Genomic DNA, 144,179 nt, shown 5'->3' with positions numbered 1-144,179 from the left:
CCCATCAATTACCACTCCAGAAGATGCCCCCACAGGCTGATCTGATGGGGGCGTTTTCTCAACTGAGGTTCCCTCTTCTAAGTTGACTGTAGCTGGTGGCAAGCTGACACAAATCTAGCCATCATAGAACTGATAGAACTGTTAAGTCTTTTTTTTTTTTTTAAAGAATTGAGGCCTTGGGACTGGGGAGATGGTTCAGCCAGTGAAGTGTTTGACATTCAAGCGTGATGCGTGATGTCCTGAGTTTGATCCCCAACACCCATGGAAAACCAGATGTGCTGCACCTGGAATCCCAATGCTGGTCAGGCAGAGACAAGCAAGTTCCCTGGGGCTCAATGGCCAGTCAGTCTAGGCAAATCAGTGAGTTCTAAGCTCAATGAGAGACCCTGTCTCAAAAAATAAGATGGAAGCCAGGCGGCGGCGGCGCACGCCTTTAATCCCAGCACTCAGGAGGCAGAGGCAGGCAGATTTATGTGAGTTTGGGGCCACCTGGTCTATATAGTGAGTTCCAAGACAGTCAGGGCTACCCAGAGAAATCCTGTCTACAAAAAAGAAAAAGAAGGAAGGAAGAAAGGAAGGAAGGAAGGAAGGAAGGAAGGAAGGAAGGAAAGAAAGAAAGAAAGAAAGAAAGAAAGAAAGAAAGAAAGAAAGAAAGAAAGAAGGTAGAAAGGAAGGAAAGAAAAACACAAGATTTGAATTAGATATTTGCCACACATATAACCAGCTAACAATTGGTATTAAGTATTTTATCCCTCTACATGAGCTCATTAAAGTCAATTTTAATGCAACCAAGTAAATATATATATATATATATATATATATATATATATATATATATATATATATATATATATTGCATGAATAAAGATAGTGGGAATCTTACAGGCAGCATGTTTGAATGGATTCACATGAATTTGAGTTCCCATGCCCATGAAGGCAGAGCCAGGGCACCTTGTTTACCTACTAGAGAGATGTAAAAGTTTAAAAATTGCATTTGTATTTTTCATTACCTGTATGTATGTGCATCTGTGTGTTTGTGCAATGAGTGTGGTACCTGCAGAGTTCAGAAGAGGGCATCTGATCCCCTGGAGTTCCAGGTAGTGATGAGCTGCCCCACATAGGTGCTGAGAACAGAACTCTGGTCCTCTGGAAGAGCAAGGAACACTCTGAACTGACAAGCCATATTTCTTGCCCTGGGCTGGCAAAAAAAATTTTTTAATCTGAAAATTCTAAGTGTTAGACAAAGTGTAAATCTGGATCTTGTACATATTTCTGGTTAAAGGTGTAAATTAGAACAATTATTTTTTAATTTTTAAAATTATTATTACTATTATTATTATTAATGTCTGTTTGCACTTCAACATAACATTGTAACTGCAAAATCAAAGGTAAAAAGAGTCACTTAGAAGTCTCCATGGGCTGGAAAGTCAGCTCAGCATTTAAGAGCACTTTTTGTTCTTCCAGAAGATTTGAGTTCAAATTCCAACACCCATGCCAGGCACCTCACAACTGCCTGTAATTCCAGTGTCAGATGATCTAAAGCCCTCTTCTGGTCCCTGCTGACACCACCAGATACACACATATACACAGGAAAGAAAGAAAGAAGAAGGAAAGAAGGAAGGAAGGAAGGAAGGAAGGAAGGAAGGAAGGAAGGAAGGAAGGAAGGAAGGAAGGAAGGAAGGAAAGGAGGGAGGGAGGGAGGGAGGGAGGGAGGGAGGGAGGGAGGGAGGGAGGAAGGAAGGAAGGAAGGAAGGAAGGAAGGAAGGAAGGAAGGAAGGAAAGAAAGAAAGAAAGAAAGAAAGAAAGAAAGAAAGAAAGAAAGAAAGAAAGAAAGAAAGAAAGAAAGAAAGAAAAGGTTTTTTTAAAAACATAACCAGTGGCAAAAGCCTTTAATCCCAGCACTTGGGAGGCAGAGCCCAGGCAGATCTCTGTGAGTTTGAGGCCAGGCTGATTTACAGAGTGAGACCCTGTCTCAAAAAAAAAAAGTATACAGAGTGACTATGGAGTATAGCTAAATAGCTTAACTCTCCTGTGCCACAAAAACCAAGCTAGAGAATAAATGGGTCTTTCAAGAATGGAAGTCAGGCATGGTGTTACAAACCTTTAATCACAGCACTCGGAGGCAGAGGCAGACAGCTCTCTATGAGTTTGAGGCCAGCCTGCTCTACAGAACGAGTTCCAGCGTCACGCAGAGAAACTCTGTCACGGAAAAAAAAAAAATTAAAATTAACAAGAGGTGGAAGAGGAAGAAGAACTTTGAAAACTGGCTTAATATAGCAGCAATGGAATCCAGAAGGGAGTAGAAGTGTGTATGTGTGCGTGTGTGTGCATGCGTGTGTGTGTGTGTGTGTGTGTGTGTGTGTGTGTGTGTGTGCGCGCGCGTGTGTGTGTGTGTGTGTGTGTGTGTGTGATTGTGTATGTGTGATTGTATGTGTGATCGTGTATGTATATGTGTGTGATTGTGTATGTATATGTGTGTGATTGTGTGTGTATATGTGTATGTGATTGTGTGTATATGTGTGTGTGATTGTGTGTGTATATGTGTGTGATTGTGTGTGTATGTGTGATTGTGTATGTATATGTGTGTGATTGTGTATGTATATGTGTGTGATTGTGTATGTACATGTGTGTGATTGTGTGTGTACATGTGTGTGATTATGTGTGTATATGTGTGTGTGATTGTGTGTGTATGTGTGTGTGATTGTGTGTGTATATGTGTGTGTGTGATTGTGTATGTATATGTGTGTGATTGTGGGTTATAATTGTAATATGGAAAAAGCCACCAAACATATTATTTTGCACAATAACGTATTTATATTTATCCACAGATCCTCCATTTTCATTGCTTCTGTACCGTTTGTCTTGCTTTGCTTTTGTTTTTGTTTCAGTCGGGGTTCTAATTATGTAACCTCACACTGGAAAAGATCCTCCTGCCTCAGCCTCCCTAATTGTAGAATTACAGGCCCGTCCTAACACATTTGTCCTGCTTCTCTTACTTTCTGACCATGGACCTTCAGTCTTCTTTTGTTGGTGGTGGTAGTTATTATTGTTTGAGACAGGGCCTCTTGCAGCCCAGGCTGTCCTTAGACTTGATCTATAGCTAATAATGGCCTCGAACTCCCGACCCTCCCGCCTCCACTTCTCAAGCGCTAGGGTTACAGGAGTGCACTGCTATGCCCAGCCACAGACCTTCACTCTGAGAAACAGTTTATAAAATTTCTAAAGTGAACCAGAAACCTCAGATGTTACTGATTAGTGAAGACAACTGTCATCCGCTTGAACTTGACTAAATCTCAGAAACTTAAGACACTGAATTTTTGCAAGCAAGAAAAATGGGGAGAGTATAGCGCATCGTTAACCAAGCCAGTGATATGCAGGCTGAGGACTCAGTAGCTCAGGGAAGGGAAACGGCTCAGCCTGGCAGCTGCCTCCTATTGTTGCCATATGCCATTGTTAGTGGACTTGAAACGCTGCTGCTTTGGTTTGATGCCTGAGATTAAAGTTATCTCTTATGAAATGGAGAGGACACTTTTGCTGGGCTAGGCTCAGTTGGAGAGGTCCCAGAGTGAAATTGCTTGAGCCGTTAGTTACATTGTTCTTTTGCTCATTGCCATGGACTTCTGGGCAGGGACTCCATAACCTCAGGCCCTAATGATTCCAGAGATTCATCCTCCTGCTGAAAGTCCATTCCTGCTGGTGTTATCATCGCTGCTACCACCAGGAACCAGCGAAGCAAGAACTCAGCTGTGCTGCATGCTGGTAGGGCTGCAATTCAGCCATAGCCTGAAGGCCACAGAACTTGGAGACTTCGCTGCAGAAAGTCCTTGGAAATAAGAGAGTGACTCTTGATGGATGCTTAGTGGAAGAAAGGAATCATAGAGAGGCTGGCAGAGGCCCCATGATGTTTTCAGACCCGTCATTCAACTCATCCACTGCAAACTCGTAACCCAAGTCTCTCAGGATATACACCTGCCAGAAGAAGTGAGGATGGAGTTAGCTTCAGGCTCATCCCTGCGTTTTGTACCCAGAATCCATTCTCCTCTCTCTTGTCTGGGAACTGGTAGAGTTGGTCCATGAGTCCCAATCCTTTCAGGCATAGCTGAGTTCTCCTAAATGGCTGCTGGAATCCTTCCCTGGCGTTACCCTAATCCATCTGCCCTGTCTATCTATGGCTAAAGAAGAGCTCAGAACTTCTCTTCAAGCCCTGGATAAATCCTAAATATAAATGAATCCAAAGGAAGGAGGAGTCACCTAACTTCTCTCAAAAAAAACCCTGAGCCTGAATTTGTGCCTAACCATGTCTTTCTGTTATATTTATTTCACCTAAAAGCAGCTTTAGAAATAAATACATATAAAGCTACATTTTTGTTCCTAAAGATAACTTTAAATTTTCAATTAAATTAAAACAATTTACTGAATTGCAGTTTCACTGTCTGTGCATATACGTACAGACATGTCTACATTGTGGCACATGCCTACAATTCCAGGACCAAGGAAATGGAGGCTAGATCATGAGTGCAAGGCCAGCCTTGGCTACATAGTGAACTTGGATGAGACATTATCTTAGATGCCTGTGTCCAAACCTGCCAACCTGGATCTGAGTTCTGGGACCCACAGGGTGGAGAGAACCAACCTCTGAGATTTGAACTGTGGCATGCACACAGCTGACATGGCATCCGTGCAAGAGCACACATACACACAAATAAAGAAGTAAATATGAAAACAAGAAGAAACAAAAACTACTCTAAGATTCCAATTCACCCCAGTCAGAATTGGCAACCACCATGAAAACGAACAGTGGTAAATACTGACAATGGTGCAGGAGGAAGGGAGTTCACATTGTTGGTAGAGCTGTGTGCTGGCTGGTTTTGTGTCAGCTTGACACAAGCTAGTGTCATCAGAAAATGCTCTAAGGCACTTTCTCAATTAGTAATAAATGGGACGGGCCCAGCCCATTGTGGGTGGTGCCATCCCTAAGCTGGTGGTCCTGGGGTCTATACGAAAGCAGGCTGAGCAAGCCAATAAGCAGCACCCTTCCATGGGCTCTACATCAGCTCCTGCCCCCAGGATGCTGCCCTGTTTGAGTTCCTGTCCTGACTTCCTTTGATAATGGATAGCAATGTGGAAGTGTAAACCAAATAAACCCTTTCCTCCCTAACTTGCTTTTTGGTCATGATATTTTGTCATAGCAATAAAAACCCTAACTTGCCGGGCGGTGGTGGCGCACGCCTTTAATCCCAGCACTTGGGAGGCAGAGCCAGGCGGATCTCTGTGAGTTCGAGGCCAGCCTGGGCTACCAAGTGAGCTCCAGGAAAGGCGCAAAGCTACGTAGAGAAACCCTGTCTTGAAAAACCAAAAAAAAAAAAAAAAAAAAAAAAACCTAACTAAGACAAATTGTAAATTACTCTAGACACTATGTGAATCAATATGGGGATTCTTTAGGATATAAACTAAACTCAGCATATGATCCAGCTGTACAACTCCTGGGTATGTACCCGAAGGAATGAAAGTCCACATATACTAGAAATACCTCTACAACATGTATACCACTGCACTGTTCTCAATAGCTGCCATGAATCAGCATAGATGCCCATTGACAGAGGAATAAACAAAGAAAATATATGGAGTGGAGTACTACTCAACTATATGAAAAATGAAATTTAGTTATTTGGGCGGGAAGACACTGTGGTCAAAGGTACTGACTAAGCTTCTCAAGAGGACCTGGATTTGGCTCCCAGCACCCAAACTGGGTAACAGTTCTGTCTGTAACTCCACTTCTAGGGTACTGGATGTCCTCTTTTAGCCTCCAGGGGTAACCTCACACACATGGCAGATACATACACACACAAACACACACACAATAAATAGATAGATAGATAGATAGATAGATAGATAGATAGATAGATAAACAAATCTTAATTTTTTAAAAAAAAATAGTATTTAAAAAAAATTTTAATTTTTAAAAAAAATTTAGTAGATGCACTTCAGATCCCCATAATAAATGAAATCAGACAGACCTGGAAAGGCACATATCACGTGTTATCTCTCACACATGGAAGCTAGAATGTTTTTTAGAAAGACATACAAATGCTGTCAGTTTTTTAATTTTATTCTTTTATGAGCTAATAAAGGATGTAATATTCTGTAGATGTCTATTTTGTCCCTCTGGTCTATAGACTAGTTGTTTAGTTTGTATTTTTATTGGTAATGGGGTTTTTTTGTTTTGTTTTGGCTTTTCGAGACAGGGTTTCTCTGTGTAACAGCTCTGGGTGATCTGGAACTCACTGTGTAGACCAGGCTAGCCTCAAATTCACAGAGATTTCCCTGCCTCTGCCTCCTGAGTGCTGGGATTAAAGGTGCGTAGCACCACTGTCCAGCCAGTGTAGCTGACTCTGATATTCTTTCATTTTTCTTTTCTGGATAATGTCTGTTGGTAAGAGAGGGATATTGTAGTTACCATCTAGCATTGTTTGAGTTGGGTTTGTCTCTTCCTTTATGTCCTTGTGGTGTTTAGTTTTTGAAATTGGGTGTGGCAATATTGTATGTGTATTTATAATTGTTTTATATTCTTGATGGATTGTTCCCTATGTCAATACATAGTGACCTTCTTTGTTTCTCCTGGCTAATTTTGGCTTGAGCCTTTTTTGTTAGATACAAACACAGTTACTCTTGCTTCCATTCAGATGCTGCTTGTGTGGAATGTCATTTTCCATCCTTTTCTGGTGAGGTGAGTTTCTTGCAGGCAGTGAACAGTTGCACATTGTGTTTAAATCTACTTATTGAGTTAGCAAGTTTTAATTTCAGAATTATGACCCAATTCCAGACAAGGTTATTGTTGAAAGGTATATACTAATTATCGATTAAAGCAAAAGTAGTTTTTTTTTAATGTGATCAGACCAATGTTGTGTCTTCCTTTAATTTTTTTTTTAATTTATTTTTAGGGGCTGGAGAGATGGCTCAGTGGTTACAAGCACTGGCTGCTCTTTCAGAGGGTTCAATTCCCAGCACCCACATCATGACTCACAAATGTCTATAACTCCAATTCCAGGGGATCCAATGCCCTCTTCTGGCCTCTGTGGGCACCAGGCATGTATGTGGTACATGCAGGCAAAACACTCATAGACATAAAATAAGAAAAAAAAGGTATTTTTAAAAAATTTATTTACTTTTATGTGTATGAGTATTTTGCCTGCATGTACATAGTCTGTGCATTATATATGTACCTAGTGCCCATAGAAGTCAGAAGTGGGCATCAGATTCCCTGGAACTGGACTTACACATGGTTGTGAGCCACCATGTGGGTGCTGGGAATCTAGCCCAGGTCCTCTGTAAGAGCTGCCAGTGCTCTTAACCTCTGAGCCATCTCTGCAGCATCCTCCTCTTTAATTAAAATGAAATATTTATTTTTAGTGTATATGTGTGTGAGAGAGAGAAAGAGAGGCAGAGATTTTGCACATGCTACAGTGTTCATGAGGACGACAAAGAACAGCTTGCTCCAATCAGTTCTCTTCTTCCACCATATGGGTTCCAAGTATCAAACTCAGGTTATCAGGCCTGGTGGCAAGCAAATTCCTCTACCCACTGAGCCATCTGACCAGCCCCTAACATTGTCTCTTTAATTAGACTGTTGAGTTCATTTTTCCCTGCTCTAAATGCTGGTATACTTTAGCTTAAATCTACCATCTTGCTATTTGTTTTCTTAAAAAAAAAAGATTTATTTATTTTTATTTTATGTGTATGAGTGTTTTGCCTAAATCTATGTAAATGTGCTTTATGGAAGAAGGCACTAGAAGAGGGTGCCAGCACCCCAGGAACTGGAGTTAGAAGGTTGTGAGCCACCATGAGGGTGCTGGGAACTAAACTTGGTCCTCTTCAAGAGGAGCAAATGCGCTTAACCATTGGACCATCTCTCCATCTCTCCAGCTCCCCTTGCTTTTGCTTTCCATTCTTTTGTTTTAGGAGCCCCCACCCATTTTTTTTTGAGACAAGGTCTCACTACAAGGCCTTGGCTGACCTAGAACTCACTCTGTAGATCAAGCTGGCCTCAAACTCACAGAGATCCACCTGCTCTGCCTCCAGTGTGCTGGGATTAAAGGCGTGCGCCACCACCTCCCCATTTTTATGTCTATTACTTGGTAATATTTGAATTAACCAGGTAGTTTTTTTTTTAATATCCCAACCACAATTTTCCCTCCATCCCCTCCTCCCAGTCTTTCCCCCAACCCCATTCTCCTGTCTGCCTCACCAAAACCCACTCCTCCTCTTTGTCTGTTCTAGAAAGGGTAGGCCTCCAATGGATATTAACAAAACATGGCATATCAAGTCTCAGTAAGACTAAGCACCTTCCCATGTACTAAGGCTAGGAAAGGCAACCCAGCTTGAGGAAAGGGTCCCAAAAGCCTGTAAAAGAGTCAGAGATGGCCCTGTTCCCACTGTTAGGAGTCCCACAAGAAGACCAAGCTGCACAACTGTCACATATATGCAGAGGGCCTAGGTCAGTCCCATGCAGGCTCCCTGGTTGTAGATTCAGTCTCTGTGAGTCCCTGAGCTCAGGTTAGTTGATTCTGTGAGCTTTCTTATGATGTCCTTGACCCCTCTGCTCTTACAATCCTTTCTCCCCATCTTCTGCAGGATTTCTGAACTCCACCTAATGTTCGTCTGTGGGTCTGCATCTGTTTCCATCAATTACTAGATGATGCCTCTCTGATGAGAGTTGGACTGGGCAGAATTAACCACACAGTTTTGTACTTCTAACTTTTTTGTTATATGTTCTTTCATAATTATTTCTATGTTTATCTGAGAAATTATAGTATGCATTTTTTATTTTATTTTGATTTTTTTGAAATAGAATTTGTGAGGCTGGAGAGAAGGCTCAGTGGTTAAGAGAACTGGCTGCTCTTCCAGAGAACCAGGGTTTAATTCCCAGCACCCATAGAGCTGCTCATAACTGTCTGTAACCCCAGTTCCAGGGGATCTGATACCCCCACACAGACATACAGGCAGGGAAAATGCCAGTGCACATAAAATAAATAAATCATTTTTTTTAAAAAAAGAAAGAAAGAAATAGAATTTGCAGCATAACCCAGGCTGGCTTCAAACTTTGGATCCTCCTGCCTCAGCCTCTCAATTGCTGAGATGACAGCGTTGTACAGCAGTGCTCTGCTGCTGCTGCTGCTACTTGCTTCTTTCTCTTCTCCTCGTCTACTCTTCTCTCTCTCTCTCTCTCTCTCTCTCTCTCTCTCTCTCTCTCTCTCTCTGAACTTAGAGGAAGTTTTGTTACACCTTTGTCCATCCCACACAGCTTGGTCCTGGAAACCTGACTAGCTATGGGCAAATGATGAAAAGACAGACAGACAGACACATGTGCAGAAAAGCTGGACTCAGGCTGTGTACGCTCTGATGGAGCCCCACCCACTCCCGCAACAACCCAGTCAGCACCTCAGCATCTTTATTATGTACAACAGAGCAGGAGGAGTTGGCTAGTGTGCATAGGAGGGCTCTGGAAGGAGCAGTCTCGGGCTGTAAACATTCGGGGGTGAGGGGCAGCCATGGTTGCTAGTTCTCGAAGACATTTCCCATATTCCCACTTGGACAAGAGGAAGGATATGCCACCAGGAGCCTTGATCCTTGACATGGCCATGACCATGTCAGACAATGCACGTTCACTCAGGACTTCATTTGCTTTCTATACCTTCACTGGAGGTCTGTTTCCCCTTTCTGTCCCTACAGGTGGCTTCTGGGTCTGTCTGTCTGTCTGTGGGATAGATGATGAGAGCCAATCTCTCTCTCTCTCTCTCTCTCTCTCTCTCTCTCTCTCTCTCTCTCTCTCTCTCTCTCTCTCTCTCGGGGGTTCAAGACAGAGTTTCTCTGTGTAGTTTTGGGCCTGGAACTCACTCTGTAGACCAGGCTGGCCTCGAACTCAGAGATCCACTTGCCTCTGCCTCCTGAGTGCTGGGATTAAAGGCATGCGCCACCACTGCCTGGTCAAACCTGGCTTTTTAACATGGGTTCTGGTGATCTAACAACTCAGGGCCCTGTACTTGTCAGGTATGATGTAGCAGGAATCTTAAAAGTTCTTATTAATAAAATCAAACCCGAGGCCAGTTATTGGGGTCAATGCTGGTAGATCAGAGAGACAGAACAAGCCACAGCTGTCTCACCTTGCCAATTCCTCAGCTGGTCCTGTTTCCTCAAACTGGAAGCTTCTGTGTCCTCATCCCAATGGCTCTCAGCTGAACTGCTGCTTAAAAGCCTGAATGCTTAACCAGCCAAATGCTTCTAGTTTCTGGTCCTCACACCTTTATATACCTTTCTGCTTTCTACCATCACTCCCTAGGATTAAAGGCTTGCTTTCTGGGATTAAAGGCGTGAGTCACCATGCCTGGCTGTTTCCAATGTGGCCTTGAACTCAGAGATCCCAGATGGATTTCTGCCTCTGGAATGCTAGGATTAAAGGCATGTGCTATCACTGCCTAACTAGTGGCTTTTCTGTTCTCTGACCCCAGATAAGTTTATTAAGGTACACAATATTTTGGGGAACACAATACCACCACATTTCCTCTCTTTTTGTCTAAAATTAAAGAAAGCTTATAACTAATACAAGAAAAACTATCCAATAAGTATATACAATATATACAGCCACAAATTACATTAATGATGTCTAGTCCATTAACATTTGACAGATTCAGATAAAAACTCCATTATATATATTAACAATGTCCAGTCCAGTAACATCTGATAAACTCAGACCAAAAATTTTTCATTACTTATCTTATTTAAAACAAGTAGTTCCTTTTTAAAAGTAGGTCATCTTTCCAGCATCACCCCACTTTTTTTTCATGTTGGGAATCAAATTCAGGGTCTCACACACACTCAGAGAGTACTCTACCACTGAACAACATATCCAGCCCTGGACCCTCCTTTTAAAAATATTCTGTTCTTCCCATGGAAATCCAGACACTCCTGTTAGGGAAGAATATCATCTGGTAGTCCTGTTTGTTTGGACCTGTCTCATTGTATGTTGACAACAGGCTTTTCAGAACAGCCATTCCCCTGAAGCGGCTTGAGGAAGATTTTTTTTTTTAGCACAGCCTTTTGTTTTAGTTAAAATTCATAATGCACAAGATAAATCACAGTGCAGAATCTCAAATGTCTCCACTTCTGACATTTGTGCTGATAATTAGTTTCTCCTTTTTGTTACATTCCATTGTCTCTGTTTCGCTTGAGGGAAAATATATATATATAAATGTAAATACATCTTCCCTACCCAGATTCCCATGTCAGTATCCTGATATATAATCTCATGCCTGTCTTGAGCCTGTAACCAGGGCTTAGCCGTCATATTCTATACCTTGTCATCACGCATTTTATTCTTACATCACTGTAGTAACAAATCTTCCAGAAGATTAAAAATTAAAAAGCAGATCTTCAGGATAATGAGCCTTTGACCTTCAAACATCAGTCCACCACAGCTGTCAGGTTTCCCCAGTAAATGCCCTGATACACCCAAGCACCATTTGAGAGGCCTGATGGGTGCTATCTCTCCTGCAGCTAAGAAAACTGGACTTGTGATGAGGCAAGCTTTGTAAAGGGCTCCATGGGGACACAATGGAGCTGTGAGTTTCACCCCAGGTCTCTTACTTCTCAATGCTGTACTTTTTCCCATATGTGTTCCAGGCTTTTACCATGATTTAATTTTCCAGAAGAACTTGGCACTCTAAACAAAAAAAAAAACTAAATAGAATATTAGACTTCATATTTTTTCTAATCGTATTGCTATATATATTTTTTTCCTTCGGTGAAGTTTTACAGTTAGTTTTCTGCTATGGCTTGCTCCTGACCTATGAAACAGCAACTGTTCTTTGAACTGAATTTTAAGGGAGCCTATTCTAGCTCTGATTTTTCTCTAACACTCCAGGACAGAACACTGGCAGTCTACCGTACCGCTGAGGAAGGCATTGAACCACTCAGACTGCTGGTCACTGAGCTAGTACAATATCTGAGACTTAAAAAAAATTTTTGTTTCTATCAGTGTTGAATGCTAATGATTCCTTCTTCCCAGATACCTTAGATAAAAATTTATAATAAAACCAAGCATGGTAGCGCACACATTTAATCCCAGCACTTGGGAGGCAGAAGCAGGAGGATCTCTGTGAGTTTGAGGCCAGCCTGGTCTACAGAGCGAGCTCCAGGGCAGCCAGGACAACATAGAGAGACCCTATCTCAAAAAAATTTTTTTTAAATTTTTATAATGAGGGCTGGAGAGATGGCTCAGGGGTTAAGAGCACTGACTGCTCTTCCAGAGAACCTGGGTTCAATTCCCAGCACCCACATGGCAGCTCACAACTGTCTGTAACTCCAGAATCCAACACCCTCACACAGACACACATGCAGGCAAAACACTAATGCACACAAAATTTAAAAAAAAATTAAAATAAAAATAAATTTTTGTAATGAAACACAAAGTATCCATGTTTGCTGATTAATAGATTTGCCTCTAGCAAGAGGTTAGTTAATTTGTTATAAATTATTATTATTATTATTATTATTATTATTATTATTTTGGTTTTTAAACTTTATTTTTACATTATTTGTGTGTGTGTCTGAGAGAGAATGTGTGTGTGTGTGTGTGTGTGTGTGTGTGTGTGTGTGTGTGTGTGCTCACGCCCATACATGTGCAAGGGCAGAGGACACCTTAGCGGAATTGGTTCTTTCCTTTTACTATGTGGATCACAGAGATCAAACTCAAGTTATCAGGCTTGATAGCATGTGCTTTTACCCGCTGAGCCATCTTGTCAACCCTCTTTAGTCTTTTGAGACAGGCTCTCTTGTAGCCCAGGCTGAACCAGCAGGTTGTTCTGCAGTGGCAGGTACCTGAGGAGGAGGACCAGGGGTTGAGAAGTAAAGACGGGAAAGTTTAGGACCAGGAGGGCTTGCACAAGCTGATGGGTCGTGCAAGCAAGTTTATCAAGAAGTACAGCATCTTATATACAGTTTTCAGGGGAAATGGGACAGGATCAGGAGAAAGCTGCCATGCAAAGGGACAAGGTCAGCAGGAAGCTAGTCAAGCAGTGTTGAACAAGGGAACAGAGATATCTCAAATGTGTCACAGACTGAGAACCACAGACAGCCCTTTGGGGAGAAGAGTTGGGTTCACAGATGTGAAGTCACAGCTTCCCCAAGGTCCTGGCCCCAGGCCATTACTGGCCCTGCCAAGTACGCTCCTGGCTTTGGACAAGGAGCTTTGTTCCTTCTCCGTACATCAGGGGAAGCCTTGGATCACCTGGCTCCCCCCAATCTTCAAACCCTTTAAGTAACCAATGATGACATTAAACTTCCGATGCTCCTGCTTCCACCTCCTAAGTGCCAGGGTATAGACATGCGTCTCTATCCCAGAAAAGTTAATTGATTCATTTGCTCATTCTTTCTTTTTCTTTCCCTCCCTTCCTCCTTCCTCCACTCATCACAGTGGGGACTGACTGCAGGCTTTGTACAGGCTAGGCAAGTACGCTGTCATTGAGCTGTATCCTCACACTTGCTAATCTCAATACATAGGGTTTGGACTAGGAGAAATTATGCAAGAGTTAATTCTATTTATTGCCTATTACCCTGCTGTAAAAGAATCCTGCCAAACTTACATTCTCTGTAGTTCTCAGGTAATTTGAATCCCTTTCATGAATTTTAATTCTCTGTTAAAAGTATTTATTTTCATTCATTTGTCCATATTTTTTATCATTTTAATTAATTATAGTTATTTAGAGCCTGTGTCTTATTACTCCAATAACAGCATCATTGCTGGGTCTGTTTATGTTGTCAATTATACCTTTGATCAGCAGCACCATTTTCCTACTTGTTTGTACACCTAGAGACTCTGATCTCTGTTCTATAGCATAAACACTTGTAGAATAAATTTTAAAATCCATACACATCTCTATATAAAAGACATTCTGAAGAGATCACTTGATGCAGGGCTGGTTCTGCAAGCAAGAAGCCCTGAGTTCAGATCCCCAGCACCTATAAAGAAAGCCTTGTGTGGGGCTGGAGAGATGACTCAGAGGTTAAAAACACTGACTGCTCTTCCAGAGGTCCTGAGTTCAACTCCCAGCAACCACATGGTGGCTCACAACCATTTGTAATGAGATCTGGTGCCCTCTTCTAGCCTGCAGTCATACATGCTGTATACATAATAAATAAATAAATAAATAAATAAATAAATAAATAAATAAATAAATAATCTTTTTTTTTTTTTTTTAAAGAAAGCCATGTGTGTCCAGCAGTGGTGGTGCACGCCTTTAATCTCAGCACTTCGGAGGCAGAGGCAGATGGGTCTCTGTGAGTTTGAGACCAGCATGGACTACAGAGCGAGTTCCAGGACAGCCAGGGCTACACAGAGAAACCCTGTCTCCAAACAAACAAACATACTTGAGCTTTCTCCCATCTCTCTTTGACTGCAGCTTCAAACTGGCGATTGAGGTGATTCCTGTAGCTAAAGTTTTCCTGGTTCTGTTCAGCTCCTGCAGCCCTGCAGCCAGCCGCTTAGACCCAAGTAAACACACAGACGCTTATATTATCTAAACTGTTTGGCCTAATGGCTCAGGCATCTTGCTAGCTAGTTCTTATATCTTAAATTAACCCATTTCTATTAATCTATAAGTTGTCACATGGCTTGTGGCTTCCCGGTACCTCACATCTTGCTTCTCATGGTGGTGGCTGGCAGCGTTTCCTGACTCAACCTTCCACCTCCCAGAATTCTCCACTCTCCTTATTCTGCCTACACTATTCTTCCTGCCTGGCCACTGGCCAACCTGTGTTTTATTTATCAATCAATCAGAGCAACACATTCACAGCATCCCCAGCAGATTCCGTCTTTCCATCAGGCCTCACTTCATCCCACTCTGTGTCTAAGCATCTTACGGCTTCAGAAAATCTCCACCTGCTTTTTGTGGTTGTTTCTGTTTTGTATTACCTTTTGCTTTCTTTTTTCATTTGAAATGGGGTCTCATGTAGCCTAGGATGGCCTTGAACTATGCGCTCAAGGATAATCACAAACTTCAGATCTTTCTGGCTCTACCTCAAAAGTGCAAGGCTCACAACCACACAGCTGGAGGTCAAGCCCAGGCCTTTATCCTTGCTAGACAAGTATTCTACCAAGTCTTCTCCCAACATTTGGACGCCCAAAGCTTGAGAGCCAGTGAGCCCGGCATACAGACACAGCTACAAACAACCAACAGACCCTGTCTCAAATGAAGAGGAAGGTAAGAACCAACACTGGATGCTGCCCTCTGACCTGTACATGTGCTTCATGGCACATGTGTGTGCTTGAACTCCACCAAGACGTAATTCATGGATGAACATTTGAAAACGTACACACCAAAATTTTTAAAAGAAAAGAATACCCAACCAAATTGTTACTTCAATAAACTATAAGGCAATTAGAACAAAGGGAAAATATTTATATGATAATGAGTAAAACTCACAAGTAGGCCAGGCTTGGCAGCACAGGCCATTAATTCTTGCACTTGGGAAGCTGGGTGTGTGTGTGTGTGTGTGTGTGTGTGTGTGTGTGTGTGTGTGTGTGTGTGATGATATCTCCGTGAGTTCAAGGCCAGCCAGGATTGCATAGTGAGACCCAGTCTCAAAAGACAAAAGTGGAAACAGCAAACTCACAGCAGATGATCTCATGTTAATTTTTTCTTTTTTCATTTTAAAGGCAAGGTATCCTATCTATTGACCCCAAACTCACAATCCAGCCGATATTGACTTCAAATCCCTGGTCCTCCTGCTTCCAGCACTCCAGCATTGAGATCACAGGAAAATGCTGCCACACCAAGCTTATTTGGTGTGTACCCAGGATAGAAGCCGTGGCTTCACACACTCTACCAACTGAACATCCCCAACCCTCAAACTGGTTTCTATAGAGACTATAGATTGAGGTGTAATCTTGATTAAAGAGAGATCTGAACAATTTAGTAGTTAACTGTCATTTGCTGATATATATAAAAGAGTTCATTGTTAAAATTTAAAAGAATGATCTGGAGACATTCTTTGTATGAATATAAATGTGGCTTGAAAGAATGGCTTAAAAACTCACATTATGAATGATGGTGAATTACATAATGAAATTAAAATATGTTATACTTTCTGTGATAATAATTTATCATGTGACCCACATACAACGCTTAAACACAACATGTAAAATTGAATTCAGTCATCCTTGATAATTTGCTGTCTTTCAGCCTGAAAACCACAGCTTTACCCATATTGTTCTATTTTGTTATTACCAAGGTGTATTTGTCAAGGCAGGAATATGGCATACATTTTAACTAACAATGTGTCAGCTTAGTTCATAGCTTTTAAGTGCCTTGTGAGCCTCCATTTGTACTCTTGCCAAGGGCCCATGAGCACTAAGAACTAACCCGAGGGCAGCACCCAGCCACAAGTACATTCCAGAACCAGGCATCTGGTAAGAACTGTCCACAAGGAAGAAAGGTTCAACGACAGTAACCTGTTAGAACTAGGTGATGGACACAGATGCTACAGGACAGCCAGCTAGGGTGAGTGCTAGGAACGAGGGTTCTGGATAGGAGGTCATAACCCCCGGACCTGGGATGTAGTCCCAGGAGGTGGCCTCAAGGTTAGTACAGGACAGTTGTAGTTACAGGTTTGCAGGATTCAGAGGGGGAGATACTCCCACTCCTCAGGCCAGAAAAGAGGGAGACAGGTGTCAATGAATCAGCCTCAGCACACGCGAGTGCCCACCTTTAATGCTAGCATTCAGGATGCAGAGGCAAGCAGATCTCCGGGAGTTCAAGGCCACTACATGGTAAAGTTCCAGGACAGCCAGGGCTACATAATAGAGAGACCCTGTCTCAATAAAATAAAATAGAACAAGCTGCAAGGGGAGAGCCGTGGGGCCTAAATGACAAAGGGAGAAGACCAAACAGGTCTCTACAGAGGCCAAAGAAGTAGGTGGAACCTGAGCTGGAGAGGAGAGACTCTAGAAGGGGCGGGCAGGGTCACGGAGGACGCCTCACTGGCACACAGGCCCAGGGAATCATATGTAAGCAGGTGCTGGCAAAGGGCAAGAGTAGTGTTGGGGACTGGTAGGATGGCTCAGTGGATAAAGTGCTTGATTTACCTCCGCCTGTGTGCCCTGATGTGTGCACCTGCTCGCACACATCACACCCAGACATAATTCTTTTAATTTAAAGAAGGAATAGTGTTGGGCTGGGTTTCAGACACTTGGGCTGTGATTGAGCTGAAGGAGAGCAGGTCAGTAGACAGGAGGATCCTCATTCTCTCTGAATGAAATGAGGACATGGCCGCTCCTAGGGATGGTTGAGGAGAAGGTCTTTATTGTAGATATGAGAGAGACAACAGCCAGAGGCATCCAGAAGAGTCCAGACTGAACATGACCAGCAGAATAGACCAGGTCACGGGGATTGTGGGGCAGTGGGGAGAAGAAGAGGAAAGGGACAAGAGAGGGGACCCGGAGAGGGAGAAGAACCGAGAGGACAAAGAGAGGAACAAACGAGCAGACGGCCAAAATGGCTGGGTTGTATAGGAATCAGAAGCTGGGGGGAAAGAAGCAAAGCTCGGGGTCTGGAGAGGTTTATGGTAGGAAGCAGGGGGGTGTGGGGTGTGGTATGTGTGAGAAGTACTAAGAGGAGCCAGAACTCTGTGATGGGTACTTGCAATGCTGAGAGACCCGGACAGCCAATGTCTGCTTTGATGTGTTTGTTTTGGCTTTGTTTTTTTGTTGTTGTTGCTTACTTGTTTGTTTGTTTGTTTGTTTTTTGTTTTCCGAGACAGGGTTTCTCTGTGCAGCCCTGGCTGTCCTGGAACTCACTCTTGGTAAACCAGGCTGGGCTCGAACTCACAGAGATCCGCCTGCCTCTGCCTCCTGAGTGCTGGGATTAAAGACGTGCACACCACACCCAGCTCCACTTCGGTATGGTTAATAGGCACCTCAGTCAGCCACTTGTTCCAGGTTTCTTTGGTACCTAACACTCTCTATGCCAGGAGCAGCTTATCCACACCATGTCCACTCTTACAGTGGACAGCAGCCTGGGTAGGCAAAGGGAGGGACTGAACATTCCTGACTCTTCAAAGGAGCAGGAGATCTAACTGGCAGCTACTAAAGACATGGGCAGGTGAGTTTTCCCCTGAATTCTGGGAGAAGGAGTGTCCAGCCTCAAATCAAACAGCAACTTTGACTCCATTCTTCTCCTTTAACTGAAGGAGGGTCTTGGGTCAAATTTTTGAAAGTTTGGGAAAAGTCTGGGGACTAAGTCCCAAAGGACCGATAGTGCACCGTGGTACAGTCTGTCATCCTCTCGGGTGCTTGCCTCTGGGTATTCACCCCATTCCCTCTTTCCTGGGCTGACCTGGAGGGAGGAGGGGATCCACACACACGGTAATTCTAGCCAGAGGATTTCTTTCCATTTCGTCTGACCTCCCAGAGGCAACTGACTCTCAAGTTCTTTTTCCTCCCCAGGCCAGACACAGCAGCGTAAGTTGGACATTTCCCAATGGAAATTGACTACATTGCTGGGGGAAATGTTACATCAAAAGCACGAGAGTACAAGACCACAGGGATGGATGAGGCCAACGGGAATCATCTTTTATTCGGACAGAATTGAATTCAGCCTCAGGAGATTCAGCTGGCCCTGGCGTGGATGCCAGGTCATTTCTCAGAGACCCAGCCTTGCGTGGCCTGTGGGGCTGAGCAATTCATTGGGGCGTGAGCAAATGAATTCAGGATGTTGGGGGCCTCAGCTGTCTCTTGGCCTTGGGCTGAGATGCTGGCATGAGCCAGCTTGATTCCCAAGGAAGGGTTGAGAACTGACGATACTAATTTTGTCTAATGGTATACTTCTGGACTCTCATTTAATTCTCCCAACAAGCAGGATAGGCTAAGTGTTGGCTGATGTGAGGGGCACCGATGAGATCTTTCCTCTTCCCACTCACCAGGTTCCAAATACATATCAAAGAGTCTGAGACATCCTCAAGGAAAGAGAAATAAAAACAGTTAACTCACCGGGTGGTGTGGGCACACGCCTTTAATGCCAGCACTTGGGAGGCAGAGGCAGGCAGATCTCTGTGGTTCGATGTCAACCTGGTCTACAGAATGAGTTCCAGGACAGCCAAGGATACACAGAGAAATCCTGTCTTGAAAATCAAAAAAAAAAGAAAAAAAAAGAAAGAAAAAGAAACCAGTTAACTCTGTTCATAGCTGGGGGGCAGATGTACTCAGATCTGTGTAGAAGAATGAGGCAGTGCTACAGTTTGGACCTGAAATGTCCCTCCAAGACCCCAGCAATGGCTAATCTTGGTGGTTAACTTGACACACCTAGGAAGAAGGAGCCTCAGTTGAGGAATTACCAACATCAGATTGGCCTGTAGGCACAAGTCTATGAGCATTTTGTCCACTGCTAACTAGTGTGGGGAGCCTTGCCCACTGTAGACAGCACTATCCCTAGGCAGGGCCCGGGGCTACTGTATGAGACAGCCAGCAGAGGGCGGCCGAGTTAGCTCAGTAGCTAAATGTGCTCATTGCTCTCTCAACACCCACAACAGCCACTCCACAGGATCTGATCCCTTCATCTGATGTCTTCAAGCTCCTACACACATGGTGCACATACACACACACACACACACACACACACACACACACACACACACACACAAGTAATTCTCTTAAAGGGATGGAGAGTTGACTAAGCAGTTAAGAGCATGTATGACACAATCATCTCTAACTCTAGGTCCTGGCAATCCAAGGGCTTTGTGGGCACCAGGCATGCATGTGTTGTACATGCAGGCAAAATACTCATATGTATCAAATAAATCTTAAAAATATAAAAGAAAGCTAGCAGAAAGAGCCTAGGACATCAAGCCATTGAGCAGCCTTGCTCCATGTCCCTGCTTTGGAATCCATCCCTTGATGATGGATTCTAACCTGTAAGCTGAAATAAACTCTTTGTTCCTTAAGTTCCTTTTGGTCATGGCATTTGTCCCAGCAATGGAAAGTAAACTAGAACAGCCCTGTGTTGAAGGTTTGCTGCCCCGTGTGGCAACACTGGGAGAGACTGTGGTTTGTATCTAAGATATCTCCCAAGGGCTCATGTTTTAAAGATGAGGGCTCCAGCATAGTGCCCTCGGAGAATGATGGAAACCTTAAGAGGTGGGGCCGAGTCAGAGGTTTATGATGTCGGGGATCCCTTCAAAAAGGATCGTGGCGTTCCACCCCATCCTCCCTCATGAACTGTGCATGGGGGAAGGGTTTTTCCTAGCTCTGCTTTTCCTGCCATAGACCTGCCCATCATCACATGCTGTCTTGCCACAGACCCAAAAGCAAGAGGCCCACCAAGCCGTGGACCAAAATCTCCAAACTGTGAGCCAAAAGAAACCTTTCTGTTTGGAAGTGAAGTCACTCAAGGATTTTGATCCAGGAAAGGGAAGCTGACTCACACAGAAGATGGGGTCTGTGTGAGTTTTAAGAGATGGGGCCTGATGGAAGGTCTTGAGGTTGTTGGCAACATGCCCTTGAAGGGGTGCTTGAGACCCTGATGTCTGTCTTCCTGTTTCTGTTTGGCTTCCTGGCCATGAAGTGAGTGGTTTTACTCCATGACATACTACCTGACCCCAGCACCAAGTGCAAGGGAGCCTTATCAGTCACGGGACCAAGTTAAGTGTTTTCTCTTTGGAAGTCAATTATCTCGAATACTTGAGATTTTTGTTTATTTCTTTTTGTTTTGTTTGCTGTCCCAGGGGCGGAACCTAGACCCTTGTGCATCCTAGGCAAGTGTGCTCTACCACTCAGTTCTATCTCCAGCCCCGGGTATCTGATGTAGTAACAGAAAGCACAGCAGGACAAAAGCACAGATTGGAGAAGGCAGGTGACATCACCTGGTGCTCCTGAGGGCGTGGTAAGGCAGGGAGTGTTACATACTGTTGGTGGGGGTGTGATTGTGAGTGCATTTTTTTTGGAGACAGTATATTAGATATTAATAATATTTAGATGTTATTAAACAACTAAATTGCACACACATACTCTGTGACACAGCAATTTCACTGCCAGGAATTCGTTCTATAAATTTGCAAACACGCAGAGGTTTGTGAGCAAGGGCATTCATGCAGCATTGTTTGTAACATAAAATCGTGGAAACAAATGTCCACCTACCAGGGCCAACTGAGCGGTAAAATACAGATAACGTGATAAAAAGAACGAGTTCTGCACGTGCAGATATGGGGAGCTGTACAAGATAAACTGAAAGCAAATTACGGAAGAGTCTTGTGGTACGATCCTGTTTGTGGCTTTCTGATAAAAACTGCTCCTGTGCCTTTGATCGAAACATCTGGAATGATGCATGCACACACATAAACTACCAACCCTGGCTACCGCTGAGGGACCTTCACTCTGTAATTTTTACATTTTTCTCTGTTGCTCTGAATTTACTTTCATGAACATGTGTTACTTTTAAAACATAAAGAAACAAGTTAAAGAAGGAATAAGGGACCAACGCGGGGGCAATTTATCAAAAGGGAAGGAGGAATTACTGAATTTATCACTAGGAGGCAAACTCAGCGAGAGGGCCAGGGGCTGTAGGGAGTCGGGGAGGAGCTGATAGACTTTGGCAACATGGGCTTGCTGCTCTCGCCTGCTAAGCTGGAACTCCCTGGGGCTTAAACAGTTCTGCTGTAGGACTTCCAGCAACATGGCGAAGAGCAGAGGGTGGTTTCCTTCCCCACTAAGAGCAGATGGCTCAGCTGTCCAAGCACAGACGGAGGAAATGCATTATAGCCAGAGTCACTGGCAGGGATGTGCACCCTGAGAAAGTCTCCGATCAGCTGAAACAGAGTGCAGTTAGCTTTGCCAACCTCCGTCCAGCTAATGGCAGGACGGAGCTCTAGTTTGATTTCCACCAAGTCCTGGCACAAGAGTCCTAGAACAGTGGAGATGATGGCAGAGCTACAGGCATCCTGCTAGAGTGGGAGGAAGGAATCATAACTCTGAGTCAGGAATGCACCAGGAAAGGACAAGCTTGTAGAATCCCAGAATATTCGAGGAGTAGTTACTAGACAGCAGGACATCTGAGTCTTTAAGTTTTAAATTAATGATATCCTGATTTCATTCACTCACCTGAAAATGAGTTCTTCCTGTGTGCAAGACACAGGAAATAATAATACACCAAGCAAGATAAACACGGAATTTATTAGGTTGAATTAAATGAAGATACAATAGTTAATATCCAATATTTGGGAGCCCACAAAAATGGCAATTTCTTCTGGATTGGTGTAAATACATTCTGACAGAGAAAAAGAAAAAAAAAAATCGGTTGCCCAGGTAATAGCTTAATTACAGTTGTGAGAAAGAACAGCAACAGAGCGATCAAATTGGATCCAGTGTGTGTGTGTGTGTGTGTGTGTGTGTGTGTGTGTGTGTGTGTGTGTGTACACGTGCACCTGCATGTTGGCAGTCAAGAAAGACTTTCCTTTAAGAGTTAATTCTCAGGGAATAAGGATGGGGAGATTTAGCGAAGGAGACAGATTATTTCAGACCAATTCAGGTGCAAAAGTACTGGAAGGGTAGGAATCTGGAATGTTCCAGAGACTAAGACAAGAAAGGAAACGCAGCCAGCAGAGGAGGTAAAGAGGTCCCAGGGGAACAGGAGCCAGATCAAGCAGGGCCTTGTAGGCCACATTAAGGATTTGGGGTTTTATCCCGAGAGGTATCCAAGACAACTGGCACACAACTTACATCTCAAAGCTGGTAAAACTCCAGGGGCCATGTAGGACTCAAACAACGTTCCATCCCCGTGAGGGCCTGCTTTTTGGTCCTGTTGGGGTTTTGTTGCTTTACATATATTGTGTCTCTCTCTCTCTCTCTGTGTGTGTGTGTGTGTGTGTGTGTGTGTGTGTGTGTGTTCAGAGGACCACCTGAGGAAGTCCGTTCTTTCCTCCCCCAGGAAGGTTTGTGCTGAGGCGCCCGCCATGCTTGGCAGCAAGTACTCTCACTTACTAGCTATCTCCACGGCCCTGGCGTTGATGTTGTTAATGGAGCCAGGCTCTAACACTGTAGCCCAGGCTGGCCTTGAACTCGCAGCAATTCTCCTGTCTCTGCCTCCCGAGTACTTTCACCACCACAACCAGGCTCTCACCCCACTGTTTGTGCCCCACATTCATGGCCACACAACTACACCAATAGTCAGGGGCACTTAAGAATTGACATTTAAGCAGGGAATGGTGGTGCGCACCTTAACCCCAGCATTTGGGAGGCAGAGGCAGGTGGATCTCTGTGAGTTCGAAACCAGCCTGGCCTACATAGTGAGTTTCAGGACAACTGGGGATATGTAGAAAAACCCTGTCTTCCGAAAACGAAAATAAAACCACAACAAAATAAGACAAACAAACAAAAACCAAGAGTTGGAATCTATGTCCTTCCACCCTGAATCCTAGCAGGATAATGGCAGTAGGGCCGTCGCAGACAGTAGGCCAGGGCTTTCCTAGATAGGAGACTGAGGAGGTGGAGGTGGCCCAGGTCTCCAACCAGTAGCACCACGAAGCCGTAGACTGACCACATGAGGGCTGAGCATCTGCAGGACATCCACCGTGGAGCCGAAGCATATACTGAGCTATGGAGGAACACCGGCCAATGTCAGCCAGTTCATTCCAGGGGCAGCTGCCAACACCAACATCCCTTAAACCGAGGAAGAGGTCACAGGAGGCCTAGCCACCAAAAGTCCTCCCTCACATTCCTTCCCACGTCAGTCCCCTCTCCCTCTGTCCTTTCTAGGAAGGAACTCTGGAGGCAAGGCCGTCTGTAAGAGAAGGCACCTGCTGCTGAGGACATGAAGGACAGGGTGGGTTCCAGAGTTCTTGCTGACAAGCTGTGGGAAATGAGAAAGAGGCAGGAGTCCCAGAGAACGTAGCTCTTTCTGACCTTGGTGACTGGGAGGAGGGAGGACCCTCACAGGGAGACTACAGGTCAGACATGTAGAGGCACAGCTATGTGATGGAAGACCACTCTGACAAAAGCCTTTCAGCCCTTCCCAGAAGATCAGTGGCAAGGGGGCAAGGCAGAGGTGGGAGAATGGTCCTGTGCTGTAGGGACTCTGGACAGGCCTATGCGCGGTGACCTTGCGTCTGCTCTGGTGACATCTTCTCTGGGTGTACTCCAAAACTACCTGAAGCACCTTTGGGAGGACTGAAAAAGCTTCACAGCCTTCAGGCCTCCGAGGAAGTTCTGTGTCAGACTCAGAACTTCGGATAAGAAGCAAGAAGGACACAGGTCTGGGAATCACACACATTTATTTGCCGTGAGGTCCTGGGCTAATTTCTCAGCCTGGCCGTGATTGTCTTTGCTGCTGTAAAATGGAGGTTTAACTACCCCATGGGGATATTTGAGGAGAGAACAAGTAAAACTCTGAGTCTTGTGGCTGACACTGGGAAGAGACTTAATACCTTACCCTCTGTCCCTTCGAGGCAACACACGGATAAATGCACAACACCCACACAAGCACTCCACACTCAGCACAAAAATATCTAGGTGGCGCCTCACCCTCTTCATAAGGGGTGTGCACCTAAGCCAAGGTCCTCTTGCTGTTTCCGACACATACATATCCTCTCAGCTCCTGAACTCAATCTCTTTTAGTGTCAAAATCTGCATGTCTGCCCTTGAGCCTGCCTGCCTTGGCTCTGGTCCCTAGAAGTCCCCCGCCCCAAACCTCTCGCTGTCATGCCGCATTATTCCTTTTCCTCACTGCTCTCGTTGCTCCAGCTTGCTCTGGGATCCTGGCTTTAGGAACCTGAAGCTGAGCCAGATCCCCTCACTCACATACACCAGCCTCTCCTATGTCAGTCCCACAATGTGACGTGAAGAACGGGCTCAACAGCTAGCCAGGGAAGGACTCACATGTGGTAGCTGCATGCTGGGTTTGTAGGGGCACTGCGAGGACCCCGGGATCTGGGAGTGCCTTCCGGGGACAAGAGGAGGCCAACCGACTGGAAGTTGTCCTGAGCTCTTAGACTTCTGCTATGGCCTCCTGAAGCTTGGCTCCTTGGGCTCCTCAAGGCACTGCTGGGGCTCAAGATGCTTCAGCTGCTGTCAATCAAACTGCTTCTCGACACCAGGTGGCTTATCCATTCTTCCAGCACCCTGCCTCTCCCACAGGTGCTGGGCCAGCCCCACAACCATGCTTTGGAGTCCATAATTACTAATCTGCCTTGGAAAACAGGATCCCTCAATGCCAGCTGCAAGAGGGGAGGTAAAGCATGAGACTGGAGCTCCTGGCGTATGTATCCGCTTTCAAAGGCTCTAAAATGTTCACACACACTGCCGGTTCTGGAAAGTAAGGAAGAGTCGATCACACTGCGTAGGCCATCCCAGGTCTTGTGCCTGTAAATTTTCATCTTGGCAGCTGAAGCACTGAAAAAAAAAAAAAACCTGAGTTCTGCACTCAATCAGGCCTGAGTTCTCGTCTCCACATAGGCAGTCTTTCCAGACCCATATTCTCATTAGTAGAACAAATAGAGACTGAATAATAGCATTTGATGAGCACTTAGTATGCACCAGGCTGTGTTTTCTGCCATTTTCCATATTCTGTAAGTAAACCAAGAAAAAAACACACATCATTAACACCCCCTGCCCTTCTTGGTGATGAGTATGGGTAAATTTTTGTCAGTCTCAGTCCATTTTGGGAATTCCATTGTTCTTATCAGCAATTGATTTAAGGATGGATATATAACTTCATCGTGGCCAATTAGACACAAGGGATGATCTGGGGTTTTCCAAGAGAGCATCCCATTCTCTATTTACTCTTGGATAGCATGTGCAAATACACCGCCTGAAGCAACTGCAGCTATTTTTCAACTCTAAAGACAGTAGTCAGTACACTGAAAGCTGAAACTATGTTGTTTTCTTTAAGCAGCCCAATTAACCAACACGGAAACTAAGTCATCTCTGGACCCCTTGAGAGAGGGTGGGAGGGAGGGAGTATAAGAGAATGTGTATAGCACAGAGCATGTGGGGGTCAGAGGACAATCTCCCAAAGTTGGTTCTCTCCTTCCACTATGTACTTCCTGGGTGAAACTCAGGTCATTATCCAGAATCATCTCACCAGACCCCTGTTAATATTGTGACACCGTCACATAATTTATGAACTATCTATCCATCCATTGATCTATTTCTCTACCCTTGCTGTAGATGGAATGTATCACTGTGATTTCAGACACAAGATGATCCAACAAAGAATTATAAGCTGGCTGGCCTGGGATTCGTGCAAGTGAGGGCACAGCAGGAACTACCATTCAGTACTGAGCATGAAATAATACAACTTTCACCTGTGTGTTCCCTAAAGCTAATATTCCTATACCCAAAGCATCTTATAGGTGGGCAGCTAAAACATGTGCAGAAACACCAGCCTGCCCTACTACAGGCCTGCTGTGGGATGTCTTTCTGTATGCTGTGAATGTGTGTTGCTGATTGGTTGCTAAATAAAGCTGCATTGGCCTATGGCAAGGCAGCTTAGAGGCAGGTGGAAATCTAAGCAGATAGAGGAGAGGCAGAGAGATGCCAGCAGACCGGTAAGCCACAGAACATGTGGCAAATATAGATTAATAGAAATGGGTTAATTTAAGTTATAAGAGCTAGCTAGCAAGAAGCCTGCCATATGCCATGCAATTGATAATATAAGCCTCTGTATTTTTATTTGGGTCTGAGTGGCTGAAGGACCAGGCAGGACACAGGAAAACTTCCAACTACACAGGCCTATAATCTCAGCTACTAGAGAGGTTGAGACAGGAAGATTTAAGTGCAAATCTTATTTAAGCTACAAAGTTCAAGGCCAACCTAGGCAACTCAGTGAGATCTTGTTTTGGAACAGAAACAAATAGGGGTCAAGCTCAGGAGTACTGTGTTTGCCTATCATAAGTGAGATTGTGAGTTCACACTCCAGAACCGCAAAATATAAATTCTTTTCCCTATCTTCCCTCATGGGAGAAACATCACACCCCAAAAGGACTCCAGTGGACTCAGGCAAGGATGGTCTGGGGACATGACACTAGGTGTCCTAACATTTTTCCCATGAGTGATCACCCCCTCCTTCCCTCCCCCTCACCCCCATTCTCTCTCTCTCTCTCTCTCTCTCTCTCTCTCTCTCTCTCTCTCTCTCTCTCACACACACACACACACACACACACACACACACACACACACACACACACACACACTAGCTGTCCCCCCACATACACTCAGGCGTTCAGGGATGCTGGACTAAGAGCCACACCTCACCATTTCAGCAGGCGCATGTCAGCTCTGCAATTGTAAAATAGAGAAATGGCAAGAAATCTCTCGAGGGACTCAGGTGAGCACAGGCAGAAATCAGACACTTAGACTCTGCAGTTTCAACATGTAAATTTTAAAGCATGCTTTAGATGTGAATGCTTTTTGAGACAGCACCCTTATTTCTTGGGAAAGGAAATAAATATGCAGAAGCAATTTACTATGAGTTTTACTTAAAAAAAAAAAAAAGAACCCAGGTATTCTTCATGGGCAGGATTGGAAGTAGAATAAGTAGAAAACATCCTTAAAAAATATTTTTATTCTATATGTATAAGTGTTTTGCTTTCATATGTATATATATACACACATATATATACACATCTATATATATACACACATGTATATGCACATGGTACGCATATATACAGATATATGTGTATACATCTGTGTGTCTGTGTGTACCATGTGTATGTCTGGTGCTCCAGGATGCCAGAAGATGATGTCATGTGGGTGCTGGAAACTGAACCCTGGTCCCTTTGCAAAAGCAGCAAGTGCTCTTACCACCTTGGCCACCTTTTCATCCCCAGTTACAGGCACTCCTAGAATAGAGTACTTAAAGCCACTAACATCGATAAAAGTAAAAGGGAATGTTAAAGAACACTGGATCTTTTTTTCTTCTGTTCAGATAAGATTACTCTGTATAGCCTTGGCTGTCCTGGAACTCACTATGGAGACCAGGCGGGCCTCAAACTCACAGAGATCCACCTGCCTCTGGCCCCTGAGTACTGGGATTAGCATGTGCTACCACTGCCTGGCAGAACACTGGATCTTAACAGCAGACAATAAAACAGGCTATACTGTCTCATTTTCATTAAAAAAAATTAATCTGTATACAATCATAAAAAAGTCAACAGGTAGAGTTACACCAAATGAAATGATTATTTATGTATGGGGAATTAGAATTTGGGTTGGTTTTGGTTTCTTTTCTGCTTATTTCCTGTTTTCACATGACACGAAGAATGCTAATACCCCACTCAAAACAGGGCAACATGGTTATGAGGGGAGAATGGGACCTAGACAAGGTACCTCTTTTACACTGAATGACTGTGGGCCTAACAAAGTGGTAGACACTGTCGTGCGACTGTTCCTGCTGTGGTAAATGCATGAAGACTCAGTCCCCAGACTTCCAGACTGCACCAGGAATCTTCTTGCTACGGCGGCGTCTGACCACCCTCTTAGTTCGAGCTAAGAACTGGCAGGTATCCAGCAGCAGCAGCAGCCCCAAACAGACAACAGCTGGGATGTAGGTCCTCAGCGACTCTTTCAGAACCACCAAATTGAAGATGGCCCCTAGAACAGAAAGAACGAACATCCAGAAGATCCAACAACTCAGGAGTTCCAGTCCAGGCCGACCCATTCCAGCTCGGGCCCTCCCACTAAACACCCCTCACACCTCTTCCAGGAAGCAAAGAATTAGAAGACCCAAGAAATACATAGGCCCCAGAAGAGGGGAGAGTCAAGGTGGGAAGATAGGGATATGGAAACTAGCTTTCCCCCAACTCTTTCTTAATAATAATAATCCTACTGGTTCGGGGGGCTTGAGGTGGAAGTGTGGTAGTGATCTGAAAACGTGGATGACTTTAGAAATGGCAAGAATGTTTTAGTGGCAGCACAAGAGTGTCTAGCCTCTGACCCAGCAGCTGTCGTCCTGCCGGGACAGGTACTTCTACTGGCAGAACTTCTGCGAGAGTGCGTCCTAGAGAAACTCTCTGCCTCCTTGGTCAGGGGACTCCAGCTTTCCTGCCTGCGGCTCCCACATCTGTAAGGGCAGAGGTTCTCAACCTGTAGGTCATGACTCTATTTGGGGGTCAAATGACACTTTTACAGGGGTCACCTAAGACCATGGGAAAACACGGATGTTTACATTACGATTCATAACGGTAGCCAAATTAGAGTTATGAAGTAGCAATGAAAATAACTTTATGGTTGGGGGGGGTCACCACAGCATGAGGAACTGTATTAAAGGGTCACGGCGTCAGGAAGGTTGAGAACCCCTGCTCCAGACACATGTACATTAGGTGGTAGCTGCTGCTCCGCTCCCTCCAGGAAGTGAGCATGTAGGAGGAGGAGGAGCTCTTGAGGTTACACTACGGACTCACACTATGCGGCCACAGAAATGATGGGGAAAGCATGCTACTGTGTTACAACGGCCAGGATATGGTCCACGACATTTCAAAAACACCTGGTCTCAATATTATGGGAGCTACGCTCAGGCAGGAAGTGCTCCTGGTCCCAGAGGAAAAAAGAGAGAAGCAGTAAGGAAGGATGGCTAACTCTTCCTGTCATCCCCAGGAGACCCAGGTACCCCCTTACCCATCATGAGCAGGATCAAGAACTGGTTACTGATCACTTGGAGCGAAGGCGGACCCACGACCAGCAGCAACCCGGCCAGCACTTCCAGCCAGCCCACAGCTGTTTGGTAGTTTCTAGGATCTGGCTGGTAGCCGACCAACTTCAATGGAAACACCTCAGCAAACTGCTCGAACAAGGCTCTCTACGAGTGGCAGGGAATGCCTGTCAGCTGTGTTCCTCCGAGTGCAGTGCCTGGAGGCACCACAGAGACCACCTCTGCCTGTCATCAGCTCCCCTAACAAAGCCACAGGCCAGATCCAGGTTAAGGTGAGCCTGGTGAGGAGGGGGCCGCCCTACGACCTTTGGAATCAGGAGCAGACACTCCACAAGCGAAAAGGGTCACAGGGGTAGAGATGGCTTTCTCTCCTCACCAGACCTCTCCATAGATGACAGCCCAGCCTCAAATCCCTGGAAAGGGAACAGGGGTAGGGCCTGGGAAAGGCCACAGATCCTTTGTGCCAGGCCTGGTTCCTCTTCACGCGGAACATTTAGAGATGGGATGGAAAGGCTCCTTAAAGAATGGTTTCCACTTTCTCCTGTGCAGGTCCTGATCCCACTGTGGCACACACAAGCAACAGCCGAGGGGGTCTAAAGCAATCCATCGTACCCAGACCTTCCCCTGGGCCAGCCCCACCCTCGGGACTGCTTCCTACGGTCCACCAGCAGCTCTTTCTCCTACTCTGCACTCCAGTGGGTCTTCTGACACAATGTTCTCATCCACAAAGCTGCTCCAGAACCCAACTGGTTTTTAAACAAATCACGTTTTAAATTTAGTTTTATGTCGGGCTACATTTGACAGCCATCCTGGAGTACATGTGGCCCAAGGGCCACCGATGGGACTTGCAGAGAGTTTAAGCTGTCTGGCTCTTACCATATCTGCCCCCTAAAACCCACCACCTCAGGTTGGGGGCGGGGAGGAGTATGCAAGCTTGGGAGGAGGTAACAGGAGTCTTCTGCAGAGCCTGGCGGTACTGGTGGACTTTCTCATGAAAAGGAACCACAGCCAGGTGACTTCCAGGACTCCATCCCAGATTTCCCGGGACGCTGTGGAGTCTTGGTTCGGTTAGTCTACTCACCTTTCGGCAAATTACATTTTACCTTCACGGCTAGCTTCCAAGCTTACGAAAGGAGATTTCTAAAGTGGTGCAAGCCGTTAATCCTAGCACTTGGGAGGCAGAGGCATGCGGACCTCTGCAAGTTCGAGGCCAGCCTGGTCTATATTGTGGGTTTTCTGCCTCATTAGCCTCCCCTAAACCGGAACATTGAGTGATGAGTGTAGGATGGGGAGGGGTGCTCAGTCACCTTCCCACTTCATCCTCCTGGACCCCTGGGTCCCATCATTTCTCCAGCTCTAACTTGGCCTGGGGACAGCATGCTGGGCCAAAAGTCTAAGTCCCGCCTCCTCCCACCTGGAGAAGGTGCGGAGAACTCGAGGGAAGGCCTAGGCGCCCTCACGCCCGGAGGCAAGCAGCCCGCGGGAACCGAGCACTCCCGTCCTTCCCCGCGCGCCCCTGCCGCGCCGCTCACCATCTGTTGTGACACGGGGGCCGAGACCTGCAAGAGCTTAGCAGCCCCGGTGAGCGCGAAGAAGAGGCCGAGCAGGAGACGCAGGGTGCCGAGCACGAGCGCCATAGCAGCGTATGTCTCCGCCCCCGCCCTCCGGCCCGGAAGACCGCAGTCGCCCTGCCCCGCCCACCCTGTAGGCATCCAACTTCCAGACCCGCCCACTTCCCCGCCCCGCCCAATGCCCCCACCTCGACCAGCCGACTTGAGGCCTCCCCTCTGTAAGCCCGAGCTGGCGGGCCGGTCGTGGCCACGTGACCCGGCCTTTGGGCCGACCCGTGCGGGAGGACTCTGACACCACCCAACCTCTGGGTTTGCTTCTGTAAGGAAGTTGCACACTGACCTTCAGAAAGTGACTTGTACATCTGTGAACCATACAATTAATGCGCAATAACGCAGTGAACAGTAACTACAAGTTTTTCTTGTCCACCTATGCCTAAAATATCTGCCCTTCTCATCGCTAAACTGAAATAAAAATGTGAAAGATGTTTAAAGATTCACTTACTTACTTGCCTGGATCAGCAAACAAAGGGCCAAATTTGGCCAATTGTTGAGTATTTTAACAACACCAAAAAGGAAAATATTAATAACATTAGTAATAATAATCTAAAAATGATTCAACAATGTTCAAGGAATTTTCACAATAGCTGGAAATTATATAAAAATAACATATTGATCAACAGTACGTTTGTATACTGTCTGTGACTGAGCCACAGAATACTTACTGACCTTTTGTGAAAGTCGGCTACAGCCAAGAGTGATGGAACACACCTGTAATCCCAACGCTGGTGAGAATGAGGCCTGGAGCTCATGGCAAGAACTAGGAGTCTGGCGTTGGTGACGCCAGCCTTTAATCCCAGCACCCAGGAGGCAGCGGCAGGTGGATCTTGTGTGGGTTCAAGGCCAGCCTGGTCTACAGGCTCCAAAGCTACATAGTGAAACCTTGTCTCAAAAAATAAAACAAAACAAACAAAAAAGGAACCAGGCCAGTGACTACATTGCAAAGCCCAGTCTCCAATAATAATTAAAAAAAAAACCCAAGCCCTGGCCTAGAAGAAGCCCCCAAATTATGGCTTCAGACACCCCTGCTGCTTCTCCTTCCGGCTGGGAACCTGCTTGGCTCTGCTTTCCATCTATACATAGCTTTCTGAGGGCTGACGACCTGGCTAAAAACTTCTCACATTTGTTTAAACGCAAACTCAACAGTGAAGCCGTGCCATGATGCTGGGATGTGGCCTTCGGCACCTGCACACTTAGTCGTAAAGGAGAGCACTGGTTGCTGCCCTAACTTAACTCTGTTTTGTCCCTCTTTAGCTCTGTTTGGCCACTTTTTAACTGAGTCACTTTCTCCTGGAATTACCTTGAATTCTGGGAAAGGCAGAACTGACCCATAAAACATAATGTACAGTGAAGGACCAAAACTAGCCCCAAGCAACAGGGAGCCCGGCAGGGCAGGTCACACTTCAAATGAGGGCAACTGCCATTATGGGGAGGCTGTACCCTGGAGCAGTCATCTCACAGAGACCAGACTGCTCCCCCAAAGTGAGGGCAGTGGGAACTTCTCCAGTAAGATTACTAGCCTCACCAAGAAGACCCTGTCAGGCACACCCCAACCCTCCACTGTTTCCTTTTTCTATGATAGCTCAAAGTCCACATTAGCCCCTTCAAGACTAAGGTGGGAGCCTGGCATTGTGTTGAACACCTTTAATCTCAGCACTGGGGGGTGGGGGTGGGGTGGACAGAGGCAGTGGGATCTCTGAGTTCGAGGCTAGCCTGGTCTACATAATGAGTTCCAGGACAACCAGGGCTATGTAGAGAGACGCTGTCTCAAAGCACGTAACAAAACCAAGTGCTGAGGCAGGATCCCTGAATCATAACCTGTTCTTCTCAACCTGGTTCCGCCGACCCAATCTTTCTCTGCCCTTCACCATGGCTTACCTCTAACTTACGTACTGGGACAAGTGGGTTGGCCTGGTCTCTTGGGGAACTCCCTAAACAAGACGTTTCCTCTGAAACTCCAACAGCAATCTCCAATATAAAGGCTAAATTTTCTCCCTTGTGTTATTAAAATTACACATAATTATATTTAAGTTCCATAATTCTTAAATCCCTCTACAACAAAGGAAAAAATATTAAAACATTTAATCACTGAAAATACAAATACATTAGCAAATGTATTTTAGGATACTTATACAAAATTTAACACAAAATTAAAGACTCTGACAATAAGCAATATGGATACTACTCTTTCTCCTTTACTAACTTTTCTATCCTTGGAATTAATGATGTGACTGCAAGTCTCAGGGCAGGACCAAAACCCAGCAGGTTCCTTTGTTTCGATGCAGACAAGGCCGAAAAGGTGGCATCACACAAACAGACGGAGGAAAAGGGCAACAAGAGTTTCACTGCCTTTTCATGGAGTTCCGGGTGACTCGTCTTTGCGCTCACCCAAAACTGAGTTACAGACATTGATCTGTAAGCCGACTGTAAGCTCGTATCTGAAGACAATGCTGCTAGTTGTTCTTCTTCAGAGTCGGTGAGGTTGTTATTCTGGTGACTGGCAAAGGGATCAATGAGCCACAGATTTCCCGAACGCAAGTCCTCTTCTGGTGGGTAACAGTCATGGAAAATCTGACAAAGTCCTTCTAGGTGCTCAACAATAATGCTAGTGATGCTCCTCACACTTACATCTGATGAGTCTAAGAACTCAGAAAATAAAGGGAACATATCATAATCATTCTCTTGTGTGCGCTTCAACCATGTTTTTAGCTTCTTCTTAAATATGTCAACTTTATTATACAAATTGAAAAGAGTAGCCATGGTCCCTTGGAGACCAGAATTTAATTTATTTATAAGTGAAAACATATCTGCTAAATAGGCTAGCTTTGCAACCCATTCCTTGTCATGGAAATACCTGGCCAAATCTGAGTGCTTTTGATTTAAAAGTATTTCAATTTCATGTCTCAGTTCAAATAATCTTGTTAAAATTCTCCCTCTCGACAGCCAATGAACTTCAGCATTAAGTGGTAAATTCACATGCTCCGATCCCGTCTCTTCACACAAAACTGTCAACATTTGTGAATCTGAGGCACTGTTCTTTACAAAGCTTAAAATTTGTGCTGACTGCAAAAGAATTTCATGTAAGCATGGAGATAGTTTTTCAGCTGCTAAGTGCTCACGGTGAATAAAACAATGTGTGAATGCCACTGTACTCTTGGCAATTTCTTGAATTTTTGACTTTAAACGAGACCATCTACCAGTCATGCTTGTGGTCCCATCAGTACAGAGACCAACACAATGGTTCCAATTCAGAGATCTACTATCAATATATTTATTTACTAGTTCAAACACTTCAAGGTCTGTGCCCGGAGAGGACATCTCCGTACAAAACAGTAACTCTTCCTTCACATCACCACAGTCGTAGTCGATGAAGCGGACACAGCACAGGAGAAGGGTGACATCTGAGGCCTCTGGTGACTCGTCTATCTGAAGGGCAAACCACTTGGAGTCTCTGACCTTCTGAACCAGCTGGTCTTCGATATCTGCAGACAGTCTGTTGATCCTGCACCCAATTGTGTTAGCAGAGAGAGGGATGCTCTTCATTTTGTCCCCAGCACTTGAACCCAAAACTTCTGAACACATTTCTACTAAATACGGTCTAATTAATTCTTCAGCAACTGAGAACGGCTTCTTCCTGGCAGCAATTTGGAAAGCAATTAAATAAGAAGCTTTCACAAGTGACTCTTCAACTAGTAAACACTTTTTTAAAGAACTGTTTGGACATCCCATTTCAAGTGATTTTTCCTCAAAAAAGTCTATTGGCTTGTTCTCTAACTCAGAATGCTTTGCCTTCAAATGGTTAGAGAGACTTACTGGCATCACACTTTCTCTAGGTAAGATCTCTCCACAAATGACACACTGTGCTCTTGGTGAACTTTCCTTTGATCCAGAATGGATAATAAAACCAAATTTTATATATTCTGCATCATAAGTCTGGAAAAGGCCCATTCGTTTTTTCTTTGCAGGTGGAGAATCAGGTTCTTCATTGTTTCCATTTGGCAGAGGTAAATCTGAAGGAAATATTTGAATCATTGATGATATGAACGTGTACAATGATATGAACAACTGTATTATGAAAAACTGGACAAAGATCCATTAACATGATTGATTAACATTAACTTGACTCAATGCTGCCTATAAATTTTGAAAAGAACATTTAGGGGCTAGAGAACAGCTCAGTGGTGTGTATGGCACATACACATTACCTGGGATGTATGACACCCTGGATCCAATCCTTAGCACCAATACAAACCAATATGCCGCATATAAAATCTAAAGGCCAGCCAGGCGGTGGTGGCATACGCCTTTAATCCCAGCACTCGGGAGGCAGAGCCAGGCAGATCTCTGTGAGTTCGAGGCCAGCCTGGACTACCAAGTGAGTCCCAGGAAAGGCGCAAAGCTACACAGAGAAACCCTGTCTCTAAAAACAAAAAACAAACAAACAAACAAACAAACAAATCTAAAGGCTAATCTTACGAGTTTGATTGTGCTATGTACACTAGCATCTATGTCCTTTGTTGGGGGTGGGGGTTTTGAGACAGTTTCTCTGTGCAGGCTTGGCTGTCCTGGAATTTGCTCTGTAGACCAGGCAGGCCTTGAACTCACAGAGATTCGCCTGCCTCTGCCTCCTGAGTGCTAGGATTAAAGGCATGTGCTACCACCACCTGGCTCTTAATGTAGGGGTCAGTGAGAAGGCTCAGCAAGCAAAGATACTTGTCACCAAACTTGACAAGGTCGACAGATGTAACAGATTCCACCAAATTGTTCTCTGACACCACATAACCACTGTGACATGTTCCCATGTGTGTGTACACAAGCACACAAAAAATAAAATAAAAAAGAATCCCAGTGTATGGCTAGGAATGGTAGCACACTCCTATAATGCAGCACTTAGGAGCTGGAGGCAGGAGAATCAGGAGCTTAAGGTCATCCTCAGCTACATGTCCGGTCTGAGGTCTGTCTGTGATACCACATGAGACACCCATCTCAACAACAAACGAACAAACACAGTAAGGGAGGGGAGAGACGGACAAAGAAGAAAGAATCTCAGTGTATATTTACATTTTTATCAATGTAAAATATTTTCAATACAATGTCAAGTGATAAAGCTATTTACAACGGTATATAGAAAGTGGTCCAATACTTAATTTAGAAATTTAAAAAAATTTAAACACTCATATACCAGATGTCCACAGATCACAGCTCCTTTACTACTTTTTATATGTGAAGGTGTACAGAAGTTCATGTACACAAGTAAGAGTATCATTTTAAACAGAATATAAAATAATCAAATTCCCTAAAGAATTCCCTTTGACTCCTACCAAAGGAAAGGCACCCAGTGTAAAATATCCATGATTACTTTTACCAGAGTAAGCTTTATCTATTTACTTAGAGACAGGCTTTTGGTATGCAGCCCAAGCTGGTCTTGAATTCAAGATTTCCTGCCTCAGTCTCCCAAATGGCTGGGACTACAGCTCACCAGGACACCCAGCTTGACTAGGCATTTTACATAGAGGTTAGTGAAGGGACGCTGGCCAGCTTGAGTGTGGCGAGCATGGCTCTGGCAGGCTTTCTTCTTCTCCTCCATTCCCTCTGCCTTGCTAAAAACCTTTAGATTACATTTCTAAAGCTGGCTACCATGGTCCATTCCCTTATTTGGCCACTTCCTCCGGAGTCTGACTACCAAGGTCCAGCTATCCAAGTATTGAGTCTAGCAATCAAAAGCCCCCTTTGGCTCACCTAATTAACATGCCCAATCAAAATTAAACAGCTCATCCTAATACGGAGTTTCCTATCTTCCCTCTATAAACTGCCATTTACCTATGGGCCACGTCAAGTCTCCTCTCTATTCAGAGGCAGTACTTTGTCCTCTCTGGGGACAAATACTCCTTCCCCCTCTCCCTTGTTCCTTTTCCCTTCTCCCTCATTTCTATCTCCTTTACCACATCCTAGCCCATTCTAACACAGGCCTCCCCTTCTTCTCTTAAAAATTATGCATGTAAGGTCATTTGCTGCTGGTTTTCTGCCAGAGTCAGAAAGCAGACACTTAAACTTTTCTTCCCTGCTTAATAAAAGATCTCTCTGTGAAAACAGGTATCTAGGTGTGGTTTGTGCCTAATCCAGGGTCTGTGATGAAGCCCTGCTGTTCAGAAGTCCCCTTCAGTTAGTCTATAAAATAGCTATTATTAAAAATGAAAGAGCTGGGCAGTGGTGGGGCACGCCTTTAATCCTAGCACTTGGGAGGCAGAGGCAGGCGGATCTCTGTGAGTTCAAGGCCAACCTGGTCTACAGAGTGAGTTCCAGGAAAGGCGCAAAACTACACAGAGAAACCCTGTCTCAAAAAACAAAAAAAAAAATAGAAAGGAAGGAAGGAAGGAAGGAGAGAAAGAGGGAGGGAGAGAGAGAGAGAGAGAGAGAGAGAGAGAGAGAGAGAGAGAGAGAGAGAGAGAGACTGAGACTGGAATTATAGCTGTGATAAAAAGCAAATCTCTGAATTCGACACATCAGCAAAACACACACACACACACACACACACACACACCTTTGGGCGGAGCTGGCTACTAAAATCATTGAAAACATAAGGAGTATGGGAGTAAAGCACTACTATTGACTGGAGCAATGTTCTTACACCTTTCCATGTAGGAGTTCCCACAATTTTCTATCACTGACACCTCAGAACTATTATCTGTTCTCTCAATAACTGACAATTAAATAATTAAATGCAGAGTTTAAAAAAGAAAGAAAAAAGAACTAAGGCTTATTCACGAATTCTTTTAAGCAAATATGTATGTCAGTAATTATAATGGCTTATCTGTACATTTGAAAGAGCAATACACACATGTGAAATGTTTAACTCTACACACAATACTTTGTGTGCATATGGATGTGAAGTATGTACCATTTCACACTCAAGAAGTACTTACTGTCTTTACCTTTTTATTAAAAAGAAAAAAAAAAATCAGAAAACAAACCTTATACAAGGTGCCAGGACACTTACCCGTCTGGCATGCAACATGGTGGGTATGAGGTCTGCAAAAGGTAGCCTTGGTCTGGGTTGCTGGCCTGCACAATATGCCTTTGTTCTTCTGAAGCGTGGGAGGCTGCAAAGACTGGAGTCTCTCAGCAGCTGCCAGTGTACTTCCCTAGTTAGAAACAAATCCACAGGCCAGAGTGTTTTTAGCAACTTTCCAACAACCATACTGCTACCAGATAGAAAGCAGGGTTATCCTATGGAAGAGCAGTTACAAACAGCAGTCTGAGGGAGAAAATAACAAAACCACTGTGATGGTTTGAAAGAAAATGGCCCCCATAGGGAGTGGCCTTGTTGGAGGAAGTGTGTCACTGTGGAGGCAGGCTTTGAGGTCTCATATATGCTCAAGCCAGGCCCAGTGAGACAGACCACTTCCTGTTGCCTGCAAGTAAAGATGCAGGAATCTCAGATTCATCTCCAGCACCATATCTGCCTGCACATCACCATGTCTGCCTGCATACCACCATGTCTGCCTGCACACCACCATGTCGATGCATGAAGATAATGGACTAAACCTCTGAAACCATCAAGATGTGGATTCTCAGCTGTTCCTAATGTCACACTTTTGCTCCATCATCATGAATTCTTGCCCTCTGAAACTATAACCCCAAATTAGATACTTTCTTTTATAAGTTGTCTTGGCCATGGTGTGTTGTAGAATATTGTTTTAAGATGTGTTACTTTTGTTTATGTTGCATTTGTTTAACTCTGTGAAGCTGTGTTACTGTGCCTGTCTAAAACACCTGATGGTCTAATAAAGAACTGAACAGCCAATAGCAAGTCAGGAGAAAGGATAGGCAGGGCTGGCAGGCAGAGAAAATATATAGAAGGAGAAATCTAAGAGGAGAGATTGAGGAGTGAGAGAACGAGGAGGACATCAGGGGCCAGCCACCCAACTACATAGCCAGCCACAGAGTAAGATTTACAGAAGTTAGAGAATGGGAAAAGCCCAGAGGCAAAAGATAGACGGGATAATTTAAGATAAGGAAAGATGGCAAGAAACAAGCCAAGCTAAGGCCGGGCATTTATAAGTAAGAATAAGCCTCTGTGTGTGATCTATTTGGGAGCTGGGTAGTGGGCCCTAAAAGAGCCAAGAAACAACAACAACAACAACAACAACAACGGTGTTTTGTCACAGCAATTGAAAAGTAACTAAGATAACCACTAACTCCTAATTCTCCTAATCAGCATTGATTCCATTTATTAGTTTTTTTAAAATAATATTCTGGAAGATGGATATGTCTAGCATGGGTAAGGCCCTTGGTTCCATTGCTAGTCACACATATGCGTGAGCGCGCGCGCGCACACACACACACACACACACAAATTATTCTGCCTAAAATATGAGCAAAATAGCCAAATAAAGAACAAACAGTTGCTGGAGAGATGGCTCAGAGGTTAAGAGCACTGGCTGCTCTTGCAGAGGTCCTGAGTTCAATTCCCAGCGCCCACATGGTGGTTCACAAACGTCTGTAATGAGATCTGGTGCCCTCTTCTGGCATGTAGGCAGAACACTGTATACATAATAAATAAATAAATCTTAAAAAAAAAAAAAAGAACAAACAGTTGCTGATATGGTTAATTATTAAAAAAAAAATGGATCCAATTGTAGACTCCACAAAATAATATATAATCTCTATTGATTAAAGATCTCAACTGGGCCAGGTGGTGGCACAAGCCTTTAATCCCAGCACTCAGAAGGCAGAGGTAGGCAGATCTCTTGAGTCTGAGGCCAGCCTGATCTACAGAGTGAGATCCAAGACAGCCAAATCTACACAGAGAAACCCTGTCTCAAAAAAAAAAAAAAAAAAAAAAAAAGAGCCTGGAGAATTTCAAATGACCAGAGCAGAAAGGAAATTTTCATAAACATTTACTAAATGTTTACCATAAGCCAAGCACTGTCTTAAGTCCTGGGGATACAACAGAAAAAAACAAACAAAAATCCTGATCAGAGAAGGAGACATAAAAACCAAAACAAGGGGCTGGAGAAATGGCTTAGAGGTTAAGAGCACCGACTGCTCTTCCAGAGGTCCTGAGTTCAATTCCCAGCAACCACATGGTGGCTCACAACCATCTGTAATAAGGTCTGGTGCCCTCTTCTGGTCATACATAATAAATTAAAAAAAAAAAAAAAAAACCAAAACAAGAAGCCAGGTGGTGGCACAGCCTTTAATCCCAGCACTTGAGAGGCAGAGCCCAGGTGGATCTCTGAGTTAGAGGCCAGCCTGGTCAACAGAGTGAATTCCAGGACAGCCAGGGATATACAGAGAAACCCTGTCTTGAAAACAAAAACAAACAACAACAACAAAAACCAAGTAAAATAATCATATAACAAACTTAGAAATCTAAATAGTGAAAAGAGCTGTTGAGGAAAAGGCATGGTTAGGAATCGGAGAGTGAATGCTTGGAGAAAGGGTAATGTGGGAGGAGCAACATCTGATTTTCTGAATTATTCAAAAGAGCAAGCCTGGTTGGATGAAATGGCTCAGCTATTAAGGCTCTTCCATCCAGCCTGACTACTTGAGTTCAATCCCCAGTTTGACCCCTGGGATCTCTATGGTACAAGGAAAGAACAGACTCCCCACCCCACCACACCACCCCCCACCACACACACCCCCAACTGCATTTAAGTGAAAAATTAAAGGGAAATAAGTGTGCACATGGCTGACTGCCTTCTACCCAGACTCAACTCTGAAAATAACCACTGCTCCCAGCTTCTGATAGATCAGTAGCATCTGACTACAAATGGCAGCATATGGCAAGCTTCAGGACCCTACTCTTAGTTAGCAAGCTACCTTGGAGGCATATTTACATGACTTTGCATGGAGCTGCCCAGCCCCTCAGGCAGTATTCTATTACTAAATGAGCCAGCAGTAACTACAAGAGTTGTTCTTATAAATAATATAAACCTTGTGCCACTACAAACAATGCCATGACTCCTGTCCTTACGCATAAATTCATCCTACACATGCTAGTGTATCTATGGAATAAAAGTCTGAGTGCTACTGTCAATTCACAAGCATGTGATTTAAATTCTGATGGCATTGGCAGAATGCTCTTGAAAAAGTTCTATCTAATTGTGTGACCATAAGCAATATACATGAGCTCATTTTCTAATACCTAGTCAACAGATCATTTTACTTGAGGCTATTTCTCAAGTCACTAGATACTTAGCCTACTGCAGAGGGTTATTTTTCACATGTAACATTACTTATATTCCCTTGCCTATGAATAAGTCCATCATAACTTCTACCATTTTCTTATTAAAAAAAAAATCAGTCATCAGTCATAGTGCACTTATCTTTAATTCTAGCACTAAGGAGGTTAATGTTGAACTCTATGAGTTCAAAGCCAACCTGGTCTCCAAAGTGCCTTCCAGGACAGCCAAGGCTACACAGTGAGGTGCCTGTCTCAAATACCACCACCATTACCTCCACATTTTTGTCTAGACAAAGTGATACACATCCCTAATCACAGCACTCAGGAAGCTGAGACAGAAGTATAATCCCAAATTCAAGTGCAGCCTGAACTACATAGTGAAGGCTACCCTATCTCAAAAACTCCACGTATATTTTCAAATGAATGTGCCAGGAAACTCAAAGGCTCAAATAGTGGACAACTGGAAATAATTGCCCGTTACAATTCTTCCCTAATCAGTTTTTCTCAGAGGGAATCACCGACTTACTAGTGGCCTTTCCAGGATATTCTCTATGTGTGGACAAACAGATACAGATGTGTATTACAGCACAAATGGGAGTGTCCACGCCACCTTCTTCCCAGAAGCCTGTACATACAGGCCCTGTTCTTTTTAACATAGGCATAGTACTCCATTACATGAATTTACCATACTTACCCGTAACCAAGGCCTCTGTGTGCTTGTGTAGGGCACTCTACTACCAGTGAGGCTATGTAAACAGACGTGGGAATGGGAAGGGGCACATTTCAGACTCTGCTTGTGTAGGAGTATGTTTGGGCAACTCATATAACGCAAGAGTGATCTATGGCCCCAGCCACTGATGAAAAAATTGAGTTTCAAGCTTCTGCTATTACGAACAATGCAAACCAATTACAAATCACATCGGGCTCTACATTTTAAAGCTTCAGTTTCTACTGAAATCCTCTGAAATAATTTTACCCATTCATACTCCTATCAGCAACATGTGAGAATGCCTTCATTGTCCTTCATTTTTATCTTGGCCAATCTAATAAAACAGTGATTCTAAGTTCATTTCTGTTAATTGTCTTTTCCAAACAGCATTCAGTGTTGTATATTATTATTTGTGTATGAGCATTTTACCCAAATGTATGTCTGTGCACCATATGCATGCGTGGTATCCATGGAGACCAGAAGAGGGAACGAGATGCCCTGGGACTGGAGTAGCCCAAGTGCTCTTAACTGCTGAGCCATCTCTCCAGCACACACACAACCCGCCCCCACCCCTACCCCCCCACCCCGTAACACAGTTTAAATGACAGGTGAATTACAAAAATATTCCACATGGGGAAAACATATATAGGACAACTGTATTAAATGAGGCATATATTCCTAAAAACCTGAATAATTCAAAACTAGCATAATTCAAGACTAACTGTCCCACATACATAAAGTAGAAGGATGAATTCTCAGAGTACACAAATTTGTAACCAGTACTACAAATTGTTAGAAATTATATAGGACATTTTTATAAATACATGTTAGCAATACTTATTAATTTTATACAGTAACATCTTACTTGTACAAGTATATTTAGTGACATAATTATTATTAATGGTACAAGTGATTAATCACATAATTTAAAATGATTTAGTATATAACATGTAATATATAAATGTATACAAGTTAATTTAGTAACTTTCATTAATGAGTATATTGTCTGAAAATAATCAGACAGTATCATCTTCCAACATGATAAATACTGGGAGAGTTAGGAGGACTAAACTGGACAAGCTACCTTTCTACAATAATGACTCCAGGCAAGACTTCTGCTAAAGACTGACCTGAACGTGCTCTGAATCCCCGACTAAGGATCTCTGATATACAGATATATTTCCCATATTTTGCTTTTTCACTATGGAATAGCAACCCATATTTGGATCATTAACTTCAAAAATAATAATTGCTGCTGGGCATGGTGGCACATACCTTTAATCCCAGAGGCAGGCAGATCTGAATTTAAGGCCAGTCTGGTCTAGAGAGCAAGTTCCAAGACAGCCAGAGCTGTTACAGAGAAACCCTGTCTCAAAAAACAAAAACCAACAAAAACCAACAAGAAGTAATTGCTGATATAATGTGGTCAAATGTGACGCAGGTACAGCCTGCCTACTCATTTACATATTAAAACCTCAGTGGGTTGTAAATCCAGGAGGATCACTAAGACGGTAAAACTTCTGCCTCACTGTCACTCCATTCTTCTGAAATGTATTTTATTTATTATTATCTTTGCTTGTGTATATGATGTGGAGACATGTGAGTACCACCATGCACATGTGAAGACCAGAAGACAACTTTGTGGCGCTGGTTCTCTCCTTACACCTTTGCATGGGTTCTGAGGATCAAACTCAGACGGCCAAGTGTGTATAGCAAGCGCCTTTACCCGCTGACCCACTCTGACATTCTATTTCCTTTCATTTCATCAAAAATAATTCAGGCTGGAATTGCCATGGTTTTTTCGACTTACTCTGTTATACTGCCTGGCTATCATTTTTCTAAGCTAGGCAAGTAGTTTGCCTAGTTTACTATGCTGCCTTGGGATTTTGAGTATTATCTCTCCTACTGTGCAGGATACATTCTCCTAGCTTAACAGCACCTAGATACCAGAGCAGTGGTTTGGTCATCTTGTAGATTTTCATCATCTCTGACTTCTGTTCCAAAGACACTGAATGTGGGACACATTTTCAGCCCTAGCAACACCATTTATAACACTTGAATGACACTGCGACATAAGGGAAGACTTTTAAGCTGGGCGGTGATGGCACACACCTTTAATCCCAACACTTGGGAGGTAGTAGAGGCCAGCCTAGTCTACAGAATAAGTTCCAGAACAGCCAGCACTACACAGAGAAACCTTGTCTCGAAACACCCCCCAACCCCCCACAAAAAAAGACTTCTAATTATATCAAGAGCAAATGGTCACCAAAATCATTAATTCATTAACAGTATATGCTAGATCAAACATGTGATACTGACAAAGGATGATGGAAATTTTCTTCTCCTGCTGAAGTGATGATTGACACTGGACTACAACAGCACAGCCTGTGATCCTTATAGCCTGCCAAATCTGAAATTATTCATTCTTTGAAATTATTTAAATTTGGGGAAATTTTCACATTTTTCAAATTTGAGACATAAAGTGAGAGATTAAGTTCACATGCACTTTGTACTATTTTCAGTCTCACACAGTTCAAAACTACAATACCCCTGAACGTCCCAAAGAGGAAAAATAAGCAGCCAGCAGTTAGCAAGCACTTAAACAAATATAGGAATCTTGATACAAACAGTAAGATAAATCAAGAGTATACTCTTATTAATGAGCTATGATCCAACAATATGATTCAAAACATAAAATGTGTTACCACTCAATCTTTTGAAAAGAATAAGCTACAAACAGAAAAGCAATTGTGTAATATTATGTGTTTATCTATATGCATATGTATTTATGTATTAGATTATAAACAAAATAAAACCCAACTAAGTGGGGGATTATCAGGTAACATATGAACAATAAAACTCACATTTCCAATGATCTCTCCTGCCTCTTTAGGACCTGCATCTGTTAGGAATCAAAACACACATTGTCATTCCCACAATATACATAAGTCAACACTGAAACTCGCATCATTTCCTCTCACAAAAAATGGTCCAAGGAGACACCTGTGGTGCCTAATAAAGGCAAGGACTCCCTATTTCAGGCCCTCTGCTACTTTATTAGAATGCCTGGCAACGAAAAAGCAAGGAGTGGGGGTTGGCCAGATGGCTCAGTGGGTAAAGTGCTTGGTGTACAAACATAAGGCCGTGAGTTCAGATCCCCAGAACCCATGTTTAAAAACAAAAATACCAGGCATGTCTCTGCATCTGTAAGCCCAGCTGATCCGGAGGATCATAGAGTTCACTGACCCTTCTAGCCTAGCCAATCAGTGAACTCCAGGTTCAGAGAGACCCTGTCTTAAAAACCAAGATAGGGGCTGGAGAGATGGCTCAGAGGTTAAGAGCACTGGCTGCTCTTCGAGAGGTCATGAGTTCAATTCCCAGCAACCACATGGTGGCTCACAACCATCCATAATGAGACCTGGTGCCCTCTTCTGACATGCAGGTTTATATGCAGACAGAACACTGTATACATAATAAATAAATAAATAAATCTTAAAAAAAAAAAAAAAAAAAGATAGATTCGGTAGGTTAAGATGCTTGCCACTCAAACCTGAAAACCTGAGCTTGATCCTTAGATCCCAAGGGGAAGAAGAGAACTGATACCCAAAAGCTGTCCTCTGACCTCCACAAACACTGTGCACATATATCACAAACATATATACAATAATAAAAAACAAAATTTAAATTTTCAAAAACTAGATGGAGAGTGAAGAAACCTAACACCAACCTCTGGCTTCCATGCCCACCCACTTATACAGAATTAAGTATACACACACCACACACACACCCTGGAGGCGGGGGGGGGGGGGGGGGGGATATATTAAAATTTTCAAATTCTTTTTGTTTATTTATTTTATTTTAGGTGTATGAGTGTTTTGCCTGCAGGTAATGTATGTACACCACATGCATGCCTTGTGCCTATGGGACATCAGATCTCCTGGAACTGAGTTACCGACAATTAGAGGCTCCAAGTAACTGCTGAGAGCTGTACCCAGATCCTCTGCAAGAGCAGCAGGTGCTCTTAACTGCTGAGCCATCTCTCCAGCCCATTAGAATCCTTAAAAAAAAAAAATTAACTATACACACCCTCCCTTTCCAACTTATCCCTCTTCGTTTACTAGCCAGTCACCCCACATAGTGGGGACAAATTTCCTCATATAATATAAAGAAAGGCATTACCAATAAAAACTCTTAGACTAGGCAATACTTGTCTCTTAGCCAAATGTCTCATACCTGTTAAAACACTGTTAGTGTTCCTGGTAGGCTGGAGAGCAGGTATTTTTGCCAACGATATCACACTGGTTATAACTGGTGTTGTAACAACTCTTGGAGGAGGGAGTGTCGTCAAAGCACTTTGCGTCTTAGGAATAATTACTGATACTGACTTTGGGAGCACAATTACTAAAAAAGTGTAATGATACAGATTAGCATTGCCCCTGCATACAAATTCGTGAATTGTTCCATAAAAATAAGCAATAAAATAAATGCTGATTAAAATAAACAATAAAGGCATAGAATAAATAAAAAGGTTACACACAGGAATAAAACTGTTGAACAAGCAGTGTTTCAGGAAGCAATACAAAGTTCTAACTCTGTGTTAACGTTAGCTCAGGTGACTGTCATGAAGTCAGTGTTCACCGGACTTAAAAAGATTCAAAGGACAATCTAAATCCCATATAAGATGTCCCAAAATCTAATAATTTTAATAGCTAACAGGTAAAATGCCAGGTTTGGGATCAACTGGGAGTTTCTGTTAGTGGGTATAAGACCCTACACTTAAGCTTGTTTCAAATAAAACTTTAACATGACAATTTTTATAAGTCAATGAGGAGCTGTCCCCCTGTAACACTGGTCTTTCTCTTGCATAAAAACAATAGGTTTCATTTTCATATTGTTTATCATTCTGTTTTGCTAATACTCACACTAATTCTTCTCGTTCCTCCTTGTCCCCTTCTCCCTGCAATCATTCCCCTTCTGCTTTACACAGGAAACAAACCAACAGAATCTGTCTTTCTTTTCCCTCCCATTCCTTCACCCCCTTCCTCTCCCGACAGTCTCCAACTGGTTTACCTCAACTGTATTATAAAATGAATATTCTACTACCATCCTGACTAGTCCTAGGGAAGGGTTAGCTAACACAGAGTTTAGGAGAGAAACATATAAAGGGAGTACTGGGTAGGGAAGAGCCAGGAAGCAGAAGCTTGGGAACCCTGACAATTACGTGGGGCTTGGGGCTCTGATCAGAAGGTCTCTCCAGGGTCTCTGCCTCAGGAAGTAGGACTGGGAGAAGACTTTAAAAGCATTCCTCCTATCCAGTCTTCTGAATCTTCTGAACACATTAACTGTCCTACTTGTAAAGTTATTTTTCAGGAAAAACTTTGATACCCATGAAGAACTGCTCTACTTTATTTTTTCTGAAATAATTAATGTGTTTCTCTTTTTTCTTTAGCTACAAGCAAGTTCTGCATCAAATTCTACACCCGCCACGCAGCCATATTAACACACTTACATCCTATCCCTTCGTTTGCCCTCTTTTTAATTTTTATTTCTAATTATACCTGAGTAGTACACATCCCTTAGTATAAGTTACATATAATCACATAAGTTTAATCAAATTAAATTTTCCTATAAAATAAATATATATTTATTTATTAACTTCTTGGTTTATGGCAGCAAAAAAGCATCAGAATTAATTTTCTCTCAAGGACTGTGTGATGGCCTTTTGTCAACTTGACACAAGCTAGAGTTATCTAGGAAGAGGAAACCTCAATTCAGAAAAATACCTACATCAGAGTACCCTGTAGGCAAGTCTTTGGGACATTTTCTTGATTACTGATTCATGCGGGCACTGTCACTCCCGAGCAGGTGGTCCTGGGTTGTATAAAAAAGCAAGCTGAGGGAGCAATGGAGAACAAGCCAGTAAGCAGTATTGCTCTGCAGTCTCTGTTCAGTTCCTGTCTCCAAGTTCCTGCCTTGAGCTCCTTCCCTGGTTTCCCTCAGGGATGGAGTGTGACCTGCGAGTTGGAAGATGAACTAAATCCGTTCCTCTCTGAGTTGCTTTTGGTCATACTGTTTACCACAGCAACAGAAAACAAACCAGAACAGACCATCATTAGACCCTAAAGAAAATTTTAAGGAAGTCCAGGCTATATGAATACAGTGAAATTTTGCTTTTACTGTAGGATTTCCACTGAGTATGCTGACATTACATCCTATCACTGACTTAAAGAGCCCAGCAGCCAAGCTTAAGTTTACCTTTTTTGTGAACTGGGTCATTCGTACTGTATTGATGGCAAAACTTCAAGACACAAAACAGGTTACAGAAGTATTTGACGTTGCCTCGCCATTTCAAGGATTCACTTAGTTTACCCTGACGTTTACAAGCATCACACCTGGCTATCTGAGGAGCAAAAGACAAGGAAGGACTATAATTATAAAAAGGTACTATTAACTGTAAACCAGAGACACTATGAAAACGGTTTATGAGTTTAGTGAGATTATAAAAATGGAAGGTTCCCCACTTAAAATACTGCAGTTAAATACAAAGTTTATTATTTGTTCCATATAAGACATCCTAGAAATTGACTTTTTAATAAAAAGTTGCTCTTTTTGTTTCCAAAATTACTAATGAAGGAATATAAAGATAGGTTGTATTCTGTAAGAGTAAGAAGGAACATACAGAGAAAGAATATGAACTTTGGAGTCATAAAGACAGAGTCACTCAACAAATATTTAATTAAGTACCTTTTCTTAAGCACTGTGATTGGTCCTTCACCATATAATGGTTAAAACATATCATATTCCTCCGAAAGAAAATTCCACTCAGTGTTAAGTGGTTACTGATTTCACTAGACAGCTGTGGGTGTAGTTGGCATTTACTAGCTTCCTCAGGGGCATGCTATTAACCTCTCGAGACTACACTCTTTCTATTTATGAACTGGCAGTAATACACCCAGCTCTCAGGACTGACACTGGGAATAAACAAAACAGCAAAGAAGGAGCACCAGATTTGTATTATTGCTCATTTAATTATACCCATCACTATAAGCCTTTCAAAAATAGGAAAGTAGGCAAGACTATCAGTTTGTCACTTGACCTATGAAGGGAGGACAAGGTATAGGTATAAATTCCTCAGAGTAACCTGAATTAGAGAGCCACTTAAGACAACATTATGTAAATTTCTAACCTAAAAGTCACAAACAAGGTCTTCACACTTTACAAGAAAGAATAAAAAAGCACACATATCCTTACTCAACAACAAAATGTCAGGCTAGAGATACAGCTCAGTGGTAGAACATTTGTCTAACAGGCATGAAATCCTAAATTCAAATCCCAGTATCCGGATGAGGTGGGGGAAGGGACCTCCAGAAATCCTAAACTCTAAACACATTTTTTTTACATGTAATTGGAACATATTTAAATTGAAATGATTCGCACATATTTCAGAAAGACAAAGAACATGCTCTATTTACCTGATAAAACAGAGCTGTAAACTTGGACATGCATTCTTCACAACAGAAAACCTGGAGCTTGCCTTCCAGTCGATTTTCCACAAAATTTGCAGATGTCTGGAAACAGTATGTGCACATCTTACAGTAGTTTGTCCATCTTTCTCCAAAGTTTTGAACAGAGAGGGACTTGCAAACTAACCACCAAAAAGGATGAAAGGAAAAGACAGACACACATTAGCTCCAACGGGTGAAACAAGTGTCCATGGTGTTGCAGCTGATTTCTAGCCAGGTGTTGACAGTACAGGCTTATAAGCCCGGCTCTTGGGAGATGGAGACAGGAGAATCAGAAATTCCAGGGCAGCCTCAGTCACGTGTCAAGTTCAAGGCGAGACTGAGCTACTTAAGATTCTTTTTAAAAAAAAAAAAAAAAGAGGTGGGGTGGAAGAGATTGCTCAGTAGTTGAAGGCTTTTTCAAAAGACCTAAGTTTGGTTTCCTGACATAATTATTTGCCTCTATATGACAGGATAATCTCCATAGTCACAAAACAAAAATTAATATTTAAATATGCTCTAAATATTAAATCATCCATATTCAAAAATATCATAAGTATAAGTTTCTTTATTTCTTTTCCTTTTTTTTCAAGACAGGGTTTCTCCGTGTAGTTTTGGTGCCTGTCCTGGATCTCGCTCTGTAGAACAGGCTGGCCCTGAACTCACAGAGATCCCCCTGGCTCTGCCTCCAAATGCTGGGATTAAAGGCGTGCGCCACCACCGGCCAGCCAAAGGTATAAGTTTCTTAAACCAAATAGCAACAATGGTTTAAATTCATACTTTACAAACAAGTAGAACAAAAAATAAAAATCTGATGTCTTAGCTAACAAGATTTTCTCTACTAATGCTATTAATTCAATTATAGTTTTTGTTTGCTGAGATTACTGCAATGCTTAAAAGGACAAATCTTAAGGTGTAGTAAGTATAAACTGCATAAATTCAACTTTTTAAGAATGTCCAAGTAGGGCTGGAGAGATGGCTCAGCGGTTAAGAGCACTGACAGCTCTTCCAGAGGTCCTGAGTTCAATTCCCAGCAACCACATGGTGGCTCACAACCATCTGTAATGAGATCTGGCACACAGACAGAACACTGTATACATAATAAATAAATAAATCTTTAAAAAAAAAAAAAAAAAAAAAAAAAGAATGTCCAAGTAATGCTTCATAAGAGAAAAGGGTTTCTTTTGGTTTGGTTTGGTTTTGGTTTTTCAAGACAGGGTTTCTCTGTGTAACAGTCCTGGCTGTCCTGGAACTCACTTTGTAGACCAGACTGACCAATGAACTCACAGAGATCCATCGGCTTCTGCCTCCCAAGTGCTGGGATTAAAGGAGCACACTACTACTGCCTGACAAGAGAAGTTTTTGAAAAGTAAAAATCATGAATATGAACTCTACTACATACTGTGTGAGTAATACTGAACCTCTTTTTTACCTTCACTACAGAATGGTTTGTCAACCCCTGAGAACCGCACAGTGTCCTTTATGATTTTATATATCTTACAGTAGTCACACAACGCCATAACTTTATTTTTCCTTTTGTATTCATCAGAGCAAGCCTCGCCACAAAACAGATACATTCTGCCCTGCAAAAACAAACAACAAATGTCATTAAGCTCTAACTACACAGGGGCTGGAAACATGGCTCAGTGGTTAAGAGTACTGCTCTTGCAGACGACCTGAGTTCAATTCTCAGCACCCAGGTTAGGCTGCTCACAACTGCCTATGACTCCAGCTACTAGCAGATCCAATGCCTGTGGTCTCCAGTCACTTGTGCTCACGTGTACATGTCCCTGTGGCCCACCCACCACACACACACACACAATTAAAAAGTCTTTTTCCAGACCAGTGAGATGGCTCAGCAGGTAAAGGCACCTGCTGCCAAGCCTCACAACCTAAGTTCGATCCCAGGACCCACATGAGAGAAGGAGAGAACAAACTCTTGCAAACTGTGCTCCACATGCATATCATAACATGCCCACATCTATGAATACACAAATATACACAAAATAAATATATATTTTTAAGTCAACACAAACTAAGGAACTGTTAAACCAGAAATGCTCTCATTGGATGGTTTACCCCCTATTTCTTTCTTGCCGTCTATTTACCTTGTAGAAAAGCAGCTCTGGTTTTGTGGCAAAAAGATGGCTACAATGCTCACACCTGAGTTTCATGAGCGTATTGGTCAAAGCGATCTGCTGGGACTGTTTAGCAAGAGTCTCGAGAGCAGCTGCAGCAGGCTTGCTGATGGGGCTACTGAACGAGGGGGAGACGGGGGCCCCTTTTCCTGCTGACACTGCAGACTGCAAGGCTGTGCTCGTCACCTCTTGGCCCGGAGATATGACTGCCAACGAAGAGTTCGTTCCCTCTGGCTTGTTAAATACATTCTGAACCAATACAAAGCAAAGAGTTGACCAAATAAGACAGAATGTAACTTAATTGTTTTCATTTTCTCTTTTTAATAAATTCATGCCACAAACTTTTTTGTTGTTGTTTTTCATTTTTTGAGACAGGGTCTCTGTGTAGCCCTGGCTACCCTGGAACTCCATCTGTAGACCAGGCTGGCCTTGAACGCACAGAGATCCACCTACCTCTACCTCTGGAGTGCTGGGATTAAAGGCTTGCGCCACCACCGCCTGGTTCAAATATTTTTTTTTTTAATTTTACTTCTAACAGAATTTCAGTGGCATACCTTCCAGAACAGAAGGGTTTAAAAATGAAACACTCAAAGGTGACTAGAACAAAAGAATCCTGCATATTTCCCTAAGATGCCTTTCCCAAGTCCTAAACATATCACCAACCAACTCCTGTTGGCTAGTGAGAGTGGATACAGGAGGCATCCATCCATCCTCCTACCCAGGGGAAACTCTTGACTCTTTCTGTATACTGCACAGAGAGGGTAGAAATGGAGTAAGAGGGAGTTATAATTCCACACCAAGAATCATTAAGTTTCTGGCCAAAGACACAAGGGGCACTTGAGCCCCAATAAGCTCTTGTTCTTTACCATACCACCTCTCAAAACACATTCTAGCTTCTATTCTTTTAAAAAAGAGAGAACAAAAATGAGTGTGGTGAAGATGGGCAGTAGTGAGGCAGGTGGATCTGAGTTCGAAGCCAAGCTGGTCTACAGAGAAAGTTCCAGGATAGCCAAGGTTACACACAGAAACCCTGTCTCAAAAAACAAAAAAAAAAACAAAAAAAATGGAAAAAGAAAAAAAAAAGTGTGGTGGTATATACCAACAACACTTGGATAAGGAGTTCAAGACCACCCTTGGCTACATATCAAATTCCAAGGCCAGCCTAGACTATAATAGGAGACCCTAATTAAAAAGAAAAGAAAAAAAGGGGGGGAGGGAGAAGAGCCAAGGACAGAAAGTGGGAGGAGAGGGTATTTGAATCAAGGACCCTGAATAAAAAAGCCCAACAGCTAGGCTCAAACATTTGTATAAATGACCTTTGAAACATTGCTTGAATAGACTGTGGGTTTGTTTGTTTGTTTAAGACCCTGCATTCAAAATTTTATGACTAAACAAGTGTCGCATGCTTGTAATCCCATAATTTGGGACAGAGACAGGATGACTGCCTCATGTTTGGGGCCAGCCTGAGCTTCTACACAGTGAGTCCTCGGCCTCTTTGGGCTATGCAGCAAGATTATCGCAGAAAAGGAAAAACATGGCTGGCAAGACGGCTCAGTAATGCCATGATGACGTGTAAACGCATAATAAATAAACCTAACAGAAAACAATATAATTTTTTACAACATTTTGCCATAGACCAATGCCTCAGAGAACTAGAGAGATGAAATAGCACCTGGCATCATACCTGGAAAGCCAACACACAGCTGGAGCTACAGAAACTGCAAATAGTTCCATCTGACATGGCTACGTGATACTGAGGGACTGCTGCCGTTTTACAACTATGACACAAAATCTGGAGACCTTAATGACAAAAAACAAAAACAATGAATGTTGCACACATACACAAATGATCCGCAAGTCTAGTAGTAGAAAAACCACCCAATACTTAGCACAGGCTCTCCTTATGACTTTGGGGAACTGGCTCCCAAACTTCCCCCAAGGATGTCCAACGCCTGCAGAACAGATGCTCATATCCATCTTATAGAATGGCACCACAGCATTTGCATATCATCTATGTGTATTCTAAACATCCACACACAGATCATCTTTAGATTACTTATAATACCTAACAAAATGCAAATGTCATATAAATAGCTGATAAACTTTGAGAAAAATAATTTTAAAAGTCTCTATAATATTTAACTATATTTGCTGAAGGTTTTTGTTTTTTGTTGTTGTTTTGAGATAGAGTTCTTAGTAGTAGTTCTGGCTGTCCTGGAACTAGCTCTGTAGACCAGGCTGGCCTTGAACTCATATCAATCTGCCTGACTCTGCTTCACCAGTGCTGGGATTAAAGGTGTGCAAAACCATGCCTGGCATTTGCTGAGTAATTCTGAGGTGTGGTTGGTTGAATGCCGAACCCATGAATATGGAAGGTCAACTAACTATAACACAAAAAAAGATCATGGAACTTTACAGTAATCTCTAAATCTAACTGACCTCGATTAACTCCTGATCATCAAAACCTAACTTGAAGGACTGGATAGATGGCTCAGTGGTTAAGAGCGCTGGATGCTCGTCTAGAGGACCTGGGTTTGATTCCTAACTCCCTAATGGTGGTTCACAAGCATCTGTAACTCCAGTTCCAGGGACTCCAGTGATTCTGGCCTCAGCAGGCACCAGGCATGCACATGGTGCACAGACATACATGCAGACAAAACAGGCACATAAAATACAATAGTAAAAAAAAATTATTTTATTTATTTATTTATTTATTTATTTTTTGAGACAGAGTTTCTCTGTGTAATAGTTCTGGCTGTCCTGGAACTTGCTCTGTAGACCAGGCTGGCCTCAAACTCACAAAGAACTGCCTGCCTCTGCCTCCCCAAGTGCTGGGATTAAATAAGTGCGTCACCACTGCCCAGCCAACTTAGTAATTTTTTTTTATTTTTCCTACACCTAAAACCATAAAGTATATTCTACAAAAAAAGAGTATCAGTGAAACTTTTTTCCTTTATTATCAATTTTTCAAAAGTAAGTCAATCTTGGGTTTTTGGCCATATTAAATTCGGTATATAAAAAATTAAGAACACCAATCATGGTCATCTTTAATGTTACTAAATCTATAAATTTATCAAATTTAATCATTACCTGAAGAAATTATATTCTTAATTCTGTAAGCAGATAAGCAATTAATAGAGCAGAAAAGCTCTGTTCTTCCTGGGTCATTTGTAATCTCGTTCATTTCAGCGGACGGCCTCAGTGAATTCCCCAAAGAATAGAGTGGCTTCTGGGCCAAATTCTATTAGGACAGCAATGACATAAGATGTGTTTAAGCGTAAGTTCAAACATAATTACATCATTGTTTCAGATAAGGAGCCAGAGAGAAGGCTCAGTGGTTTGGTAAAGTGCTTGTTATGCAAAATCATGAGGACGTAGTAAGACAAAGTGCTAAACAATCTTATTAATAAAAACCCGGAGCCAGATATTGGGGTGAAAACTGAGAGATCAGAGGAATAGGACAAGCCACAGCCAACGTCACCTTACCAACCCTCAGCCGTCAGACAGACATTTCCTGTATATTCACACCTATATCCTTTCTGTCCCTGCCATCTCACTTCTTCTCTCCACCCAGCTACATGACTTCCTCTTTCTGCCCAGCTCTATCATTTCCTGTCTGTCTGTACAGACCTCCAGACCTCTATGGTTAACCAGTGCTGGGAATTAAATAAAGGCATGTGCCACCACACCTGGCTCTGTTCCCAGTGTGGCCTTCAACTCGGAGATACGGATGAATCTCTACCTCCCGAATGCTAAGATTAAAGGTGTGTGCTACCATTGTCTGACTTCTATGTTTAATATAGTGGCTATCTTTTTCCTCTGATCCTCAAATAAGCTTTATTGGGGTGCACAAATAAAATATCACCACAGGACGTGAGTTCAGATTTCCAGATCCCACAGAAGGCAGAGACAACGGTGTATATATGTGATCCTGGTGCTCCTATGACAAGATGGGAGGCAGAGACAGGAGAATCTCCAGAACTTCACAAGTCAGCCTAATATACTCAGCTTTAAATAAAAAGAGACCCTGCCTCAAACAAGGTAGAAGGAGTGGGCCAACAATGGTTGTTGTTCTCTGACACCCACACATATGCCATAGCATGCACACTCATTCACTAATCACACACACACATACACACACACACACACACACACACACACACACACACACTCACAATCATACACACAGATTTTAAAAAGAAACAAAAAACCCAACAACGAAAAAAAAGCCCAATCAGGTGTGACATCCAAAGCAGAAGGATCAGGCGCCTAAGGCCAGCCGTAGCTACAAAACTGAAGAAAAAAAGTAACTACTCAATTAACAACAAAGCACACTATAAGTAATGAAATGCAGATAATCCATGAAGCATAGAGCCATCCTCAGGACTGATCTGGACTTCAGTATAGGAAAGTTGAGCACTTTTAAAGCTACCTAAATTTGGGTGACTCTTCAGTAGGAGATAGAAACAATACTTAATTCATATTAAGAGATCCTACAAAATCATCTCCTTATCAAACTGGGCGACACACTAAGCAGGGATAATTATATAATGAACTATACAGTCTACTCATGCTTTAACAAATAATGACCACCACTTATACAGTACTGATTTCTGAATGATTACCATAGGCCAAACTCCATGGTAAGCAACTGTTAACTCTAAAACTGTCATTAACACAATAGCCGATCTTTTAGTAAGGAAGGAAATGGGAAGGAAATGGACATTATGAAGTTTCACATAATCCACTTAGTTTGGAAGAATACAATATCAATCCCAAATTAGGAATGGGATGGATACTTAGGTCATATATTAAAAAAAAGCATTAGTTATTGTCCTGTCATGATAGTAACAGGACCGCCAAAAGCGGCAGTTCCTGAAAAGTAAAATATTTCTTAATAATAAAAGGGTATTTTCAACTGCTCAAGGAATTAACAAATCAAAAATTTGCTAAGTAAAGGAACTGTATGTTTGTGTGCATGTAGGTGCATGAGTGTCATGCACATGTGTGTGGGAGTCAGGACTTAACCTTAGATATCATTCAGGTGTCATTTACCCTTTTTTTGGAACACTCTCTCTCACTGGCCTGGAATCTGCAAGTAATTGATGCTTACTAGCCATTGAGCCCCCTAAATACACCTTTCTCTACTGGGAGTGTAAGTGTACACCACCACAACCAGTTACATGGGTTACAGGGATGGAATTCAAATCCTCATGGCTGCAAGGACTCTGCCAACTGAACTATCACCTTAGTCCCTAAAAAAAATCATTATCATTGACATCCTTTGTAAGAACTGTAAAAAAAAAAAAAAAAAAAAAAAGAGGATCGGACGATGGCTCAATGGTTAAAACATGCCACACAGAAAAAGGGACTAGAGTTCAAATCCCTACAACCCACATAAATGCCAAGTAGGTTTGCTGGCCCTACCTGTAATTCTAGCACTTGGAAGGTGGAGATGGGATATCTGGGACAAGATGGCTAATTAGACTAGATGAATGGATGAGTTCTGAGTTCAACTGAGAGACCTTGCCTCAATGAAGAAAGTACAAAGCAAATGATGAAGACTTCTAACATCAACCTGACCCATACACACATACCCATATACACATAAACACATATACAAAGAATAAAAAGAAATCTTAACCAGTAGTAATTGAAACATATAATATTTAACCAGACTACTATTTATTACAGTAAATAGTAAGTACCTAAAGTATCACCATAGAATGATGGCACCAACCAAGAATTCATTCCAAAACACATCTTAGAAGGAAAAAAAAGTTTCCTTTAGTTTCAATCAATTTTTGGCTTTTAACTCTACTCATGGGTTCATCTATAAGGAGTTTTCACTATCAACATTTCACACAACAAATCATCTGTAAGTTCTGAGCCATGAATAAAATGTAAAATTTGTTTAAAGTGGCCTATTTCATCTGAATCATGTCACTCTACAACCATCCCTATGTGGAGTCGGCCCACTTCCCTGGAGAGAAGATCACATGGGATGAACAGGGGGCTCCCACCTTCACTCTGTAGCTCACCCTTTCACAGCCAGCTGCCCCCCCCCCCCCAACTACATGCTCCACAGCGGGCATCCACACCTGCTTGTACACCATCAGGGACAAGGTCAGAGCTACCCTAACAATAGCTCCCAGAGTCATACTTCTCACAACAATTCAAAGTGAGGTTGTTGTGTGAATTCTGAAAAAAAAAAAAAGGCATCACAACAAAGACCTTGTACCACATTTTGATTGATCTTTCTTTCTTTCTTTCTTTCTTTCTTCTTCCTATACTTTGTCTTTTTTTTTTTTTTTTTTTTTTCTCTTTCCCAAGACAGGATCTCACTATGTAGTCCTGGCTATCCTGAAACTTACTATGGAGACCAGGCTGGCCTCAAACTCAGAGATCCACCTGTTTCTGCCTTCCAAGTGCTGGGATTAAAGGCATGTGCCACTACACCTGGCTTTGATATTTAATTTCAAATCTAATCTGTATAACAGCTACACAAATACAAAATAAGAGCCATGCAAAAGAAATCTCTGACCTTTAACAGGCATGATGGCATTATAATCACTTGGGAGGCAGAAACAGGAAGATGGCCTCAAGGTTGAAGGCAGTCTGAATTACATAGCAAGATACTGTCTTTAAAAAAAGCAAGAGGGCTGGGCGATGGTGGCAAACACCTTTAATCCCAGCACTCAGGAGGCAGAGCCAGGCGGATCTCTGTGAGTTTGAGGCCAGCCTGGGCTACAGAGGGAGTTCCAGGAAAGGTGCAAAGCTACACAGAGAAACCCTGTCTTAAAAAACCAAAAAAAAAAAAGAGAGAGAGAGAGAGAGAACACCATCTGAGTAGAATTCCAATGAAAGTGAAGTGTAACTCACACTTACGTCAGTGACCTTCTGACACATCCTGCACTTGGTTGAAGCGCCACTGCTGTATACAGTAACAATGGGCTTCTTTAGCTCATAAGAAGACAGGCATAACTGGCTGCAGAAATCTTTGCAGGAAGAGGAATTTTCAAATCTGATTGTGATCACATCCATTGGATTTAAAATGTCTCTAAAAACAAATAACAAAGACAAATGTGCAATGATTCTACCTTCTTCCTCTCTGGGAGCTAAAATGTTATTTTAGCTAGGAATAACTATTGCATAGTAAAAAAAAAATATGCATAAATCATCTGAAACACAGTGCTGATGATGAGTTCTGTTACTTCTCAGTTAAATGATTATGAGTGAAGCAATTATTGTCTCTACTATCTCATGTGTAAAGTGGGGCTTATACTATCTAATGTGAGCATTTGTACCAGAATTATATTTAACAAAAATAGACTTCCAGCTCTCTGCTGGCGTCAGGGAGACTCAACTCCATGGCCATCCCACAGCATGTGTCTTCTACGCAACAGCTGTCAACAGTGTAATCCTGACCGAGATCATAAATGAATATTATAAATTAAAATTTCAAGATGAACTACGAGAGATTAATATACAAATTAGCATGCTATATAAATCTTAGCTATGAGTGTTGAGAAGAACACAACACAAACAACTTCGCAGTTCTGAGATTTCTAGAGCCAATCATTGCAGTAAGCATTGAAAGCAACACCTGGTTAGACAGAGGCTAAATGCTGTTATTCTTCTCAAAAGTATAACAATTGAAGGAAACATTCAAAACAGAAACACTAGTGGAGGGAGGTAACAAAGTCACTATCGATGACTGTAATATTACACATGTAAGTATAATGAATTATGACTCTACCAGTCATTAAGGACCACAGAAAACACTGCGAGGGAAGTGGTACTATCATTTCTACTTTTCAGATCAGGAGACTAAATGAGAGGTTAAAGTGAGTTGCCTCTCAAATCCAGAGAGTATGGAGTGAACCATTCTACGAGCCTACAACTTGTACACCTCCATTTGTATTTTGTGTATGCAGGTGCACATGTGTGCAGAGGCCAGAGCCGTTCCTCTTCAAGCACCACCCACCTTGGTGTTCATGCCAGGGTCTTTCACCGGGACCTGAGGCTCTCTGACTACTGTATGCTGCCCCAGGGATCTAGCCCCAGGATCCTCATGTGTCCACTTCCCCAGTGCTGGGATTGCAAACACTCGCCACTATGCCCATCGGTTTTAAATTTTTAGATAGGATCTCACTATGTAGCCTTGGCTGGCCTGGAACTCACTAAGCAAACTAGGCAGGCCCCCCAAGTCAGAGACCCATTGACCTCTGTCTCTGTGCCCCATGTGCTGGGATTAAAGGCATGAGATACTGTACCCAGATTTTATGTGGATGCTTGGATCAAATCAAGTCCCCATGTTTGCAGAGCAAGCTCTTTACCAACTGAGCCATTTCCCCATCCCACATACCTTTATTATTCACAACTATTATATGGTAAGCTATGAAAAGATAGTAAAAATGGTCTATATTTTCTAAAATTCACCTAAGCTTAAAAATACATGTGCTTCCACAGGGTGTGGTGGTACAATAGCACTTGAGAGGGGAAAGGCAGGATTCAGAGTTCAAGGTCAGGGACTGGAGAGATGGCTCAGTGGTTAAGAACAATGGCTGCTCTTTCAGAGGACCTGAGTTCAGTTCCTATCACCCACATGGCAGCTCACAATGGTCTGTAACTCCAGTTCCAGGGAATCCAACACTCTCATACAAACATGCTGTCAAAACACTAAAAAAAAGATCATTAAAAAAAAAATAGTTCAAGGTCATCCAACTACATACGAAGTTCATAACCAGTATGGGCTATGTCAGACCATGTCTCACAAAGCAATCACAAAAAGCTGATGATGAGATAGCTTAGCTGGCAGAGATACTTGCCACCAAGCCTGATAACCTGAGTTGAAGGAATGGGACCCTCCTAGTAGAGCCAACTTCCACAAGTTGTTTTCTGACCTTGTGTGTGTGCCCATACACAAGTACACACACAGAAAACATACAAGATAAATAAATATAAAAACATTTTTGAACCAATCAATCAAAGCACATCAAAAATATGTGCTTGCAGATAAAGTAGTGATTCTGAATGTGGTTTCTCACTAAAAACCATAATACATTATATTTAGCCAGATGTAATGGCACATTATCTGTAATATCAGTACTTGAGAGATGGGGGCAATGAGGTCCACGATTTCAAAGTCTTATGTAAATCAGTTCAAGGCCAGTCTGGGCTACATGAAAACTTGTCTCAAAAATAATCCCAGTACTTTGGAGGCAGAGCCGGGCGGATCTCTGTGAGTTCAAGGCTAGCCTGGTCTATAGAGCAAGATCCAAGACAGGCACCAAAAGTACTCGGAGAAACTCTGTTTTGAAAAACAAATACATAAATACTTAATAAAAACCAAACAAACAAACAAAAACAAAACAAATCTGGGGCTGGAGAAATGGCTCATGGGTTAAGAGCACTGGATGCTCTTCCAGAGGACCCAGGTTTGATTCCTAGTGCCCACAATGGCAACTTACAACCATCTGTAACTCCAGTTCCATGAGATATGAAGCCTTCTTTGGCCTCCTCTGGCATCAGGCACACATGTGGTGCACAGACATACATGCAGGCCAAACACTCATATACATAAAAATTAAGAAAATATCATGCACATATTATTATTATGTAATAATACACAATTAAATTCTTTATTAATAAGATCTCATTTATTAAGCATTTATAATGTGCTAAGTTATGTGCTAATGCTGCCTCATTAAAATCCTAAGACGTATCAAAATATCAATCTGACACTCTGCCTCAATAAATAAATAAACAGATGGATGAATAGATATAGTTAGATAATAAATAAATAAATAAATAAATAAATAAATAAATAAATAAATAGGCGAGGCAGTGGTGGCGCACGCCTTTAATTCCAGCACTCAGGAGGCAGAGGCAGGTGATCTCTGTGAGTTTGAGGCCAGCCTGGGCTACAAATCGAGTTCTAGAACAACTGCCAGGGCTGCTACACAGAAAAACTCTGTCTCAAAAAACAAAACAAACAACAACAAAAAAAAAAAAAAAGAAGTGAAGCCAGGAAGCCAGGAATGATAGTGCACAACTTTAATCCCAGCACTTGAGGCAGAAATAGGTAGATCTCTGTGAGTTTGAAACCAACCTGGTCTACATAACAAATTCCAGGACAGCCAGAACTACACAGAGAAACCCTGTCTCAAAAAAAAAAAGAAAGAAAGAAACAAAGAAAAGAAAGTAAAAGTTTAGGAACCCTGTACTTGGAGCAATGTGTGCAGGTTTTCTTGGGCTGAGGTAACTTGAAGACAGTTGAGTATCTCGTGATGCATTCCGTGGAACAGAAAAGCTGAGCACATCCTGTCTTATGAAGTAGTTTTTTACAACCAGAACAGAGCACATGAGTAGTTGGAATTGAAGAAACTAATGAGTTTGAGCTGGACGACGATGGACCAAGCTGAAAGCCTAGCAACACGATAAGAAAAAAAAGAAAGCAATGTCAGTTTCACCAATGCATATATTTTCAAGGAAAAAACTTGTTAGTTTTTGAAAGCCATTACACTAAGAAAACAATAACCATGTTCCAAAACAAAGAGTTTCAACTTTTTCTTACCACAACCCTTAATAAGTATTATATTTTAGTTAAAAACCAGTTCTCATATACACATATGCCTCAAACTTATGATCCTCCTGTCTCACATTCACAGGTCCCAATTACAGTTGTGTACCACTTTCAGCCACTTGCATACACATGTGCACATATAACTTAACCGAAAGGTGTTTGTTTGTTTGTTTGTTTTTCCAAGACAAGGTTTCTCTGTGTAGCCCAGGCTGGCCTGAAACTCACAGAGATCCACTTGCCTCTGCCTCCCGAGTGCTGGAATTAAAAACATGTTCTACCACTCCCAGCTAGAAGCAGAAGTTATATAAAAATACATTTCCTTAATACATGTATCACCTTCTGATATAACCTTAATGTCTTTCATTTTTTAAAAGGCCAATGGTGACCAGTTTCCATACTGAAAAATAATCTCTAAAAGAGGAGAAAGACTTCCAGGTAGAGGTGCATCCCTCAGTTCAACCAACTGTAACAAACTTAGCTAGTTTTATTTCTTACCAAGAGAAGTGTCATTAGCTGAAAATACAGCACTAATTTTCAGTTCACTTTCTTGAAGTCCATACTCCTTAAAAACAAGAGAAAGGAGAAGGAGAGAAATAAATACAATAGACATGAATAAACTAGAAAGTCAATTAAAAAACTGATTCTGAGCTGGGCAATGGAGGTACACCCCATTAGCCCCTGCACTCAGGAGGCAGAGGTAGGCAGCTCTCATTTGAGTTTGGGGCCAGCCTAGTCTACAAAGCAATTTCCAGGACAGCCAGAGCTACACAGAGATCCTATCTCAAAGAAAAAAAAAAAAAATTCTGAGCCTCAAAAATCAGAATTATAAGACTAGACACAATCTTTACAAAGACTGTCTTTCAAAATTAGAAAACATTTACAGTTATACCTATTTTTCAAAAGTAATCTTGATAGATGATAATATAGTATGTAGCCATTCCAAACTTTCACAATACTTATTTGTGTATGTACATGTGTGGGAAAATATGTGCATGTGCACAGAGATACTAGATAAAGTTCCATGTCAGGTGTTTTCCTCAATCACTCTATACCTCATTTATTAAGATAGGGTCTCTCACTCAACAAAGTCGGAGTTCACCAATTGCCTAGACTAATCCAGCAGACTCCAGCACTAGGATCACAGTCCATGCTCAACTTTTTAAATTTGCCAACATTTTTACTGTAAGAAATACAAAAGGTACGACAAAAGGACAAACAGTTTTCAGTTTGGCTTCAATCAATTTATCTGGCGAATAAGTGAATCCAAGGAATGGTGACATCTGAACACTGATTTTGAAAAATCAATGACTTCAAGTTACCCAACAATAAATATCTGTATTTGCATTCTAGCACCCAGTAAGACATCCAGTTTCCAAAGGAGTGATGATCTGCAACCCTCAGAATTCCTCTTGCCACTGCCACAGAATGACCACTGTAGATCTCCCTCTCCAAGGAAGTCTCAGAGTTAAGATACCTGTGGGAAGCCCAATTACCCACTACCTGAGCGGTTTGGTTGTGTTTTTGTTTGTTTTAGTTTTGTTTGTTTGTTTGTTTTTGTTTTTTAATTATTATTATTATTTTTTTTTTTTGAGACACAGTTTCTCTGTGCAGCTTTGGCTGTCCTGGAACTTGCTCTGTAGACCAGGCTGGCCTCAAACTCACAGCGATCTGTTTGCCTCTGCCTGCCTCTGCCTCCTGATTGCTGGGATTTAAAGGCATATGTCACCACCACTACCTGGCACCTAAGCTGTTTTTAAAAGTGACTTCTAGTGATCAGGTATTTCATATATGGTGTGGTCCTTCAGTGATATTTTAGCTTTTTAGCTGAATATTGGAAATCTGATCCCAAATCAACAGACTTCAACAGTGAGTACTTGCACACTACTTATTTCTTACGTTATATTCAAGAGATGTCAATTAAATGAGTGACATTTATAATTAATATTTAATTGAATATTTAATATGAAATAAAATGAGTGACAAAGTTTAGATCTCAATTAGTAATTTGTTTGTTTGTTTTGCTTTTTTTGGTTTTTTGAGACAGGGTTTCTCTGTGTAGCTTTGGAGCTTTTCCTAGAACTCACTCTGTAGCCCAGGCTGGCCTCGAACTCATAGAGATCTGCCTGCCTCTGCCTCCCAGTGCTGGGATTAAAGGCGTGTGCCACCACTGCCCGGTGTTCAATTAGTAATATGTTTTCCCCTTTGAGATAAATCTCATGTGACTAGGCTAACCCTGCCTGAACTTCTGATCCTTCAGACTCTAGCTAGGAATAGGCATGAGGCACCACACCTGGTTTATACAATGTTGAATTGAACCCAAAACATTGTTCATTTTAGGCAAACATACTCTACCAACTAAGCTAAGGCTTTAGCCCCTAAATTAATAATTTTAGCCAATATATTTACAAGCTATCCTATCTATTAATGATCAGTAAGATACAAAAATTTCAATGCAAGCCAGGTGGTGGTAACTCATACCTTTAATCCCAGCACATGAGCGGCAGGCAGAGGCAAGATGATCTCTGAGTTCAAGGCCAGCCTGGTCTACAGACTGGGCTACAGAGCAAGTTCCAGGACAACCAGTTTGGGGTGGGGGCTGGGGGCTGGGGGCAGACACTCAATGCAGTCTGCTTATTATATAAAAGTCATCACAATGGGGGCTGGAGAAATGGCTCATCAGTTAAGAGTGCTTCCAACTTTTCCAGAAGGCCAGAATTTGGTTCCCAGTACCACTACTGGGCAGCTTACAACTGCCTGGAACTCCAGAATGCGCATGCACATCCTACACACACACACAAATTATAAGTTAAATCATCACAAGGAAATCTTTTTTTTGTTTTGTTTTTTTGTTTTTTTGAGACAAGGTTTATCTGGGTAGTTTTGGTGCTTGTCCTGGATCTCACTCTGTAGACCAGGCTGGCCTCGAACTCACAGAGATCCACCTGCCTCTGCCTCCCAATTTCTGGGATAAAAGGCATGCGCCACCACCGCCCAGCTAGGAAATCATTTTTATCCTTAATATAATTATTTTAAATGTTAGAAAATGAAGCTGGCTGTGGTGGTTTGGCCTATTAATCCCAATACTTGGGGAGACTAACAAGAGAGATACCACAGGTTGTTGGCCAGTCTGGGATATATAGTGAGGGATATATCCAGGCCAAGGTATGTTGTACAGGGTGAGACTGTCTCAAGAAAAGAAAGTTTGAAAATGTAAGCCTTAACAACAAAAAAAAATTGTTAATATAAAGCTGCTTTTATGCTAAAGTCAATCACCTTATTTTTTTTCTTGTCTAAATGACCTGATATATTTCAAAACAAAAGTTGGGGGGAAGGGTGTCAGACTTGGTTTGCAGCTTAATAATAGTGCCATTGGGTTCCATTCCTATCATCACATAATGTAGGTATGGTCACCCTTGCCTGTAATCTCAGCTCTCAAAGAGGAAGAGATAGGAAAATGAGGTCATTCTTAGCTATAAAGTTTCAGGCTAATATTTATTAAACTATTTATTGATACATGCAAAGAAGTGGAGGCACTATATCACTTTTTCCTGTTGTGGGAATTCATTCCTTTCAGCCAATGGCTTTGAGGTACAAGCCCTAGGGTGTGGCTTTGTCTATGTATGTGACCCTTGGAGCTGAGAGAGAGGACTTAAGCACTCTCTTGGGTGGTGAGGACTGGGTCAGGTGGCATGGAGCAGTTTGCAATTGGTCCCCAGCTCCCCTGGGCAGAACGGCAGGACTCAGCAACTGGATCAGCGATGGCATCTTCCTTATTCTCTATCAGTGAGAGTATTATCCCCATTTTACACATTAATAAATTCTTGAGATCCTTTAACAGACTCTCATGGTTTCACATAACAAGTGGCGCCCAATGTGGGGCATGAACCCGTGACCCTGAGATTTAGATTCGCATGCTCAGCCGGGCGGTGGTGGCGTGCACCTTTAGGAGGCAGAGCCAGGCGGATCTCTGTGAGTTTGAGGCCAGCCTGGGCTACAGAGCAAGTTCCAGTAAAGGTGCAAAGCCACACAGAGAAACCTTGTCTGGGGGGGGGGGGGGGGGGTGCTCTACCAATTTATCAGAAAGAATGCTTAAGATTTTAAAATTAGTTTTATCAACCTGTAATATTATCTATCTAATGCTCCTGATATAGCTCCCTAGAGTTTTTGTTTTGGGTTTTTTTTTTTGGGGGGGGGGGGTTTATTTGGTTGATTAGTTTTTTTGTTTTGTTGAGACAGGGTCTCACTATTTAGCCTTGGTTGGCCTGAAGCTCCCTATATAGACCAGGCTGGCATCAACTCCTAGAGATCCACCCTCCTCTGTCTGGGATTAAAGGCATACACCATCACGCTTTATTTCCTGAGTTTTAAACTTTCATTACTTGCAGTTCCTACCACCACATTTCTGTGGTGATATTTTGTTTGTGATCTAACAAATAAAACTTGCCTAAAGATCAGAGTGCGGAGTTAAGCCACTAGTTAGCCATAGAACCAGGCACTGGTGGCGCACACCTTTAATCCCAGCACTAGGGAGGTTGAGACAGGCAGTGATATGGCTTGGCAGAGAAAGGGAGGAGGAGACAGGAACTAGGTTTCTTTCAGGCTGAGGAGTTGGAGTTGGTAATAAGTGGTAGCTGGCTGCTCTGATTCTCTGATCTTTCAGCATTTACTCTGATATCTGGCTCCGGGTTTTTATTAAGACCAATTAGGATTTAAGACCAATTAGGATTCATGTTATACATTTCCTGTTCACTGGTTTCAATTTTACCAAGTGAAAACAAGCAACCAAGATGCCTTCCAATCTATCTCCAAACCACTTAGCAAACTCTTACCTTAGGAAAGGCAACCTCTCTAACTAAGTGCTCAGGACTCCTTTCCCTCTTATCACTCCATCCAACCCCCCTTACTCTCCTCTCCTCTGCACCTTGGTTTCTTCTTTCTCTCTATTTATATATTAATATGTTGTTCCTTTAGAAGCTATTACTATTCACCCATTCCCCTCCCTTTACAGTCAAACTTTAAAAGTATTTCATTCTTGGGCTAGTGAAACAGTTCAGATGATAAAGGCACTTGCTGTGTGTACTGATACCAGCATAGTGAGGTATTGCTGAGACCTGACCATGTTTTGGGAAACTGTGGAAGGTTTGGGGCTCGAAAAGCCACTGAGTGTTAAGAGCTCTGTGGGATGTTCTGTGGGAACTTGGAAGATAGTGTTGAGAGCAGTGCAGAGGATGGAAGCCTGACTTGTGAAACTTCAGAGGGAAGTTTAAAGACCCTATTGGGCCACGTGTTATTTTGAATTAAGAGTTTGTGGTTCTCCTTAGCTGGGGCTGAAGAATCAGCTATGATTAACAAAATACCAAAACTACTAAAGTGAAACTTTGCTTTACTGGAAACTTGATGCTGGTCAACTGGAGCTAAGAAACCATTGGTGATTAAGAAGAGACCAGCATCACTGAGATGAAATCTTCTGGGAAGTGTTTCCTAAGCACAGAGAAGCTATGTTCCAGAGGTAGCCAAGGTTGTACCTCATGCTGGCAGCTGGACTTGGTAATGTGTAAGCGTCACCCTGGTGGTACTGGTTTTGAAGGCATGAAGGGGTCATGGAGAGCAGCTGAGGCTTGGCACTGCGAGAGGCCAGAAGAGGTCATTAGTGAAGGTGCAGCCTCAGTGGCAGGCAGAGGCCCAGGACTGAGGGGTCAGGCAGAAAAGTTGAGGCTTGGCACCATGAAGAGAGCCTATGAGAGGCTATTGGTGAAAGCACAGGCCAGCTGCAGCAGAAGACCCCAGCATATTTAAGATGCCAGAACCATGGACAACCAAGACACAGCAGCAGCAGTGGAGTGAAGCCAGCCAGAGCCTAGAAGACGAGCTGTGTGTGCTGTAGTGGGCAGAGATGGACAAGTGACCGAAACCCTTTGGAGGAGCCCAAAAGATCTGAGTAGATCCCAGACTTCAGAAGACTGAAATGTGATTTGACTCTGTTTTCCCCTCTTGAAGTAAAGTACTTAACTGGAGCCCATAGTTGAGAGACTGTGAATTTTAAAAGACTTTGAATTTTAAAATACATTGACTATTTTAAAGGGACTGAAATTTTAATGTGTTTGCATTTGTAAAGACTGTGGGACTTTTAAAAGCTATTTATGTTTTTAATGTAAAGTCTTGGGGATGAGTAGGAACAGAAGGGTTGTAGCTTAATAGTGATGTGTTTGCGGGCCAAGATTTCAAGGGATCAATTATACTATTTTGTTTTGGGTTTGTTTTTGTCTAGTCTGTGTGTCAACTTGACATACCTAGAATCATCAGAGAGGAAGGAGCCTCAGGTGAGGAAATGCCTCCAAGAGATCCACCCACCCAAAACAATACCCTTTCTTTCTCATTAGAAAACAAGCAACTTGCCGGGCGGTGGTGGCGCACGCCTTTAATCCCAGCACTCGGGAGGCAGAGGCAGGCGGATCTTTGTGAGTTCGAGGCCAGCCTGGGCTACCAAGTGAGTTCCAGGAAAGGCGCAAAGCTACACAGAGAAACCCTGTCTCGAAAAAACCAAAAAAAGAAAAAGAAAACAAGCAACTAAAAAAAAGAGACAAAAAAGGACAAAACAAACAAACAAAAAAAGCCAAAGAAAAAGTACAAAGAGCACAAACAACACACATTTCCACACACAGGAATCCCATAAGAACACAAAATCAGCCAGGCAGGGTGGCACACGCTGTAATCCCAGCACTCAGGAGGCAGAGGCAGGCAGATGAGCTCAAGACAAGCCTGGTCTACAGAGTTGAGTTCCAGAACAGCCAGAGCTACACAGAGAAACCTTGTCTCCAAAATAAAACAAAACAAAAACAAACAGTCCAGACAAGTATTATGAGCTGAAAGACCTCCAAGTATTTGTGTTGGCCATCTACTGCTAGGCATGGGGCCTGCCCTTAAGTCTGGTTTGTTGTAGAATATTACTTTATTTTTGTAAAGATGTGTTACATTTGTTTCACCTTGCCTGCCTAAGGCGCCTGACTGGTCTAATAGAAAGCTGAATGGCCAATAGCTAGACAGTAGAGGGATAGGCAGGGCTGGCGGGCAGAAAGTAAGTAGGAGGAGGAATCTAGGCTCCAGAGAGGAGAGAGGAGGGAGAAACAAAGAGAGGGAGGGAGGGAGGGAGGGAGGGAGGGAGACGCCCAGGGCCGGCCAGCCAGGTAGCTGCCAACCAGCAGCCAGACATGGAGGAAGCAGTGAAAGTAGGGCATACAGAATGAAAGGTAAAAGGCCTCGAGGCAAGACACAGATGAAGAGAAACAGGCTAAGTTCTAAGAGCTAGTGGGACAAGCATGAGATAAGGCTGCGCATTCATAACTAATACGAAGTCTCCATGTCATGATTTGGGGGCTGGTGGGTGGTCCAGAGAAAGCCTGCTGCAGTGGTTCATGGACCCAGTCAAACTCTGCTGGAGAAAACTAATCCTTCCTTTGTGAGTAGTTGTCATTTAGGTTAGGGGCCTTGTATCCACCTCCCCTGTCAGCACTGGGACCCCATCTGGCTCAGACCTGTGCAGCTCTGTGCATGCTGCAACAGACCTGTGAGTTCCTATGTGCATCAACCCTGTTGCGTCTAAAAGGCCTTGTTTCCTTGGCTTCCATCCCCTCTGGCTTTTACAATCTTCCTGCCTCCTCTTCTGCAAAGTTCCCTGAGCCCTGAAGGAAGGGATTTAGTGGAAACATCTCATTTGGGACTGAGTGTTCCAAGGTCTCTCATTCTCTGCACATCGTTCAGTCTGGGGGTGTCTGTATTTGTTCCTATCTATGCAGGAGGAAGCTGAGAAGACACTAACCTATGAGTACAGCAGATTGTTTCAGGAGTCATTCCATTGCTACACTCCTTTAGCAGCGTACTGTAGGATTGTTTTCCTCCAGGTCCATCCAAGCAGTATCAGGTATGAGTTGCATCGCATGGATTGGACCTTAACTACAACCAGATGGTGGTTGGTCACTCCCACCACTCTTCGTGCCACTGCTGCACCAGTGTGTCATATGGGCAGGTCACCGCCGTAGATGGCAGGGTTAGTAAAAAGAAAAGTAGAAAGACATGTGACTCCCATTAGCAGTCTTGAGAAGCAGTGGGACTCCTTGGAGGTAATCAGTTATGAAGACAGACTGGTTTCTTTCTCACAGTACTGGGCTATCCCTTCTGTTTGGTCTGTTCCATACACACTTACTTGCCCTTCCACCTTCCCATCAGGAAATAACACAACACCACATACACTTGCCAGGAAGCAAGCAGTAAGCAGTTCAGTACTGTTAAAAACTAGTTTGTGCCTTGCGGTGGTGGCGCACGCCTTTAATCCCAGCACTCGGGAGGCAGAGGCAGGTGGATCTCTGTGAGTTCAAGGCCAGCCTGGTCTATAGAGTGAGATCCAGGAAAGGCACAAGCTACACAGAGAGACCCTGTCTTGAAAAAACAAAAAGAACTAGCTTGTGGGAGGAATGTGGAAGAGTTTGGAACTTTGAGCTGGCAAAGCCCTTGAATACTCAAAGCAGAGATTTAATGTGTTATTATGAAGGGAGCTAGGGTGAGAAGAATGCTAAAATAAATGTGGATAGTGGAGACCTGACTCATGAAGTTTCAGAAGGAAACAAGGACTCTGTCAGAAACTGAAATGGGCACATCCATGTGATATTTTGGCCAATAATCTGTTTTTATTCTGCCTATGTCCTGAGAACTTAAATGAAGTTGAGTTTAAAGGAAACAGACTAATTTGCTGCTCAGAAAACAGCTATAATTGTGGTGGTCTGAATGAGACTGGCACCCATAGGCTCACAAATTTGCATGCTTAGTCCCCCGTTGATGAGCTACCAGAGGATAATTAGGAGATGTGGCATTGTTGGAGGTGTGTCCGTGGGGTGGGCTTTGAGGTTTGAAAACCCTGCAACAGGCCCAGTATCTCTATCTACCTGCTGCCTGAGGATCAAGATATAAAGCTCTATGCTACTTTTCCAGCACCTTGCATACTCTTCCTGATGACCTAAGTAAAGCTCCAGGACCCATGTCAGTCAGTTCATAATCACCTGAAACTCCAGCCAGAGATCTGATGCCCTCTTATCTCCAAGGACACTCAAACTCATGTGGCACACACGAAGACACACACACAAACAGTAATAAAATTCAAAATTAAAGCCGAGTGGTGGTGGTGGTAAATGCCTTTAATCCCAGCACTCAGGAAGCAGAGGATCTCTGTGAGTTTGAGGCCAACCTGTCTACAGAGTGAGTTAAAAAAAAAATCTAAAATTAAATACATAAAAATATTAAAATTTAATAAATTAAAGAAAAATTTGAACTGAGTATAGTAGTACACACCTTTAATCCTAGCATTCCAGAGGCAGAGGTAGGCAAATCTCTGAGTTTTCTAAGCCAGCCTGGTCTACACAGAGTTCCAGGCAACCAGAACCATACATAGTGAAACCCTGTTTAAAAAAAAAAAAAAAGAGGCAAAAAACACTGAATAAAATACATCTATTACAGCTGGTTATGGTGGCATGCGCCTTGAATCCCAGCACTTGAAAAGTAGAAGGAAGAGGATCAAAGATGTCCTCAACTCCTAGTGAGTTCAAAGCCAATTTGGATTACCCAAAACAAACACACAGAATTTTCATTTTTATCTTTTAGTGAACTGCAAATAGTTTCCAGGAGCACATATTAGAAATGGGAAGGCTGAATAATGGCAGTGAGGAGGGAAACCAAGGCTAAACATGAGTAGTTTGGACAGCACACTCCAATGTTTATGATTTACTGTATAGGAGGAAACTGGCCGAAATGGTAGAGTACCTGTCTAGCTTGTGCAAGACCTTGGGTTCAAGCCCCAGCACTGGGGATAGGGTGGAGGGTGGGTTACTATTACATCTGCAAAGAATAAAATGGCACCACTACAGTGTTTTGAAGGACTGCGTGAGTGAAGGCTGGGCAAGTTGCAAATGGTTCACATGAAAAATAATGAAATGGGGAAATATATTTAAAAAGCAGAACCAAAAAAACTTGGCAAACAAATGGTTACACTAGGTAAGGCAAGAGGAACCATTTGCCAACTAAAGGGCACGTAAATACACTGAAAGGAGAAGTATACTGGAGGCCTCCACCACTCACTCCACATTCTGCAAACACCACCTTCCAACCCTCTCGCTCACTGTGACTAGACCGAAGAAGGCATGGAATTCATGAGCAACAGCAAACCTAGGGGGCATTCCTGTGCTGGAAAGATCCTGCTTGAGCCGGTGTGAGAAGTTAAATCTTACTTTTTTTGTTTGGTTGGTTTTTGGAGACAGGGTTTCTCTGTGTAAGAGTCCTGGCTGTCCTGGAACTCACTTTTTTTGTTTATTTGTTTGTTTTTTGGTTTTTCAAGACAGGGTTTCTCCGTGTAGTTTAGTGCCTGTCCTGGATCTTGCTCTATAGACCAGGCTGGTCTCAAACTCACAAAGATCCACCTGACTCTGCGTCCCAAGTGCTGGGATTAAATGCATTTACCACCACACCCCGAATTTATTAATTTTTATTATGTTTAAATACTATTGCTTTGTTTCTACAATAAGGTCAGTAACTAAAGAGTGCAAAACAAAACAAAAACAAAAAACATGCTAAAGAAAGTAAAAACATTTCTTGCCAAAAGAACTGACTCTCTACAAGTTAATTTTGTGTCTAATCTGTCTTTAAGGGACAGCCACAGTGCTTCCCAGATGCGAATCTGTTTCATGTTACTGTCTCTACAATGAGAACCTGGCATGGCAGCACACACTCACTGGAGAGACGGAGGCAAGAGGACTAGAAGGTAAAAGTCATCCTTGGCGACATAGCAAATCTGAGGACAGCCTGGGGATGAGACTGTCTTAAAAAATAAATAAACTAAAACTAACCCTATAATGTCTCCTGTTGCTCTTAAAATCAAAGTTCATAACAAGGCTCTATTCTGCATAATCTTCTCAATTCAAGCTACATATGGAGGAGCGGGCTCTCTGAAATGTTACTATCTGGGTTTGAATCCTATCTAATGTCTACTAACTGATCCATACACACTGCTTGACTTTTTTGAGTTCTGGTATTCTCATGTGTAAAATAAGAATATTATCATAGATGTGAGAGTGATAATGGGCACACTCTTTTTTTTTTTTTTTTTTTTTTTTTTTTTAGTTTTTCGAGACAGGGTTTCTCTGTGTAGCTTTGCGCCTTTCCTGGAACTCACTTGGTAGTCCAGGCTGGCCTTCAACTCAAAGAGATCCGCCTGGTTCTGCCTCCCGAGTGCTGGGATTAAAGGTGTGTGCCACCACCGCCCGGCAATGGGCACACTCTTAAGCATGCATTGATATTAATAATCATATTAATGCCACATACTATCATATGATACATATCACACATTACACCACCTATTAGTGTAGATAATCATTACCATTTATATATTTGTTTCTTTAACAAAAACAAGTACCAAGGGCTGGAGAGATGGCTCAATGGTTAAGAGCACTGACTGCTCTTCCAGAGGACCCAGGTTCAATTCCCAGAACCCACATGGCAGTTTGTAACTGTAACTCCAATTCCAGGAGACCCAACAACCATGACAAAATACCAATGTACATAAAATTAAAAAAAAAAAAGTACCACATTTACCATGACCTTTTCTCTTTTCTCATTCAGAATACTGAAAACCTGATTAACCCATTGTCTTAGACATTTTTTTTTTATTTTTAAAGATTTATTTATTTATTTTGTATACAGCATATATGACTGCAGGCCAGAAGAGGGCACCATATCTCATTACGGATGGTTGTGAGCCACCATGTGGTTGCTGGGAATTGAACTCAGGATCTCAGGAAGAGCAGTCAGTGCTCTTAACCTCTGAGCCATCTCTCCAGCCCATCTTAGACGTTTTTTGTATTGCTTTAAAAAAAAAAATCATGCTGGGCTAGAGAGATGGCTCAGCTGTTAAAGGCTAGGTTCACAACCAAAAATATAAGAAAAACCATGCAACAGATCATTTATAAGGAAAGGAGTTTTCTCATAGTTCTGAGGGCTGTAAATTCCAAGATACAGGGGATGCATTTAGTCAAGTCTTCTAGTCACATTATAATGTGACAACGGGTGGGAGAGTGCCCAAGAATGAACAAGACTGCAAGCCAAGAGCAGCTCAATTGACTTTTACAACAAACTCACTCCTGGTAATGACAGAATCTGCACTTAGGATCATCACCCCCAGCAACGCTGCATCATGAGTTAAGTTTCCAGTGAATGAAATTTGGAGGGTACATTCAAAACATGACACATTCTGGGCGGTGGTGGCACACTCCTTTATCCCAGCACTGGGGAGGCAGAGCCAGGCAGATCTCTGTGAGTTCGAGGCCAGCCTGGTCTACAGAGCAAGTTCCAGAACAAACTCCAAAGCTACACAGAGAAACTCTATCTCGGAAAAACAAACAAACAAAAAAAAAAAAAACCCCACATCTAGTCATTTTGGACCAGCACTGAGAATTGAACACAGATCCTCACAGTGCTAAGAATGCACTCTACTGCTTAACAATATATCCCTCAGCCTTCATAGCACTCATCTAATGGATGGAAAAAAAAACAAACAAAAAAAAAAAAAAACAATTATATCAACTTGTAAACCAGAAGCTGTCGACTACCATTTTCTCCAGACAAAAAATAGTAACTTTCTTTTTTTTTTAAAGATTTATTTATTTATTAGGTATACAGAAGAGGGTGCCAGATCTCATTACAGATGGCTGTGAGCCACCATGTGGGTGCTGGGAATTGAACTCAGGACCTCTGAAAGAGCAGTTGGTGCTCTTAACCTCTGAGCCATCTCTCCAGCCCAAAAGATAGTAATTTTCAATATTTTAAAGTCAAGAGAGTCGGGCAGTGGTGGTGCACGCCTTTAATACCAGCACTCGGGAGGCAGAGGCAGGCGGATCTCTGTGAGTTCAAGGCCAGTCTGGGCTACAGAGTGAGTTCCAGGAAAGGTTCAAAGCTACACAGAGAAACCCTGTCTCAAAAAACCAAAAAAAAAAAAAAGGAAAAGAAAAAGAAAAACAAAACAAAACAAAACAAAAAGTCCAGAGAGCCAGGCAGGCCTCACACCTTTAATCTCAGCACTCTGGAGGCATCTGTGAGTTCAAGGCCAGCCTGGGCTACAGAGCAAGTTCCAGAACAGCCAGGGCTACACAAAGAAACCCTGTCTCAAAAAATAAATAAATAAATAAAGTCACGAGAAGTGCTCACCTGTGCATCATCAGGCTCCTCTTTAATTCTGTCCAGAAGCCCTTGTTGTATCACTGCTTTGTCACATCCACCATCCAAAGGTTCTTTCATTCTAATTGTTATTCAGAGTTCTCCCTTTGAAAATGAAGATTTCTTCTTATGATGGACAGCTAGACTCCTAAAACATAAGATAAAGGATTGGTACTCGGACTTTGTTCTCCTTCATGCTAATGTTAATAGTTTCATGCTGGAGCATTTGAGCCACAACCCTTCCACGACTATGACTATTCTTTCTGCTCCTGGGTTAGCTACCTTCCAATGAGAAAAGTCTCACTTCCCTAGTGTCTTAGACAAGCACTATGGTCTTTAAACTATGTTGAAGGTTGTTCAGATGTAGACTAGCCAAATGAGCCAAGGGATTAGGAAGCTACTAAGCTCTTGGAGAGTTGGACTCAGTACAATTCCTGATTACATGGGCATTGACTTGAGACCCAAGTCAGCTTTGATTTCTCAAAGTGAGGCAATTGCCTCACCTTCCCCTCTAAATTGGCCTGCGCTGGAATCAAGAGCCCTTTTCTTGGCTTAAAGCCAGTTCAGAGCCTAAGATGTCATCACAAGTGCACACTAAGTTCCGGTTTGCAAGTGGACCAATTGGACGTTCTGGAGCCTCCATGGAGGTCAGGCCTGTCTTCCTATAAACCAGTGGCTCTCAACCTTCCTACTGCTGTGACATTTTAATACAGTTCCTCATGCTGTGGTGACCCCCCCAACCATAAAATTATTTCGTTGCTACTTCATAACTGTAGTTTTGCTAGTTATGAATCGTAAATAGCTGAGAACCGCTGCTACAAACAACCTTCCGGTTGTTCTCCAGATTCTCCCAAACGTACAAATGAAAACTTAAAAGTGAAAAAGAAACCTTCGCTAAGGACCTCTTTCATCAGCCCAAGCCAGCCAGAGAAACAACGGATTTTTAAAAGCCTGTCGCGAAGCCGGGGTCGAGAACTTACCACCACCGGCCACTGTTGTTAACAATACACAGGTGTGTGTGCCTCCTCCGATGGTCGCTAGCTCTCTGACGTTCCCGTTCGCAACCAGAATGCCCCAGCCTGTGCCCAACAGCCAGCGGAGGAACGCAGTGTCAACCGCGGCGTGCGAGCCAGCAGCGCCCGTCAGCCCCAGGGTGCCCGGACCCCACCGCAGCGCACGACGCCGCCGCCGCCGCCGCCGCGTCACTCCGCCCACGCCTGAAGGTGCCCGGCCAGTCGCAGGCGATTACCCAGCTCCACTTGCGCCGTCGGGTCACGTGTGGCCACGCCCCGTGGGGACACGTGGTGCAGCGTCCCGCCCACAAGCCCACAAGTCCGGGCGGCCTCCTGGACCCTGCCGTACACCCACCTCCCAGTCACCTAGCGGCTCCCGAAGGGGCACGAGACTGAGGAGTCACAGGAGCATTCAAGGTCCCCAGTTCAAATTCCTTCCCGGGAATCGCCCGAGGCTTCGCAAGGCAACGCCTTGCTGACTGCGCCTGCGCACTCCTGCTTATGTGCTAGCCCTAAGGTAATTGGCCGTTCCCAACCGTGATTCCCGCCCTCTTTTTTCCCATCATGCCCTAGGCCTGGAGCCTAGTGGCCGTCCCAGCGTTCTCACTTCCTTTATGGCTGACTTCTTAAAGAGACGGACATTGGGCCAGGAAAAGGTGGAAGGAGGAATTTGCAAAAGGAGATCAGGAGTGTTAGATGGCGCTGTATATTCCCTGTTCTATTCTTTTTTTGTTGTTGTTCTTTTTATTTTTCGAGACAATGTTCTGTGCAGCACTGGCTGCCCTAGAATTTTCTGTAGAGCAGGTTGGCCTCGAACTCACAGAGATCCTCCTGCCTCTGTCTCCCGAGTACTGGGATTAAAGGCGTGCGCCACCACCGTTGGCCACTCTGTTCTGTTCTATAATGGCCTTCTCCTTAAAAAGAAAGATGTTAGAAACATAATACTTGGGCATTTATTAATCAGAGTTACTGCTATACAATTATGTATCATTCCACAACATAGTGATGGAAGCTAATATGGTATAAATTTTTGTCTGGAAAAATTAAACTTTGGGCTTTTTTATCCAATATTGTTTTTGAGATATATTTATGATTTGTGAAACTTTTTTATTGTGACTGCTGCATAGTATTATTTTTATATTTATACTCTTATGACTATCCATGATTCAGTCAATATGGCTGATAGATTTTTATTATTGAGACAGCACCTAGCTATGTAATACAGATTTGCCTCTATTTGTTATTCATTGTGTTTCCATCCTTCAACATATATGTTGAAATAAGAACTCTCAGAATGTCTCCTTAGTTTTGGAAATTGGATGATTGCTGATAGAACTAGTTAAGATAAAACCAGAGGCTGGGGAAATAACTCAGTGGATAAATCTCTTGCTGCAAGAGCATGAAGACCTGAGTTCAGATCTCCAGAATTCATATAAAGCTAGACACATTTGTAATCCCAGCATTCCTACAAGATGAGAGACAGAGACAGGAGGCCAGCTAACCTGGAGGATACATACATGTGTGTGCCATATGCATGCACACACACACACACACACACACACACACACACAAATTGGTTTTGTTTTTACTTTTTATTTATTTATTTATTTTTGAGACAGGATTTCTGTGTAGTTTTGGTTCCTGTGCTGGATCTCACTCTGTAGACCAAGCTGGCCTTGAACTCACAGAGATCCACCTGCCTCTGCCTCCCGAGTGCTGGGATTAAAGGAATGTGCCACCACCACCCTGTAGCTGGAAGTTTTCCTGTGTCCCACCACCGCTCAAACCCAAATAAACATACAGAGGCTCATATCCATTATGAATTGCATGGCCATGGCCTATGGCTCAAGCTTCTTGCTAGCTAGCTCTTGTAACTAAACTCAGCCCATTTCTATTAATCTGTATGTGCCTACGTGTTTCGTGGCTTTACCTGTGTGCCATTACATGCTGTGCCCTGGACAGTGGGATGGCGTCTCCTTTCTCTCCTTTCTCTTCCCACTATCTATCTCTCTTGGATTTTCCCACCTGAAAATGAAGCTTTATTTATCAACCAATCAGAGCAACACATATTCACAGCATACAGAAAGATATCCCACAGCACCACCTGGCTGTTTTTAATTTTTTTGAGCTACATATTTCTAATATACAGTATTACAAAATGAACATTACTATTTAATTAATTTTTATTTATGTGCATTGGTGGTTTGCCTGAAATATGTCTGTGTGAAATCTGATCTTGGAGTCACAGACAGTTGTTAGCTGCCATGTGGGTGCTGGGAATTGAACTGGGGTCCTCTGGACGATTAGTCAGTGCTGTTAACCACTGAGCCATCTCTCCAGCCCCAAACATTGCTATTCAACAGTGGAAGAATAGTTGCTTAGCAAGGAGAGCTCAGACCAAAGCAAGTCCAAAACCCAGCAAGGCAAACACCAACTCCTAAAGCTCAGGTCTGAATCTGAGGATCTTGATGGACTCATCTGGACTCCAGGAACTAAGGTAGCCCTGCTCCTCCAGCTCTGCTGCAAGCAGAACACACCTCTTTGCTGAAAGCTCCACCCTTGCATACAGCTTTCCTTTATTTTTCTTTCTTTCTTTTTTCTTTTTCTCTCTTTTTTTTTCTTTACTTTATGTTGGGGACACAAAGGTCTTTGCACCCACAGATCACTAGGGAAACCAAGAATGTTAAACATGCATGGGGCCTCTTCTCATTGGAGGAGATAAAATGCCTGTTTTCCCATCCAGAAAACTGGAAGTGGATTTTTTTTTTTTTAAAGATTTTTTTATTTATTTCTTACAGTGTTCTGTCTGCACATATCCCTGCAGGCCAGAAGAGGGCACCAGATCCCATTAATAGATGGTTGTGAGGCACCATGTGGTTACTGGGAATTGAACTCAGGACCTCTGGAAGAACAAGCAGTGCTCTTAACCTCTGAGCCATCTCTCCAGCCCCGGGAGTGGATATGTTTAATGACCTAGAGACCTTTTTGCTATCTATGGAGGCATACCCCACTCAAAATGTTTGTCCCAGACTCTTCCTTCCTAGATCTTTATCTTTAGCTCCCAGCTAATGGAACCCATCCTTAGAGAGGAATGTTACATGTACTTTATAGCCTGCTGAACTCTATGCTATCTGTGTCAGAGACCACACCAGATTCTAGGCCTTTTACCTATAGAACCCACCCTCATGGTCACATGTACTTTGCAAAGGAATTTCTATGAAGTCATACCTTAACCTGGATTGGAATGATTGTTGCCTGGAAACCTGTTCCAAAATTGTCCTGTGTTTTAAATATGCTGTCAATGAACTGCCTGGCATCAGACCACCTGAACTTTGATTCAGGTTGATAAAGTAAATCTGAATGGAGTTTTCATTCTCACCTCTTCGAAGTTTGTTTTCGTGCCTGCTGTGACATCTGCGGGGAACCCCCTCAATTTTATTTATTGGAAGAGTATGTGCATGTCCCAGAATACAAGTGAAAGACAGAAGCCAACTTTCAGGACTTGGTTCTCTCCATTCACCATGTGGGTTGTGGGGGAACAACTCAAGTTGCCAGGCTTAGCCCCAAGTTCCTTTACCTGCTGAGCCTTCCTACTGGCCCACATACAGTTTTCTTTGGTGAATATCCCATGGTTCTGGCATCTCCAGCATCCTGAGATTTCCAGGTCTCCAGTGCTATGCAGGCTTCATTTTCATAGTTTCATGTAGTGGCTTCTCAAGGAATTTCAACTCTGCCACACATTGCCTGTCCACAGTGGCTCTTTGGAAATATAATACAAGATTCTGTGATACCTTCAACCTCATCTTTCATTCTGTCAAAACCACTACCACATAGATGATGCTGCCAAACATGGCCTGCGAGTGGTGGACTGCCATTGAAACAGCCTCTGTGTGACGACCCTGGGAAAACACATCCCTAAGCTGTTGATGTGAAGTAGCAGGGAACCCTTTCAGTGGTGATATAAATTCAGGCTCACTCCTTTCTAATAAAATCGCATTTTCACAAAAAGAAATCTTTGCTGAGCCAGGTGTTGGCCTGGGGTGGAGCACTTTTGCGATCAGCGCAGTGCAGGGCAATAGGTTTCTCTTTAACACTTCCAACCCTTTTTCAGCACCCAGCTTTGCTGCAACATCAAACTTGGGGGTGGGGGGGATCCCTCACAGACAAACCCAGACACTTGTCTCCAATTGATTCTAAATCCCATCAACTTAATAAGATTAACCAACACACTGACACACACACACACACAAATGTGTGCATGCAGAGGAAGAAAAGGAAGGAAGGGAAGAAAGGAGAGAAATGAAGAAATGGCCTCAGACATTGCAGCCTCAAAGTAAAGACCAAATCCAGAAAGTAACTGTTTATCAGGAAAGATTTACCCGTAATTTGTTGGTGCTGATATCGACAAAACGGTGCTTCTGAGAAAAATTGTGCCACCTCGATCTGACACACCCATTCCATCCCATTCTAACTTTCTGTCTCAAAGAGAAGAATGGATATGGTTTGGTGGGCATGGAGTAAACCATAAAGAAATTCATAAAACGCTCACAAATATTTAAGAGAGTTACATTGGCAAAAGCACAAACATGGACTTTAAAGGGCAAAGACAGTACCAATGAGAAAACGTGGAGCATGAAAGAATACAAGGATGTGGTAATATTTTGTTTGTGTTCTAACAAATAAAGCTTGCCTGAAGACCAGAGTGCAGAGCTAAGCTGCTAGATAGCCATAGAGGCCAGGCAGTGGTGGCACATACCTTTAATCCCAGCACTAAGGAGGTGGAGACAGGAAGTGATATGGCTGGGTGGAGAGAGAAATGTAAGGCAGGAGGAGGCAGGAGCTCAGGGCCCTTTTAACTAAGGATTGCATAGAGGTAAGAACTAGTGGCTGGCTGCTCTGTTTCTCTGATCTTTCAGCTTTCACTCTGATATCTGACTCTGAATTTTTATTAATAAGACCAATTAGGATTCATCCTGCATATGGCACCCAACTTGGGGCACAAATTCACCAAAAAAGCCACTTTTGTGTGGCTTTGCAGCCACCAGCATAGGCTGGAACTACATGCAGCCGAAATCACTACCTTGCTAGCTAGATTTTCCTTTTCTTTCACAAGCCCTCTGAGGGAGTCTGAGGGGTTTTTTGTTTTGTTTTGTTTTGTTTTGTTTTGTTTTGTTTTGTTTTGTTTTGTTTTGTTTTGTTTTGTTTTATGTTGTAGCCTCTCTGCAGCAGACTCCACAGGCTTTGGGGCTCCACAAGCCATAGGAGTCAGCCACTTTCACATATTCCCTGTGCAAATGGCTGACTCTTTGGTTTCTTCCTTCTCCTTGTGAGTTGTGGCTCTCCTTGGGCCCCATCATCAGGCTCCTGCCAAACTTGGTGGCTGCCTTGAAAACCCACTTGGGCTTCTACTGTCCTATGCAGAAACACTCAGCCTCACATCATCATAATCATTGTCAGCAGATTTGGTGAGAAAATTGGGAATTTTTAAAAGGAGGAATTAGTTAAAAGAGAGATTTTTTTCCCACATTAAAAAATGGGAAATAATTTTACAATGAAGGGAGTTAGATCTTTGTTTGATAATATGCTAGATGGTTTGAAAATGGAGCAATTAAATGAGAGGATAATTAATTTAGATGGGATTTACATAATGTTAATTATAAATATTATGTTTGAACATTTTCATTTTATCGTTAAAAAAGTTGGTCAGTCTGAATGCCAAGATAAAAGTTTTAGAAAAACTTGTTAAAATAGATCATAGAGATATTCAGACCAAGACAGAGGAATTTAAAAGAGAACCAATCTCAGCATTGCATTATAAGATTATAAATAAACTGCCTAAGGCTTTCCAACAACCAACCTTAATTTTTTTAGTAGCCTTATAGGAACTGCCAAATGATAGATATCCCCCAGACTGTGTAAGAGCTGAATGAACTCTTGTGCAAATGTTAGATTTGAGGAGATTCAAGGAAGTGATAGTCTCATATGGCATGCAATCAACTTTTGCGAAGCAGATGTTAAACTCGTGGTCAACCTGTAATAGAATTATCCCTGAAGAATGGGGAGATATGGGCCAGGCGGTGGTGGCACACGCCTTTAATCCCAGCACTTGGGAGGCAGAGCCAGGCGGATCTCTGCGAATTGGAGGCCAGCCTGGTCTACAGAGTGAGATCCAGGAAAGGCGCAAAGCTACACAGAGAAACCCTGTCTCAAAAAACCAAAAAAAAAAAAAAAAAAAAAGAATGGGGAGATTTGGTTACAGCAGTCTTGGATCCTGGTCCTCAGTTACAGTGGAGGACCTGGTGGAAAGATGAGGCTAAGGCTATTGAACAATGAAATAGAGCTAGATGTATGGAAATTTCCCAAGACCAACATCTTGGAGAGGGAGATTATGTGAATGTAGAAAGGCAATCTCTATATGATGACCACACCATGGCTCTATGCCATGCAGCAGCCTTGACTGCTTGGGACATAATTGAAGAAATAGGAAAGAAAATTGAGTCATTTACTAAAGTCATGCATGGCCCCAAAGAAACCTTCACTGATTTTTAACAAAGATTGACTTCAGCAGAGACTTCTTAATTAGAAGAGATGATAGTTCCTCAACCATAATGACCTGTCCCAACCAGCGGGATCTTCAGCAGAGACCCTAGAAGAAAGAATGGCAAATGAAGGGACAAGAGACACAAAGAATTGACAGCAAGACAGTATTCTGATCAAGCTGCAAAATTTTATTTTTCTCAGGTGGGTTTTATAGTAAGCAGACCAGGAAACTTTGGGAAAAGATCAGGGGACTGTTGAGTTGCCAAGCAACCCAACCAAGCAACCTAACCACAAAACATTGTTACTAGTGGTCACTGTAGCAGAAAGACAAGGAAATGTTAAGTTATTTTCTAATAACTCAGGACTTGTCCAGGCATGTCAAAAGTTTCTGGTTAGGGGCTCAATACTGGACAACAGAAACTTAATTCAGGCAGGCAATATGGCATGGCTCTTGAAACTGTCCTCGGCAATGACCATTCAGTTTAAACTAACTTATACAACTAACAAATGCATCTTATTTGATCAGATATAACTTAATCAAATGGGAACCTCCCCCAAATTAGGGTTGGGAAAGGTTGTTTTTCAGGAGAACAAAGGCATTCAGCTAAGGAATCTGAAGACCACTGGACAAATGAGACATCTGAAGAAAAAGAACAAATCATCCAATTTAGCAAAAAAAAAAAAAAAAAAAAAAAAAAGAATTGGCCCATTGGTATATCACATTTTTTTTCTATCGAGACAGGGTTTCTCTGTGTAGTTTTGGTGCCTGTCCTGGATCTCACTCTGTAGACCAGGCTGGCCTCGAACTCACAGAGATCCACCTGGCTCTGCCTGCCGAGTGCTGGGATTAAAGGCGTGCACCACCACCGCCTGGCCGTATATCACATTTCTAACAGGATAAAATTTTGTAACTCTTCCTAAATGTTTATTTCTGCTGTTCTCTGCAGACACATAAAGCAAATGGTCTTTTTGTAGTTCTAGTCGAATTAAAAATTAAAGCTGGCTTTGGAGTTGGAGTGTGGCTCTCTCCTTCTCCAAACCCAAGCATGCTTGTTAAAGCAAAACCGAAAATTTCTGTCTCATGTCAGGAGAGCCACTGATATGGGACAGAAGAAAAAAACAAAATTAAGGGACTCTTCTATTGCTACTAATCTCACGATCCTTTGGTTTTATTTTGACTCTTTAAAGCTTTTCTTAAAGTATAAATATTATCCAAAAACTTACAAGTAATATATATACATATTGTGGGGCATTTACCCACCACCCCCACAGTTCCCCAGAGTTTTCTTAAGTGCAAGCAGCAGGAAATATTAGATAGAAGGATTTATAGCGGAGAATCTTGCGGAGATAAACAGATAGAAAATAAAGGATAGCCTCAAGAAGGCCTGGAACCTATTCCAACAGGCCCCGACTGTCTCTGGCCCAGGGTTTTTATAGGGACGCCAAGGGGTGGAGCAAAAGACCTCCTCCCCCAGCACAGCCAAGTGCAGACCATCTCAGACACCTGCACTCAGGCCCGTGGTCCTGATCATCCTCTATTCAGACCTGCTGGGTAAAGCCATGAGGAACCCGAGAACGGGCTCCCACAACATATATTTTAAACATTTTGTCATGATATTAATGGTAATATAGAGCACTAACTAATTCTAGAAAAAAGGCTTCATCTAGCTTCCTGTACATGATTTCAGATTTGAGTCTCTATCAGGTAATGGAGAATTAAGTTTTTGTACTCTGGTTGTGTATAACAAATATTGATCCTTTAGCCTCTTTGAGATCTGAAGCATATGACATTTGAAATGTTTATTTTTCTACAATGAACCATGACCATGCCTAACAGCAACTTTTGAAGTCTCCAAAAGGGTGATGGGGCCTCACAATGACGATTCCACATAGACTATGATGGTAATGCTATTAAGCTGACAAACACCACCCAAAGATCAGCTGTTGCTGGAGGGCTTCTCTCCAGGTTTCCCAAGCCCCGCAGTCCCACAATCCACTTATAAAATAATCACTCAGACGCTTATATCACTTATAAACTGTATGGCCGTGGCAGGCTTCTTGCTAACTGTTCTTTTATCTTAAATTAACCCATTTCTATAAATCTATATCTTGCCACATGGCTGGTGGCTTACTGGCGTCTTTACATGCTGCTTGTCCTGGCAGTGGCTGCAGTGTCTCTCCTCCTTCTTCCTGTTTCCCTAATTTTCCTCTCTCCTTGTCCTGCCTATACTTCCTGCCTGGTCACTGGCCATCAGTGTTTTATTTATATAGAGTGATATCCACAGCAATCGGCTTTGGACTACAGACTGCTAAGACAATTTTGAAGTGTCTAGCTGAGATGATCCAGCCTCACAGACTGCTCTAGCCAGAACTGGAGACAAGCCCTGCACTTTCCCATTACACAGAGACTGGACAGCAAATAATGCAGCTACCTCTCCTGGGACTTAACAATTAATCCAATTTTTTTTTCAGGATCCCTAAAGATGCTGTTGCCCCCAGACATCAGGAAGTAAAGCTGAACAAAGGAGATTAGATTCAGGGTTCTTGTTTGGAAAAAGAAAAAGAAAAAAGGGGGATACAGATATGATAAGATAAAAGGGTAGATTATTGATTCTACTCTGAAAAAAAAGATATAGAAATGATAGGATAAAGGATAGCTTATTAAATCTACTCTGAAAAGAAAAAAGGGAAGATATAGATATGATAAATAAAAAGGTAGATTATTGACTCTACTTTTAAAAAGCAACTACTAGTTTTAAGTATTTTACATTGAATTGGATTTTTGTATATTATATGCAAATTTTATATATTGATACAAACTTGAGATTAATTTTGTTAGAACATACTGTACATACATTTTTTTATCTTGTTCAGGGTATTGTACCTATGCAACTCATTTAACAATGTAATACAAATTTCCAGTCCTTGAAAGTTATCATTACCAACTAATTAGGATATAAAGAAATGCAAGTTAGTAGTCATTAAAATCAAACTTGTAGTCATATAAGGTATGTTTTCAAAGTCAAACAGATATATTTTAGATAGGTTGTCTTCAAACACTTCAGAGATCTATAGAACATGGCATTTAAGATGTTTTGACAACATAGGTTCTTTTTTATATATAACAATTAGACATGTCTGCTCCTGGCAGCACCAATCTGCTTCAGAGAAGATGATGGGCATCAAAGAAACTCCATATGGAGTTTACTTTCTTTTTGGCAGAAGTTAGCCACTGAGCAAGAAAATGCCTTTGCCTGCAATGCTGACAGTATGCTGTCCAAATAGGACAAGCAGGACACAAAAGAAAGGATTGTTGAACTTTGCCAAGACAAAATAGGACAGCCCTTCAGAATATCCTGCTTAACAGAAAAATCTGTCAGATATTCTGGGCCTATAGGCCAAAGATGGATGCCCCAACATTGCAAAGGAACCTTGGGTGACTGTCCAGGCAGCCAGCTGTTTCTGTCATTTCTCACATTTTTTAGAAGTTGCTTGCTTGCACTTCTTGCTTACTCGGGTAATATTACTTCCTTCTTGGTTCTCTGAGAGTGTTGAAGACTAGATAGTTATATAGTTATAGTTTTCCTTGTTTACCAGACTCAGAAAAGACTCACTGACGACAAGGTGTAAAGTGTACAAAGTATAGAGACATCAAAAGATAGTTTTAGATGGTAATGCAAGTTAAGATAGAAAGTGAATTAGGTACAAGACTTTGGACTCACCAAGACAGGAGAGATAATGGAGTATTTTCTCTGAATTTGTCAAATGCTAAATGGACTATGTGGTGGGTAGCCATTCCAGCTTTGACCTGGAAGTTCCAACCCCCATTGAGGCTACAAGGCGGGGCTGAGAGAGGACGCTGAAGACCTGAGGATGCAGGGGCTCTCTTGGTTCCTGGACCCTGGACGCTGGAGGTAGATAGAGCAGAGTTCTCCAGAGAACACCGCCAGACTGAGATACACCTTTCCCAGACCCTGTAAACTATCCCTTCACTTATAAGTTACCCCACAAAATAAACCTCCTTTTTAACTACGTGAAGTGCCCATAATAATTTCACCAATAGGACTAGACATTGTTGATGTATTTATTGCTTGTATATACTATATATAGTTATTGTACTTATATATAGTTTTTCTTATATTAGTTATAACCTTTTTTTATTTTAGATGAAAAAGGGGAAATGTAATATTTTGTTTGTGTTCTAACAAATAAAGCTTGCCTAAAGATCAGAGTGCAGAGCTAAGCCACTAGTTAGCCATAGAGGCCAGGCAGTGGTGGCACACACCTTCAATCCCTGAACTCAGGAAGCAGAGGATCTCTGATGGATCTCTGTGAGTTCAAGGCCACCCTGAACTACATAAGATTTATCTAAAAGAGAAACAGAGCCTGGCAGTGATGGTACACACCTTTGATCCCAGCACTCGAGATCTTGTGCCTTTAATCCTGGCACTAGGGAGGTGGAAACAGGAAGTGATATGATTGGATAGAGAGAGAAATGTAAGGTGGGAGGAGACAAGAGCTCAGGGCCCTTTTGGCTAAAGATTGCATAGAGGTAAGAACTAGTGGCTAGCTGCTCTGCTTCTCTGATCTTTCAGCTTTCACCCTGATATCTGACTCCAGGATTTTATTAATAAGACCAATTAGGATTCATGTTACACAAGGGGGCATGGGAGTCAGGATGATTCTGATTTGAGAAGGGTCAACCAAAACAAAGATGTATGAAACACCAGAGGAAATTTACTCATACATGAGACTATAAATTAGAATCAAATATTATACATAATATACCTATTTTCTATGTAAAATATATTTCACTGTTTTTTATTATTTAATAATTTTATACATATATATGTGCTTTGATCAAATCCATACCCCCCATTTGCTCTATTATTTTCCCAAAACCACTGGGTGCACTTTGCTGTGGAATAATCCTCTTATACACTGTAAAGATATGTCACTCGAATAGGTTTAATAAAACACTGATTGGCCAGTAGCCAGGCCAGAAGTATAGGCAGGGCAGCCAAACTAAGAATGATAGGAAGGAGAAGGGCTAAATGAGGAGTCACCAGCCACACAAAGAGGCAACAGGAGATGAATGTGCCATGATAATAAAGCATAAATAGAAATATAGGTTAAATGTAAGAGTTAATTAATAACAAGCCTGAGCTATTGGCCTAGCATTTATAATTCATATTCAGCCTCTGAGTTGATTATTTGGGACTGGGTGGTCAGAATAGAAAATGTCCATTTACAGCACTTAGTGCTATCTGCATGTGCATGGGTTTAAGGCCATCTTCTGAAACATGGGTGACCTCTCATGTCCCACATCCTTGAAGAAAATGGGCCATTTTTAAGAGAACATCAAAGCATAATTATTTAGGTTATATAGTTTGTACTAAACATGTGTTTTTAAAATATGGTTCAGTCTACTTTTCTATATGATTGAGGTTTTTGCTTTGTTTTGTTTTTTTAAGGCAGGGTTTCTTTGTGTGGCCCTGGCTGTCCTGGAACTTGCTCTGTAGTCCAGGCTGGCCTCGAACTCAGAGATCCACTTCCCTCTGCTTTCTGAGTGCTGGGATTAAAGGTGTGCAGCACCATGCCTGACTGATTGTGTTTTTCTAAAATAAAACATTGGGTTTTCTTTATTTAAAGAATGTTTAAATCTCTAAACTGATTTTGGTGGTGCATGCCTAGAATTCTAGGACTCAGAAGAATAAAACAATAGGAACAAGCACTCAAGGCTATCCTTGGCTATAATAAAAAAAAAAATCTGTGAGCCTTCAATTTTCTACCTACAGAAAGAAGCTGGCAAAAGCTAGCAGAGGAGCTAAAGAGATGGCTCGGCAGTTAAGAGCGTTTGTTCTTGCAGAAGACGTGAGATCAGTTCCTAGCACCAACGTGCCAGCTTTCAACCACTTGTAAATCGAGTTTCAGGGGATATGATGCCTTCTTCTGACCTCCAACAGCATCAGACACACATATAATATACAGGAATACTTGCAGACAGAACACTCATACGCTTAAAATTTTTTAAAATCTTTTTTTAAAGCTAATCGACTGCGGTGGGGAGAAGACTCAGTTGGTAAAGTGCTTGCTGTATAAGCATGAGGACTTGTGTCAACCCGCAGATGCACACACACTGGGGGTGGCAGTGCACACCCATTTCCTACCACCGAGGAGTAGAGACCAGAGGATCCTTGGGGGTGCTGGCCACCCAGGTTCAGTGAGAAACCCTAGCTCAAGAAATTAGGTGGAAAAGCAATGAAAGAAGACACCTGTGATGACTATTCTTGGTTGGCAACATGACTACATCTGAAATTAACAAAAATCCAAAAGTGGGGCACACCTGTGAGGGATTTTTGCTTAAAGTAGTAACATCTACTTCTAATCTGGATATTTAAAGTGTGCATGTACATTTTTAATTCATATCTTTGAGGTGGGAAGACCATCCTCTAAAATGGGCCACACCTTCTGCTGGAAGCAATATAAGAACATGGAGAAAGGAAATCTCCCTCCTTGCTTGCTGGCTTTTGCCTAGATAGTAAGTTCATTCCTTCTCTAGCATTAGAGCCTACTTCTTCAGGATTCCAGCGTATATTGAAGACCAGCTGAGATGTCCAGCCTCATGGACTAAATGATTACTGGATTCTTGGAATCTTCCATTTATAGGCAGTTATTGTTGGATTAACTAGACCATAGCCTGTTAGTCATTCTAATAAACCCCCTTTGTGTGTGTGTGTGTGTGTGTGTGTGTGTGTGTGTATACACACACATATATATAAATTCTATAAGTTCTGTTACTCTAGAGAACCCTGACTAATTCAACACCCAACATCAACCTCAGCCTCAATGTGTACACACACACACACACACACACACACACCACAGAGAGCTACTGGATTTCAAGGATAAATGATTTGTTATATAAAATTATAAGATTGTTTAGAGGAGGGAAAGAAGTCAAGAGCCCAAAAGGCAGAAAAAAAACCTCAAAAAATAAAATAATAAATATAATTTTAGGGCTGGAGAGATGGCTCAGAGGTTAAGAGCACTGACTGCTCTTCCAGAGGTCCTGAGTTCAATTCCCAGCACCCACATGGTGGCTCACAACCAAGTGTAATGAGATCTGGCACCCTCTTCTGTATAAATAATAAATAAATAAATCTTTAAAATATATATATATATGTATATATATATATATAATTTTTAAAAATAACTTTAAACTGTAAAACCATTTCCAGAGAACAATCTAAGAATATTCTCTCTGCTCCAGAATAGGAGAATATGGGGGCTGGAGAGATGGCTCAGAGATTAAGAGCACTGGCTGTTCTTCCAGAGGTCTTGAGTTCAATTCTCAGCAACCACATCGTTGCTCACAATCCTCTCTAATGAGATCTGGTGCCCTCTTTTGGCATGCAGACATATATGCAGACAGAACACTGTATAGGTGATAAATAAATACATCTTAAAAAAATAATAGGAGTGTGGGGCGGTGGTGCACGCCTTTAATCCCAGCACTCAGGAGGCAGAGCCAGGCGGATCTCCATGAGTTCAAGGCCAGCCTGGACTACAGAGTGAGTTCCAGGAAAGGTGCAAAGCTACACAGAGAAACCCTGTCTCTAAAAAAAATAGAATATAGCCGGGCAGTGGTGGCGCACGCCTTTAATCCCAGCACTCGGGAGGCAGAGCCAGGCGGATCTCCGTGAGTTCGAGGCCAGCCTGGGCTACCAAGTGAGCTCCAGGAAAGGCGCAAAGCTACGCAGAGAAACCCTGTCTCGAAAAACCAAAAAAAAAAAAAAAAAAAAAATAGAATATAATAATGGGTGTCCAGGGAGATTTCAGAATTGTTATGGATCAATCACTGACAATGTTTTTTCTACTTCCTTCCATCTTTTTTCCCCCTTTGAAGTGCTGAGGATCAAACCCAGAACCTATACATGCTGGACAAGCACTCTACCTCTGAGCTACAACTCAGCCCTTAGTTCTTACCCTTCACACATTTTTTTAATTTAAAAAAAAATTTTCAAATAAAATTGGAGTTAGAGACCATTGTGAGTTACCGTGTGGGTGCCTGGAATCAAACCTGGGTCCTCTGGGAAATCAGCCAGTGCTCTTAAGCACTCAGCCATCTCTCTAGCTCCCATCTGCCCCCATTTTTGAGCAAGAATAACTAATGTGCATTCACCATGTCTACTCTCCATTGTGCTACATGTTCCCAAATCAGAAACTTTTCTAGTTCAATTTCCCAATATGAAGGAGTCAGGAGAGCAGTATTTGCCTGGCTATAGTGGCTGCTGCAGGGTGTGCTGGGGTAATCTAAGCATCCTAAATTCTGAAGTTTTACCCTGTATCTGCTTTCAGCCCTGGACCACCACCTATCACCCAGCACCTCTGTGTCTTTAGCTTTGCTGGAGTGTGTGGCATGGTTTAGCATCTGTAGAAGGGTAGCTCGCTTCTGTAGGCAGTCTCTGAATTTCTTTTTCAAGACAGGGTTTCTCTGTGTAGTTTTGGTGCCTGTCCTGGATCTCGCTCTGTAGATCAGGCTGACCTGGAAGTTACAGAGATCTGCCTGGCTCTGCCTCCCAAGTGCTGGAATTAAAGGTGTGTACCATTACCACCCAGCTAATTTATCTTTCCTTTTTCTTTTTACCTTTTTGTATTGTATAAAATTTCCATTAATAACATTTTGTTTCAAGACAGCTTTTGTTTTGTTTTGTTAAAACAGGATCTCACTTTGTATCCCAAACTGGCCTTGATCTTACTATGTATGTAGCCTAGGTTGGTCTAAAATTTGAGACAATCTTCCTAACATAATCTCTAGATTCTTGGTTTACAGGTGTGAGCCACCATGCCCAAACTTGAATAGACATATTTTTGAGTCAAAGTTTCATGTACCCTAGACTAGGCTGGTATTGGGTTCTATAGAGCTGAGAATGAACTGACTTCTTTGCCTTCAGAGGACTTGGTTCACAAGTGTGTTTATTTAGTGCTGGTGATGTACCAACTTACCTACACCCCCATCCCTGGAAAGACATTTTTAAGTTTTTAAAGATTCATTTATTATATTTCATGAATATAAGTATTTGTATGCCATGTTTGAGCTTGATCCTCACAGAGGTCAGAAGAAAGTGTGATACCCCCGATGATTGTGAGCCACGGTGTGTGCTGGGAACGGAGCCCATGTTCTCTTGCAAGAGCAACAAATACTCTTAATTGCTGAGCAGTCTATCACTACTCCCTGGACATTTAGCTCTGACAGTTTTACACACAAAAATATTCTCTCTTTTTTCTTGTCTCTCTATGTCTCTGTGTGTCACTCTGTGGTCTCTCTCTCTCTCTCTCTCTCTCTCTCTCTCTCTCTGTCTCTCTCTCTCTCTCTCTCTCTCTCTCTCTCCTCAGCCTAGGCTATCTAGAACTACTGACTCTCCTGCCTTAGGCTTCTGAGTGCTAGGCTTACAAGGTGTGGTAGTATGAATGAAAATAGCCCTCATATGCTCATATATTTGAATATTTGATCCTTAGTAATTCCAGGAAGTGAGATATTGTTGTGATGGGCCTGACCATGATATTTTTTTGAAGAAATGTAGAAGACTTTGGGACTTTAGACTAGAAAAGTGATTGAATGCTGTAAGCAGGGCTTAATGGGCCATCATAGTAGAAGTTTGGAAGAGAGTAATACAGACAGCCTAATGTACTGTGCGAGCCCAGCTCAAGAGGTTTCAGAGGAGAACAATATTAGCAACCGGGCTAGAGACCATTCTTGTGATGTTTTGTCAAAGAATTTTGCTGCAGAATATTTGTTTAACTATGCAAAGATGTGTTGCATTTGTTTATGATGTGGATTATTTGTTTAACTATGCAAAGATATGTTGCTGTTTTACCTTGCCTGCCTATGGCACTTGATTAGTCTAATAAAAAGCTGAATGGCCAATAGCAAGGAAGGAGGCAAAGGTGGAATTTCCAGGCAGGGAAACTAAGTAGGATAGGCTGGGGGAAGAGATGCCAGGGGCCAGACAGACAGACATGGAGGAAGCAGGAAAGTAGGACATACAGAATGAACGAAAGGTAAAAAGCCCCAAGGCACGACATAATTGAATAGAAACAGGTTAAATTAAGTTATAACAGCTAGTGGGACAAGCCGAAGCTAAGGCCAAGCTTTCATAATTAATAAGTCTATGTGTCTTTATTTGGGAGGTAGTTGATGGCCCAAGGAAAATGCCAACTACAGAATGTGACTGCCTTCTACCCTTGTCATAAAGATTTGCCAGAGGCTAAATTGAAAAGCAATGGAGATTTCACTATCAGAGGGCATTTCAAGACAGCCTAATACTGACTCTGTTACATGATTATTAGTAATCACTCTTACACAGGTCTATAATTAAAAAGAGCAACTAGGACAGAAAGAAATACAAATTGTACAGATTGAAGCAAAAAAGAGCACCAGAGAAATTTATGCTGGAGTGAAGGTTTGTGCTAAAAGAAATAAGGAGAGGCCCAATGTGAAAAGGAATTAAGGGAGTGATGCCCCCAGGGCAAGACCCCACCAGCTAAGCTTCCTGAAAAGTTTAAATAGTGAGTAATGCCACCGATGTAATAAGTCAGATCAGGCCAATTAATAAGTCCAGGTTTAATCTAAGCAGAGCATTCCTGGGTGGTCCCAAGGGAAGAGGAGAAGCCGTGAGGGAAAACCACAAGGGGGAGCCTGTGAGCCAGACCTTAAGTACCCTCTATGGATGTTCGCTGCTTGGCGGGCTTTCTCAGAGGCAGGATGTGGAGAGAGAGTGAGGTAGGGCTTCCACCTAAACACCCCATTTTCCTTGGATTTATGGGTGCAGGTTCAAGTCTGGCTATTTCCTGCTGGCAAGGGACAAAGTGGGGAGGGGGAGTCAGTGGGGTCATGCTCAGCAGGAGGTGTGGGTGAAGAAGCATCCAGTTAGCTGCCATCCTGGAGACCTCAGGAATCTGTTTCTTGAGGAGGCAGAGAAGACAGGTTGCTGGCATGCCAAATTTGGAGATAATGTGTTCAGGAGTACCTGACATGCCTAATCAGCTGTTTCCCTGGAGGTGGGGAGCACATCCATCCTGGAAAGGTGGCAATAAGTGTTAAGATGCTGGGCAGTGGTGGCGCACACCTTTAATCCCAGCACTCAGGAGGTAGAGGCAGGCGGATCTATGTGAGTTCGAGGCCAGCCTGGTCTACAGAGTGAGTTCCAGGAAAGGCACAAAGCTACACAGAGAAACCCTGTCTTAAAAAACAAAAATGAAAAAAGAGTTAACAGACAACAGAGCTTTTTATGAGTGATCACGTGGGTAAAATCAACCTGTCAGTACTCACCCAGTTGGTGTCTTTGGAGCTGGTGCAGGGGCTGGCATATTTGGAGGGCCCCCTGCCTGTTGGCCTTGGCATGAGGAGAGAAATGGACCTGTGAAGGAACCCACAGGTGTCTGTAAAACAACTGGAACAGATTTACATCTTAGTGTCATAGCAAAAGGCTATGGCTTTGGGTTAAAAGGCATTAACATTTTTCCTAGGGCCTGGTTTCAGCCCTATGAAGCACACCTTTAAGTCTAGGAGGAAATTTGCTGAATAGAAGAGGTTGAGTGAGTGAAGGAGGAGAAGGGAAGGAGGCTGAGGAGTGAAGGAGGAACAGAGTTGAACATGCCTGCAAGCTTATATACCCTCTCTAATGCTAACCTGTCTCTAAAAGCTGGGACCAGTAAAATCCACAGGCATTTAAGGACTCCTGAAAACTGTTTGTAGTCGGTGCTACCACAAAGCCTGTGAATGAGGCACACCTGTCTGTACTTTTAACAGGAAATTCTACTAATGAACTAATGAACCACCAAGCCCTTATAGCCTTGGTACCGGGGGAGGGCTGCTAAACTGGCAGATCTATCAGTACCCTAGTCGTCAAACACCATCAGATCTGAGAAGGATAAATTTAAGCAGAGGAGAGACAGCTTTCCAGCTACCTTGGCAGTTGGTAGACCCCAGGTTTCTCTGTGGTCGTTGTGGGACAGAAGTCCCAGAGGCAGTACATGTCTTCAGCTGCCAAACTCAGAATAGCTGACAGACTTTCCTGTGGGGTAGGAATTTGGGGAGAGTGTCCTACCTTAACAAAGTGCAAAGTGGGACAATTGATCCCCCTGTGTCCAGTCTGGGCAGGGTCTTGGCACCGGTTTCAAGTGCAAAGCAGTTTCTTGCTGTGCGGGGATCACAGACTAGGAAGGGATCCTGGATCCCTTCTAGGCATGGTTTGGAAGTAGTTGGCTTACTGGGCAAAAGTAGTGGAGGAGGTCTTAGCCATTTTGCCTTTGTGTGGGATGGCAGGCCGCAGCATGCTGGAATAAAAATGTTCTTGTTGATTGCATACATGGATGGTAGTTTTTTGTGGGACTTCTCCAGGACCCTAACAGAAAACATTTAATTGAGGGGGCTCACTTACAGTTTTAGAGGTTCAGTCCATTATCATCATGATGGGGAGCATGGTGGTGTGCATGCAGATGTGATGCTGGATAAATAGCTAAGTGTCCTATATCTTGTAGGCAACAGAAAATTGACTGAGTATCTGGGAAACCTCAGAACCCACCCCCACAGTGACACACTTCCTCCAACAAGGCCACACTCACTCCAACAAAGCCACACCTCCCGATAGCGTCACTCCCTATGAGATTGTGGGAGCCAATTACATTCAAACTACCACAGTGTCACAGTCAGCAAAACTGGATGGGTACAGCCACCTCAGCCCTTTGACATTGAATATGGAGCTACAGGATTTGGAGTTTGCCCTACAGACTTGCTTTGATCTGTATCTCTCACTATGTCCCTGTTCTTTCCTTTTGGAGTGGTAATGTATAAATCTATGCCACTCTGTATTAGAAATATATAATTTGCTTTTTGAGTTTATAAGGGGTAACAATTAAAAGATTGCCTTCAGTCTCAGAAGAGACTTTGGACTATCAAACTGTGTTGGGACTGTGAAAGGCTGTGATGTAGTGATTTGATTAATAATGTTCCCCCATAAGGTCGTATATTTGAATGCTTCGTCATCAGGAAATGGCACTATTTGGAAAGGGTTAGGAGGTGTGGCCTTTTGTAGGACATGTGTCATGGGGGGTGAGCTTTGAGGTGTCAAAAGCCCACACCAGGCCTAGTGTCCTCTCACTCTGTCTGTCTGCCTGTGAATCAGGTTGTAGCTCTCAACTACTACTCCATCACTTGCTGCATGCTTCCCTCCATGATGACAATGGACTAAACCTCTGAAACTGTAAGCATTCCTCCAATCAAATGTTTCCTTTTATATGAGTTGCCTTGGTCACATGTCTCATCACAGCAATAGAAATATGATTAAGACATATAACGGGGCGGCGGTGGTGCACACCTTTAATCCCAGCACTCGGGAGGCAGAGGCAGGTGGATCTCTGTGAGTTCGAGGCCAGCCTGGGCTACAGAGCAAGATCAAGGACAGGTACCCAAACAACACAGAGAAACCCTGTCTAAAAAAAAATAAAACAAAAAACAAACAAACAAACAAAAGACATATGTGGACTTTTGAAGTTAGACTAAACACATTATGGTATGTCCACAAACCTCTGAGGACCAGGGAGTAGAACATGATGGTCTGAATAAGGATGGCTTCATGAGTCAGTAATGATGGTGTGCCAGAGGCTCTGAACTAGACCGTCTTAGTTAGGGTTTCTATTGCTGTGAAGAGACACCTTGACCACAGCACCTCTTATAAAGAAAACATTGAATTGTGGTGGTGGATTACAGTTCAGAGAGTTAGTCCATTATCACCATGGTGGGGAGCATGGCGGCATTCAGGAAGACATGGTGCTGGCTACATCTTGATCAGAAGACAACAGGAGGTAGACTCCAACACTGCATGGCTTGAGCATATAGGAGACCTCAAAGCCCACCTCCACAGTGACACACTTCCTCCAACAAGGCCACATCTACTCTCACAAAGCCACACCTCCTAGTAGTGCCACTCCCTTTGGGGGCCATTTTCTTTCAAACTGCCACATTTTACTCCCTGGCCTCCAGAGGCTTGTCACCATATAATAATGCAAAAATGCATTCAGTCCAACTTCGAAAGTCTCTATAGTCTATAACAGTCTCTAACTTGTTTCAAAGTCCAAAAGCCAAAGTCTCTTCTGAGACTAATGGCAATCCCTTAACTATAATCCCCCTGTAAAATCAAAATCAAAAAGCAGATCACATACTTCCAACATATAATGGCACAGGACATACAAAAGTAACACACCTTAAAATAATATTCCCCAACAAACACACTTCCTTCCCTTGGGCTGGTTCTACTCCCTGTGAGCAGCTTTCCTCAGCAGGTATCCCATGACTCTGGCATCTCTCATATCTTGGGATCTCCAAGGCAATCCAGCTTCAGCTTTACAACTTCATGCAATGGGCTCTCTAGGCCTCCATTCAGGGATACCCCTGGCACATGCCTGGCCTCAGAGGCTTTCCTTAGATACAGCAGCAAATTCCATAACCCATTTCTTCTTCTTCTTTTTTTTATAACCCGTTTCTTCTATCCTTGACTCTAAAGCCAAAACCATATGGCTGCCAAGTTCTGCTGCTTGCTGGAACTGGAACATGGCCCCCTCATTCAATTACATCTTCACTAGCTTTCTGTCCTTCACTGCCTAAGCTTGGCTGTCCTGGAATTTGCTCTGTTGACCAGATTGTCCTCAAATTCAGAGATCTACCTGCCTCTGCCTTCTGAGTGCTAAGAGTAAAGGCATGCACCACCACACCTGACTCTAAAGTTTTCTTTAATTCCTTTCACAAGTTGGAAACTTAGCTGGGTGTAATCTTATTCCATTTCTTAACCCATTTATCTCCTTGAACATAGACTTAGTTCTTTCTATTCCACTTCCTGGTGCCCCTTTTCTCAATCTGTACACTTTGTATTTTTATTTGCTCAGCTTGTTCCTTTTCATTATAATTTTTTTTTTGAGACAGGGTTTCTCTGTGTAGTTTTGATGCCTGTCCTGGATCTTGCTCTGTAGACCAGGCTGGCCTTGAACTCACAAAGATCAGCCTTTCTCTGCTTCCTGAGTGCTGGGATTAAAGGCGTGCGCTACCACTGCCCGACATAAATCTTTCTTTTTTTAAATATATTTTATTTTATTTTAATGTGCATTTGTGTTTTTGCCATGGGTGTGGGGATCCCCTGAAACCGGAGTTATTAAACAGGTGTGAGCTGCCATGTGGGTGCTGGGAATTGAACTCAGGTCCTCTGGAAGAAGAGTCAGTGCTCTTAACCCCTGAGCCATCTCTCCAGCCCAAATCTTTCTTTGTCTTTAAGATTTATTTATTTACTATGTATATAGTGTTCTGTCTGCATATATTCCTGCATGCCAGAAGAGGGCACCAGATTTCATTATAGATGGTTGTGAGCCACCTGTGGTTGCTGGGAATTGAACTAAGGACCTCTAGAAGAGCTGCTGGTACTCTTAACCCCTGAGCCATCTCTCCAGCCCTCATTATAAATCTTCATTAGAGTTAACACTAATGACACACAACAGAGTCTATATTAGAGGCTGTTTGAGATCTCCTCTGCCAATGGAATTCATCTAAGACTTTTCACTTGAGCTTCAGACAGACTCTTTAGACAAGGGCAACCACATTCTTCACCAAAATATTACAAGAATGACCTCTAGGCAACATACTAAAATTCTTCTCCTCTGAAACCTCTTGGGCCAGCCCCCACAGTTCAAATAACTCTTAGCACCGGTCTTCCATGCCCCTACTAATATGGCCCATTAAGCAGTACTTAAAAGATTCCACTGCTTTCCTAACCCTTAAAATACCAACATCCAAATTCCTGCGAACAAAAACATGGTCAAGCCTATCACAGCAATACCCAAGTCCCTGGTACCAACTTCTGTCTTGGTTTGGGTTTCTAATGATGTGAAGAGACATGACCACAGCAACTCTTACAAATAAAACATTTAGTTATGGTGGTAGATTACAGTTTAGAGGTATAATTCATTATCATCATGGTGGGAATCATGGTGGCATGCAGGAAGACATGGTGCTGGCTACATCTTGATCAGAAGGCAACAGGAAGTGGACTCCAACTCTCTCCATGGCTTGAGCATATGAGACCTCAAAGCCCACCTCCATAGTGACACATTTCCTCCAACAAGTCCATACCTACTCCAACAAGTCCATACCTACTCCAACAAAGCCACACACTAGTTCCACTCCCTTTGGAGGCCATTTTCTTTTATACCACTGCACAGATAACTCATTGCAATGAACATCTTGTGGATGGGGCTGATGGAACAAAAGGGTATATTGTGTGGTGTACCACCCTAATAGGATGAATGAAGAGATACTGGAAAAATGGAAGAATGGGGTAATTTTTGTTTATTTGATTGTTTTGTTTTGTTTTAAAATAATTTGGGGGGGTCTTTTTGGGGTATGTTTCAGGGGTGAGGGGTATGGAGGGACTGGGAGGGGAGTGGAATTGGGGTGCATAATGTGAAGTTCCCAAGAAATCAATAAAGAATTATGTTTAAAAAATAAAGAAGACGGGGGCTGGAGAGATGGCTCAGAGGGTAAGAGCACTGACTGGTCTTCCAGGGGTCCTGAGTTCAATTCCCAGCAACCACATGGTGGCTCACAACCATCTGTAATGAGATCTGGTGCCCTCTTCTGGCCTGCAGTCATATGCTGTATACATAATAAATAAATAAATCTTAAAAAATTAAAAATAAAGAAGCCAGTTGGTGATGGTGCATACCTTTAATCCCAGCACTTAGGAGGCAGAGGTAGGTAGATCTCTGTGGTTTGAGGCCAGCCTGGTCTACAGAGCTAGTTTCAGGACAGCCAAGGCTACACAGAGAAACTGTCTTGAAAAACCAAAAGAGAGAGAGAGAGAGAGAGAGAGAGAGAGAGAGAGAGAGAGAGAGACCTCCATAGGCTCATATATTTGAATGCTTGGAATTGTTAGGGAAGGCAGAGCCAGGTGGATCTCTGTGAGTTTGAGGCCAGCCTGGTCTACAGAGCAAGTTCCAGGACAGGTACCCAAACAACACAGAGAAACCCTGTCTCAAAAAAACAAAAAAAAAAAGTGCACACTCAGGAATTCAGTGCTCAAATAGACATAGACCTGGGACATATAGAAAATTCTGCTTCTTGTCTAGAAGCCCAGTTAGATTCCTTAGCTAAAGTCATTCTTCAAAATTGAAGAGGATTGGACCTCCCCTTTATGAGACAAGGAGGTCTCTGTATAACACTGGGAGTAACTTGTTTTTATGCCAGTCAGTCAGGGGTATTAGAGAAAGCTTAGCCATGGTCATAAAAAGCCTTCAAAAAAGAAAAAAGACACCAAAAATCTAATAACTAGCACCAATCTTTGTTCTCCAGGTCCCCCTGGTTAACTATTCTACTAGTGACCATGGCTGAGCCATTAAACCTTTTGCTCCTAGCTCTCACTACTAGTGCTAAAGATATAACCCCTGCCCCCAGATGAGTCCACAATTTGACTCATGCCATAGAACCAGTGGGGAATGTAGCAGGCCTCCAGATCTTAACACAACTGACACCATGATGGAAGTACTGTTCAGGCCATGGAACCCAGTGTGTAGGCATCACCTCCTGCCAAAACTAGAACAAAGACCTAGTCCATCAACGTCCATAGTTCTGGGAAAGCCTCTAAATATACTAACCCTGCTCTTTGACTTCTGTAGTTCTGCTCTGGCTAACTAAAGTGTATCCACCCAGGATGTGGTTTTTATGCTTAACAGCTCAACCTGAGAAAGGCTCAGGACTGCACTGGGATCTCATGCACAATGTACTAGATGACTGGCTAATATAGATGGACTTTCTCTATGTCCCAGCAGTCAGCTCTACCCCACCAGCTGGCTCCCAAATAATCACACAGAGACTTAATAATAAATATAAATGATCAGTCAATAGCTTAGGCTTGTTACTAACTCTTACAACTTAAATTAACTCATATTTCTTATCTACACTCTGCCACGAGACTGTACCTTTTTCAGCATGACATGTTCATCTTCTCTCTGTGTCTCCTGGCAACTCCCTTGACTCCAACCTTCTTTCTCCCAGCATCCTCTCAGTTTGGCTCTCCTGCCTAACCTCTTTTTGCCTACCAGTAAGCCAGTCAGCTCTTTAGTAATCCAATCAGAAGGAACATTGGCAAAGACATATCTTCACAGTGTACAAAAAGATTATTCCAAGCATGCCATTAATCCTATCACTCAGGAGGCAGAGGTAGATGGATCTCTGTGAGTTTGAGACCAGCCTGGTCTACAAAGTGAGTTCCAGAACAGCCAGGGCTGTTACACAAAGAAACTCTGTCTTTAAAAAAAAAAAAAAAGGATTATTCCATAACAGGCTATTAAAGCCTTTCTATTCTTTAAACCCACGTCTGAGTAGTCTTCTCTGGTGGATACCTCACAATAGCTCCAGAGCCATGCCTGCTGTCTATTACCATGCTCTCTACCACAATGGTCATGGACTCTAACCCTTTGAAACCATAAGCCCCAAATTAAATACTCTCATTAGTTGCTTTGGTCATGATGTCTTACGCAGCAACAGTAACCCTAACTAAGACACTCTGTGTCTTGGTTACTTTTCTACTGCTGTGATAAGACACCATGAACAAAGCAACTTGGGGAGGAAAGGGTTTATTGGTTTACCATTGAAGGAAATCAAGACAGGAACTCAACCAGGACAGGAACCTGGAGCCAGGACAGGAACTCAAGCCGGGAAGAAACCTGAGGCAGAAGCTGATGCAGAGGCCATGGAGGAGTGCCACTTACTGACTTGCTACCCATGGCTTGCTCAGCCTGCTGGCTTATAGAACCCAGGACCACCATCTCAGGCATGGCACCATCTGTAGTGGACTGGGCCCTTCTCCATTGATCACCAATTAAGAAAATGTCCTGCAGGATTGCCTATAACCCAATCTTATGGAGGCACTTTCTTAATTGAGTCTCCCTCCTTTCAAATGACTTTAACTTATGTCAAATTGACATAAAACTAACCAACTCACAATATGTGCCATCAATCCCAGATTCAGTGTTTTTGAAGAAATCAGGGAGGCCATAGTGGAGGAATGAAGTCTTTACCATTCAGCACCACACCAGAAAACAGGCCTGTCATGGCGAGGGCTGATTCTTTACCTGATGAAAGTTCAGATTTCAGGAGCCTTCTGAGTCTTATGCATTATGCCTAGCTACTCCTGGAACATATCTCATGGAAAGGGAAGGGCCCTGGAGAGGGTAGGAAAGCATCCAGACCTACCTCCTCTAGCCTCCTCTTGGTTTGAATAAGAATGGCCTCCATAGGCTCATATATTTGAATGCTTAGTCACCAGTGATGGCACTATTTTAAAGGATTAGAGAAGGATTAGAAGTTATGGCCTTGGAGGAAGTATGTCATTGAGGGTGGCTTTGAGGTTTCAAAAGGCCATGCCAAGCCCAGTGTCTCTCTCTCTCTCTCTCCGCTTGTGGACCAGGATGTAGCTCTCAGCCACTGCTCCAGTGCCATGCCTGCTGCCATACTCCCTGCCATGATGATAATGGACTAAGCCTCTGAAACTGTAAGCCAGCCCCCAGTTAAATGTCTTCCTTTATAAGAGTTGCTTTGGTCATGGTGTCTCTTCCCAGCAACAAAACACTAAGACAGATGGTTTCCATTCTAAAGCTGATGGCTTCCCACTGTCTGCCTGCTTCCAGTGTTCCTCCCTGGTCAGAAGAACTCTGCCTGGGCGTCTCTCCTCATACTCCTCTTCCTTTCCAGCTTCTTGATCTGGGCCTTAGAGCCCTCTCTCACTCAGCTACATTGGCCTGACTGGCTCAGGGAGTAATTAGGCATTTAATTATTTGGTTTTTCTCACAGGCAGGCTGAGCATTCTCCTTTCAAGGCTGGTTGGCCAATTTCAAGAGCAAGCATCACTACAGATCATGCAGCCTGGGGCAATGGATAAGGTTTGATTAGGGTGAGGGATGTTTAGAACATTTGTTGTTATTGTTGTTGTTAGTGATGGTAGATCATTTAGAGGTCTGTGTTCAGAGGGATGCTGGTTAGAAACAAAACAGAACACACTTGGGGAGCTATTGAGTCGATCCGCCAGGTTCTTTTCTTGTATAGACTCTCTGAGGGTGTCGCGTCCCCTGGAACTGGAGTTACAGCAGTTGTGAGCTGTCATGTGGGTGCTGGGAATTGAACTGTGGTCCTTTGGAAGAACAGCCAGTGCTCTTAACTGATGAGCTATCTTTCCAGCCCCCTCAGGTTCTTTTCAAATTAGTAAATGATAAACCTAGAACTTAGGTTAAGACATCATATGGAGACAACTCTCAACTTACTCTTCTGAGTTCTCCTGACTGTGTTTACTCCTAATAACAACCATTTTACCCGCAGTTCACTCAAGTGGAGGACACTCAACATCCTTAAGACCCAAAGTTGCAGCCGGGCGGTGGTGGCGCACGCCTTTAATCCCAGCACTCGGGAGGCAGAGCCAGGCGGATCTCTGTGAGTTCGAGGCCAGCCTGGGCTACCAAGTGAGCTCCAGGAAAGGCGCAAAGCTACACAGAGAAACCCTGTCTCGAAAAACCAAAAAAAAAAAAAAAAAAAAAAAAAAAAAAAAAAAAAAAAAAAAGACCCAAAGTTGAGTCTCTATTCCCCATGTTCCCCATTGCTGCTCTTACACAAAAATTCATTCTCAGGGGCTGGGGAATGTAGCTCAGTCATTAAAGTCCCTCGAGCACAAGCATAAGCATCTAAGTTAGGTTCCCAAGTACCCACATAAAAGCCAAGTGTGATGGCACATGCCTCTAAACCTAGCGCTGGGGGCTGGAGTAGAAACAGACAGATCTCCAGAGTTCATTGGTCCATCAGTATAGCCGATTGATGAGCTCTAGGTTCAGTAAGAGACCCTGTCTCAAAAAAACAAACAACAATAACAAAACCTGTAGATGGAAGTTTCTCTGTGTCCCACCTGGTTCCACAGCTGCTTGGTCCCAAGTAAACACACAGAGGTTTATATTAATTACAAACTGTATGACCTATGGCTCAGCCTTCTTGCTAGCTAGCTCTTTAATCTTAAATTAACCCATTTCTATTAATCTATGTGTTGCCACATAGCCGTGGCATTACCAGTCTGCTGGCATCTTGTTGCTCCTTGGGCGGCAGGCTGGCATCTCCTCTGACCCCATCTTTCTTCTCTCTCTATCCCTCTTGGATTTCCCACATGGCTCCATTCTTCCCTGCCATAGGCCAATGCAGCTTTATTTGTTAACCAATAGGAACAACACATATTCACAGCATACAGAAAGATATCCTACAGCAAAAACCCAAGGTAGTCAGTGATAGAGGAAGGCATACGTGATGTTGAACTCTGGCCTCCATATACATACACGAATACACACATGTACATGCATCCACTGTGATAACTAACAAGGTTCCAAGTCAGTTACAATGCTTCAAGTTAATTACTGTGTTTAAGAGATCTCTGAAATAAAGCCAGGCGGTGGTGGCGCACGCCTTTAATCCCAGCACTCGGGAGGCAGAGGCAGGCAGATCTCTGTGAGTTCGAGGCCAGCCTGGGCGACCAAGTGAGTTCCAGGAAAGGCGCAAAGCTACACAGAGAAACCCTGTCTCGAAAAACAAAAAGAGAGAGAGAGAGAGAGAGAGAGAGAGAGAGAGAGAGAGAGAGAGATCTGAAATAAAAATGTCTCTAGCCTGTGAAAGCTGTACCCTGTCAGTCAGCTTGCCCAAGAACAGATGACTTCTTAGGATGTTAAGGGTTTTGTTCTTGTAATTGCTTAGTCTTGTAAAATTTAACAAATTTTAACAAAACTGCTATTCATGCAAGGTAACTATCACAATGCTAACTGCTGTTTCTGCTTCTGTAAACAGCTTGCTTGCTTGCTTACTTGCTTACTTGCTTGCTTAAGATAGCCAAGGCATCTGCAAGACCTCTGCTGCAGGTTAAGTCCCTGCTTACATGTAGACAGGATATTTGCTAACACAAACCCAGAATGTAACCTTCTGGTTTTTTAATTTATAAACCCCTGACTAATGACTAATGTGACTCAGGACTACACCTTGAGAACTTGAATCTCAGGTGGAATCCTGGCACCAGTATCTGAATAAAACTTCTTCTTTGTTAAAAACTCATTTGTGGTCTGTTACTTGAACCCACAAGAGTCTGTTAAAGGATCTTATGAATTTAAGATATAAATCGGGGGTAGTACACTCACGGATACAGAATGGAATAAACACCGCCTCTTATCCATGTGTTGTCCTCTGTTCTGCACAAGGGTGATGGGGACCAACTGCAAGCTGTTCTACACCACCTGACCCAGTCCTCACCACCCAAGAGAGTGAATGTGTCCCCTCCTCAGTTTTAACTGGTCACGTACCCAGAGAGGGCCACGCCTCTTGGGCCCAAAGGTCATTGATTGAATGGAATGAATTCCCACAACACTGGTCAGACTGGTGAATCTCTGAACAACCTGAGACCCATCTGTTATTTATTAAGTGGCACCATTTACCATGCAAGAAAAGCCACGAGGTACAACAAAGCCCACTACAAGAGTTTATTAAGGGGAGGAAATAGAAGGGGGTGCTTAGACCTATGAAAAGATCATGCAGGAAGAGAGGGGAGGGTAAGTGGAACCCACTTTTATAGATTCCCCCATCCCCGCACATGCACATATAAGCTATGCCACACATGCACTTAGATTATCTGATCAAGCTGCGTGTAAATTACATGATCAGGCAGTGCACAGATTATGTAGGGTGTAAGGCCCTGGGACGACTAAGCATCTTGCCAGCGCATGCTCGGTCATGGGGGAGTGGCTAGGAATTCTAACATTCCAGTCTCTGTTCTTATAAAAAATGTCAGGTGAACAGGAATAGGGGCACCGTGTCTCCCAAAACCGCTACCAGCTTACTTGGTAGGCACTGGTAGGGAAGGGGGCTTTTGAGGAAGCCGGACATCCTGAAGTAGTGGATTGTCCTCGGCTGCTTTGGGAATCTTCCATCATCTTCCACCACTTTGGGCTCTGTGACTGTTTGGGTCTGACAAGGTGCTGTTCAGGTGGATTCAAGCTGGCTCTGGAGCTTGGGAGAATTTTTAAACATATTAAGAAGCAGCCACAGGGAGCTTAAAATCCTGAGCTGGTAGCCATGATATTATAATGTTTAGTACTCTGCTATCAGAATTTTATTGGTTGGTGTTGAAGAGAGAGAGAGAGAGACAGACAGATAGACACCTGGAACATGCTTTTAATTTTCACTTGAGATAAGCCTTCTCTAAGACAAACCTCAAGGCACTTGTTTTCTTTATTAGTTTAGCATCCAGGAAACACAAGTGATCAATTGCTAAGGTTATTTAACAGTAATAGATTGTTATATTAAAGTCTATTTTTTCCCAGCACTCAGGAGGCAGAGCCGGGCAGATCTCCGTGAGTTCGAGGCCAGCCTGGGCTACAGAGTGAGTTCTAGGAAAGGCTCCAAAGCTCCACAGAGAAACCCTGTCTCAAAATAAAATAAAATAAAATAAAATAAAATAAAAAGTCTATTGTTTGCAGAGTCCAGACTCTTGAGTCTGGGGCTGGCTAGGAGAAGGAGGACAGGCGCTGCTAATGAATCTAGGGTAAGTCACATAGAGGGAGCAAACAAAATAAAAGCTCCTACCTTAGCTAGAAAATCTCTTCCCACTAGGGGCACAGGATACCCCTGAAAATACAACTATGTGGTGGCTCTGGTGAGGTAGGTAAGGCTGTCCCCCTACCCTGACAATAGGGGAAATGAGAAGGAGAGGTGGGACCCCAGAACTCCCTCATGACTGAGTAAGGGGCTCCAGAGTCCAAAAGGAAGGAAATGGATCACCCTGATACTGTAATGGCTACCCTAGGTTCCCTGTGAAAGATGGTACCTTCAATCCTTGCCCATGGTCAAGCCTAGGAGATCGGCTGGAGGATGATCTTCGTTTGATGTCCCCATGCCACAAGGTGCACAGGGGCAGTCAGCTGACCAGTGTCCATCTTGGTGGCACTTCGGAGAGGGAGGGAGAGAGAAAATGTTCTGGTTAATTCTTTTCTTTTTTTAAATCAATTTGACACAAGCTAGGATTATCTGGAAAATGGAAACTCAGTTGAGAAAATCCCTCCAACAAGATGGCCTGGAGGTAAGTCTATAGGACATTTTCTTGATTGATGATATGATTGATGTGGGAGGACCCAATCCAGAGGGGGTTGTTGCCAACACCCCCCACACCTACATGGTCCTGAGTTGTATCAGAAAGCAGATTGAACACACCATAGGGAGCAAGTCGGTAAGCAGTGGTCTAACAGGGCTTCTAAGCACAAGGAGGCTTTATTATAGAAACTCAACTCAAAGTACTTGTCATGGCTGGGGCAGTGGTAGCATAAGCCTTTAATCTCAGCACTTGGAAGGCAGAGGCATGTGGATCTCTGTGAGTTCAGGCCAGCCGGGTCTACAGAGCGAGTTCCAGGACAGCCAGGGCTACACAGAGAAACCTTGCCTCAAAAACAAACAAACAACAAACAAAACTAAAAAGTACATGTCACTTCTTCCAAGAAGATGGATTCTAGTGATAGGCTACATGAATTATCTTAAGGGCCTAGGAATGGATCTGGTGTGGTTTCAGTTCAGTCATACAGGTAGCATAGAAGTCACTTGGGCTATTAGCCACCTCTGGTCCTGGTTGAAGGAGCCTCGGGGGGATCACCTGGCCATACAGATAATGCAAAGGTCGCATATACTATAGCCACCTCTGGTCCTGCTTGTGGGAGCTTGGGATGGCCTGGCCCTCCAATAACCAGATGAACAGGATATTAATCACCTCTATTCCCATTTCCAGCTTTCTGGGTGGAAAAACAGGTTCTGTATCTTTTCCCCTGAAAAGACAACCCTGCAATTTTAACATTCCTGGAGCAAGAGGACCGTTTGTGCTCCCAACAGAGGGAGCTTGTGTAAGTGGATAAAGCAAATTCCAGAAGCCCTAGGTCACTGCCTGGCCAGGAGTGAGCCACCTCACTATTAGTTGTTGGCTAGGGAGCTTCCTGACGTCCCCAAAACCATACAGGTCACTGCCACTGTTATTGGTTGCCCACCAGAACAGGACAGTAGTGAGACCCTGTTCCTTAAGAGGCTACATAGCTTGACTGTAAGAAATAAAGAAGCTGGGCATGATGGCACACAATTTTAGTCCAGCACTTGGGAAGCAGAGGCAGGTGGATTTCTGAGTTCAAGACCAGGACAGCCAGGGCTACACAGAGAAACCCTGTATCAAAAAAGAAAGAAAGAAAGAAAGAAAGAAAGAAAGAAAGAAAGAAAGGAAGGAAGGAAGGAAGGAAGGAAGGAAGGAAGGAAGGAAGGAAGGAAGGAAGGAAGGAAGGAAGGAAGAAAGGAAGAAAGAAATCAAGAAAGAAAGAAATCAAGAAAGAAATCAAGAAAGAAAGAAATCAAGAAAGAAAGAAATCAAGAAAGAAAGAAATCAAGAAAGAAAGAAATCAAGAAAGAAAGAAATCAAGAAAGAAATCAAGTTGAAACTGGGCTGGGAGCTTCCTTCCTAGAGGATGGTACCCATGAGGCTAGGCCTCATGGTTCTGGAAAGTACTGTGCAGACTTCAGAGGAGGAACTGTCATCAATACTCTTACAAGACATCGTTCCTATGGAAAACAAATGATAGCAAGTCTGTTATGAGGGTAAGAAAGAAAGGAAGAGAGGGAGAGAGAGAGGTAGGGGAGGAAGGGAGGAAAAGTAGAGCAAGTATGGGCTGTGGTGGCCCTTGACTTTAGTCTCAGGCACTCAGGAGGCAGAAACAGGCAGATTTCTGTGAGTTCTAGTCTACACAGTGAGACTCTGTATCAAAAGAAAAAAGAGAAAAGATAGAAAGAAAGAAATTATGGTCAAAGATAAGATTGAATAAATTATTAAACTTTATATATATATTTTACTATTATGACTAGGAATAATCAAAATTATCTACCCCTATACTTTTTTGAGACAGGGTCATTATACTTCCTTCTTTTTCATCATCCTCTTTCTGCTAAGCCATCTCACTAGACATCCCCCACTCCCCCCCACACACACAAGGTTTCTCTATATAACAGTCCTGGGTGACCTGGAACTCACTCTGTAGTCCAGGCTGGCCTCGAACTCCCAGAGATCCGCCTGCCTCTGCCTCCTGAGTGCTGGGATTAAAGGTGTGCGCCACCACCACCAGGCCCCTTATTTCTTCAGCTATGGCCTCTATCCCTACTTTCTCGTTTCTCTTTTCCTGAACCTGTGTTTACAACCATGTTTTTTAAGTTGTAACTCAAAATCTGAGTCACTAATGTCATTAGCCTTTACATTTAAATTTTTTTTATTTATGTATGCATGGTATGTATGTATTTGTTTATTTATTGTGTTTGTGTGCTTATTGTGGCGATCAGAAGACAATTTGCGGGAGTCGGTTCTCTTCTTCCATTCAGTGATTTCTGGTGACAGTGACGTGAACTCAGCTAGTCAGACTTGGTAGTGAGCGCCTGAATAGACTGTCATCTCCTTGCCCCGCCCCCATCCCCTGCTTTTATTTATCCATTTACTTTTTATTGGTTCGGTAGGGTTTGTAAACAAGGCTGGCTTTGAACTTTTGAACCTCATGCTCCCATCCCCAACTGTTGACATTACAGGCCTGTGCCCTCAACTCCTGATTTGCTCACTCAAGGACCCAAATATGCCCAGTGTGGTGACACATATGCTTTTAATCCTGCGGCAGAGGCAGAAGGATCTCTGTGAGTGTGAGGTCAGCCTGGTCTGCCGGCATAGTGAGTTCCCGGACAGCCATGGCAACAGAGTGAAGACCCTGTCTCAAAATAAATAATAAATAAAAACTTCAGGCAGCTAGAAGTTAGTTCAAAGCCAGCCTACGAATGAAACCCCTTGCCCCGCCCTGTCCACCTCCCCTGCTTCGGACAGGGCTGGCCCCCCTCAAGGGCTGCGCTGCGCATGCTCAGCCGCAAAGGCCTCCGGGAGAGGGGCGGGGCCGGCGGGGCTATTTGCCCTGCAAACTAGTGAGGCGCTTCCCGCCGCCGGGCTGCAGAGGAGCTGTGCAGCTTCGCGGAGCGCCTCGGGCCGGCTTTTCCAGAGAAAGGCGGCATTTCTCCGGTCCCGAGGAGGGGCATGCGACAGGTAGGACGCCCACAGTGTTGGGGAAAAGTTGTGACCCCGGCTTCCGAGGAGGGGGACGCCACAGGTAGGATGCCCACAGTGTCGGGGGAAGTTGTGACCCTGGTTTTCAGGGTCCTGATACTCTGGTCCCTGGGCGGTGACGGAGTTTGGTGCCTTTGGTCTCTTTTCTGCTTCTTTCTATAACTGTCTTCCGGTTACCTTTCCATTAAGCGGTGTTTCTTACCAACTTAAAACAAAAAACTGGGCGTGGTGGCGCTTGCTTTTAATCCTAGCACTCTAGAGGCATGGGGATCTCTGTGAGTTCGAGGCCAGCCAGTGCCACATAATGAAATCTAGTTTCAGAAACCAAAAGCATTGAGCTGGAGAGATGGCTCAGCGGCTAAGAGCCCTGGCTGTGCCCCGCGTGGGTGTCGCACGTCTTTAATCCCAGCACTCAGGAGGCAGGGTTAGGCGGATCTCGTGAGTTCGAGGCCAGCCTCATCTACAAAGCGAGTTCCAGGATTTAAAAAAAAAAAAAAGCACTGGCTGCCCTTTCGTAAGACCGGGGTTCAATTCCTAGCACCCACATGGACACTCCCAGTTATCTGTAACTCCAGTTCCAGGACATCTGACACTCTCAGACATACATGCAGGCAGGTAAAACACCAATGAACATAAAATAAAAATAAATTACATATTCAAAAACAACACGAATTTGCCCTCGCTCCTGAGGCTGAGGCAGAGGATCGAGAGTTCGAGGCCAGGTTGGATTATGTAGCCCCAAACAACGAAAAAAAAAACGAGAACCAGGTTCGGATTGAATGCCGGTGGTGAAGGTGCAGTGTTTTTAATGTAGAGGTTTGAGGGTAGCTTGGAGTAGTGTTTCCAAATGAGCATTTTATTAGTTTTCTTGGAGTACAGTATCAGCATTCTTTTCTCGTTTTCTGTTTTAGTTGCTTTGTTTGCTGGTTTAATCCTTTTTTTTTTTTTTTTTTTTTTTTTGAGACAGGGACCCATTGCGCAACTCCGCTGCTCTAGAACCTGCTTTCCTGTGCGCTGGTGGAGCAAGTTTATAACTGGAGCCTCGGGCAGCGCGCAGGTCTCGGCATGTCTCCCTTGTGCTTGCTGTGAGGGTTTGGAATGGAACCCAGGGCTTTTGTACATGCTAGGCTAGCAGTCTGCCATGGGAGCTACATCCCCAGCCCTGATAACCAGAACTTTTTCACACTTTGCCCTTGTAATCCTTGGACGTGTTCCCCATGCTACAGCCATGCTACAGTAGTTTTATCTGTAGGATTATGTGAATGGAATTTGCAAATCAGTGTTAGTTGTGGGTGTGGGTGTGTGCACTTTTAATCCTAGCAGGGAGGCAGAGGCAGTTGGATCTCTTGAGTTTTTGAGGCCCAGCCTTGTCTACAGAGCTAGTTCTAGGACACCCAGGGCTACACAGAGAAACCCTGAGTCAAAAAAAGAAAAGAAAAGAAAAAAGAAATTTGCAATCCAAAATTCAAAAAAAATTGGTACACACTTATAATCACTCCAGTCAATACAAGGAATTTTAACTATATTAACCCAGGCATCAGGAACAGGTATGTTTTTGTGTTACTATTACACAAGTTAATGCTTTGGAGGTACCTAATTATTTAATACTTAATATATAATACAGTTAAGTATATGTCATAATTTTATTATTTTTGTTTTCAAGCGGAATCTTGCCATGTAGGTCAGTCTAGTCTCCAACTAGGGAATCCTCCAGTCCCAGCCTCTTGAGTGCTGGAATTATAGGCATGAACCACTACACTCGACAGTTTTATTACCTTTTTTCTAACCAATGTGTGACAAGACTTTTTCCTGGGGAAGACACAGCACACACACACTCACCCCAGATAAACATCCCACAACAGGCCAAAGTATGGCTGCCACCGAAGTCCACCTTGGTGAACCAGTGAGTTGTACAGGGATGACTTACAGGAATATGGGTGAGGGGTAACTTACAGGAGCAGAAAAGACAGCAGCACAGCCAAAGTTCATTCCAGCGTGGGTGACAGCTCGCAGAAGCTGGGAGCCGGGAGCACGTCGCACAGCCCGAGGGCAGCTCAGCAGATGAGGCAGCGTCCTTCCCAGATGACTCAGTTGTTCGAAACGTTGGGGCGGCTGGTCTGATCTCAGTCTTACCTGCAGCTTGCCTTGTCTGAGAGCGACTCTCGGTCCCCTTGATCGTTTACTCTGGGACGCAGGGGCCTCGTGTATCTGGTCAGTTTGGGGGACTCGCTGAAGCTATTTTTAGTTATTTACCTTCTGGTGTAGGGAGCTCCCCTGAAATCTGTACTGGGATTTTGGTCCACAGCTTCACTTAGGGAAAGTTGAGTTAATTATTGAGTCTTCCAGTCAGCCTGTTACGTCTTTCCATCGATTTAGAGCTTCCTAAGTTTCCCTTAGCAGGGTTTAGACTTTGGTTCAGAGGACTTGGCAATCTCTCATTAGATTTATTTCTATATTTGGAGTTTGTTACCTCCCCCAATGGTCGATCAAACACAGTGCTCTACCACTGAGCTAAACCTATAGCATCCTGTATTTGATGACTGTAATGTCATAGAAAATAGTTATATTTGCCTTTTATATCCCAAGTGCAAAGAAATAAAATTAGTTTTTTTGTTTTATGTTTTTTTTCCAGAGCTGAGGATCAATCAAACCCAGGGCTTCTATCCCCAACCCCTAAAAATTTTGATATTGACCTTGTTAAATTTATAGATTGTTTTCAGCTTTCTGTATACACAATCACAAAATCTATGAATAGTGACAAATTTACATTAGTCTTTTTTTTTCTTGTTTTATGTATTTGACTAAAGTCTATTTTAGTTCTACCTATCGACTAAAATCTGTAGTACAAAAACGAAATGGTAGCTTCAAAGTGGTGAAACATGCCTTTAATCCCAGCACTTGGGAGGCCAAGGCAGTTGGATCTCTGAGTTTGAGGCTAGCCTGAGCTACCAAGTGAGTTCCAGGACAACCAGGACTACACAGAGAAACCCTGTCTCAAAAAAGAGGGGGGGGAATGAAATGGTAAGAGGAATTTTGTTTGGTTTTGTTGTTGTTTTGGGGTTTTTTAGTTTTTTTTTTTTTTTTTTTTTTTTTTTTTTTTTTTTTTTTTTAAGGTCTCCCTAAGTAGCTCAGGCTAACCTGGGACTCAACGCAGCCAACATAGACCTTGAATTCACAGTGATGTTTCACCTCTGCCTCCCACATACTAAGATTACACCTGTGAGCCACCAAACCTAGAAGTTATAAAATACCAACTTACTTTCTTTCGTTCCACCTGCCTCTGCCTCCCAATTGCTGGTAATAAAGGTGTGTTCTACCACCACTGCCCAACTAAAATAATATTTTTAATTGGGGAATCATGGGTGGAAGGAAAGAAACCAGCATTGGTACTGTGAGAAAACCTTAATGGCAAGTTGTCTAAAGACACCTTTGTTGCTCCACAAAATTGCCTTTTTAAAAAACATGCAAAAAAGGAAAAGCCAGGCATGCTAGTGCATGCCTTTTGTCCCAGTTTTCAGAGATCTCTGAATTCCAGAACAACCTGGTACATAGTGAGGCCCTGTCTCAAAACAAACAAACATGGGGCTACGGAGATGGCTCAGCGGTTAAGGGCACTGACTGCTATTCCAGGGGACCTGGGTTCAATTCCCAGCGCCCACATGGCTGTTTGTAACTCCAGTTGCAGGAAATCTGACACCCTCACATAGACATACATGCAGGCAAAACACCAGTGCACATAAAATAAAAATAAACAAATAGTTATTTAAGGCTGTGGTGGCACAAGTCTTTAATCCCAGCACCTGGGAAGCAGAGGCAGTGGGATGGAGGCCAGCCTGGTCTGCAGAGTGAGTCCCAGGACAGCCAGGGCTGTTACACAGAGAAAACAAACACATAACAACAGTAACTTGGAGTTCAGTCCCCTTATACAAATCACTGAGCAGACTTTGGCTCAATTTGTCCTTTTCTGTTGAACTGGCCAGCTGCCTTGAAGACATTCTATGCATATTTTCAATTCTCTATTCTCAGAGTATTGTCAAACCCAACAACCCAAAATTTAGGAGAAAAGAAACTCTACATTTTCAGACAGTGGTAGTAGAATTAATAATAACTTTTCTTGATCAATAAAATAGCCAATTTAGTCTATCTACCTTATTTTTTTGGAGTTTTTTTTTTTTTTTGGTTTTTTTGTTTTTGTTTTTGTTTTTTGTTTTTTTTTTTTGTATTTTGTTTTTTTTTGTTTCTCTTCATAGCCCTGGCTGTCCTGGAACTTGCTCTGTAGACCAGGCTGGCCTTTCACTCACAGAGATCCTCCTGCCTCTACCTTCTGAGTGCTGGGATTAAAGGTGTGCACCACCACTGCCCCAGCTAGTCTGTCTACTTTCTAAATTGCATTTGAATGTCATGTTATTGTGGGTTGGGTTTCATGTCCGGAAGTAACCTCTCAAGTAAGCGGGTGCGTACGGATGTAAATGAAAACAGTATTTTCTTCCTTCCTTGTCTCTAAAGCTCCACGGGTGACGACTGGCTCTCAGCTTTCGCTCATGTCATCTGGCATGAACAAAATGCTTCCTGCAGTCCCAGCCACAGCTGTCCAGCTTTCCTGTCATGGCTGTAAAATGGTTCTTCAGGAGGGGCAGACTGCTTATCAGAAGAAAGGGTCTGCTGAGCTTTTCTGCTCCACACTATGCATCAGGAAATACACGTCATCTGCCATCTCCCCAGCTCCTGTCAAGAGGATGTGCTTCAACTGCTCAAGGTGTGAATTCTGAATTATGTCTCTTATTTTGCTACATGGGGCTTTTTAGAGTCTTGGTCGTAATTTTATGTATCTTCATCTTCTCTGAAGATGTGTCACCTTAGTTAGTGAGAAGAGTTCTCTCCTGTTTCCAGTTCCTTTAACAGAGCACTCAGAAGTAGTTTGGGTGGTTGTTGAGAGGTTAACAGAAATTACATGGAAGGGTGGAGAAGCATGTAGAGCTTCCTTGTTAGCCTGTGATTGTTTTGTTAAATGTCAGAATCAGGAGCATCGAATAGTATGTTTTCAGTGCTCAGAATGGGGATGTACTATGTTATCTACGGTTTTTTTGTTTTTTTTGTTTTTGTTTTTGTTTTTGTTTTGTTTTGTTTTGTTTTGTTTTTTTGAGTCAGAGACTCCACTCTCAAGATTATTTTCTCATGTTTGCTGCCAAGTCCCTTAAAGTTTTTGTTGTTTAAGACAGGGTTTTACTAGGTAGCCTTTGGCTAGCCTGGGCTCACTGTGTAGAGCAGACTGGACTTGAACTCACAAAGATTCTCCTGCCTCTGCTTTCCAAGTGCTGGGACTACAGGTATGTGCTGCCACACACTGGGGCCGCCTGCACTTTCATCAGCACACACAGACCCTCCGTATAGGATCGCTCCAGCTCCTCCCGGACTGGTACTTCCAGTGTTCTCTTCGTTCAGGTCCTGTCTCCTGGAACTCTGCTTAACTTTGTCTTGCTTTTTCTCTCCCCCCCCCCCCTTTTTAAGGCTTGTTTATTTTATTTATTTGTTTGTTTGTTTATTTTGGCTTTTCAAGACAGAGTTTCTCTGTGGTAGCCCTGGCTATCCTGGAATTTTGTAGAACAGGCTGGCCTCCAACTCACAAAGATCCACCTGCCTCTGCCTCCCCAGTGCTGGGATTAAAGGCGCATGTACCACCACCACCTGGCTGTAAGTTGTTCTTTTTTTTTTTTTTGGTTTTTTGAGACAGGGTTTCTCTGTGTAGCTTTGCGCCTTTCCTGGAACTCACTTGGTAGCCCAGGCTGGCCTTGAACTCACAGAGATCCGCCTGCCTCTGCCTCCCCAGTGCTGGGATTAAAGGCGTGCGCCACCACTGCCCGGCTGTAAGTTGTTCTTTTAAGGTGTAACAACAAGCTATGAGCACAAACAGGAGAAAACTTTGGCTTCCCCTGGAGTGTGTGTGTGTGTGTGTGTGTGTGTGTGTGTGTGTGTGTGTGTGTGTGTTGTTATTTATTACAAGTTGTAGATCGGTTGAAAGATGATAGTTATGCTTAGACTGGAAGAGGCCATCATTATTTATAGTAATAACCTTTTTAGATTTATTTAATTTCGTATGTCTGAGTGTTCTGCCTGCATGTATGTATGTGCAGCACATGGCTGCCTGATGCCTGGGGAAATCAGAATAAGACATGAGATTCCCTGGAGCTGTAGTTATGAATAGTTATGAACCACCATGTGAGTGCTGGGATCAGCTCTGGAAGAACAACCAGTGTTCTTAACCAGTGAGCCTTCTCTCTAGCTCCCTTGAGATTTTTAAATTTCACATTTTTTTTTCTTCTTCCTTTGAGACAGGGTTTCCTGGCTGTCCTGGAAGTCATTCTGTAGACCAGACTGTCCTGGTACGGAACAAGATCCTCTGCCTCTGCCTCCTGAGTGCTGGGATGGGGGCGAGCACCACCCCTGCCAGCTGTAGCCCCAGAACTCTAGGTCACTTCTAAAGCTTCTTTTTTTAGCAATGATTTATTATTCTTTTAAGTAACACTTAATTTTTCTACTTAATAAAGCAAAGTGAAGGATAACTTTGAAGATGACATTTAAAATACTATCACAAAGAGGAGACTTGTTATTGAAAACTATTAAGATATGTTTTAACCATCATTTCCAGCTGGGGGGTGGAGGTGGGAGTGGTGGCGACAACAACAACAACACACACCTTTAATCCCAGCACTCAGGAGGCAGAGGCAGGCGGATCTCTGAGTTCGAGGCCAGCCTGGTATAAGAGTGAGTTCCAGGAGAGCCAGGACTATTTCACAGAGAACACTGTCTCAGGAGAAAAAAAAATCATTTCCTCACTTCAGTATTAGAAACAAAAAGAAATTCTAAACATAGTCAATCCAATCCAAAATAGGTTTATTCACTAATGTTTAATTTATTTATACCAGCCAGTTCACACCTGTACTCAAGTTATTTTTAGTTAATTATAAGGGTCCTTCTAACATAGTTAGCTTTTTTCTTTTTTCTTTTCTTTTTGAATTTTAAACTTTATTATATTTAAAAAAATTCATACACCAAAATTAACCAGACCCAAAGACTGTACAGCTCAGTGAACTTGTACACAGTTAGAGTAACAGTTGAAAACGGAAGCTGTGGAACCTCCCACTGGGTTTTGTAGTTTTACTGTCAGATATATTTTTATACACTTATCTACCACGACAAACAGAAAATCCAGACAGAATTAAAACTAGAAAGTGTTTTAAAAAATCACCACCAATTTCTTCAGAAAAGCCTTCAAGTATTAAGAATTGATCAAGCTCGAGGTGGCAGGTAGAGGTTTTCTAAAATTTCTGATTTTTACTTCAAAGCTTGATGGTAAATACTGTGAGTTGTTTTCCTTGAAATGGCAGGCTTTCTTCATTTGTAAGGGAACAGCTGCCTGATGTCCCCTTCTGGACAACAGTTTAGCATAGATTCCAACGAAAATGGGACTCATGAGGAAGACGGCTGAGGTTGTAACTCAGATTTCCTATGTAGACCTTGTCTTGAGGCAGTAATTGACCACTGATAGACAGCACTCTGTCCCATTTTGTCACTGTGCTGGTTAGTTTTCTGTCAGCTTGACACAGCGAGGGTCATGGGGTAGAAGGAACTTCATCTGAGAAAATGCCTCCATCAGATTGGCCTGTAGACAAGGGCATTTTCTTGCTCAGTGATTGATGTGGGAGGGCCCATCCTGCTGTGGATGGCAGCACCCTTGGGCAGGTAGTCCTGTGTTGTCTAAGAAAGGCGATTGAGCAAGCTATGGACAGCAAGCCAGAAAGCTGCATCCCTCTGTGGGCCCTGACTTCCTTCAGTGATGGGTTATGACCTGAGAGTTGTAAACTGAGTTAAATCCTTTCCTCTGCGAGTTGCTTTTGGTCGTGGTCTCTATCACAGCCGTAGAAGCAAACTAGGACAGTCACGGTGTTTTCCAAATTTATTTTTTTGTGTGTGGATGTTTCGTCTGTGTACCAAGTGTATGCATTGCCCCTGGAATCCAGAAGAGGGCACTGAATCTTCTGACACAGGAATTACAGACAGTTGTGAGCTGCCCTATGAGTGCTGGGGATTACAAGGTTCCAATTAAAATAACTTGAAAATGTTGTTTTATTAACATCCTTAATTTCTGAAACTAAATTGGCTTATTTTGTTTTACAGTACATGCATGACAGAAGGATCCCAAGAGCTCACTGCCCAACCAGCGTAGCCCAGTGACTCTAGCTCCCAGTTCAGGGAGAGCCTGGGTCAGGGCAATCTAGAGAGCAAGAGGGAAGACACCCGCCATCCTGCTCTGGGCCCCTCATGTGCACACACAGAAACTCATAAGTTACTTCATACATTTATCATCCTATTAACAAGCACTTGTTGTTTGTTTTTAGAGACATTTTAGATCTGAAGGATATGAAGAATGTCCAGTTGGAGGACAGTAACTGTAACGAAAACTTTTGTAGCCAATCTTGCTTTTCATCATATGAAGAAAAAAGAAAGTCATTTATTACCATATGTACTGATAGCACTTTTCGTAAGTGCAGCGTGTGTCAGAAGACATCTACCGTAAGTCTCAGTTACTTACTTTTAACGTTTGGAAGAATCCTAGGGTTTCTGCTTAAATGGCGTTTGTCACTGTTGTTTTAGTCTTTGCAGTAATGCCTGCTTTTCAGGTTTTCATTGCGCTACCAGTTTCATTATGAATTGATGTAAGAACTGTGGAGCTTACTGTTACATGATCTCTAATCTGTCTCCATGCTTGAATAGTGCAGAGAATACTAATGCATAGAAGCAGTGAGTAGGAAGAGCTGCTAGGCCCTCTCTCAGTTAGCCTGTGTGTTTGGTATCACTGGGGAAATAGTTGATTGTAGTTGATGAAAATGAAAAAGATTGTTGTCAGTTCCTGTAGGAGAACCTTTAGGTGCTTCTGAGAACAGAGAGGCTAGCTATGATGTGGTGGGCCAAGAGGAACACAGTTACTGGTCTGATCCCTGTCTGTGAAGTAGGACTAATACATATCTTGATTGTTATGTAATGCTTTGTGATCTAGTAATATATAATCCCAGTATTTGAGGGACAGAGGCAGGTGGATCTTTTCAAGCTTATCAAGTTACAGGTCAGACATAGTGAAACCCTGTCTTTTTTTTAAAAAAAAAAAAAGGCAGGGTGGTGGTGGTGCATGCCTTTAATACCAGCACTTGGAAGGCAGAGAGGTAGGTGGATCTCTGAGTTCAAGGCCATCCTGGACTACAGAGCAAGTTCTAGGGTAGCCAAGAATATACGGAGAGATCCTGTCTTGAAAAAGCAGAGGGAATTAAACCCATGTGGGCGGTACGGATGGAAACGGTGACAGGTGTATTCCTCACCTGCAGAAGGACTTCCCCTCTGGGGAATGGCTGGGACAGTCTCATTCTAATCAGGATAGGGGAACAGTTCATGGGTGGTTAAGTGACCCATTGAAGTATGGTCCCTGTTATTTTTAGAAGGAAATTATTTCAATATGGAATAAGACTTCTAGGAAGCAAAAAAAAAAAAAAAAAACCCGCTCAAGTTATACTTCAGTCAAGTGCTTAGCCTAACTCCCAATACAGTTAAGAATATAAAACGCGGGGACTGGAGAGATGGCTTAGTGGTTAAGATTACTGACTGCTCTTCCAGAGGACCCAGGTTCAAATCCCAGCACCCACATGGCAGCTCACAACTGTCTGTAACTCCAGTTCTGGGGACCAACACCAATGCAAATAAGTAAAAGATTTAAAAAAAAAAAAAAAAAAAAGAATATAAAACGCAGGGGCTGGAGAGATGGCTCAGAGGTTAAGAGCACTGACTGCTTTTCCAGAGGACCTGAGTTCAATTCCCAGCAACCACATGGTGGCTCACAACCATCTGTAATGAGATCTGGTGCCCTCTTCTGGCCTGCAGACATACATGCAGACAGAACACTGTATACTTAATAAATAAATAAATAAATAAATAAATAAATAAATAATATAAAACGCGCCAGGTGGCGGCGGCACATGGGAGGCAGAGGCAGGCAGGTTTGAGTTTGAGGCCAGCCTGGTCTACAGAACAGTCAGACTACACAGAGAAACCCTGTCTCAAAATAAATGAATAAATAAATAAAACTCATACTGAATAAATCAAAATATCAAGAAATGGCGCTCTCCAAAGTCTCCTTTGGAGAACACACTTGAGTGTGCTTTCTGGATGGCTTTGTCAGTGAAGCTGGTGCCCTCCGTCTCTCGGTCTCCTGAGCGCTGCCTGAAGAATGAATGCGTTTCTGAGAGCTACAAGTGTAGCTCAGTGGTAGAGCTTTTGCTTAGCATGAATAAGACCCTGTGTTCAACCCCCAGAAGGGGTCCTTTTCAGAAGCATTTGATTTTTTTCTTTTTTTTTTTTTTTTTTTTTTTGGTTTTTCGAGACAGAGTTTCTCTCTGTAGCTTTGGAGCCTGTCCTGGACTAGCTCTGTAGACCAGGCTGGCCTCGAACTCACAGAGATCCACCTGCCTTTGCCTCCCATGCTAGGATTAAAAGTGTATGGCCCATACGTATCAGCCACTGGAGGATCCAAGGGAGCTATCCTTTTAGCTGGGCATAGTGGCACATGCCTTTAATTCCAGCACTTGGGAGGCAGAGCCAGGTGGATCTCTGTGAGTTCGAGGCCAGCCTGATCTACAAAGTGAGATCCAGTACAGCCAGGGCTGATACACAGAGTAACTCTGTCTTGAAAAACAAACAAACAAAAAAAGTGTATGCCTTCATGCCTTGCTATGCTTAGGATTCTTTTTTTTTTTTTTTTTTTTTCTTTTTCCTTTTACTTATTTGTTTCTTTGGTTTTTTTTTGGTGTTTTCAAGACAAGGTTTTTCTGTGTAACAGTCCTGACTGCCCTGGAACTCCTCTGTATACCAAGCTGGCCTCGAACTCAGAAATTTGCCTGCCTCTGCCTCCCGAGTGCTGCAGTTAAGGCTGGCATATGTTTGTGATTGTTTACCATGGAGTTGACCTAGAACAGTGTTTCTCAGCCTGTGGTCATGATCCTTTAAGGGTCACATACCAGATACTCTACATATCAGAAATTTACATTATGATTCAAAATAGTAGCAAAATTACAGTTACGAAGTAGCAACGAATTAATTTCATGGTTGGGGGTCTCCATAACATGAGGAACCATATTAAAGGGTCGCAGCATTAGGAAGATTGGGAACCACTGGCCTAGAGACAGTTATTGCCTCAGTATCTCATAGTAGATACTAAGTACCCTAACCCTGGTAGAAGGCCTTCCTGAGCATGTTCAAGGATGATGTACTAAGGAAAAAAAAACTATAATTAAGCATGTGTTTTTATTCAGTTGGCTTCAGTTGCCTGGGATAATAGACCTCTTTTGTGACCTCTCTTTTCATTGCATATGCGTTATTGCTATTACTATTGCTGTTAAATGATAGAATAGTCTTCTGGTAAACTTTACCAGATTGCTTCATTTTGTGATTGCAGCCTCTACTCTCTTCTCATTTCTAAGGATGTATAAAAAATTATTATTGTTTGTACTGTTTGAGCTAAAAGCCGTTACAGTAGGTATGCTTAGTGTTTTTAACATTGCATATGTTATACCAGAAATATGAATATTATTTTTAATCTCTAAACAGAAACCACCCAGACTACTTAGATCTTTTCCTTGCCAGACCCTGAAACTCTCAGATGAGATGATTGTGATTACTAATGACTTGGGGAACGTAGAGGTTTTCTGCTCTGTTTGTTTTTCTTCATACAACAGTGCTGTGATGGAATCTTCGACAGGTAATACCCAGCAACTCCAAAATTGTACCAAGTACTGGGAGACAGAGACACACTTTGCTTTTAATTTATAACTGATTAATTTCCATATTAGAGTGACTTAAAATTCCAAATGAGTGCTGGGGAGGTGGCTTAGCAGTTAGGAATGGTTGCTGCTCAATCATGAAGACCCAAGTTCAGATCCCAGCACCCATGTAACAACACTCACCTAACAAATAAAATAATATTTACTGAAAAAAGAAAAAAAAAAAAGTACGTCGGGCAGTGATAGCACACACCATTAATCTCAGCGCTCAGGAGGCAGAGGCAAAAGGATTTCTGAGTTCAAGGCCAGCCTGGTATACAGAACAAGTTCCAGGATAGCCAGGGCAGATACCCTGTTTCCAAAAAACATAAAACAAAAACAAACAAAACAAAAGATCTAAACAGCCTGGTAATGGAGCTCAATTGTCAGAGTACTTGCTGGATTCCAATGCCCACTACTTCATAAGGTGTGATGGTTCCCTGGAACTGCCTGGTGGGCAAGCATTCTCTCCCACTGATCTATAACCCTCAGCACAAAAACACTATTCAACAGTGCTTTGGTTTCTGCCTGGATTATAACAAGGATTTTTGTTTATTTTTGTCAGTAAATGTTTCCACACTACACAGTGCTTCAAAAGAGAATCTTTCTCCAAGGGAATATCCAATTCCAGTTATAAGCAATATAATGTCATTAGTAAATGATCATGTTGACCTGCTCATGAACACTGATCTCTTACAAGGTAAACAGACATTAGACATAAGCAATGTTTTGTCATATTGTTGAATCTGTCTGTCTGTCTGTTTCCTGATATGAAATAAGCTGCATGAGCTTTTGGTCCTGTTGAAGTATTAAATCTTGAATACATGCTTTATTTCAATAGGTTCACGTTCTTCTGTACCTACAGATGACATTGTAGATGTAAGTATTATCCTGATTTTGTTCAATTTTAAAAAGATGTGTGTGTGTGTGTGTGTGTGTGTGTGTGTGTGTGTTTCTTTATTGAGATAGGTTTTTTGGCCGGCCTTGAACTAAGAGATCCACTTTCCTCTGCCTCCTAAGTGCTGGGATTAAAGGCCTATACCACCACCACCCAGCTCTTTTATATGATTATTTTAAAATTTACTTAGTGATATGTTTTGTTTTGAGACAGGGTTTCTCTATGTAACAGCCCTAATTGTCCTGAAACTCAGTTTGTAAACTAGGCTCACCCCAAACTCACAGAGAGCCACGTGCCTCTGCCTCCCAAATCCTGGGATTGAAGGCTTGCGCCACTGTGACCAGCCTATTGGTATGTTTTTATACACATACATACGCCACAAAGTATTGTAGCTGGCTTAGCAGTTAAGAGCACTGCCTGTTCCTTTAGAAGACCGGGTTCAATTCCTAGCCACCACATGGCAACCCATAACCATCTGTAACTCCAGTTCCAGGGTCTCCAAGAAGCATTTTGCCTCTTCAAGTAACAGGCTAAAATAAAAACTAATTTTAAAGTTTTGTTACATTTTCCTCTGGGTTTTCCTTTTCTTTCTTTCTTTCTTTCTTTCTTTCTTTCTTTCTTTCTTTCTTTCTTTCTTTCTTTCTTTGTTTTGTTTTATTTTGTTTTTTCGAGACAGGGTTTCTCTGTGTAGTTTTGGTGCCTGTCCCTCTACCTCACTCTGTAGACTAGGCTGGCCTCGAACTCACAGAGATTCTTCTGGCTCTGCCTACTGAGTGCTGGGATTAAAGGTGTGTGTGTCACCACTGCCCAGCTTTCTTTTTTTTTTTTTTTTTTTCTTTTTTTAAAGACGAAATCTCACTATGTATCTCTGGCTGGCCTTAAACTCACAGAGATCTGCATGTCTCTGCCTCTAGAGTGCTGGGGTTAAAGGTTAGTGCCACCATGCCTAGCTTCCTTTTGAGTAAATACTTCTAATCATCTGAGTAATAAATAAAAAATTATTTTGAACACGCCTTTAACCCCAGTACTTGGGAGGTGGAGGCCGGCAGATCTCTGTGAGTTTGAAGTCAGCCTGGCCTACAGTGTGAGCTCCAGGACAGCCAGGGCTGCTGCACAGAGAAACCCTGTCTTGAAAAACCAAAAAAAAAAAAAAAAATTTTTTTTTTTCTTTAGTTATATACCTAGAGCTCCTTTAAACATTTAATGCTGTATCTACATGGTGAATAATAGTTAATGGTTGTCAATGTCTCCCTTAGAAAAGCTTATACTACAACGTATTCGTTTTCCTGTATTACTACAGTTGATGTGTTCGGTGTTTTTATTATTTGAAAACTACTAAACCAGTGTTATTTTGTCATTTTCATCCTAAGAACTCACCCAGCGAACCCGGTAGTGGTGTTGGGGACCATGTGGAACAGCCAAGCCTTCTCCCGCCTCCGTCGGTGCCCTTGGAGGACACAGCTGGTCCCAGTGTGGAAGCACAGAGCAGCGGTGTGTCCCACCAGCCACACAGCATGGAATCTGTGAAAGTGAAAGACAGACCACGTCATACAAAGTCTAAATCCATAGTGCAAAAAGTTAAGAAAGAACCACAAAACAGTAGAAAACCTTGGCGCTCAGCTTTTCCGCATTTGAACACCAGTCCTAAGAACGACGTTGCATTCTGCTATTCTTGCCACTTTTTCTACCAGAAAAATTTTAGCTGCTGGAGGGAATCATTTGCAGCCCAAGGAACTGCTAACTGGGAGAAAATGCTAGAAAAATTCAAGAAGCATGAAGAAAGTGAAGTGCATTTAAAGTCTTTGCAGTTCTGGAGACAGTACCAGTTTCTGGATGAAGTTCCACATGGTGCTTCGTCTGTTTATTCAGAACATGTTGAAGGAAATAGGAAGTACCTAAAGCTCATCATTGAAAACATCTTATTTCTTGGAAAACAGTGTTTGCTCCTAAAAGGAAATGATCAGTCTATTTCATCTGTTAATAAAGGCAATTTTTTGGAATTATTAGAAATTAGAGCAAGAGATAAAGGAGGAGAAATGTTTCGGCTTATGAGTTCACATGTTGACTTCTATTGTAGTACACAAGTCCAGGAGGAGATTATTGAAGTAATAAAGGCTGAAATTTTGGAAGAAATTGTGAGTGAGATCAATATCTCCTCAGCTTTTTCAATAATATGTGAGGAGACAACTGATAGTGCCACTAAAGGACAGCTTGCAGTGTGTGTGAGGTACCCACAGAAATCCTCAAGTGCTGTCCTCGTTAAAGAGAGGTTCCTGGGGTTTGTTACTGCGGAGGCGACGACTGCGGCCCACGTCCACAGACACATCAGAGCCTACTTGCGGCAGGTCGGAGTTGATCTCACTAAGCTATGTGGTCAAGCCTACGATAGTGCCACGGATCTGAGGGCCAAGTTTAATGAAGTTGTAACAGAATTCAAGAAGGAAGAGCCAAGAGCTTTATATGTACATTGTCATGCACACTTCTTTGAATTAGCGGTCATTCGTTTTTGTAAAGAAGTAAAAGAACTCCGAAGTACCCTAAATGCTCTCAGTTCCTTGCTCAACACTATTCGTGTGTCGGGAGAAATGCTGGCAATTTTGCAAACCAGATGTAAGCTAAGTCAGAATAAAACCTGTAAAAAACACACGTCACAGTCGTGCTGGACAGCCCACGAGCACTTGTTACTGTCTGTGATGGAGTGTCTTCCAGAGATCGTCGAGACACTGCACTGGGTGTCTTGCCGTTACTCAGGCACAGCTATGGCTGACGAACTCAATGATTTGCTGGCGGTGGTTACCAAGTTTGAATTTATCTTTTGTCTGAGATTTCTTTATCGAGTACTCAGTATTACGGGAATTCTTTCTAGAGAGTTTCAAAGTGAAACTGTAGACATCTTTTCTTTGTTTTCAAAAATAGAAGCAATTTTAAAATGTTTGTCTTCTGAAAGGAATGACAAGTATTTCAAGTCTATCTGGGATGGAGCAGATGAAATATGTAAAGAAATAACCAGTAAGGGTTTTGAAGTTGAAAAACCCTCTTTTCAAAAAAGAAGAAGAATTCAGAAAACAGTAGATCCTGGCAACTCAGAGTACATGTTTTCTCCTACTTCAGCAGATGAACAATATAAAGTTAAGATTTATTACCAAGGTTTGGATACTGTATTAAAAAATTTAAAGTTATGTTTTTCAGAATTTGACTACTGTAAAATGAAACAAATTTCGGAGCTGTTATTTAAATGGAATGAACCATTAAATGAAGCAGCAGCGAAACAGATTCAAGAATTTTATAAGCTCGATGTGGACATTATCCCTGAACTTAGATTTTACCGGCAGTATGCAAATCTCAACTTCTTCACAGATTATGGTTCCTTAAGCTTCCTTGACCTTGGCTGTTTATTTAGCCAGCATGGTCTCCACAATAACATTCCAGGTATCTCGAAACTGTTGCATGTTGCTTTATCTTGGCCAATTACTTCAACAAACAACGAAAAGTCTTTTTCCACACTGCCTCATCTTAAAACATACTTACTTCGCACAATGGGACAAGAGAAAGTCACGGGCCTGGCTCTGATGGCTGTTGAGCAAGAACTGGTAAATAAATTGATGGAGCCTGAAAGACTTAGTGCGATTGTGGAAAAGTTTATTAGTCAAATGAAAGCTACGTGAGACTTACAACCTTAGCTGGGCGGAGGCACACGCCTTTAATCCCAGCACTCGGGAGGCAGAGCCAGGCAGATCTCTGTGAGTTCCAGGCCAGCCTGCTCTACAGAGCGAGATCCAGGACAGACAACAAAACTAAAAAAATAAAATACTTATACAACTTTATACTTAACTAAAAGAATTTTTTGTTTTTGGAATCCTAATAAAGTTTTGTTTGTTGTTTGTTCTTTTGAGATAGAGTCTTATTATGTTCCTAGGCTAGTCTTGAATTTGTGAGCTCTTGTGACCTACTTTTACCTACCTTTTCCCTTTTAAATTATTCCAGTTGGCAGATTGTGTGTTAGGCACATTTAACTGAGCAACTACTACATACAGATACTATTATAAGTACTGGGGATACAGCAGAGAATTAGGAGTCTGGAGTCCAATGGAACTTAGTTTTCTTTCTTTCCTTTTTTTTCCCTTTCTTCCCTTTTTTTTTTCTTATTTTTATTTTATGCTCATTGGTGTTTTGCCTGCATGTGTGTGAAGGTATCAGATCCCCTGAAATTGGAGTTACAGACAGTTGCGAGCCTCCATGTGGGTGCTGGGAATTGAACCCAGGTCCATCTGGAAGAGCAGTCAGTGCACTTAACCACCGAGCCATTTCTCCAGCCCTTTTTTGTTTGTTTGTTTTGTTTGTTTGTTTTGTTTGTTTGTTTGCTTTTTGAAACAGGGTTTCTTCATGTAGCCTTGGCTGCTCTAGAACCAGCTCTGTAGCCCAGGCTGGCCTCACAGATCCACCTGCCTCAGCCTTCTGAGTGCTGGGTTTAAAGGCAAGCGCACTGTTGCCCAGCTTTTTGTGTGCATTTTAAACTAAAAATAATGGCTAGGAAGCTAAGAAGTCTACAGAAGTATAAGAGGCCTAACCGGAACAAGCCCCTGGCACTGGTAGAGATGTGGAGTGGCTGTGAGCTTAAGGTTTGAAACACAGAGTGGAGGAACGAGGGCAGGGAGGTAGGGGATCTGAGCAAAGCCGAGTCCAGCTTTGATTCTCTCACCTTCCTGCCTCAAAGAGTAAAAGGCAAGTTTAAGCTGGTGACACCGACCATCATTCAGGAGCAGGGAACGCAGTCTAGGTTCTCTCTCTCTCTCTCTCTCTCTCTCTCTCTCTCTCTCTCTCTCTCTCTCTCTCTCTCTCTCTCTCTCTCACACACACACACACACACACACGCTCAGATCTAGGCAGTCCGGCGCTTCACCTGAGCTCTGGGCCACCAGTAGTCACTTGTTCAATCCTGCTGTCTTGATTCTGTCTCCAGGAGAAGCCACAGGCAGACTAGAGGGAGTCTGGCCCCCATGCCCTCTGAGGCACTTGCTAGAAAGAGAGAGAAAGAGAGCCCCTGGGTTGCAGGCATAGAGATCAGGTGAGGGTGGCATTCCTTCTGGGCTGGACACAGGGTCTCCAAGACTAGAACCAATCCCACAGGAGCTACCAGCCCCTACAATTGCTCCACGATCTGTGTTTCCCGTGCCTCTCATCTACTGAACTGCTCCTGTGTTGGCAGGTGCATCCCCAGCCTGAATGGCCTGAGGGTGGGTGTGAGGTGGACAGTTTACTGGTTCCCCAGTCATGGTCTGGTTAGTTTCTTATTCATCAACTGGGCCTTCTTTATTACACCACAGCCCAGTTTGTGCCAAAACTCACTCACCCCCTGTGGTCTCTGCCAGAGGTTTCTTGCTCTGTTGCTAACCACCCAGCCTATACTGTGTAACACACCCTGGGTTCACTCACCTTCGTGGATTTAGGGAAGGTGAAAATCCTAGAGATCCTTAGCTGTGCAGTAAAGGTGAGCATCTCAGACAGACCAGCAAGAGGAATGGGCAGGCAGGCATTTTGTTTTTGTTTTCCCAGATATTTGGTTGATACCCTGACTCACACCTCAAAAGTAAGGCCAGCATCTTTGTTGAGTGTCTATTTTGTAACTTAGTTATTTTCAATTTGTTTTACAATCAATGCTCTCAACTGCCTGAGAAACAGGTTATTGGGAGCTGAAGACATGGCTCAGCAGTTAAGAGTACTGGCTGTTCTTCCAGAGGACCTGGGTTCAATTCCCGGCACCCACATGGCGGCTCACAATTCTCTAACTCCAGCTCCAGGGGACCAACACCCTCACACTGACGTACATGCAGCAAAACACCAATGCACATAAGACAAAAATAAATCACTAAAAAGATTTACTCCTTAAAAAGATCAAAGGAGGACATAAAACAGGTAGTCCAAGCATAGCATAGTGGTTCATACTCTCAGCACTTGGGAGGCAGAGGCAGAAGGATTTCTGTTTGAGGCCACCATCATCTACATAGTTCCCAGAGAGCCAGGACTACATAGACCCTGTCTCTAAATAAATTAGATTTATTCATTTGTGTGTATGGGGATGCTATGTGCCAAGGTGCGTGTGTAGGTCAGAAGGTTCTTTATTAGCACATCAAATGAAAGCAGCCTTCTATCTTGCTGCTTCCCATGTGTCGGGGTTCACAGACCAACTATCTTAGTAGAACAGCCTTAAGTCATTTTATCATTTTCTTTATTTGTTTTTCTTCTTTTCTGAAAATGTTTAATCTTTAATAATATTGTAAATTCATACTTGCATGTATGTGCTATTACAAAAAGTGTGGACAATCCACAGGCAGCTCAAAATAATACCCACCATAGATTTAATAACACCAGGGAGACTCAGAGTAGCTGATAGCCTGGGAGTTAAGTACTTTATCAGTCTTCTACTACACACATATGCAAGCAAACACTAGACCTACTTACTGTTGTCCAGACAGGCCTAAGTTTAGAAGAGTTAGTGGTTAAAATCAGGGGTTAGCAAAGTAGGGCCCATAGGTCATTTTGGTCAATAAACTTTGACTGGAATGCAAGCACGGCCACTCTTTTCTGTCTGCATCTTTCTTCATGCTACAAGAACAGAGTTGAAGAACTTCCACTGAAACTGTGTGCATTATGTTTGTTTGTTTTTCAAGACAGAGTTTTTCTGTGTAGCCCTAGCTGTCCTGGATCTCTGTAGACCAGGCTGACCTCGAACTCACAGAGATCTAACTGCCTCTGCCTCCCAAGTGCTGGGATTAAAGGTGTGTGCCACCATCCCCAGTTATGCCTTAAGTTATTTTTTTTAAGATTTATTTATTTATTATGTATACAGCATATATGACTGCAGGCCAGAAGAGGGCATCAGATCTCGTTACAGATTGTTGTGAGCCACCATGTGGTTGCTGGGAATTGAACTCAGGACCTCTGGAAGAGCAGTCAGTGCTCTTAACCTCTGAGCCATCTCTCCAGCCCCAGCCTTGTTATTTTTTTTAAAGAGTTCTGAGGGCAGCCAGGCAGGTCTACACAGAGAAACCCTGTCTTGAAAAACAAAAAAAGGGGGAGGAGAAGGCCTGTAGAGATGCTCAGTGCTTAAGCTCTTCTAAAGGTCCTGAGTTCAAGTCCCAGTACCCACACAACCTATAACTGTAGTCTCTATAATATCCAATGTCCTCTTCTGGTGTGCAGATGTCATGAAGACAAAACACCCATCTTTTAAAAAAGAAAAAAGACAAACAGTTCAAGGTCATCCCCTACTACACAGTGAATTTGAGGCCAGCCTGAGGTTCATGAGACCTTGTCTCAAAAACAGGCTGGGCATGGTGGCACATGTCTTTAATCCCAGCATGCCAGAGGCCAGCCTGGTCTATATAGTAGGCTTCAAGACAGTCAGAACTATGTTGAGAGACCCTGTCTCAAAAAACAACCCCAACAAACAAAACGAGAAAGAGATCCTTTTAGTAAATACCAGCATTTGGGTGTCTGAGGTAGCTGAGTTCCAGGTCAACCTGAACTACAGAAAGTTTATCTCAAAATGAAACACACACACACACACACACACACACACACACACACACACACACACGGGAATATGCATAGATGTACATATAAATGTATACATTTAATTTGTTAATTTGCTTACATACTAAGATTGAACCCAGGACTTGGCACAGGCCAAACACATGCTCTACAACTGAGCTACACACTTCGAGCCAAATATATACAATTTATGATCCCTCCACTACTACAATAAAGCCCAAGTTACACTGTCTGAATTATCGACAATGTGAGCTGAACAGACACTCGGACATATATTTCTTTTTCTTTCTTTCTTTTTTTTTTCTTTTTTGGGGCCAAGTCTTTCTGTGTAGCCCTGGTTGTCCTGGAAATTACTATGTAGACAGACCAGGTTGGCCTTGAACTCACAGAGATCCGCGTGGCTCTGCCTTCCCCGTGCTAGGATTAAAGGCGTGCGCCACCACATCCAACTACGGCACTTATTTCTTCTCTTCCTCTTCTCTCCTCTCCTCTCCTCTCCTCTCCTCTCCCCTCCCCTCCCCTCCCCTCCCCTCCCCTCCCCTCCCCTCCCCTCCCCTCCCCTCCCCTTCCCTCCCCTCCCCCCCCCCCCTCTCTCTCTCTCCTTTTCCTGAGACAGAGTTTCTTTGTGTAACAGCTCTGGCTGTCAGCATGTATTTCTTAATTGATGATAATGCAGAAACATCTGTTTCATATACAAGTCTCATTTCTTAAAGTCACAGTTGACTCTCCTCAAAAGCAGGGAGGGTCTGAGATAGTTTACATGGGAGGTGACCCAAGGAAACAGAAGTGAAGAAACATCCTGGAGTAAAGAATGGCAACAATCCAGTGAAAAGTGTTAATGGATAGGATTCCCACAGAGCGAGGGAGCCACTGGCAGTCCGGCCCATGGGCACCCGGTGGAACCATGAAGAGAGCACCAGGACTCTCTCACTCAAAGATCCCCAGGGACAGTAATTCTCCCACAATTCCAAGTCCTTCTCCCTACTGTCTCTCCAGATGAGGAAGAGAGTGTCTTCCCCCAACATCGTCAGAGAACGTGAGCAGAGGGCAAGCAGATGAGGCTTTGCACAGGGACAGGAAAGCTGCGGTCAGCTGAGCGCCTTACAGGATGCCAGACGCAGAAGCATCTAAACGTAGTTCCAGGACAGCCCAGCCCGGTCCGTCTCAGCCCCGCTGCTTTCTGCCCTTTAAGTTGAACCACTGACTTCACTTGCTGAATTCCGATCACAATGTGTGGCAAGGGCTGAGCACAGATTTGTCACACGATGATAACGACCTGAGGATTGGCTCAATTAGACACCCTCAAGGTAAAGATCGTTCATCACTGAGGATTTTCTTTTAAGATTTTATTTTGGGATGGGTGGTGGTGGTAACACGTCTTTAATCTGAGCGCTCAGGATGCAGAGGCAGGTGGACCTCTGAGTTCAAGGCCAGCCTGATCTACAAAGCAAGTTCCAAGACAGCTAGGGCTGTTACACAGAGAAACCCTGTCTCAAAAAAAGAAAGAAAGAAAGAGAGAAAGGGAGGGAGGGAGGGAGGGAGGGAGGGAGGGAGGGAAGGAGGGAGGAAGAAAGAAAAAAAAGGAAGAAAAAAAGTTTTATTTTGTATGTATGGGTGTTTTATCTGTATGTTTGTCTGTGTGCCATAATAGGCATGTCTGGTGCAGGAGGAGGAAGCCAGAGAGGGTTATGAATCCTGGAAACTGGAGTTGCAGATGGTTCTCAGCAGTCCTGAGGGTGCTCTGAATAGAACAGGGACCTCTGGAAGAGCACTCAGTGAGCTGAACAGCTGAACCACTACCACTTCTCCAGCTCATTTTATGTATGATGTCTGTGTATTCAGGCCTGAGTTTGATTCCTTTGAACACATGCAGTGGAAGGAGAGAACTGACTTACACAAGTTGTCCTCTGATTTACACACACACACACACACACACACACACACACACACACACACACATACACACTCTAAATAAATAAAATATTTTCTCTAGAAGAAATGACTTCTTACACAGTATTACAACAGTAATTTTATTTTCTTGAGGTCTGGAAAGTTTCCTCATCCTTTTTAAATAAGATGTCTAAACAGTAGTTGGTCCCCAGGAATGATGCATAATGCAATTGGCCTCCCCATTTTGTAGAGAATTTTAACTGAGTCAAGTAGAACTGTTAGTTTTAGGAGTTCCTTCATATAGCTCTCATTATTTTGCCTTGAAAAAAAGGTACTTCTAGAATTTTTTAATATAAGCCCCTTGATTGTTAATACATTTTATAAATATTTTTATTTGAGCTGGAGAGATGGCTCTGCTGTTAAAGGCTAGCTCAAAGGCTCACCCATAACACAAGTTTTTTTTTTAATTTTATCTCTATAGTTATTTTGTCTTCATGAATGTCTGCATAAAACTGTTTATGCAGTATCCACAGAGGCCACCAGACTCGTGGAACTGGAGTTGCAGATGGCTAACCTTCATGGAGGTGCTGAGAATCAGAAACCGGGTCTTCAGGAAGAGCAGATAGCACTCTTAACCACTGAGCCATTTCTTCAGCACCTCGTTTTGTTTTGTTTTTTTAAAGATTTGTTTTATTTATGTATCTGTGTGTGTCTGAGTGAGTACATGCTACATGAATATAGATGTTCTTGGAGTCTAGGAGAAAGCATCTTCTGGCATCCATGGGCACTGACACACAGATGACCCATACCACATACATACATGCATACATACACACATGCAGACAACACTCCTACACATAAAAAATAAAAATAAAGGTCTGGGTGTGATAGCACACACATTTTATCCCAGACTCAGGAAGCAGAGGCAGACAAATCTCTGAGTTCAAGGCCAGCCTGGTCCATACAGTTTCAAGCAAGCCAAGGTTACCTAGTGAGATCCTACCTAAACAAATAAATCAATCTTTAAAAAAAAAAAAAAGCTGGAGGGCTGGAGAGATGGCTTATCAGTTAAGAGCACTGATGCTCTTGCAAAGGACCTGGGTTCAATCCCCAACACCCACCTGGCAGCTCACAACTGTCTGTAACTCCAGTTCCAGGGGACCCTCACACAGACATACACACAAGCAAAACACCAATGCACATAAAATAAAAACAAATCAACTTTAAAAAAAGCTGTTGCGGGGTGGTGGTGGCACACACCTTTAAACCCAGCACTCCAATGCAAAGCCAGGTGGATCTCTGTGAGTTCGAGGCCAGCCTGGTCTACAAAGTGAGATCCAGAACAGACACCAAAACTATACAGAGAAACCCTGTCTCGAAAAACAAAAACAAAAACAAAAACAAAAACAAAAACAAAAACAAAAAAAAAGCTGGACAGTGATGATACACACTTTAAAAAAAAAAAAAGATTTAATTTTTTATTATGTATAGTGTTCTGCCTGCATGTATGCCTGACCATCAGAAGAGGGCGCCAGATCTCATTATACTTGGTTGTGAGCCACCACGTAGGTTCTGGGAATTGAACTCAGGGCCTCTGGATAGCTCTCTTAACTTCTGAGCTCTCTCTCAAACTCCTTTAGAGCATGTCTCTAATACTAGCGCTGGGGAGGCAGAAGCAGGTGGATCTCTGAATTCAAGGCCAACCTGATCTGGTCTGAAAAGCCAGTTCCAGGGCAGCTGGGACTGTTATCCAGAGAAATCCTGTCTTGAAAAAAAAAAAGGAAAGAAAAAAAAAAGGTCAATTAGCTATGAAAGGTGACAAATGGGAGCTGGAGAGATGGCTTAGTGGCTAAGAGTACTGGCTGCTCTTCCAGAGGACATGGGTTCAATTCCTAGAACCCACATTGCAGCTCACAACAGTCTGTAACTCCAGTTTCAGGGGATCTGACACCTTCACACCATTGCACATAAAGTTAAATGAAAAAAATCTTTAAAAATTTTAAGAAGGACAGATGTTAAAATGTCATTTTAAATGTTACCATAAATCAATCAGAAGATACCAAATATTTGTTCTATTTAAAATAAACAAACAAACAAATAAATAATGGCTGGGTACCTTTAGTCCTAGCACTCAGAAGGCAGAGTCATGTGGATCTCTGGTCTACAGAACAAGTTCCAGAACAGCCAGGGCCATACAGAGAAACCCTGTATCAAAAAAAAAAAAAAAAAAAGCCAGGCAGTGGTGGTGCATGCCTTTAATCCCAGCACTCAGGTGGATCTCTGTGAGTTCGAGGCCAGCCTGGGCTACAGAGTGAGTTCCAGGAAAGGTGCAAAGCTACACATAGAAACCCTGTCTCAAAATCCCAAAAAAGAAAAAAATATGAAGAAGATATAGACCAATAATGCAATATATCAAAATGGTGGTGGGGATGGGACCTGGGACCATAGCTTTCCAGTTAAGGTGGTAGCTTGGCAGAGACAAGACAGAAGTAAGCTGGCTAGCATAATCAGGAGACTAGCCATACAACCAAGTTCTTGGTTTGGCTGAGAGACCTTGCCTCAAAGTAAGGCTGAGTATTCTCTCAATGTGTATTATGAATGCAATGAAAACAATTTTTTAAGATTTATTTATTCATGATGCATGTGGCCTGCAGGCCAGAAGAGGGCACTAGATCTCATTATGGATGTTTGTGAGCCACCATGTGGTTGCTGGAAATTGAACTCAGGATGTCTGGAAGAATAGCCAGCGCTCTTAACCTCTGAGCTATCTCACCAGCCTGAATGCAATGAAATTTTATAATAAAAAATGTTATGGCTGGAGAGATGATTCAGTGGCTTTCATCCTTTTGAAAAGTAGTTGGGGGCTGGAGAGAAGGCTCAGGAGTTAAGAGCTCTAGTTGAAGCAGGGCAGTGGTAGCACATGCCATTAATCTCAGCGATTGGGAGGCAGAGGCAGTTTGAGGCTAGCCTGGTCTACATAGTTAGTTCTAGGACAGCCAGGGCTACACAGAGAAACCCCGTCTAAAAACCTAAGGGGCGGGGAAGGGGCTTTAGCTGCTCTTGCAGAGAACCGAGGTGAATTCCTAGCACCCACATGGCTGCTCACAACTGTAGTTCCTTGAGAAACTGATGACCTCTTCTGGCATCATCGGCCCGAGGAACACATTTAGTGTACACATACATACATACATACATGCATACATGCATACATACAAACAAAATACTCATAAACTTAAATTTAGTCAGATCTAGCTATTCTGGAACTGTGTAGTCCAGGCTGACCTTGAACTCCTTAAGATTCACCTGTCTCTGCCTCCCAAGTGCTGGGATTAAAGGGGTGCACTACCATGCCCCAAACAAAATAAAAAGTTTTAAGAAAAAGATGTTTTATTTTAAAAAATAAAAGTAGCCACCTTGGGGAATGGAAAAGTGAGATAAGAGCACTTGCTGCTTGCTATGGGATGTTCTGTATGGCAAATGTGTTGCTCGGATTGGTCAATAAATAAAACACTGATTGGCCCGTGGCCAGGCAGGAAGTATAGGCGGGACTAACAGAGAGGAGAAAAGAAAGAACAGGAAGGCAAAAGGAGTCACTGCCAGCCACTGCCAGGGCAAGCAGAATGTAAAGAATGTAAAGATGCCGGTAAGCCACGCGATTAATAAATCCATAGATTTATGGAAATGGATTAATTTAACCTATAAGAACAGTTAGCAAGAGGCCTGCATGGCCATACAGTTTGTAAGCAATATTAAGTCTCTGTGTTTACTTGGTTGGGTCTGAGCGGCTGTGGGACTGGTGGGTGACAAAGATTTGTCCTGACTGGGCAAGGCAGGAAAACTCTAGCTACAGCTGCTCTCCCAGAATACTCTAGTTCCCAGCACCACCTGTGGCAGATGACAACCATTTATAGTGCAGTTCTAGGGAATCCAAAGCCCTCTTCTGGCTTCCTTAGGCAACTGCACATATATGGCATACACAGAGTTACCAAAACAAATAAAAATTATACATACATACATACATGTGTGTGTGTGTGTGTGTGTGTATTTAAGTGATCTCCCTCACCACTACCACAGCCTCAAAGTGGAACCTATGCCAAAGCCTTCCTGCCTTACTGTCCTTAAAGGCAACAAGAAATTCTCTGTGTTTCAAAGGCTGAGAAAGGAGGAAGTACTCAAGGCCAGCCTTTGCTAAGGAAAATCACCAGTTATTTTTCTTCTTAGGAACTAAGATATAGCTAACGATTGTGTGATACTCTATTTCTACAAGCATCTGAAAGACAAGAGCCAGGCACTCCAGGCCTAATCTCCCTGTGACCACAGTGCCTTCCTGAGCACAGCACATCCCTCCAAATGACATTAATGCTAATTGTGGTCCAAGGCTACTCCATCAGTAGCTTCCTATAAAGCAACAGGTAACTGTGCTGACTAGCTTCTACCAACCTGACAAGCTACTCAATTAAGTGCATCTCCAGAGAGAAAATGTTCCCAACCAGATTGGCCTGTCAGGCAGGTGTGGTAGCTTTTCTTGATTGACACAAGAGGGCCAGCTCACCATGGGAGGTGCCATCTCTGTGTTGGTTGTCCTGGGTGCTATAACAGGCTGAGGCCAGGCAGTGGTGGTGCTGCCTTTAATCCCAGCACCTTGGAGGCAGAGGCAGGCAGATCTCCAAGTTCAAGGCCAGACTGGTCTACAGATTGAGTTCTAAGACAAGCTCCAAAGAGACACAGAAACCCTGTCATATAAACCCAAAAAATAAAAATAAAAAAAGATGAGCTGTATGGTAGTAGTACAGGCCTTTAATCCCAGTAATTGGGAGGCAGAGGCAGGAGCGTCTGGGAGTTCATGGCTTAATCTGGCCTACAGAGTGAGTTCCAGGACAGCCGTGACTGTTATTGACAGCACTATAACTGTTACAGAAACCCTGCCTTGAGAAAACAAGCCAAGTAAGCAATCCAGTAAGGCCTTCATGCCTTTGCATTGGATACTGCTTCCATGCTTCTTCCCTTTTGGGTCCTACAGACTTGTCTGCGGACTGTGCTGTGAAACTGTAAATTGTAAACTGAAATAAACCCATTCTTGCCCAAGCTGCTTTTAACCTGATAGAAACCAACCTGTTGGGAATGGAGAGATAGCTCAGAGCATTGGCTGCTCTAACAGATCCCCGAGTTCAATTCTCAGCAACCACATGGTGGCTCACAACCATCTATTGCCCTCTTCTGGTGTGCACACTGTACATAACCTGTCAGCTGCACTGGTCATTCTGAAGAGGTTGAGTTACCATTTGTGTGACAACCTAGTTTTTCTTTTTCTTTGGTTTTTCGAGGCAGGGTTTCTCTGTGTAGCTTTGCGCCTTTCCTGGAACTTGCTTTGGAGACCAGGCTGGCCTCGAACTCAGAGATCCGCCTGGCTCTGCCTCCCTAGTGCTGGGATTAAAGGCGTGCACCACCACCGCCAGGCTGTGACAGCCTAGTTTTATGGAGCCATTTAAATAGCCAGACATTAAGGTATGCTTGTTCTCAGAAAAGGCTGAAAACCAAGCATGAGTGCACTTGTCTCTAATCCTAACGTGGGAAACTGATCTCACAATTCAGCCCTGGCAGGCCCAGGGTCTGGAATTAAAGGCAGGCACCATCACCACCACCAGGAGTCATTGTTTTCTGTTTACTAGACCACCACCTATTGCCCTCAGTGCCGAAAGCAACCAACTTCCTGTCCTGGATATTTCACATACACACATATGGCCTGTGTTGATAATTTATGCTGCAACAACTCATGTCAATTGCATACTTTTAGGTTCTGAATATTATCCTATTAGGCTTGTGGTCAGTCACTCATGTCTAGGGCAAGCGACACTTGGCAAATACTCAACCAGCGTCCCACTCGCCAACATTAATACCAGAGTTGAACATGTACGGTGGTTAATTCCATGTGTTTGACCACACAATTGTATACTTCCTCAACAGTGTCTAAGGCTCTTCTCACCCTACTTTTTACGGATCATGTGCTTGTCTGCACAAATCTGCACTCAGAGGAGCAGAGATGATGGGCACCATATCTAGACTTCCTGGAACTGGACTTAGCATACCTCCTAGGGATACTGGGAACTGAACCTGTCTTCAAGAAGCCATCCATGCACCCAACACTGACCTGTAGACTCAGTAAACTTCCCTAGAAATAGCTTTGCTAGCTGGTTCTCTATTCTCACTTAACTCAGGGTGCTGAAGGGTTCTCTAGTAAATGCTGCTGACATCTATTCAGCACTTTTCAAGGTACTAGTTTGTGTGCACCAGCATGTGTTTACTCAGAGACAAGTGCCAAAGTTGGAGTCAGTTCTGTCCTGCGATCATGTGGATGGCAAGGAATTCAACTCGGGTCATCACCTCTACCCACTTACCCCACTGACCTGACCCCCTTTCTCCAGATTGTTGAAATTCTCTGATGCTCCCTAAGTTCTAGCTAGTCTTGTTCTTTACTTCATTCACATGTAAGAATCCTCTACCAAACTAAATGTCGTAAAACCTTTTCTACTTGAAGTCAGGGTCTGTCTCACTATGTCACTGTGGTTGTCTTGGAACTCAGATCTGCCTGCCTGGCTAAAACATCTGATTTTCAGGCTTTAAAAATCATTTTGGCCAGGTGGTGGTAGCACACACCTTTAATCCCAGCACTCGGGAGGCAAAGGCAGACGGATCTCTGTGAGTTTGAGGTCAGCCTGGTCTACAGAGTGAGTTCCAGGAAAGCCACAGAACTACACAGAGAAACCCTGTCTAGAAAACAAACAAAATGTTAACTAAATAGCCTGTTCCTCCAGCATCAATTTTAAGACTTCACTGGATGTTCTTGTAATCCTGCTAAGCCCCAGTTTGACCATGTATGTATGTATAGGACACCAAATAGATGACTCTACTACCTAGATTTAACTTTGGGTACATAATCAGACAAATCAAAAAAAACAGCCCTATTTGAACAAAAGACAATCAAGATTTTAAAATATCTTTATTAAATGGCAATAAGTTCATTCCTCTTTCGTCTTGACTCATTTTCTGACACAGCTCACTTGATCCTGTCAATTAAAAAATATGAATCAAAATTTAAGACAAGTTACTAAAGTCTAACACCAACCAATTTGCCTAACCCTGTTAAACCAAGGAATGTGGTAGTTAGTGGGGGTTTGCAGTAGCCAACAAGGAGCTACAAGGCAGTTTAAACTGCCGGGTGAGGGATGGAGCTCAGCAAGCTGAGGTATTATCTGCCCAACAGCTTTCCCGAAGCCCTGACAATTCCTACAGCACACACACCAAGTATGGTGACACCTTCCTGTAACCCAGTTCTCTGGAGGTAGGGGGAAGAGGAAGACCAAGGTAATAAAAGGGTCGTGTTTTACTTCACAGGGAGCCCCATGCTATCCTACTACACACAAGGCTGTCTCCAAAGAAATCCAACCTTCATTTCACTTACCTAGAGTATCTGTCAGGCTACACATGTAGCTTTTCTTCTTGGTTGGCCCATGTTGTATGATATCTTGAGAACATCTGATTCCACCTATAAAACAAGATTTAAATAGCCCATACATTTTAGCCTATGTATCTTGTACTGGTATTAACAAAGACCAAATTTTTGGGCACAGGCTCTAAACAATTTTTATTATAATATAGCAATATATTACACACAATATATTCGGTATAGCTATATGTGGTAAAGACCAAGGTGGCCAAAAGAACAACACTGACATGAGGTTTTAAAACCTGAAAGTATAGCATATTTCTTCTTATTTCCAGGTTTTTTTTTTTTGTTTTTTTGTAGCTGTTAATTTTTCTGTTTTAAGCATGCAGCATTTTGAGTTTGTTTTTTTTGTTTTTTTTTTTTTTTATTCATTCTTTGTTTTCAATTTTTGGGGGTTTTTTCAAGAAAATGGTTTTTCTGTGTAGATCTGGTTGGTTGTCCTGGATAGGTCTGTAGACCAGGCTAGCCTTAACTCAGAGATCCACCTCCCTCTTCTTCCCAAGTGTTGGGATTAAAGGTGTGGGTCACTACTATGAAATTTAAAATTGTTTTCATGTGTGTTGTGGGTGCTGCCGTGCAGATAATACAAATCACACCAGGTGTCACACAGCACGCACCGCAAGTGCCCCTGATGCCTGACCCTCGACTGTCACAACACAATTTTTAAACGTAAACTGGGCATCTTGGTAAATTTTGGAGAACCAAACAATTTTCAGCATCAAACCAAAGATAAATCAGGTCCCCAAAGCCCCATTTCTAAGGACACTTACCTCAAGCAGAGACTCCAAAATCAGCCAACATCAATCATTCTCACCTAAAGAATAATAAGAAAAAGTTAATATGAAAGACAAGGGTGTAAGATAAAGGCTTGAAAAAAATGCTAGTTAACTTCCAAATTTAAAAGAGCAAAATTCCAGAGATTAAAGACTGGAATAAGTTGTAGCATTTAAAAAAAAAAAAAAAGGAAGAAACTTTATGGGGGGAATCTAAAATTATTCTTTCTGTAAGTAATAAGTAGATGACAGAATTAGGATGAAAACTATCTTCTTTAAAATGCAAAAGCCTCATTTCTAGTTTCACCAGTCTGAGCACAATGAAGTTTGACTGCACCCAAAATATACTATCCCTTATGTGAAGGTGTGTGCCAACGTCTACCTGACTGAGCAACATACCGCTTCCCCAGTCAATTGGTTGTCTCTCTCTCTTCGGCAGAATACCTCCAGAGTGCTTTGACCCTTTTCCCACAGCACACAACACTGCAGTCTTTACCCTGCAAGCCTATGTTTGCCTCCATCTTTGCTCTCCAAGTCCTCACTGTGTTTCAGTTAGGGCAGGGAAGCTATGCCTTACTCCAACAGCAAGGAAAGTTTTTCTGAGAAAGAGTCAATGGCCTTCACTATATACCTGGCACAGTGCACAAGAAACAGAAAGCTCAGCCTTAAATTCAGGTTCCAGGTTTTTCTTCCTCCCTGTATCACTACTGCCGCAGGTGTATATATATGCACTAGTTCTGTTGCACATGGACCATCCATAAGGGATACTATATTGTTTTGCATTCTTTCCCCATTCTCCAATTATTCCTATTCTATGTCCAGGCTCTTTTCACCTTCATTTTTTTTTTCTCCAGCACTGGTGTTCAAAAACATTTTATGATTTGTTGTTCACCAACAGCTGTTGAGATTTCCACATTTGCGTCTAAAAAATTGCCAATCATTATCTAGCAGCAATGACAGATGATAAGGAGAGTTAAATCCTCTGGATTCTCTCCCTAGTAGGGAGCCATTTGAGAACTACACTAGCTAGACAGCACTAAACATTATCAGCTAAAGCCGAAACCAAGAAAAGGCTCAGAACAAACACCCCAGAGCTCTAAGACCTATCCAAAATCATTAACACAAAGGCAGCAGTAATGCAGGGACTGTGGATCATGTCACTGCAGCTGACAATGATTAACAATGGAGACATGCACCCCATTAAGGTTAAAGTCCAAAACTAATCACACACATCTCTTCATTAGGGAGAGTGAGAGTATGCATTGCTGGGAGGCTGCAAGCAGCCTTGTATCAAGAGCACCCATTACATCTCTTTCATCTTTCAGAAAGCACCGGGATCTGCTCCAAGGGCCTAACAGTACGATGATGATAATAATACATTCTGGCACCACACCTCTGAACATAGGTTTTCATTTAAAAAACAATTATTTTGGTTGCAACAAGATTATGAAATACAATGCAAGCACCTCAGTATTACTGGAACCCATTTAATTCCCATTTTTTTTAGTGTTTTAAAATCCCAATGTACTGTAATATTCACAATTTACACCTACATACAAATTAAACTAGCAGAAATCTACATAAAAGTCAGTGGTTTCTCATTCTGAAGTACAAAAGCCTAATCTTAAAGCAGACCAAGGGGAAGAAAAATAACCCCACCCCAAATTCCCTAAGTCCATATATTTTATCAAGTATATTCTCTGCAAAAGTTGTTACTATTCAAAAGAATAAGCCTGAGCTCTTGTTAACATTCAAAATCGCTAACTGAGCCACGGTAGCAAGCCTGTGCTACCGATTTAACAGACTATGACCCTGCAATGTCCCCATCAGGGTTCCAGGTAGGTTAGTGATGCTCATGTCACACTGTATGGTTTGTATGGTATAAGGAGCTAAGTCACCATTGCTTTCATCTGTCAGTAATCACAAGTTGGTTGTTTGGAGTCAATACAAATCTGCCCCACCATCTGACTTGCCTGACCAAAAGCAAGCCATTTTTCTTGATACAGTAAAAGAAAATTCTCACAGTCCTGAAGTTTTCAGCGGCACGTATGCAAAATGAACCAAACTTTCCAGTTATAGAACAGAAAGCATTATGAGTGGAAGCTGTTTCTCATGCATGCTACCTAAACACCAAGGTTAAACTGAAGTGAGGTCTACAACAACAGCTGATAGAAAGCTCAAGTCCTAAGCAACAAAGGAAAATGCTTTGAAGACTCATGTACTCCTGTGATTATTAACATTTTGGACTGTCATCAACCCCATCCCTACACTAGGAAGGAAGAGCTACTCTGAACAAATGCACTCATTCTGCAGAATACGACGAAGTCCTATGACAGGGAACGATTCCCCATGGTTTCAACTGCAGGAAGTCAGTGTTTCACACTACTTTCCCCCAAGTTTAGAGGATAAACATACTCAAAGACAAGCCACATAATGTGAACTATTCATAAGATTCCCATCTAAGCCCAAGTTAGTAACAAGTGTTCCCATGAAGCCCACACCTACAAAAATTTTATCACATTACAAAAAAAAAAAAAAAAAAAGACAGAAAAAAACATACCCCCACCCTGTGTCATTTAGTCTTGATTTAATCAACTTGCAAAACAATGACCAAGATTGCATAATGAAATTAGACATTGCCGACCAATGGGAGGTCAAGTTTGCTACCAAGGAGACTAATTATCACAGACTACAGTCTTCATCAAGGTGCTATGAGCACCCCAGGTCAAGCATGGTTTGGTTGGCTCCCCTCCCCCCACCAGATGTGCTCCATTGTATCTTCAGTTACAGTGTAACTAAAGAAAACCACAAAACTTCCAAGACACACCAAAGATTCAAGTTTGCATTTTTTCTGAGATCTCCAACAACACTGAATTCTTCCTAATAAATTACAGATCTAACCCCAGACCCAGATTTTGAATTAACCTAGCTTATTTTACAAGTATCAGGTGCTGCACTGTTATTTCACTGTCAGAAGTGTGATGTCAGAATGCCCACTGAATAAAAGCACATAGCAAGTCACCAAGTTAGATTATATTGCTTGTTACCTACCTGTATGCAGTCGGCAATGAGAATCTTGGAGCAAGCAGGAATACTACATCCGGGTCCTAATGTCCATTGCCATTTGCGGTACTACGTTCCTCACAGTTACGCACTGCAGAAATGCTGGCTAAACGCAGTTATGTAGCAGGCCACTACTTTAATAGTGCACAATTGCAGTCCAAGAACAC

General features: G+C 42.8%; 4 protein-coding genes across 19 annotated transcripts in view; 1 reads left to right on the top strand and 3 right to left on the bottom strand.

Annotated features, from left to right (window-relative positions):
- Positions 1–24,292: 24,292 nt before the first annotated feature.
- On the bottom strand, positions 24,293–31,357 carry Tmem35b (transmembrane protein 35B). 3 transcript variants are annotated; one of them, XR_006069628.2, is made up of 4 exons: positions 31,220–31,357; positions 29,654–29,834; positions 28,367–28,630; positions 24,293–25,600 (listed from the first exon to the last, which is right to left on the bottom strand). XR_006069628.2 is itself a non-coding variant. In XM_006987448.4 (3 exons), the coding sequence occupies exons 1-3, from the start codon at positions 31,322–31,324 to the stop codon at positions 28,452–28,454; spliced, it is 465 nt and encodes a 154-aa protein (XP_006987510.1). In that variant the 5' UTR covers positions 31,325–31,357; the 3' UTR covers positions 28,196–28,451. The 3 variants fall into 3 exon arrangements, 1 of the variants encoding a protein (XP_006987510.1); XR_001579674.3 differs by having other exon boundaries at positions 24,293–25,426; XM_006987448.4 differs by lacking the exon at positions 24,293–25,600 and having other exon boundaries at positions 28,196–28,630.
- A 2,023-nt stretch (positions 31,358–33,380) lies between these two features.
- Positions 33,381–77,207, bottom strand: Zmym6 (zinc finger MYM-type containing 6). Of its 12 annotated transcripts, none has more exons than XR_013049331.1 (16): positions 76,670–76,945; positions 75,681–75,837; positions 62,937–63,003; positions 62,083–62,284; positions 58,736–58,913; positions 54,944–55,094; positions 53,538–53,653; positions 51,824–52,102; positions 51,148–51,298; positions 49,686–49,858; positions 48,469–48,613; positions 48,001–48,106; positions 46,447–46,614; positions 45,078–45,115; positions 38,313–38,457; positions 33,381–35,325 (listed from the first exon to the last, which is right to left on the bottom strand). XR_013049331.1 is itself a non-coding variant. In XM_076565084.1 (15 exons), the coding sequence occupies exons 2-15, from the start codon at positions 75,768–75,770 to the stop codon at positions 33,497–33,499; spliced, it is 3,726 nt and encodes a 1,241-aa protein (XP_076421199.1). In that variant the 5' UTR covers positions 75,771–75,837; positions 77,058–77,207; the 3' UTR covers positions 33,381–33,496. The 12 variants fall into 12 exon arrangements, 10 of the variants coding, with proteins under 10 accessions (XP_076421199.1, XP_076421198.1, XP_042127818.1 ...); XR_013049332.1 differs by having other exon boundaries at positions 58,742–58,913; XM_076565084.1 differs by lacking the exons at positions 48,001–48,106; positions 76,670–76,945 and adding an exon at positions 77,058–77,207 and having other exon boundaries at positions 58,742–58,913.
- Positions 77,208–110,302: 33,095 nt separating this feature from the next.
- Positions 110,303–127,123, top strand: Zmym1 (zinc finger MYM-type containing 1). 2 transcript variants are annotated; one of them, XM_006991152.4, is made up of 7 exons: positions 110,303–110,451; positions 114,979–115,228; positions 118,869–119,043; positions 122,122–122,272; positions 122,899–123,033; positions 123,175–123,212; positions 124,602–127,123. In XM_006991152.4, exons 2-7 carry the CDS (start codon positions 115,014–115,016, stop codon positions 126,894–126,896), a joined length of 3,009 nt encoding a protein of 1,002 aa, XP_006991214.4. In that variant the 5' UTR covers positions 110,303–110,451; positions 114,979–115,013; the 3' UTR covers positions 126,897–127,123. The 2 variants fall into 2 exon arrangements, with proteins under 2 accessions (XP_006991214.4, XP_015864909.3); XM_016009423.3 differs by lacking the exon at positions 122,899–123,033 and having other exon boundaries at positions 110,318–110,451.
- Positions 127,124–139,650: 12,527 nt separating this feature from the next.
- Positions 139,651–144,179, bottom strand: part of Sfpq (splicing factor proline and glutamine rich) — a 15,723-nt gene continuing 11,194 nt past the window's right edge. Inside the window, exons 10-12 of one of the 2 annotated variants that reach the window (XM_042272611.2) lie at positions 140,947–144,179; positions 140,132–140,215; positions 139,651–139,736 (exon numbers count right to left, since the gene is read on the bottom strand). The exon at positions 140,947–144,179 is cut by the window's right edge and continues 2,850 nt beyond it. Coding sequence is in view for 1 of the 2 variants with exons in the window: in XM_076565082.1 (XP_076421197.1) it covers positions 140,967–140,990 (24 nt within the window). In the remaining variant the exon portion in view is untranslated. The remainder of the gene's footprint in view (positions 139,737–140,131; positions 140,216–140,946) is intronic. The other variant, XM_076565082.1, reaches the window with a different exon arrangement.

The sequence above is a fragment of the Peromyscus maniculatus genome, chromosome 2, assembly GCF_049852395.1.
Source record: "Peromyscus maniculatus bairdii isolate BWxNUB_F1_BW_parent chromosome 2, HU_Pman_BW_mat_3.1, whole genome shotgun sequence".
NCBI classification, from domain to species: domain Eukaryota; kingdom Metazoa; phylum Chordata; class Mammalia; order Rodentia; family Cricetidae; genus Peromyscus; species Peromyscus maniculatus.
This window is presented reverse-complemented; position numbering and strand designations above follow the sequence as displayed.

What these genes read in the sequence shown, in the direction of transcription:
- Tmem35b (XM_006987448.4), bottom strand. Translation starts at nt 31,324, where the DNA reads ATGGCGCTCGTGCTCGGCACCCTGCGTCTCCTGCTCGGCCTCTTCTTC. An exon ending in CCCCCGTGTCACAACAGATG is followed by an intron (nt 29,835 to 31,219) that starts GTGAGCGGCGCG and finishes TGCCACTCGTAG; the next exon opens with AGAGCCTTGTTCGAGCAGTT. An exon ending in CTTGATCCTGCTCATGATGG is followed by an intron (nt 28,631 to 29,653) that starts GTAAGGGGGTAC and finishes TTTCTGTTCTAG; the next exon opens with GGGCCATCTTCAATTTGGTG.
- Zmym6 (XM_076565083.1), bottom strand. Translation starts at nt 75,770, where the DNA reads ATGAAAGAACCTTTGGATGGTGGATGTGACAAAGCAGTGATACAACAA. An exon ending in AGGAGCCTGATGATGCACAG is followed by an intron (nt 63,004 to 75,680) that starts GTGAGCACTTCT and finishes CTTGTTTTTAAG; the next exon opens with GAGTATGGACTTCAAGAAAG. An exon ending in CAAACCATTCTGTAGTGAAG is followed by an intron (nt 49,859 to 51,147) that starts GTAAAAAAGAGG and finishes TTTGGTGGTTAG; the next exon opens with TTTGCAAGTCCCTCTCTGTT.
- Zmym1 (XM_006991152.4), top strand. Translation starts at nt 115,014, where the DNA reads ATGTCATCTGGCATGAACAAAATGCTTCCTGCAGTCCCAGCCACAGCT. An exon ending in ATGTGCTTCAACTGCTCAAG is followed by an intron (nt 115,229 to 118,868) that starts GTGTGAATTCTG and finishes GTTTGTTTTTAG; the next exon opens with AGACATTTTAGATCTGAAGG. An exon ending in TGTGTCAGAAGACATCTACC is followed by an intron (nt 119,044 to 122,121) that starts GTAAGTCTCAGT and finishes ATCTCTAAACAG; the next exon opens with AAACCACCCAGACTACTTAG.